The sequence below is a fragment of the Gymnoscopelus braueri genome, assembly GCF_963280865.1.
Source record: "Gymnoscopelus braueri genome assembly, chromosome: 11".
Lineage (NCBI taxonomy): Eukaryota > Metazoa > Chordata > Actinopteri > Myctophiformes > Myctophidae > Gymnoscopelus > Gymnoscopelus braueri.
The window spans coordinates 17438428-17582606 of record NC_137613.1 but is presented as its reverse complement, the minus strand read 5'-3'; the positions used below and the strand labels follow the sequence as shown (position 1 = coordinate 17582606).

The following is a 144179-nucleotide window of genomic DNA, read 5'->3' as shown; positions in this document are numbered from 1 at the left end:
ATGCGTCTTTGTTACTTAAGGTTTTGACTGTACTTTCCATCCACACATCTTGCAGTACACCATATTCGTTTACATTTACACACACTACTGATTTACTGACTCAACACACCACATTGGATCCTTAGCCTTATCATGTTTTGCTTCCACATCCCGTTATACTTTGGCTGCATTTTGTTAGGGATTATTTAATAAACACTATTTGTTATACCTTTACCTTGGTTTCCCTTCCCCATTATTTGTCATGGCAAGAGCCAGCTATGACAGTCACCCTATACTGTATGTAACCACTGTTCCTACGGTGGTAAGTTTACATAGAGCCTACATGTCAATATAACGGACAGCATGATTAAATGTTAGGCTGACTTTATGAATAGTTTCATCATGTTGAGTCTCAACATCATGATATGATGATATGAATGTGAAAACATTATTGTGATCTTGCACTTTGACTAATATGAAAATATGGTGACAATTGTCTCCGGAACACCAACAGAGACGTTAATTGACGTTTTTATTTGCTCTGACGTTCAATTTAAGGATGATCCTTACTCCTTAATGCAATTGTTTGTGTCAGTAATGTTGAATGTACTTTGGGGTCGGTGGATTATCAGACCAGATGAATGTGAAGTAACAATAAAGTACTACTTACGAGATGGAGTGGGAGGAGGTGAAGCTGAAATAAAGAGGTAAAGAGATATAACAGCGGTTAGCTCAAAAAGAATTAAATTATATAATTTGAGAAACCAAAATGTACATCATTCTACAGCCTCACCTGTCGTCTTCTTGTATATGACGACTCCGAGGAGAACGAGGATGGCGAATCCAGCAAGAACCACCACAGCGATGATGATGAAGGTCATGTTGTCTTTGGGTTCAACTGGAGCTATAAAATACAGAAAACCAGTGGTGTAAAGTAACTAAGTACATGTACTCAAGCACTTTGAGGACATTTTTGAGGAATCTTTTCTCAAACGATTCCTAAAAAATTTACTGGAATATTTTAAAATTTCAGTACTTTTACTCCACTACATCTCAGAGGCAAATATTTTACTTTTTACTCCACTACAATTATTTGAAAACTTCAGTTACTAGTTACTTTGTAGATCTTTATTATTATTACAAAAGACGCATTAACCAATTCTTCCCTATATACTTTGGCTATTTGAAAATAGTCGATCTACAAGCTTGTAGATCTGCTATTTTCAAATGATTTTTATACATTTTGATCACTTGTGAAATGGCATTCTACACAATGAATATGTTTACATTTGGTACTTTAGTACATTTTGATGCCAATACTTGTATACTTTTACTGAAGTACATTTAAATTAGAGGACTTTTTCTTGTAACAGAGTATATCTATATTGTGGTTTTGATACTTTTACTTAAGTAAAACATTTGAGTACTTTTTCCACCACTGCAGAAAACAGATGAAATAGAGGAATTATCTATCTATCTATCTATCTATCTATCTATCTATCTATCTATCTATCTATTTATATATCTATGGGTAGAGTGATTAAAATAACTGTGTTCAGTAAAGTGGATTCACTCTAATCTAGTCTATATGACATCTGTGAGTGGGTTTTAAGATTATAGTCATGTGATCCAGCCAGTGACCTCTTTAGAAAGTTGGTTTAAACTTAGATGTCTTGGTGTCTGGGTTTACCCACGATTAAGAATGAATATGACAGTGTCAGGTTATTAATGATATCTTAGTGAATTAATTTGATCTAACTTCTTTGGCAGCACATCCATTGCTCCTTTAGTCCTATAATAACAGTCTTACCCCGGTTGGTCTTGATCAGCTCTCGGTCCAGTGTGTACTTGAAGACCTCTTTGACCCCATAGAGCTCAAACAAACACTCGTACTGCTTCCAGTCTTCATGTTGGACTGAGGTCAGGTTCAGGTCAACGCTCATCTGGAAGGTTCCATCATGGTTGGGGAGGAGCTCTCCATGGTCCACGTTCTCCTGGAGCTCCTCTCCATCTTTAGCCCAGAACATTATGGCTCTGTCTGGGTAGAAACCTGTAGCGTGACACCTCACTGGAGAGGATGGAGTCTTCTGGAGGAAAGATACAGAGGGAAGCTCTGAGAGAGAGAGAGAGAGAGAGAGAGAGAGAGAGAGAGAATATATTATTGGGGTTGTTTGTATTTGAATGTGGATTTGTTGACTTTGCTTGGATTTATTGAACTGTTTTATTTCATAACAATGGAACATTTGAACAAATGAAATGAGAGACTAAGGAAAATATATAGTAAGAGAATGAGAGAGGGACAAAGAAAGAACGAGAGAGAGAATTAACGCCTTCTAAATCCTAACCTTCTGAAAAACTTACATTTTGTATTAAAAAATGTAAAAAAATAATAAAATAATCATGTATCAATACAATATCAAAAACTAAAATGACACTGATGCTTTCCCGGATTGAAAGATACAGTATAACAACGTATAGGCTTACCAGGTCTAAATCCTGAGGCCGATTACAAATGCCTTCTAATTCTCAAACTATTTTGTGCCAAGGACCCCCAAAATGATATGCATTTGGCAGCGGACCCCCATCTGAAAATGTTTTGTGCCAGGGACCCCCAGAAAAGAAGATTTGTGTTGTACATCTGCTATTTTTGAGAACCAACTATTCTAAACCACTGTTCAAATCTAAATCCTAAGAACGTTCTGAAAAACGTATGTTGCTATCCTATATCTAAAATGACACAGATGATGCTTTCTCGGTTTTAACGGGTTAAGTACAACTCCATCACCTCGTGTTGTAACTGTTCTCTGTTCTTCTCATAGTAATAATGTTACTGCATAACATATTTATATAAGTACACCTCCATCATATAATGTTATTGTACCTGTTCTCTGCAGAGTCTTCTTCCCATAGTTGAGATACTTCTTCAGCCATTCAATGCATGTACTGGTCAGGTAGTGCTTATCGTATGCAATCTTAGCTTTGTTTTGACCCCATTTCTGTTTAGTGATGAAACCCTGTGGTTTAGGAGTGATCCATGTCTCTGTCTTCAGGTCAAATGAGATGAAGTCCTCTCCATCATAACCAATCTGATTATAACCTTCGATGTCTCCAGTCTCATCATCCCACTCACAACCATACATCCACTGGACGATGTGGACACCTGAGAGAGAGACAGACAGACAGACAGTGTAAACAACAGACATCCTGCTACAGTTCACTGTGGGTTGTTAATATTCTGTCTTTACCACCTGGTGTGTTGAGAACAACAGAATCCATCTACTACACCCACTGACGTGGACGGACGGACGGACGGACGGACGGACGGACGGACGCACACACACACACACACACACACACACACACACACACACACACACACACACACACACACACACACACACACACACACACACACACACACACACACACACACACACACACACACACACACACACACACACACACACACACACACACACACACACACACACACACACACACACGATCTCCAGAGGACAACGTTCTCTTTGAACGTTTTTGAAATTCCGTGAATAGACACGGAAAAACCCGAAATTCCGTGCATAGCCGCCTCGCATCTAACCCATTGTGACTAAACCATGACGGAGGCGCGCAGTCACAGGCGAACTGTCACCCCGTGAAGGACCACCGAGGGAGCTAAGGCGACCGAGTTGCCGTCCTGAACGGTGTGACGTTCGCCTGTGCCTACTCAGCGCCGTTTGAGTTATGTACCGATAGGCACAGAATCGTACATTTTGTTGTGGGGACTGCTCTGCTTCCGGGTTTTTCCACCCTGGGACTCGCCGTACATATGCACGCAATTTCGGGGTTTCTAGGCGACTATCCATGGAATGAAGTGCACTGGATCCGTGCAATGTTACGGAGATCTCTGGAGATCAGGCTGCATGCACACACACACACACACACACACACACACACACACACACACACACACACACACACACACACACACACACACACACACACACACACACACACACACACACACACACACACACACACACACACACACACACACACACACACACACACACACACACACACACACACACACACACACACACCTACCTCACTGTAATTTATGAGTGAGAATTGGTGACCCAGAGTGCCAAAGATGACAAACACTAACATTATTGCCATGATAGGAAATAGTTTGTACAATTTTAGTGTATCAAACATGATGGTTTTGTGTCAATATGACCTACATGTGACCTAAATGCATCTGTGTCACTTTTTGATTTGCTCATAGCGCGGCACCGAGTGCCGCGCTATGAGCTTGTAGATCTGCTATTTTTGAAAAATCGTGAAAATGTGAGCAAATCTTTGAATATATATAGTTTTAAAGCAAACATTTTTAACTCAAATCTTTGCTTCTGGGGGTCCCTGGAACAAAATATTTTGAGATGGGGGTCCGCGGTCAAACACATATAATTTTGAGGGTCCTTGACATGAAAAAGTTTGAGAACCACTGATATAGAAACATATGTTTTTCAGAATACTGTTGGGATTTAGAGGACATTTCTAGAATCGGCTTCAGGTCTTAATGGGTTAACAAGCTAGCAAGATAATGCAGTCAGACATTTTTGGTAAATTCATTCACCAAACAAGACACAACTATGACATTTCGCCGTAACTTCCTTGTTTGCAGCGTGACACTCAGACAATACTGTGATGAAGACACAGTTTGTCTAAGTGTCTAGTGTGCGCTCTTGTGTGCTCGTAGAACACAGTGATCTGAATTTCCACATGGGAAGAGCACTGAAGGCTCTGAATTACTCCTTCGACTCTCTCAGAGTAAATTTATGAATGCAATATAATACAGAATATATTAATTTCCAGGACAATAGGAGGGGCCAATGCATCAAATACTACAGGTTTGTTTATTATGTTAGGAGACCAGTGGATGAAACACTGTGTACACTACTAGTCTATAGTCAGCAGCACACTAGTACAATATACTAATATACACTAGTCTATAGACAGTACACTAGTACAGTATACTAATATACACTAGTCTATAGACAGCACACTAGTACAGTATACTAATATACACTAGTCTATAGACAGCACACTAGTACAGTATACTAATATACACTAGTCTATAGACAGCACACTAGTACAGTATACTAATATACACTAGTCTATAGACAGTACATTAATACAGTATACTAATATACACTAGTCTATAGACAGCACACTAGTACAGTATACTAATATACACTAGTCTATAGACAGTACACTAGTACAGTATACTAATATACACTAGTCTATAGTCAGTCTACTGACCAAGGTTTCCATTAGCTGGTACTGTATATGCTGGCCATTGGCTGACTAGATATAAATTGGCCATTAAATATAAATATTGTTGGCCATCTTGACCGGTAAAAATAATGTATAGAATTTTCTATTTATGTATTTATTGATATTATAATCATTATTATTAAGCTATGATATGATGTCATATTTAACACGCACGCACACGCACACGCACACACACACACACACACACACACACACACACACACACACACACACAACTGAGTTGTGGCTGAGAAACAAGATGGGGATCAATGTGCAGCAGTGTAGGCTCAAGCTGTCATATTCAGATATCATTTGGCTGGTTATTTAGAATATTATCGTATCACATTGGCTGGTCAAAACAAATGTTTTAGCTATGAAATAGGTTACATCTTATTGATTGTTTTTTCCAACAATGTGAATAAAATAATTTCAACAGTATGCAAGTAAGTGGAACATAAACGTACCTCCAGTTTGGTTCATGCGCTGCTTTACGATGTCTATGTTGTTGATGTTAGTCAGCTGCAGAGCAAAGGCATTCTGAGTGTTCCTCTCCAGGTACTGTGGGTCATCTGTTGTGACCTGGTTCATCCAGTCCTGTTTGGGAACTGCTCTCTGTGTGTTGCTGTCATAGTGAACCATCTGAACATCATCAACCATCCCAACAACCACAAACTCTGGGAAGTTTGGGACTTTAGAGGATGCAGTGTGGATGTATTTCAGGGAGTGAGACACTGTAAGACAAAATGTAAATATAACTTTTTAACTTTATTTAATTACACTTTTTTTTTGGATTAAATCACAACATTAATGACCTGGAATTCCTTTAGCTTTACAAACAAGAAAACACTTCTAACCGATCATCTCGGTTTTCCATTCAATCTATAGGAAACCATGCCTGTCTCTGTTTAAACATGTCTGTCTCTGTCCATCTATGGGTCTCTCTATCTGTCTTTCTGTCTGCCAGTCTATTTGTCTTTGTGTCTTTTTATCTGTAAGTCTACCTATTTTTTCTATAGGTCGGTCTGTTTGCCTGTCTCTGTGTGCATCTGTCTTTCTTTGTCTCTCTGTCTGTTTGTTCTTGTCAACCTTTTAACTTGTGATGCTCTTCAGCAATAATATCCTATATTATTACAATGGCCAACACACGATGGTGGACGGTGGATGTCACAAACTATTAATATATGCTGATGTCTGGTCTAGACCAGCTGAAGTAAAGTGAGGCTAAATCACAGTAATGTAAAATAAACGTTTTAAGTTTAAATGAAAGAATTGAAGAATTGGTTTTACCTGGAGATGCGACATGGAAGAACAGCAACAGCAGGCCTATGACAAACTCTCTCATCTTGACATCGGTCTGAAGAACGTTAGGTTGAGCTCAGTGTCTGCTGTCTAGTGTCATGGTGTCTAGTGTCTACACAGTAGGGCCTACCTACACTGTGTAGGGTGCGTTCGGAAATTACGCACCGAAGCACACTCGCCTATTAGTTTGTATTGGCCAGTGCGCTCAGTGCTGTATTTTCGAACGCGCCCTAAGTGAGCGGTGTTGCCAGGTGTTGGGAGATAAACAAGCAACCAAGTCTATGAAAACAATCCCAAAAGAAACGAGCCCTTCGACCTTTAAACGTACTTAATTGGCTATTCAGTTGTGAGCTTGTAGATCTGCTATTTAAAAAAAAAAGTCTTGGAAAAAAGTGCAAAATGTGGAATATTTTTGAAACATGATTCTAACAACACAATCCACAAATCTGGTATATGAGGGGTCCCTGGAAGGTATTGGAACACAATATTTACAAAATGTTTGAGAACCACTGCCTGGTTTCAACCATAATAATAATAAATAAAAAAAATAGGAAACAAGCCCAAATAAGCAACTACACTTTTAAGAAACAAGCCCAAAAAAAACGCAACCCGCAACTAACCAATATTTACAAGCAACTTACAGAAAAAGAAGCCCAAAGTCGCTTATAATAAGCGGACATGGCAACCCTTATAATGAGTCGTTCAACTCGGTGTTCGAGATAAGCGCCAGCACCTTCTAGCCAATAGAAATTCAACAATATTGAACATCATGTGTTTCTAGGGGGATTTCACCCACAGAGGTTGTTAAAAGTGAAACCAAGGATTTATACTAAACAGTGTGAGAGAGATTTAGCCAATTTCATCATTAATGCAAAGATAGGTTCATGTATTATAATCTATCAGTAGATATATGGATTAATTTACCTCCATACTGCTGTTAATTTACCTACAATTAATATATTGCAGGTAGACCCTTATTTTTTAAATATATATCAGAATATAGCTGTAACTTTTAACGAAAAACAAACAAACAAAAATATCACTTTTAACTGGTTTAGTGAGTGAATAACCCCCTCTTGATTATTTCTTGATTCTTGAGTATTATTATGACCTTATCTTTGTGATTCATCATCACCAACAACAATACAAGACAAGACTGAGAACTAAATGCTACACAAACATCAAAATCAGCATAGCCCCATCTGCTTCCCAAATACTGTAATCATTAAATCACATGCAGATCTTTATAGTTATACCAACCTGGTAACTGGTTTGCCTGTCTCTGTGTCCATCTTTCTTTTTGTCTCTCTTTTTCTTTGTCTCTCTCTCCCTCTCTCTCTGTTTGTCTCTGTCTCTGGCTAGGCTATTTGGAGTGAACTGATAGGCTAATGTTTAATTTTACAGTATTCAGCAGTAATATTAGATAAAAAATATAAATGTTAGTATATCCTATGATTTTGCTATATTTTATTTATTAATATTTAAGTTTAATTATGATATACAATCAACAAATCAAACTGGTTTCAGGTGTCAATAACTCAGTATGGAGCGCCTTCCAAGTGGCTATTTGTTTTTTAACAGTCAAACTGCTGAACATGATATAATGAGACACACACACACACACACACACACACACACACACACACACACACACACACACACACACACACACACACACACACACACACACACACACACACACACACACACACACACACACACACACACACACACACACACACACACACACACACACACACACACACACACACACACACACACACACACACACACACACACACACACACACACACACACACAAAAAGATATCTTTTTATGACTTAGCATTGCAGACATACACCATCAAAATGTCTTTCCCAAAGAAATGCACAATTTGTTCTAATTTACAGGCCATAATTTAAATTAATTTTGTATTAATTAATAATGTTCATATTTATGTATCAGTACACACCAAATGTAAGTGCAACAGAATAGTTCACACAAGGTAAAAGCCTTTTTGAGGAATGTCTCATTTGTGGACATCACATTTCCACCCCAAATACCCCTAAATAACATTTGAAAATATTCTGTGCCAGGGAAACCTACGGTAGACAAGATTTGTGTTGTCAAAATGTTTCAGAAAATATAACAAAATGTTCACATTCTTTCAATATGTATATATATATATATATATTTCCATATCCAATGTATATCGGGTTAAAGTGGTTAAATAGATTTTGATGCTATATGAACTCATTTTTGCTGGGGACCCCCTGGAATCATCTCAAGGACCACTGGGTGTCCCAGTGGACCCCACTTTGAGAACCCCTGCTCTCATCTGTGCCGTTGTAGCATATTTTGAGCACTGGCGCCCCCACCTGTTCACTCCTTGTAAGTTGCTGTAAGGATAAATCCTTTAAACAGGACGTTCATGAAAGTCCTTGCGGGCTTGTTTCCAATGAGGGCCTGTGAGCAATTAGGGGTTAAGAGTCTTGCTCAGGGACGAATTTCATTTCATCGACACATATGCTGGCGTGGCCTAGAATCGTACCTGGGGCAACCAGGGCCTCTGGCTCCCTAGGCGGGCTCACTAACCACTCAGCTATGGCCGCCCCTATTGTGTCAGCTAATATGACACAATATAACTTATTGTAATAAAACACCACTCTGGATAAGAAGGCCAGCCAACTAGCTCCAATGTAACTCACAGTACAAGAGGGCTTCAAAGATTGATCCAAGCAATTTAGATATTTATGACAATTTACTGAAACAAGGTGAACTGGTCAACATTCATGAGCAACACATCATAATGCAGTACAATGACAGAAACACGTTCAATTCAATCACATTTACAATCACGTGTAAAACAAACATTCACTATAAAAGAAGAGGATAAAAACATGAGCAGCGTGGCTGTCGGAACACTGCACTCTCATAACTGAAATGTTTTTGGCATGACCTGAGTCCGATTCTACAAATGCCTTCTAAATCAGTGGTCCTCAATTTATTTCGTGCCAAGGACCCCCAAAATAATATATATATATATATATTTGGCCACGGACCAGGTGTGTCACTGGTTTGCCGTGATGGCCTGTAAGATGCATGCCATGAGGCGGAGTTTCCTCCTGCCCATGTACCTCGCCTCCCCGGCCGTTCTGGTTCTTTTTGTTTGTCCGGTGATGATTTCCTTTCAGAACCACAGAACCGACAACAAACTGGCCCATAACTTCACCTTCACAAATTACTGCAATGACGCTGTTCGCGTTTGGAACCAAGATCTGCAGGGCGGTTGGTTCCAACTGTTGGTCTTGGACACGACGCACACTTTGTGTGGTCGAGACCTAACCCAGGTGACTGAGATGGTTCTGTTGGGAGGTATGAGAGTAATATTTGTCAAGAATTTGCTATTTGTATTAAATCATATACAAGTTTCACGTTCACAAATACAACTGAGAGAACTTGACTCTATATTGCCTCTTTTGGTTTGTAGATCTGCTATTTTCACTAGTTTGGGTCCCGGGGAGACCTCTTTTGGGTCTCAAGCTAAAAGGTTTGAGAACCACTGGTTTGTCAGGTGGATGACACCAGTTTTAGGGCTTCATGTGGAGAATGAGGAGAGAAGTAAGACAGGCATAAAATGTGGGGGTCAGCATTAAGTGAGTCTGTTCGATGATTGATGATTGGAAAAATGGGAGAAGGTCGGATATTCCGATGTCGTCAAACCTTTTTATCAAAGTCGGTGACGGAAGCTTCAGTAGAGAGGGATGGGGGCAGGTAGAGTGCGTTTAAGGAAGGAGGAGAGGCATAGGACTGATACTGTACGGAGTGAACGGAGTGAACGAAGGAGTGAACGAAAGTGGGAAGAGGTCACCTGAGACGTGTTTGCACAGCTCTGAAGGATTCAGATAACCAAGCTGTGTTCATTTTGACAGCAGATTTTGATGTAGTTTTAGTCATAGTCTTTTCAATGAAATTACATTTGGTTTTGGAGTCATATTTTAGTCAGTCTTTTGAATAAAATTACATTTAGTTTGAGTCATATTTTATTCATAGTCTTTTGAATAAAACTCCATTTAGTTTGAGTCATATTTTAGTTATCTGAAATATTTTAGTTTTAGTCTAGTTTTAGTAGTTGACTAAATATCAAAAGATCTTAGTCGACTAAATCTACAGTTGATTTAGGCGACTAAAATCTATTTTGGCGGGCCTTGATGGCATGTACCTGATTACCGCGACGGCCACGCGCAACCAAGCATAAAATGACTTGTCTTAGTTCTACTGGATCTCTTCTCTACTAGTCCCTCCCTGACATTTTAGTCTAGTTTTTATTCGTTGATGAAATTCACAGTATATTTAGTCATAGTTCTAGTCATCATAGCTTAGTTTACAGTGAAAAAAAGGAAATGAACACTGCACCTGAGACGTGTTTGCACAGCTCCGAAGGATTCAGAAAACCAAGGAGCTGGCAGATACTGCGGTGCTGGCTTGCAGGAGAGACGGCAGCGACAGTGAAAGGAGATGAGGATGTTGCTTGAGTCAGTCTAGTGGGCAAGGAATCAGGAGAGGGACGAGAGGGGAGGATAGAACAAAAGAGAGAGAGAGGAGGGTTTTTTAGAGAACTCGTGACAGTTTGAGGTTGGGTTTAAGAGTGGAGCCAGAAAGATGGATAAAGTTATAAAGTGGTCATCTGAGACACCAAGGGGAGTATAAGAGAGATCAGAGGGATAGCAGAGAACACTGGCTCCAATACATCACCACTGCCAGCCCTACTGTTGGAGGAGAAGGAGATAAGGAGAGGTTAAAAGGAAGGAAAACAAAAAAAAGGAAGACAAAAGAAAAGCAACATGAATATCTGTGGGCAGGTGCCATCTTTTGGGAAGGAGCTGAAAAGAGCTATTCAGTTCTTCAAGAATACAATAGACATGCCGTTTGCCCTTATATCAATGAACATACAAATGTACAAAATCAGCTGTTTCTTAATTTTTCTACTCACTTTGAAGCACATTAAGTTTCTCTCCCTCTCTCTCTGAAATGTGCATCACTTTAAATAGATTTAGTCTGGATGGTATCATGTTTTAAAGCCACTCTATTGTGCTGTTCTATAGGTTCAGCATTGGCTTGGTGGCTGGGTCTTCTGCTGTCCACCATCTACATTAGCTCTCTGAAGCTGCAGCGTATCCAGAGGACCGAGCATCTGTTTGTCAGGAGAATGTATGAGGGAGCCTTTCTGGAGTAGTCCATGCTGCTCAACACACGCTTTGAGATAAAGAAAACGGGGACGCGTGCTGTATATTTCCATATGGTTGCTTCACAGGTAGCCTACAGACAGGGGAGCGTATTCAAAGAGGTGGCTGTTGGCCCTGAGTGGGGGTTACAATCAGCATTGCCTTTTGTTCTACCTGAGAGACAGGAGGTCTGTCTCCATCCCTTTTCCTGCTTCATACAGGTGCAAATTGAATCAGGGAACTCAGAGGGGGATCTATTGTTTGTCTGGGTGGGTCTCACTTTTGGAGGCTGACCCCCACCCCCTTATTCAAAATGTGACCACTGCTATAAAGAACCATACTGAAGTGTATCTAACGGTGTGTGCCACTCCAGGCCGTTGGGCTGTGGAGATGGTTGGCTGTTCTATACTGTCTGTACTGTCTGAATAAACTGGAAGCAACGAAACCTCACTAACTAGTGATGACTCCTTCATTCTACAACCATTCATTCTCATCTCTGAGACATCAAACTATCTGCAATATGGCGTTGTTGGCAACTAAGCAATAGAAACCTTTAAGTCTGTGGTTTCCAGATACCACATTATGGCGTCGAAGTCGGCAGTCGTGTTGGTTTGGTTTTTTGGAGGCGCAGGTCTCCAGGGATACTGAGCCAGGCGTCGAAAGAACGTGCGGCGGGACATCGGGACGACATGACGACGATTTTTCGAGAATCTACAAGGAGAGGACTTCATGACCAGGTCTAGGACGGTTGTACGACTCATCTGGCTGCACAAACTTATCTTCTGCGATCGCTAAAAGGGCGCGCTGCGGTGCAGACGGCAGTGCGGGGGACCTGTGAATGGACGGGGTTCTTCGTGGCGGGTATGTTGTGGGGAGAGGACAGCGGGTGCCGGCAGAGTGGAGGACTTGCGATGATGGGGTTCTTCGTGAAGAGTGTGGTAACACGTCTTCAGCGGTCGCTAGTGGAGCGCTCTGTTGTAAACATGCAGCTATCTGTTGGAAAATCTGGGTACGGCGCTGGAGCACGGCTGGGTGAGAAGATGACATTGAGGGAGACTGCAAGAGAGACATTATCGAGCGGAGCGCTGCGCATATGGGACCTGGGGTTATGTTTTTGTGATGAGCGTGGGTTAAACTATGGGGCTATGGCTGCCATGGGAAGTGGTGCGAGGGTATTTTTTTACTTTCTGGTCTCCTGTGTTTAATGTGAGTTTACTTTGTGGATTATTGTTTCATTGGGGGGTACACTGCCTTCTTTTTTCCGTGTAGACACTTTCGTGGTAGTTGTCATATATGCTTGTTGGTACGGTGTAAAACTTAGGGATAAGAATTAGGCTATCTTTGAGTATATTTTGGTGACTGGGCGGCGGGGACATTGATCTTGGGGGGTGGTGCTATCGCTTGGTGGGCGTGATTCGACTGTGTGCTGTCAGCTCCCACTGGGTGGGGGCTGTGTAATGTTTTATTCTGGAGTTTAAAAGGCTAACAGAGGGATCCTGCACGCTAATTAGTTTAGGGAGATGTGTCTATTTGATGTAATTCACCGTGTCGCTGTACTATGTAATCTTGGTTTTTGTATATGCATTGTTCTGTGTGATGTTGTTTGCTGTTTTAGTATTCCTGAATGTTTACTTTTTTTCCTGGTTGATGTTCCATTCGCTTTTCATGGGGGGCGGTTCTTTGTGGTTCTTTTGAAATATACGTGTTTGTGGAAGACGTTTGAAGTCTCCCATGGGGGGTCTGCTGTATATTTCCATATGGTTGCTTCACAGGTAGCCTACAGACAGGGGAGCGTATTCAAAGAGGTGGCTGTTGGCCCTGAGTGGGGGTTACAATCAGCATTGCCTTTTGTTCTACCTGAGAGACAGGAGGTCTGTCTCCATCCCTTTTCCTGCTTCATACAGGTGCAAATTGAATCAGGGAACTCAGAGGGGGATCTATTGTTTGTCTGGGTGGGTCTCACTTTTGGAGGCTGACCCCCACCCCCTTATTCAAAATGTGACCACTGCTATAAAGAACCATACTGAAGTGTATCTAACGGTGTGTGCCACTCCAGGCCGTTGGGCTGTGGAGATGGTTGGCTGTTCTATACTGTCTGTACTGTCTGAATAAACTGGAAGCAACGAAACCTCACTAACTAGTGATGACTCCTTCATTCTACAACCATTCATTCTCATCTCTGAGACATCAAACTATCTGCAATATGGCGTTGTTGGCAACTAAGCAATAGAAACCTTTAAGTCTGTGGTTTCCAGATACCACACGCGCAAGTTGTAAGTGGTGTGTGTGTGTGTGTGTGTGCGCGCGTGCGTGTCCGTGTGTACATGTCCGTGCGTGCATGTGGGTGTGTTGAGGGAAATTGTACAGTATATTGTGCATGTGCATGTACAAGAGCTCTTCTCACGTCCCGACTTGAACCCTATAATGGACCCGTGAAATTTGGTTCCAAATTTATTTTTTACGACAGACCTGTACCCTAACGGACTCGTTCCGAGATCTGATTGAGTCTGAAATGTTTTGATCTCAACCCCCTATTTGGACCCGTGATATGATCTGAGATATTACAGAACCGACCCGACAATTGGGTATTATATGGACCCGACAAACCTAATAATTACATTTGCTAATAAAAATGCTATTCCACCAGTAGGTGCCAGTTATACTTATATCTAAGGCTCTGATCCGACCCTAGAACAGAGGTCTTCAACAGGGGGTCCGCGACCCCTAGGGGGTCCGCGGAGGTACTGCAGGGGGTCCGCGAAATTGTTGTTTGATTAAACAATATTTTTGTTTGAATATTTTTTTTTTTTTTTTTTTTTTTTCAAAAAATGTCAAATTGTCTTTAAACATAACATGAATGCATAGCAAACAGATAAATGGAGGCACGATGCACAATAACATGGTATGTTTATACATGTTTTGTAGAGAATTTTTATTTTGCACACCTACTGGGGCAGGTGCGTATAGGAGCAGGCAATATAAAACACAATTGTATACATAAATATACAATATATGTGGTAGCCCCCCCTATCCTACGAGGTAGGGGGTCCCTGCTCCATCTCCCCATCAGTTTGGGGGTCCCTGGCCTGAAAAGGTTGAAGACCCCTGCTCTAGAATGTACACTTTCTTTTCTATTTCTTCATAAAATCTTGTTCTAGTTTCACAGACTCAGTGACAGTGTTCGTGTGTGCAACCATGTGGCACGAGACTTGTGATGAAATGATGAAGATTATAATTTCACTATTCCGGTGAGTTATGTTATTATAACACAAAATTGATGAAACAATAGTCTATGAGACAGAATGTTTTTTAATGCTTCCGCCTAGCAATCAGTACAACGGAAACGCTAAGAATTTGTGTAAAGAAAGAGGGCATTTCATGTGAACAGAAATAACATTTGTAAGGCAAACTTGTCATGAGCATCATCTAAGCATCTCTGTTTTCTTACCTGCCCCTACAGGTTGGACAGGTACAGACCAAAGATGGCTCCAAAGACTAGCGATGTGAGCTTTGAATGCCACGTCTACTTTGATGATGCTTTCAAAGACGTGCCAGGAAGTCAAGGCCGCCATGTCAATGAATACGCAGAGGTCCTTGTGGAGGTCATCAAAGAGGTGTACAGGTAAAATGTCTTCACATTTTAGTCAATCATAAAAAAAGATTCTTTGACTTCTATTCGAACGGGTTAAACACAGAAAATTCAAGCCATATAGCTAACTGTCTTTGATTTGGTGGTCAGTATTTTCACACAGGTCAGTGGGAGACTGTTCACATTCAAGCCACCGATACCTGGACAGCGGCTGATGAGGACACCGTATGGAGGTCGCCTGGAGGTCACAATGCCTCACGGGAACAGCCTGGTGGTTCATTTTAAGGACAAACACCTCATACGACATAAGAAGAGGTGGTCCCAGGTATACAGATTAAATGCTTAGAGAGAGAAGCAATCTATCCACCTTTTCATGGATTAAATAGTTGATTGAGCAATTTGTGAAATAGGATAGAGGTCAGGAAATGCTATTCATTCTTTCAAAAATATTTTAGTTTTATTTCTCAATAAAAATCTGTTGGTTTATTGTTTTCTAGGTCATGTACATGTACTACCATCTGGGCTGGAGGCTAACAGCTAAATACTGGATGAATGGACGGAATATGAATGAGCTGAAGAAACAGATGGAGGTACGATAAGTAGAGAACACACATGCTCTTATATCAATAATACAAATACTAATATTACTACTACTAGTACTACTGTTAATGTAATAGGTAATGTAATAATAATCCTAATATAAATGCGCAAAATCTCTGCGTGTGTGCGTGTCTGTACTGTAGTTCACACATCGACTTTACAAACTATACATTTCGTAAGTTTTCTTTTACCAATTCTACGTGTGGTTTCAGATTCATGTACATTTCCATTGAACATTAAAAAAGAAGTTAAGAATTGATAATTTTACCCCCCCAGAAAGAGAAACAGAATACTTACATCCTGGCTTTAGATGGAGACACAGACTTCCAGCCATCTGCAGTGATGGTGCTTGTAGACAGACTCAAACAGTACCCACACGTTGGTGCAGCCTGTGGACGCATCCACCCCACAGGAACAGGTTGGTACATGGGAAAAATAGGAAGAAAAAAAGAATTAAATAAAACAATTATATACCGCTACTTCTACAGTTTTAGTCTTTTTTTGTTCTCACATATTCCATTTATTTATTCATTCATTCATTTATTTATTTATCTCTCTCTTGTAAATTGGTCTTTTTTATTTTTATTTTGTATTACTACAGTGATTTTTATTGAGCTATAATAGAATAACACATGTGTTATCATTTAGATAATATCTGTACTGCAATTTTATTTGGGGGACCGCAATGGAATTGTCTTCTGACTTTTTGCGCTATCTGGATAATTCTACTGTACTATGCACCTTGGTATCATGAATTTAAATCAAGTCAAATACAAAAATACACAAAATAAGAATAGAGCAAATACTTGATTGCAATGAACTAAAAAAAACAAGAAAAACAAGATACGATGAAGTAAGGCAGGCAGGACTCATATTTTAAAGTACGTTTCAAAAAAAGAGAGGGGAAGGGGGGAGTAATTTATATGTATGTCATCATGTCACCCAAGCTCTACTGTCTCTCTCTATCAGGTCCCATGGTGTGGTTCCAGAAGTTTGAGTATGCAATGGGACACTGGCTACAGAAGACAGCAGAGCATGTGTTGGGCTCTGTGCTGTGTAGCCCAGGCTGTTTCATCCTGTACAGAGCAGCTGCTCTCATGGATGATAATGTCATGAAGACATATACCAGCAAATCTACAGAGGCCATACACTATGTACGCAATGACCAAGGTAAGGGAGATGTCATGACTCATGATGCTTATTTTGTGACTGTGGTAACCAGTCCTACATTTACCCGACAAAAAGTGGGCGTTTCACAGGACTTTTTGATGATTGGTTCGCTATTGCTGGTTCGCTATAGACCATATTCACACGGCGGCCATGTTTCTATGAAGTCAATGAAAGTAGCCACCCCGGGTGGCAGCACTTTCAATGTTAAATTCCAATATGGCCGCCGTGTGAATATGGTCTATGGCTGCCCAAGTTCCCATGCTCTGGAGGAGCGGTCACAGATTTCGATATCTATCTATCGTTTATTCTACCCTTCTGTTACTATCCTTTGGTCTAGGGAATGAAGGACCGTGACATAAGGTTGGCAAGTGAAATGTAGTTTTATTGTTTTGACCTTTTTTTTGTTATTGTCCAGAAAGTGACACAATAATAGTACGGTTTTACATTAATATGTAAATTAAACTTAAATATAAACATGGAAAAACGACCCCAGTGCAAAATAAATAAATAAATATAACAAACTAACCTATGCTTTGAAACCCCTACCTAACCTCTAACAAATCAAAATTACATTAATTCCCTAATCTAAAGCAAAACAGGTGACTGGTTCACAAAAAGCTGGCACTGGTGGTCAAACTCTCCACAACAGGGTTGTGGTTAAGCTTACTCCTTTAGAACACCCATTACTTTATCTCAACACTACTTCAGCAGGTTCAACTTAAACAAGGTGTCATAGAGAGTATAAAATACAGAGGGTTACTAAACTTTTAGCCCCAAAGTATTGACTTTAAACTCATCGACAGCACGTACCAGCACTGACAGCATGATACACACTGTCAAAGAACGCAGGTGCTGCCAGCTATTAAGTAGGGGGAAGGCGTCCTCTGATTGGTCCAACTTCTGATTGAAGGTCTCCTCCCAGTCAGGTCTTCTACCATGCAGATCCTGAACTGAATGCATGAGTCAGTGGACTACCAGAACTGTGCAATACATAACATTATATAAAAAGAACCCTCACATGTAACACCTTCTCTGTTCTTTTATTTCTATTCAGGTGAGGACCGTTGGCTGTGTCTTTTGTTACTTCGGCAGGGATGGAGGGTGGAGTACAACTCTGCATCTGATGCCTATACCAATGCTCCAGAGGGCTTCAAAGAGTTCTTCAATCAGGTGAGGGCTAACTAGTTCAAGGCAAACCTTTTCTTATGGTGTGTGTTATTGCAAACTAACATAATGCAATGATGTTATTCGCGATAACTTATGATCAAGTGTTCTATTGCTTTTATACAACAGTATTAATGATTGGTGTCCTGTCTCTCTACACTCCCTCTACACTCAATAAACCCAAAATAATTATAAAAAAAAATAAGATTATACCAAGCATGTTATCTAGATAATATATAATACATTCAGATGCTATGTTTGATGTCTTCCTGCTATCCTAGTAACTTTATAGGACTTAATAGTTTTTTTGCACTGTCTTTACTTGTCCATTTACCCTGTTGTTGGTTGATTAAGAGTTCTTGCTGTTCACTCTGATCTTTCATTTTGTCACTTTGCTAAATGCCTAAAATGTATTGTAAATTCCTAGCGTCGTCGATGGGTCCCATCCACTATGGCCAACACTGTGGAATTGCTAGGCTCCGGCTTTCTGACATCTAAGAGGAACCCATCCATCTCTAGGCTCTACATCTTTTACCAGCTGATGACCATGGTTACAGCCATACTGGGGCCTGCCACCATGTGCATAATGATTGCAGGTTGAATTATTATTTGTTTGTGTTAAACAGAGGAAATAATGTATTTATTGTTTAGCAAAACAATAAAGATAAAGAATGGGTTAATTCTATCCACACCCAAATAACTGCTTGAAGTAAAGACAAATGAGGTATTCTTTAATGTGTCATTATGTGTGTACTTTTTTAATTAGCAATAATTTGAAATTGCCACATGAATCATAGATTAATTTATTGACGACTCTAAAGAAAAAGCCAGTTCTGTACATTTTAAGGGTAAAAAAAAACAGTATTTGGGTATACTCACACTGCATGCAATTTTGACTTACAAAATATTATACACCAATCAACTGAACTAAACCTAATCTAGACCAAGCCTATACATCATCCACTTATCAAAACTGCAACCAATCTACTTTTAAATCTAACCTAAACAAAACTAACTCAAGCTTTACCTAACCGACAGTTAAACTTAGCTCTGGTCCAGAGCATTAGCGAGTTCTCGCTAACGCTCTGGGTCAGAGCTAAGTTAAACTCAACTACTGTACTTTTTATTTTTGTATTTATGTATTTTTCTTTCAGGAAGTTTGACATTGATGTGTAACATAGAATTCAACGGTGCATTGATCCTGTCAGTAATACCCCCTGCCGTCTACCTGGCTCTCTGTTTCAAGCTGAAGTCAGATACACTGGTCACTATTGCTGCCATCATGAGTGCCTGCTATTCTATATTCATGTTGGCTCTACCCATGATCTTAATAGGCAAGTAGTGATTAAATTGCAGATTTGATGTATACGTATAATTATATATGATGTGTGTAATAGGCTTTAAGACAAGAAAATAGATTTTTATTTATTTATACTTTAAGAATAATAATAATCTCTATTTCTTTAAGTATACATTCTTGTTTTCAGTGTTTTATTCTATAACCTTACTGTTCCAACAGACACCATGATAAGCGAAGACACCATTTTGAGTCCCAGCAGTCTTTTCTGCATCTCCATGGTGGCAATATGCTTTGTGACCGGGCTGATGCATCCTCAGGAGATGCACCTTTTGGCCTACGGCGTCCTCTACATCTTGTGCACCCCCAGTGCCTACCTCCTGCTGATCATCTACTCCATCACCAATATGAACAACATGTCCTGGGGTACCAGGGAGGCCGCACCCTCTGCTGGGGCACAGAGGACTGCACCTACAGGTAGTTACCACAGTAACTACAGTAGTAGCAAATTAGCAGCTGGTCTGAACGTTATATTTTTATGGCGTGGCGCTGACTGGGGTCAAAGGTGCACAGCACACCGGTCCTTGCGAGGTGCCAGCCTTACGGATTAAACACTGAAGAATAAAAGAACATATAGCCGCACACTCGTAGCTGCCGATGCCAATAATTTATTGTTGCCACAGAGAGACTGAAAACACACCAACGTTTCTGACAGACTATAGGCTGCCTTCTTCGGGTCGGTGCTGAATGGGCCAGCCATATAGAATAGGGGTTGTCTGTATCTACTGTATGTCTGTCTCTACAAAAGTAGATAAAGGGAAGAAGCAATCCGCACTCTCTGTAGAAGTCTTAGGAGTCTTTTTTAATAATGATGATCCTTTGGCAGTGTTCTTCCCTTTATGTATGATCAGAATCTGCACACAGTTTATTCAAGACCTCCTCAAGACTGTCCTCGAGTTGAGCGTTGAAGTGAGTCTACAAAAGTAGACCAATCACCCCGCCACATGCATGCAGCAAACCACACAGCTGACGCTGGTATTGTGCCAATAATCACTCATGGACGACCTTAGGTCTCAGATTGTCTAAGATGGGGGAAGGAACCGCTCCTTTTGTTTAATGTGATAACCTATTCCATCCACCACCACATGCCTATGCAGACGGCCCACTTGTCGACATGTGAGGCCATTGGCTACTTGGTGCGGACACTTGCTCACCTTGCTTGTTTTAAAGTGGTTTAAAAAGTGATGCATTTTTTGTTCAATCCTGCACATACGCAAGACGTTCATTCGGTGAACCAAAACGAGCGCTCCTCTTCCCCTGCCATCCGAGGAAAAGCTAAATCATGCCACGTATACATTGAACCACGTTTAGCTCAGCTACGCCAATCAGAGCTATGTATGTGCACACAGCGAAGAACAAGGCCAAGCTCTGTAGGCAATGTAATGTTAGACCATTAAAAATGTAGAATAGTAATTTGACATTTTCTATTTCTTTTTTAGTTTTGGGTAGGAGATTCCTCCATGCCCTCCCAGATACAAGTACAAGCTTGACCAAATGCTGTAACTGCCTCTGCTGGAAACCTGTCAAAGAGAACATGGTATCTATAGAGGTAGTGGAGCCTGTGGACGGTCCCCATCCCATTGTAACAAAGCACATAGAACGTTCTCTGGGGGAAGAGAGGCAAGTACTCATTGTTGGATAATGGGCATTTAGAATGTAGACAATGTCACAAAAAAACATTTATGTTGATTTGAAAAAACGTAACTAAACAAAAAGAACATAGAATTTCTGTTTGGAAATTGTCTTGTACATCATCAAGCACCTTGCAATATATAGGAATGTTACTATAGAGTTTAGATATTCAGGGTACAAGACAAAAAAATACGGAATAGCATCCACAGTACCGCAACAGATTGCTGGGGGAGTGGTGATTTAGCAACTTTAACCAGGTCATAAAGGTGTTGATGGATGTTTTGCTAGTTAGTAGTGGATGAGATGATGTTGGCTATGATGTTCTGATATTTATTTATTATTGCTTGTGATGTGAATGAGGTGATTTAGACACATACATTTTACATGTTAATAATTTTTGATGAGATAAGGACTTGGTGAATTGCTCACATTAAAATGAATTAAATATAATTGGCATGTAAGCTGGTAAATACTGTATACTATAAATACAAATAAATAACAGCTAGAAGGAATAAAAATTCTCTGCAATATGCACGTACAGTAACAGCCTATAACAGCACTATAGGTTACATTGATTAGAGTCATGGATGACAGTGATACTGTAAGAGCAATATCATAATATAATACAATAATACTTTAATTTGTTTTTGCCTCAGGGAAGAAGATCCTCCTTCGACACGTGTTCATCAAGGTAAGACCACAGATATTCCCTCTTCTTGCTTAGAAGAATCACATTGAATTTGTCATAGACGTTGACACCATAAAAGGTCTTCAGACATCAATGATGAAATATCATTTTTCTTCTTTATGAATTACATTAATTTACACTCTTGTTTCTCCCTCTTTGACTTTGACTACAGACTGGATCATGCAGTTACAGACCTTGTCTGATGAGATGTCCCTACATGAACATACACTTGACGCAGTGAGTGGACCATTTTCATTCTTTTTCTTTTTTTTACCTCCTTTTTTCTCCCCAATATAGTCATTATGCCAATTAATTCCTCCCCATACACATGTGTGTGTGTGTGTGTTCACTGGTGTTGTATCTTACTGACTCACCTGCCTGTGAGGAGCCCCCACCGAGAGGACGTAGAGCCTTCGTCCTACTCCTCCCGCCCAACACTCCATGCTAACAGGTGCCGCCCCCAGCCCGTAGGAATACGTGCAATGATACCACCCGCCCTGCCCGGCTTCTCTCCCCCGAACACGGGCCAATTGTGTTCGAATAGACGCTCGACAAAGCCAGATGCGCCACGGTGGACACCTGACAGTACAGTAGGCCTACAGTATACGTAGGTGTTGCACCTCATTTAAGAGTTGCTTTGTGTTTCTCCACAGGAAGAGGAGGAGTTTTGGAAGGAACTACAGAAGAAGTATCTTGAACCACTGGCAGAGGACAAAGACAAACAGACGAAGATCAACAACAGCCTCAGAGAACTCAGGAACAAGGTATCAAAATGTCCCAAAATGAAGCAACTTGAAACATATTTATGGAAACCTTTTGCATTATCACATCCAGATATTGTGGATGATATTCAGCGTACATTGTGCACCACAATGTACACTGATTAATAATTTTATATACAGTATTTAAAGGATTGTGGATTATTTCTGAGATTAGAGCTGCAACAATCCCCCTTTTTTTTTTTTTTTTTTTTTTTAACAAATGGAACCCTGACCATGTCCCCACTGTAGAGTGAAATCTCATTAATAATAGACTATATTGGCATTTGGCTGGTCTGTGGCCACAAGCATAAGAATGTAATCTTATTTTTCTGTCATGCAGGTGTCTTTTGTGTTCTTTTTCACCAACTCCTTGTGGCTGGTGGCAGCATTTATCCTCCAGTTCATCAACCTGAAGGTTCCCATCCCTAAGCTTAACCAGACTCTGGAACGCACCGGGGAGTACATGCACATCGACCCGGTTGCATTCATGTCTCTCTTCAGCTTTGCCTTGTTGATCGCTATTCAGTTCTTGACCATGCTCTATCACAGGTGAGCCCCTCTGCTTCACTGGATCAGACACGTTTCTTTGTTTCGCTCTCAGTCATTATGTTCTGATTCAGTGTAAAAGTATCACACCTCATAAAATGTCATAAGGAAATTGAAAGATTGGGCTCAGTACAGAATATACACCCACCATCAATACAGTATATGCCATTTCCACCTGAGGACCACATTCAAACACAGTGTTATCCTTGGTATGATTTATATTGTATTTTACTTGTATAAAGTTTATACCAAATAAAATCCATCCATCCATCAATCCAGAATCAGAATTTGCCCAATTAACTTGACCTTCTTTGCGACTTTATTGGCAACAATTTAACACACAGCATCATCAATTAAAGGCGTCAAATGGAATAAACCAAAAAAGACGTAGCTTTTATTTGTATTTTTATTATTTACTTTGAAGGTGAAAATGACCCAGCCACCACACGCATCGACTAGTCATTGTAACCAAACTGTTCTCTCACCTCAGTTGCACTTTGCCACAAAACTAATGTATTTCCAACTGACGAAAATGGTTGACACGAGTCCTGTCAACATGTTTTAGTAATCATATCAACACAATTGTTGTCACGTGTTATAAATTGTCTTTGTTCACCAGTGACCACACACTGCATCTGTTACAAACACAGATTTTCAAAATATGTAAAACGTATTTATTGTTTACGAGACTGCTATATTATACCAGAGGTATACTTTTATTTCACATGATTTGCGATGATCTGTTGCCCTCTCTTGAATGATCTTTTGATTGATTGAATACTTTATTAACATGTTTATTAACTATACAGATAGTACAGTCAAAGGATAACACAAAAGCCCCAGGAGGCTTGTTTCCATTGTGGTCCATCTAGATATGTAATGTTTTACCAATTTTTTATGCCCTTGAAATCCATACTTTATTTAAAAATTTTTTTTTATTTAATTGTCTGTTTCTTGTCTGTCCAGATTATACACACTGATCCATTATGTGGCCTTTGAGGACACTGAGTCCAAGTCGAGAAAACAAGCTAAACAACATCTGGTATATTTACCACCAGACAATGAGGTAAACTACTGCAACTACTACACTCAATGGCAACAAGTAGTATTCAAACCATTGTCAAATATCCCTGTTACTGTTTATTGTTAGACTTAGATTTTCTGAAGTAACAGGTGGATGGAACAAAAAAAGTTTTCATCAATTAAAAACAATTACAACATTTTCCAAAAGTACTAGGCTACATAAATAAAATAGAATAATCAAATAATTTCCATAAATAAGTGTAAAAACGTTTAAGAAGTTGTGAGAATAGCGGATCTACAAGCTCACAACGCAGCGAGAAGCGACGCGTTGTGAGCTTGTAGATCTACTATTTGCACTAGTTGGGGACCCGGGAAAACGTCTCATTTCTCTTTTGGTTCTTGAGCTAAAAGTTTTGGGAACCACTGTGCTAGAGTATCGTATTGCCTTTTGGGGGAAAGCGTCAACCATCGGTGTAATCTCTTACTATTTCAATGAATAATTTGCTAATTCTATTTGATCCAGGTCCATCCAACTCTTTCTAAGATCCTGAAATCTAAGATCCTGAAATCTAAGATCCTGGAATCTGACCTTGAGGATGTATCACTATCTGAGGTATCATTCCTAAAACTATACAATAGCGTTTCAGGTAGAAATATGTTCTGAAGTCCAGTGGCTTTGTGAATTTTACTTTTGATGATTGACAAAAGATGGCACAGATATTTTCTGCTCTGTAGTCACGTAATTTATTCAAGAAAGGTTCAACACAAGTACAGTACAAACTACACAAGAATGGACAGTAGATCCTTTCTTTCTAGGCTGTTTGACTAACTTTGTCCTCTTAAAAATGTGGTTTAGGTTAATTCTATCTTATTCTGTCTCATTAACTTGTTAATTTAGAATGTCTGTTAGTTTTAAATTGTGTTTTGTTCTGTAAAGCACTTGCCACTTGGTGATGTACATTGCTTATCTCCTTTTTCGTAGATCCCGGACTCTGACTTTTACGAAGCCACCACTGACATGTCACTCTCAAGCCACTACAGCGGGTCCCATGATGGATCGAGCATGGCGTCATCAATCATAATCAAATGAAGATCACACATAGCAAACCTTTGCTATAGGAGCGAGGTTTAGTTGTGACTTCTGTAACGGAAAGGCTCTCTGATGATCACATCCCTATCCTGTGTGATCCTGTAGCCTTGACTTTCCTTGTGTGTAAACCAGGGGTTCCCAAACTTTTCCATGCCAAGGAGGTCCCCCAAACAGGTATAGCCTCTGTCTGCTGTCTGTCAGGCTCCTCCACAACAAGTGTTTTTATTTTATTTTCTGTCTTTTCTTTTTCTTTTTCTTTTTGTTGGTCTAGAAATGTCCAAATCAAAGTATATTGAGAAATATCTGTCTCCTCACCTGATTCATGTAACAAATTATGTTATTTTTAAAGGAGCAATTCACTTCTCCTTTTTTTGTATTTATCATTGCTGCATATTCTGAGGAAGGATCCAAAGATATAAATACATTTGTTTTGTTTGTTGTGCATAGATAATGTGATTTTGTAAAACTTCATATACATTTATATAGCTCATATGTGCTTTTTATATTTGGTACAGTAAGTGCAAGATCAGTGGAGGCCACTACGTTTCCAATGTCTTTGTGCTTACTTTGAATATAACTTAAACTTATATACTATAAGGAGGAGGTGGTCACCTCTATGCAACGTAGTACAGTGGAAAGGAGAAAAACATATACGTATACCAGCTGTTGTCAGCAATGCATGTAGAAGAAAGAAGGTCTTTGACATATACACTTTAGGGGTTGATGAAACCCCCCTCATGCACTCTCTTGCCTATTGTATTATAAAATATTATCATATAAACTATTTGTGTGGGTCATTTATTTATATAAAGGACCATTAACACACCATTAACACATCGAGTCTGAGATGTGCAATTGAAATACCACTGTAAAACTCAATAAAAAGAGACATTAAACTCAAAGAATATTAATTCCCAACGAACCACAGCCATTGGACAAGGAAATATAGCATGTTTTCATTTTGAGGTAATGATGCCCACTCACTCATTAAAAGTGAAAAGAAGAGTACTTGCAGTACTGCAGTCATTGTAATTTGTTGGGAATTACACTGTACTAATGTCCATCTCAAATGAGGTGAAACAGATCCGCTAGTGGTGACCTGTGAGAATTCAGTCTGGTCAAACTTGAAGAAATACTAAGTTCGACAGCTGACTAGAGCCAAAAGCTCAAGGTGCTTAAATATGTGTAAAGACAACAGTCATAGCAATGTGGTGGAGTCAAAGTACAATATTTGTCTTTGAAATGTAGTGGTGATTGATTGATTGATTGATTGATTTATTGATTGATTGATTGATTGATTGATTGAATACTTTATTAACAGTTTGCAACCACAAAAAAGTACAAAAAAAATAACAAGGTCTGCTACATTTAATGACAAAAAAATATATAATGCAAAAACATCATGTACACGAGTAGTTTAAAAAGAAATTGGGGGGTACATTTCACTAAGTACAGATACTCAAAAATAAATACAGTACCAACATTTGGATGCAGTTCCATAGCACGTTCATGTCTTATGTCTACCACTGGATGGCAGCAAAGACCATATTGTGCCCATACAGTCTATCGTGCCAGGAGCGTTGATGAAGGTTTCCTAACTTTCGTTTACTCAGATTACAAGAAATCACGTGGTTCTTATACTTGACCTCTCCCTCACCATTCTCATTTTGGATACCATGTGTTTATTTGATCTGCATGCAGGTTTCACAAATCAAACAGGTTATGCTGTGTACAACACTATGCAGGCCATTTCTATTTCACTTGGTTGTACATTTAAAACGTTTCACTGAGTTTCAGCTCTGCTCAATTCATAAGGTGTAAAACACCACCACTATTCAGCATTGTGATGCTGAATACAAATTGTGATACATCACACAAACTCATGCAATAATATTAACACTACACTCAAACTATTTAGGCAATTTAAATAATGATGCTATTTAACTAAGTTTACGTACAGTATTATACAAATACTGGATGTAATTAATTCCTCCCTATGAACAATCCAGTTTTTGTAGATTTAATGATGTAGGAATACATTTTATACATGGTAGCTACAGCCCATGTATAAAATGTATCTGCAGGCAGCCCTACTGTATGTATCTGCAGGCAGATACCCATACATAAGACTGATAGGACTAATATGTGCTGGAAGCGGGGGCCAGGTCCCCCCCTTAATTAGCACATAGGCCTATTAAGCCTTTACATGCTCAGCGCTTCATTACTTTTGTTCTGATTCATTACTAGGCATTCTGTTCACTGTACAGTAGGTTGTCATTTGCCTTACTGTGATTTTGTAACACGTAAAGTAAAATGTGTTAAACAGCAAAATAATGTTAAATACTGTACAACAGGACGTCAGTAAATACATATAAATGTATCTATAGAAAGGCCCTCTTTCATTTTTATTTTAAGAGATGATTTGCATGCATTTTACCAGCCAAGTAGCAAATATAAATATTGTTCAACCTTGGGATGTCTTAAAGTTCCCTGCCAGAGGAGAAGATCTGTGGTACATAGTGTGTCAAAAAGAAATCTGTCTTAAAATTTGTATTAAATATAATATTGCATAGTTGATCCTGATATGTGTTGATATCTCCATGAAAAGCCATGTGTGTCCAGTACACCAGTAACCCCAGCATAAGTCCTTTGGAAGACAGTGTCAGCTAAATGCCTAAAATGTAATGAAATGCGTTGTGTCAGACCCACAGTTGTTGCATTCACTTGGCCGTAGCTTGGCTGAGTCAAGAGCTGAACTACAAGACAGATTAAATGAAAGTGAAAGAAAGCAGAGAAGGGGTTTTCCAGTGTGTCAGTATGGTATGATCTTATGTGTGTTGCTGCCAACTGGTACATTGTTGTGGTGCTGTTTTACCAAACTTCACATGCAGAAATAAATATACTGGGAGGAGTTTGGTACTTTAGTCTTTCATGTTGGGTATTAACCCATTCATTCCGGGGAACGCATCTGTGTCATTTTTAGATTTCTTTGGGCTATTAAAAAATAGCAGATCTACAAGCTGATAGCTCGGCACTTGGTGCCGCGCTATGAGCCTGTATATCTGCTATTACTTACTGCTATTACTACAGTGCAATAATAACGTCCTTTGTATATATATATTTTTTTGGTAAGCAATTCAGATGAAACGTCACTGCCCGCCATTTTGCATCACAGCTTGGCCTGTTGGCTTTGTCGACAGCATGGATTTAGATTCTTTGGGTGCCATTTTGTTGCAGACAGTAGATGTGTTGACAAATAACCAACCATGATGTTGCCTCATCCAACCCTTAAAGTTGTCGATAGGTGTAGGCGGTGATTTCCCATGGTGCTGACTTTCAACCATAGCAGCACCTTTATCATTGCATTTCAACCAGGAACTGTGCCAAAAAACATCAGTAAAAAGCTATTGTTGAATAGCAGGGTCTTTCCACTGTTGCCGTGGAACAATACAAATCTAATCAAGCCATATTGTCTGAACTCATAACTCTTGAAGAAAGAAAGTATAAGTATGAAATACAGTCAAATCAAAAACAGTGCACTGTTAGATGCTGTGCACACTCAAGTGAGGTGAAGATGTGGTGTTATGTTCTGCATGACACCCCACCTTTGGGATTTAATTTCGATCAAGGTATGGCTTTATTTATTACATGTATCATCAATATTCAGCATAGTAACGAGAAAGCATATAAAATGAAATGGATACTGTTGTTCAGCGTTGAACAGGATAACAAGCGAAAGTGTTATCTTTTAGATTTGAAGTCAAGTTACACAACACAACTACGGTTTAAGGTAGAATATGCCTATGTGTGCACTTTCTTAAACTCTGTTTAGTTTTGTGCAGACATCTAGTATCACTATTACTGTTTTCCTGTTGCCTAGGCTACTCTACTTCCCTCCTCTCAACTTCTTATAGAAGCACTGTTTAGGGTCTTCTTGATGGAGGACAGACCCCCAAACGTCTAAAAACAGGGACCACTATAAAAGCAAGCCAGTAGTAATATTCAACAATATCAGTGATTATTAGCTGCATCAGTATGAAATACTGTAGGATGCGCACGCACGCACGCACACACACACACACACACACACACACACACACACACACACACACACACACACACACACACACACACACACACACACACACACACACACGCACACACATTTTTGGATTTTGGTTAAATCTAACGTGAAAAAAGAGTGTTTGGTTTCACTTTCTGGTTGGCAGAATGTTCGGTCTAAAGGGAGCGGTTCACATTCAGCCCACATGGAGAGACAAGACATTCACCACCTCTGCTGAATCCTAGAGACCTTGTTTGTTCACACGCAGGTTTACAAACTAGGATATTTTAAGGTGAGCAGGTGACGGTTAATTTGATGTGTGAAGTGTAGACGGGTGACATCCTACCTCTGTTCACATTAAATGATATTATGCAGCTGATAACTATGGTTTCTTACATGGAGACTAGAGATTATGAGTTTGAGAGTGTATATAAAGATAACATGATACTTTAAAGATGAATCTACTGTCTTCATTTATCCAACACAGTGCCAAGTGATTTCCAAACTTGACCATCCACTTCAACTCTGTTGTGAGGTGAATGTTATTTATATAACATAATAGAACTTCAAAAGTTATGACCAGTCACCAGACAAAGTGTCTAATACATCAGAAGGTTTAACTAAAGATAAAAAACAAATCTCACCCTGAGTGAAAGGATACAGTAGTCCCTATGATGCTTAAGAAAGAAAACTTGGCACTATATAACTTTCCTCTTCTACCCCAGATTTGAAGCCGGTTTCCTGCACTAGTGCTGAACCATCATGTAAATTGTCAGATCCTGTGTCTAGGTGAGACATGACCTTTGACACAATCTAAATGTCTCAATAGAAGAGCAGGGAGACAAAATACAACCACTCCAATAGTATAAGTTATACTGTATTACCATACTCTACCATACAGATTGGACACAATTACATTGTATCCATTAAAAAGGTTATATAGTGATGTCTTAATGTTTAACAATTTAACAATAATGTTAACATTTAGATTACTTGTTTCAAAACAATGACACATTTTCTAAAGTTTATATGGTCATACTGACTACTCTGACAATATCCATATTTGACACAATACGGTTGTTTATTTATGATAATCTAAAAGAAAGAGGCAGACTGTTAAGAGTATTTGGGTCTTTAATAAAAATGAAATTAGCAGTAGGCCTATAAATGAATGCAACAACAATGCAAATAATCTGGCCTTCATTTAGTAGACACGTATCTAAGTCTTTAACATATTTGAAGCATTCATAATTATTTTCAATATGTACAAAAACATAAAAGATATCAAACCCATCCCCTCATAACCAATCAATTAAAGTTTGTTTTTCTTTTTTAAAGACAAAAGTTGAAAAACGCAGTGAAAACATAATAGTAAAATAGAATTAAAATATTTACATCATGGGGAAATCAATGTTGAACTCGCATTCTTTTTTTGTCCAAATAAGTATTGTGTATGTGTGAGCATACATGCTTGTATGTACATGTTCTATGTTGATGTGCATATGTGTCACAGTGTGTAAACAAAAAAAGTATACACTGTATACGTGTGTACAATGAATGAATGAATGAATTACAGTTTTATTTTCGTGTCAGCATTTTGGCCCATAATGCCATAATGACACAAAAACAATTATATCATATATTCTATCCTTCTCTTTAAGGATATAAACTGCTTTTGAAAAGGTGTAACGTGGAAATATTGTAATTTTCATAAGACATTAGACATGTCTTGTAAGCCTAATTAGTATTCATACAGGATTTATAGAAAGCTTAAAAATCTAGATTAAAAAGGTGACTATATATAATATACATTCTGTAAAAAAATAATATATATAATATAATATTTAAGACAATTTGCCTTGTTCTATCTCTTTCTCTCTTAACTATCAAAGCTATGTTACTGTTAAACATTTAGGTTTCCTGAGAACCAGTGGTCAGATTAAACAGTTTCATTAAATAAAATTAAAACTAATGGATGAGGTGATCATTACATCTAAATAATGCTGTTTGTATTTATAACATACTATTTCTGCTTTATTCAAATAACGACAGTGAGAGAGAGACAGGAAAGGCAGACAGAGTGCAGAATGACACACAGAAAACAGTCTGACCAGTCAGTAGTTTATAACCATTATGCTGAAGAAGGCATTTTGTGGTACAGTATGTGCCAACCATTCGGCTGTTCGGCTAAACTTATAATATTTCTAAGCTCTCGTCCTGGATGGTCAGAGATGCCATTTGTTTTGTTTTTTTTCGCCCAACTCCTCCACCGAACTCCAGTGCAAAAGGATTTACAAACAGCAACAATAATACTGACCAAAAATACAAAAATAAAGCAATGAGATAAATAAATAACACTTAAGGCAAACACTAATAAACAAGACCCAACTGGATAAGAACTCTCTTCAGGCTGTACCTTGATCACACGTTGTTCACAAGGCCCTGCAGCTTTCCCTCAGGGCTGTTGCTTGTGTTTCCCTGTGTGATCAAAAGGCCCTGTAGCTCTCCCTCAGGGCTGTTGCTTGTGTTACCCTGTGTGATCACAAGGCCCTGCAGCTCTCCCTCAGGGATGTTGCTTGTGTTACCCTGTGTGATCAAAAGGCCCTGTAGCTCTCCCTCAGGGCTGTTGCTTGTGTTACCCTGTGTGATCACAAGGCCCTGCAGCTCTCCCTCAGGGATGTTGCTTGTGTTACCCTGTGTGATCAAAAGGCCCTGTAGCTCTCCCTCAGGGCTGTTGCTTGTGTTACCCTGTGTGATCACAAGGCCCTGCAGCTCTCCCTCAGGGATGTTGCTTGTGTTACCCTGTGTGATCACAAGGCCCTGCAGCTCTCCCTCAGGGATGTTGCTTGTGTTTCCCTGTGGCACTGCAGCCTCCTTTAAATTGGGAGTGGATCCTACCACAAGACACAGAACCAATTAGCAACAATTCCTCCAAATACTTCCATAAATACTCACATAGATTCCCCACAGCATAAAAGTAACCTAAACATTCCTAACGATGCGTTACAATTAAACAAATATAACTTGGGGTGAAAACTATGACAGTTTTAAATAAACACATTACTCCTAAAACATAGGAAGCCCCCTCTCCTCCACAGCACATGGCACCTTCCTCATCAAGGGAACTGCCACCAGCAGTGCAGGAGAGACAACTAGCAAACAATCAGTGAACATACAATTTCAATACACCAGTTTAAAACCATTAGTTCTTGCATAACTTGGAATGCAGTCAGATGTGTGTATGTGTATATAGGGCACAGGTTGCACCGTGACAATCACAATCATTTTGATGACTTTATCCATATTTTATACGTTGGCTATTCAAAAATAGCAGATATACAATACATCTGCTACTGAACAATTATTTTTTTAATCTTGAAAGTATTGGTATGTTTTGAATAATTTTCAATGTTTTAACACAAATCCTCTCTTCTGGGGGTCCCTGGAACAAAACATTTTCAGATGGTTTACCTGTGATCGTAGTTTACAGAGGCACTACACTGTGTCTCTGCTTTAGATGTATGTGTTTACCTTGAGTATTGTAAGTCACTGTGGATAAGAGTGTCTGCTACATGTCTAAATTGTAAATTGTAATTATATAATTAAATATTGGTGACAATTGTCTGGCACCCCAACAGAGATGTTACATTGTATTTGCTCTCTTGCAAGTAAAAAATAAAGTACTACTTACGAGATGAAGAGATATCACAGCGGTTAGCTCAATATTAATGAAATAACATCATCATTTTACTGCCTCACCTTTCTTCTTCTTGTACATGACTCCGAGGATGGCGATGACAGCAAGAACCACCACAGCGATGATGATGATGATGACGGTCATGTAGTCTGAGTGTTCAACTGGAACAATAAAACACAGAATACCAGTGGTGTACAAATTTCTACTCCACTACATCTCAGAGGCAAATATTGTACTTTCACTCCACTACAAATATTTGAAAACTTTAGTTACTAGTTACTTTCTAGATCTTTATTATTCTTACAAAACCCCTATATACTTTGGCTATTTGAAAATCTGCTATTTTCAAACGATCTTTTTACATTTTGATCACTTGTGAAATGGAACATTCTACACTGAGTATTTTTACTTTTGGTACTTTAAGTACATTTTGATGCCAATACTTTCATACTTTTACTCAAGGAAATTTAGCATACAGGACTTTTTAAAACATGTGAGTACTTTTTCCACCACTGCAGAAAACAGAAATGAAATAGAGGAATTATCTATCTATCTATCTATCTATCTATCTATCTATCTATCTATCTATCTATCTATCTATCTATCTATCTATCTATCTATCTATCTATCTATCTATCTATGGGTAGAGTAATTTAAATCACTGTGTTCAGTAGGGGACTCACTCTGGTCTAGTCTATTTGACATCTGTGATTGGGTTTTAAGATTATAGTCATGTGATCCAGCCAGTGACCTCTTTGACCGGCTGTAGGAACTTGGTTTAAACTTATCTGAGTCTTAGATGTCTTGGTGTCTGGCTTTACCCACAATTCATAATATTATGACAGAGTCAGGTTAATAATGATTTGATGTAACTTCTTGTCAGCACATCCATTCCTCCTTTAGTCCTATAATAACAGTCTTACCCCAGTTGGTCTTGATCAGCTCTCGGTCCAGTGTGTACTTGAAGACCTCTTTGACCCCATAGAGCTCAAACACACACTCGTACTGCTTCCAGTCTTCATGTTTGACTGAGGTCAGGTTCAGGTCAACGCTCATCTGGAAGGTTCCATCATGGTTGGGGAGGAGCTCTCCATGGTCCACGTTCTCCTCTCCAACTTTAGCCCAGAACATTGTGGCTCTGTCTGGGTAGAAACCTGTAGCGTGACACCTCACTGGAGAGGATGGAGTCTTCTGGAGGAAAGATACAGAGGGAAGCTCTGAGAGAGAGAGAGAGAGAGAGAGAGAGAGAGAGAGAGAGAGAGAGAGAGAGAGAGAGAGAGAGAGAGAGAGAGAGAGAGAGAGAGAGAGAGAGAGAAAAATGAGGGAGTAAAAAGCAGGGATGAACAAACAGAAAAGAAAGAAACAGAGAGAGAAGAAGAGAAATATGATGGAGGGGTGAGACAAAGAGACAGATATATGACTTGTCCCCTGGAGATCGTTGTCTCTTCATGTTAAATACAACTCTATCACATCACCATGTATCTGTTCTGTTCTTCTCATAGTAATGTTACTACATCTTAACATATGTATCTAAGTACGCCTCCATCACATCATGTTGTTGTACCTGTTCTCTGTAGAGTCTTCTTCCCATAGTTCACAAACTTCTTCAGCTCTTCAATGCACTCACTGGTGTAGTGCTTCCTGTATGCTGTGAGAGCTTTGTTTTGATCCCATTTCAGTTTAGTGATGAAACCCTGTGATTTAGGAGTGATCCATGTCTCTCTCTTCAGGTCAAATGAGATGAAGTCCTCTCCATCATAACCATACTGATGATAACCATCAGTGTCTCCAGTCTCATCATCCCACTTACAACCCGCCATCAACTGGAAGATGTGGACACCTGAGAGACAGACAGACAGACAGACAGACAGACAGACAGTATAGTAAACCCCAGACACATCATTCTACTACAGTTCGGTGCCAGTGGTTGATATTCAGAACCACTGAGAAACAGACCTTCAATCTACACCCACTGACGTTATTGTGTGGATGGAAGCTACAGGAACATGCACGCACGCACACACACATCTATCACATATATCTTCATTTTAGAATGTGTTTTTTTTCTATCTAAATTTTTGTTAAATAATGTGTGTGGATGAGAGGTTAATAAGGCAAAATATCCAGTGTGGACAGGGCCTAATACTCTGTTTACAGGCTGATACAGTATAGAATACTGAAGTCCTGATGTCACACCCACGTCCTCTGGGTCACAGAAGTGTTTTTATCATTATAAATCCCATAAACGTATTTTTGTATTTCTTATCATGTCATATAAGAATTGTGTTCCAAAAATTAAACATGGTTCTGCCAGGTACTGTAGGTGACTCTATGTCATGGGTCTTCAACAGGGGGTCCAGGACCCCTAGGGGGTTCTCAGAGTTACTACAGGGGGGCCACCAAATCTCTGTGTGATAGGAACTTTTTTTGTACATTAATCCCTTGAACCCTATTCTGAGGGGAACATTAGCCAAAAATAGCAGACCTACAAGCTCACAACGCCTCGCAGCGCGAGGCGTTGTGAGCTTGTAGATCGGCTATTTTCAGCAAAGAAGTTTGATGTAGGGGAAAAGAGCAGAAAAAGTACAAGTTTTCTAAGTATTGAGGGTTTAAGTGGTTAACGGTTTGAAAATACATATTAACATGAATCAGACCAACGCTACACAGTCTATGAAGCTATCTATGAAATCTATGATAAAGTTTAATCTGCAACACCATTTTATGTAGTGAATATGTAGTAGAGGGGGGGGGTCCCTGCTTCATCTCTCTCTCACCTAAGGGGTCCTTGGACTGAAAAACGTTGAGGACCCCTGCTCTATATGTCATTTATAATATTTAGCTATATTTGATCTATATAATACAATTTAAACAACAAATATAACAATATAAAACAATTTAAATCTTGTGAAAATAAACATACCTCCAGTTTGGTTTAAGCGCTGCTTTACAATGTCCATGTTGGGCTTGTACCACTGCTGGTTACCCACTTGTCTCTGAGTGTTCCTCTCCCAGTACTGTGGGTCATCTGTTGTGATCTGGTTCATCCAGTCCTGTTTAGGAACGTATCTCTGTGTGTTGCTGTCATAATACTCTACCTGAACATCATCAACCATCCCAACAACCACAAACTCTGGGAAGTTTTGAACTTCAGATGATCCAGTGTAGAAGTATTTCAGGGTGTGAGTCACTGTGAGACAAAATGGAAATATAACAATTTAACATTATTGAATTGCAATTTTCTTTATTTAATCACAAGTTTATATATATATATATATAAAATCGTTACAGACAAGAGACCTTCAAACAAATAATGTCTGTCTGTCTCTCAGTGTTTCAACATGTCTGTCTCCGTCAGTCCATCTGGCTGTGGGTGTCTCTATCTTTCTTTCTGTTCGTCCTCAATCTGGCTCAGTCTATTGTGTCTGTCTACCGTCTGTGTCTCTCTTTGAGTCCATAACTATCTGTCTCTGTGTTTCTGTCTTTCATTATTTAAGTTTTTTACCTGTCGGTCTGTCTGTTTGCCTGTCTTTGTGTATGTCTCTATGCTTATGTCAAATATGTCAAAACGTATTTGAATATTTAATTATATGAAGAAAAAATTATTTGGACACAGAATCAAATGGTTTTATGGTCATGATTCACCAGGAGCCTGGATGGCTAAAATATAACCTCAGGGCATAAGGAAAGTAGTTTAAATTTACATTTAAAATGTTAGCATATCATACTATTTAGAACATTATTCTATTTATTAATATTACTACCTACCTAATTAATTATAATAAAATCAGCAAAGGAAACTGGTTTGAGATTGAATTAATAACTCAGAGTACATAGCGCCCTCACGTGGCGACTGTCGGTTGTGTTACTGTTAGTCATAGTGGTGAATGAGACGTTCGATGAAACATTAGGATTGAATGATGACATTTTTTATAATTAACTATGAATTGGAGCGATAATAAAGTAGATTAAAAGTCTGCTTTCAATTAACTTGGTTGCACTAGAATATTTAGGCTATTTTAATGACAACCCAGCATTACGTTTTACACACGGGTAGAATAGGCCTATAATATCTCAGTGCTGTAGTAAATCAGTATCACAACACAGTAATGAAAACTACTACTAACAGTTTAAATGAAAGAATCTAAAAGTTTACCTGGAGATACTTCATGGTAAAACAGCAACAGTAGAATAAACTCTTTCATGTTGACATCGGTTTGAAGAATGTAAATCAAAGGACAGAACTTTCAGTGTCTCCTCACTGTGTATGAGTCGATCAGACGTTCTGCTCTGTGTTCTAGTCTAAATATCATGACAAACATGGAACCAGCGGCCAATTCTAGCCAATAGAAATTCACAAATACTGTGACATCATATGTTTCTAGGGAGATGTCACCTACAGAGGTTTTAAAAGTGAAACTAGTAAGTAGAGAGAAACACACTGCATGCATATCATGATGCACCACCACACTACATGAACCATATTGTCTGCTGAGGTCTGCAGTGAGTTCAGGGTCAAAAGCACACAAACATGACAACACACACGTTTGGGGAGTCAGTCAATCAGAGTCACACTCACTACATAATATGTGAAACATAAACTGCCCATGACAGCACTCATGAAGGCCTCGGCTGCTCTGTGGCCATTTTGAACATGTTCTCACTAGTGAATGGAGACTAGTGGAGGGGGTTAACAGTCTGGAGTCTGCTGTGCCGTTGGGTGTGGACTGTGGATGTATCATTTAGCAAACCTGATAAGATTCTGAAATATACCTGTTAGATGGTTACAAGCGTGAAGCGTCAGTCAGCTTAGATCTGATTTCATGCTTTTTATTTTACGCGTGGTGGTTTCAGTGCGTGTGACGCATGTCTGCTACTTATGAAACATATTCAACAATATCAGCGATTATTAGCTGTATCAATATGAAATAGGACACACACACACACACACACACACACACTCACAAACGCACACACACACACACACACACACACACACACACACACACACACACACACACACACACACACACACACACACACACACACACACACACACACACACACACACACACACACACACACACACACACACACACACACACAAAAGGTGTTGAAAAATTGGCTGATGGGCAAGTTAAATTAGAGTCAGGGGCCCCTGGTTGGTATGCATTGGTCTTGTTGTATGACTGGTATTGCATGCGAATGATGCGATAAATGCAATGTTCTATTTATTTATTTATTTATTGGTCTATTGTGCTTTGTTTTTTATGAATGTCTATGTTGTTGAGTGCTGTTGTTGCAATGATTTTAATTTAGTTAAGGTAAAATGGCAAGTGTGTTGATAGTTAGAAACCATGATGTAATCATTTATGTGGGACCTCAACGGAAATAAGTCCTCAGACTTTTTGTGATATCCTGATATATAGGGAGACCGGGGACAAAAGTAACAGGGGGCAAAAGTAACACACTCAATAACTCTAATTAGAAATAAGCTAGAGGGGTAAGACTTCTTGTGCACATGCTCAGTAGGGTCCTCTCTCTGCCTATGGAAGGATAGAATGATCATTTCATCTCAGCAGAAGTTTTCAACAAAAAAACTGATTTTGAGGTGTAAATGTAATTTTTTGAGTGTAAAGGTACTTTCCTTCTGCCGTCTAAAGATAAGATGTCAGCTAATTTAAACTTGGATGAATTGTATCTCTATGTTATTGGTCACAAATTAACGTCAGCAGCCTATGCTAGTATAGGTGTTTCTAGCTAGAATATGGGATTTCATCATGGTTGCCCCATCGGGGGCAATTGTAACAAAGTGACCGGGGTCAATTGTAATGTGTTTTCAATGCAAGCAGATTTTTTGTCTGGGATTTCATACTTTTATGTTAGTAAATGAACATATTTCACTAAATGTCACTACATTTCAAAGTAAAAATACATTTAAATAAAAAATAGACATACATTTGAAAAAACAAAATTGAAAAATAAAATAATTCGAATAAAAATACAAAATAATTGTAATTATGTATATAAAACATTCGTAAGTAAAACTGTTCAATTATAAAAAATACATATTATTTAGTGATGTGCTTTTATTTGAGATAAAGTGTATTAATATGACTTATTTTTACAGTGTTACAATTGCCCCCAACCACTGTTACCTACCCCATGTCCTAACCTAACCTACTCCCCTACCCCCCCCCCCTCTCTCTTTCTTCTTTTGTACATATTTTTCACTCTTCATACCAGTAACCTGTAAACTGATTGTATGACATTCTGTATAGTAGTGTGTATATCTGTCTGTCTCTTATATGTCATCATGATTTGTGTGCATGGGGTTCTCATCTTAAACAAGCTCAGTGCTTAATGAGTTATATGTTTCTTATAGCAAAAGATGACTAGGATATTTCAAGTGGTCTGTGAATTATGAAGGCAAATACAAAAGGTGTTACTTGCCGGTCTCCCTACTGTACTGTGCACCTCGGTGAATTTGTACCATAAATTATCAAATCAAATCAAATCAAATCAAATCAAATCAAATCACACACACACACACACACACACACACACACACACACACACACACACACACACACACACACACACACACACACACACACACACACACACACACACACACACACACACACACACACACACGTAAAAACATAATCTCCATCCCAGGGCTTCGACCTGGCGGGTGGAGATCTAATAAAATTGAACTTCTGTGACATCATTTGTTGCCAGGAAGGATTCAGTGTGGCAGGTCTTTGTCCAGGGGAATACCATAGTGACAACCTGGGTCTGACTGTAGACTATACACAGTAGACAGATCTGAAGTTTAATAGATCTTAATGAATGACATGGACATGACCTCATCAGTAATTATGGATGGGCATTATTAGAAAATCCATAATAAGAATATAATAAAATCATTTGTAGATTATTCCTGTGCTCCTGGTGTGAAATGTGGCCTGTAGTAGAGCATTACACACACATACTACAGGAGCACAGATGACACATCTGAATGCATAGTGCAAAAGATGAATAACAAGAAGCATGAGGTGGAGTTTACGAGTTAAATTTAACGTGATAAAAAAGTGTGTTTGGTTTCACTTTCTGGTTGGCGGGCAAAGGGCACGGTTCACATTCAGCCTCATGGAGAGACAAGACATTCACCACGTCTGCTGAATCTAGAGACGTATCCGTATTTGTTCTCATGCAGGTTTACAAACTAGGATATTTTAAGTCGAGCAGGTAACGGTTAATTTGATGTGTAGTGAAGTGTAGACCATCCTACCTCTGTTCACATTATAAATGATATATGCAGCTGATAACTATGGTTTCTTACATGGAGAGATTATGAGTTGAAGAGTGTGAATAAAGATAACATGATACTATAAAGATGAATCTACAGTCTTCATTTATCCAACACAGTGCCAAGTGATTTCCAAACTTGACCATCCACTTCCACTCTGTTGTGAGGTGAATGTTTTTTATAGAACATAATAGAACTTCGAAAGTTATGATCAGTCACCAGAAAGTGTTTAACACATCAGAATGTTTAACTGACATCATAAAGACAGAAAACATATCTCACCCTGCGTGAAAGGATACAGTATTCCCTTTAATGCTTAACAAAGAAAAATGTGAATTCGGCTTTTTAATCATACACTTAATGTTTAACAATTTAACAATAATTTTAACTTTTAAATGACTTGGTGCAAAACAATGATACATTTAAAAAAATTATGATCATACTGACTACTCCGACAATATCCATATTTGACACAATTACGGATTAACTTTATGAAAGATATGAATTTAAAAGAAAGAGGCAGACTGTTAAGAGAATTTGGGTCTTTATTAAAAATTAAATTAGCAGTAGGCAACAACAATGCAAATCATCTGGCCTTCATTTAGTAGACACGTATCTAAGTCTTTAACATATTTGAAGCATTCTTCATTATTTTAAATATGTACAAAAAACATAACAGAGATCAAACACATCCTCTCATAACCAATCAATGAAAGGTTGTTTTCTTCTTTGAGAGACAAAAGTTTAAAAACACACAGTGAAAACACAATAGGAAAATAGAATTAAAATATTTACATCATGGGGAAATCAATGTTGAACTCTTTTTTTGTCCAAATAAGTATTGTGTATGTGTGAGTATACATGCTTGTATACATGTTCTATGTTGTGTGTGCATATGTGTTACAGTGTGTAAACAAAAGTGTACATTTATAAGTGTGTATGTGTACAATGAATGAATGAATGAATTACAGTTTTATTTTCGTGTCAGCATTTTGGCCCATAACGTCATAATGACACTAAAACAATTATATCATCTATTCTATCCTTCTCTTTAAGGATATAAACTGCTTTTGAAAAGGTGTAAAGTGGAAATCTTTTAATTTTAACAAGACATTATTAGACATGTCTTGTAAGCCTAATTAGTATTCATAAAGGATTTATAGAAAGCTTAAAATCTAGATTAAAAAGGTGACTTTAAGTAATCCATGACTGATTACCTACAAAACACTTTAATGACAAAAAATTGCCCAACTCGATGATACTTTTATCATCTCACACCAATCAGATGACATTAAATGTGAGTTTATTTAATTGACAATACACTGAAAAGCATCGTGGTTGTCTATAATATAACTCACAAATGACTGCCTTTATTTTGAAAGTATGAATAATGTAATTATGTTTTATCTGCAACTGTAATGGATCACTGACCCTTGTTTATGAAGATGTATGAATGGTTTATAACCCACTTCTCACAGCATTCATAGAGAGAGAGAGAGATGGTGAGAAAGTCTCTACTTGCTCCAGTGCATCTGTCTGCAAACCTAAAATGACAAGAATTAACACATGAGAGAATAAACAAAAATACTGATCAACTGATCATTCAAAAAATCACTTACATTTCAACATTATACATCAGGTGGGAGGGGGATATACATTCTGATAAAAAAAAAATCATTTGATTAATTAAAACAGTTTAACTTGTTCTATCTTTTTTTCTCTTAACTATCAAAGCTGTTACTGCTAAATATTGAGGTTTCCTGGAAACCCAGGAAACCTCAAATTAAACCGTTAATCAATAAAATGAAATTACAACAAATGGATGAGGTGATCATTACATCTAAATAATGCTGCTTGTAATTATAACATACCATTTCTGCTTTATTTCAATAACGACAGTGAGAGAGAGACAGGAAAGGCAGACAGAGTGCAGAATGACACACAGCAAACAGTCTGGTCAGTCAGGAGTTTAACCAGGGGAATGCTGAAGAGGGCATTTTGTGGTACAGTATGTGCCCAAACCATTTGGCTATCGAGTCGCCCAACTTATAATATTTCTAAGCTCTCGTCCTGGAGTCTCATAGTACAGCTGGCTTTCATTGTAGATTTCCACATGGTCCACTGAGTGCATGCAATGAACTACCTAGAATAGAAACCCCTGAGACAAGAGAGAACCACTACCTAATATTAAAGTGACTTACTATGTGCAAGAAGGTGTCTCTGGATTCAGTTTCATGACCTCAGAATCTGTAATGTAAGAAATACATAGTTAGGATACGCCATCAACAGGGGTGTATTGTTATTTGTTTAAGCACCTACTGTATGTCACATAAATACACACACACACACACGGTTATGTTGTGGTTATGTAACTAGGGTGACCAAACGCCCCGGTTTGGCCGGGATTGTCCCGATTTCAAGCTGCGTGTCCCAAGTCCCAACAAATATCTTTAAAACCTATGTTTACGTATGTAAACACGGTTTTATTTCATTTCAAGTGAACCTGTAACCATGTGACAACCTCACTGTAGATCATTGGTAAATGATTATGTTTGTCCAAGTGAGGCCGCCGTAGCCCGGTGGGCGTATGAGGAACCGGCATGCATCTCATTTATTCAGTACAACGTTACCTGTTGACTACATGCACCTATTGTCTCGGTCTGTGAATAAACCAGCAAGTATTACCTACGTCTGATCCTTGACTCACGCAGTAAACGGAATAGATTTACATGGTGTCAGAGTACGAAACGAACCCGTCGCCTGTAAGGAACTGTGTTTTTTCCACGTCTTGCCGTGTTGTTTTTTTTCTTCTTTCTCCGGAGCTGTGCCTAGCCGGAGGCGCGCTGTTTACAAAATGGCGGAGGGGTTTCGCAGACCCGATCCTTTACTTTTCAACGAGAATGTTGCCGAGAACTGGCGGATTTTTGAAAGGGAGTATGATATTTTCATCGCTGCCGCGCACCACGACAAGCCGGCCAGGACAAGGGCTTACATCCTTCTAAATATCGCTGGACCAGAAGCCATTGAACGGGAGCGTTCGTTTGTTTACGCCGCCGAGGTGCGTGCGCCAGGAGACGATGGCGCAGTAATCACCCCTGGGGAGTCCAGGGAGGACCCGGAATGCCTAAAGACAAAGTTTAGAGACATCTGCAACCCCCAAAACAACAGAACGTTGGAGAGACACAAGTTTCACACCAGAGATCAGAGGCCAGGTGAGAGCGTTGAGTCATTCACCAGCGATCTAAGGATCAAAGCCAAAACATGCCACTTTGGAGAGCTAACTAACGAGCTAATCTGTGACCGTATTGTGTGTGGCATTACAAGTGACCCTCTAAGAAAATCCCTATTGAGAGACTGTGACTTGACACTTGCTAAAGCCATTACAATCTGCCGCATTCACGAAATGACGGAGGAAAGCAGCAAAACGCTAGCCACACAGGCCACCAGTGTCTATGCAGTGAAGCCTGTTTTATACAGAGCACAACAGAGACGCATACCAGCCACACAAACAACCACAACCTGCAACAATTGTGGCGGGAATCATGCGGCTGAGCGGGAGAAATGCCCAGCCTTTGGACAGCAGTGTCATTATTGCAAAAAGACAAATCACTTCAAGAGCTGCTGCAGATCTAGACCAGTGGGACAAAGTAACACAAACAGAAGGATGTTTAGACAGTCTGTACATGAAGTTGATGTAGATCACACCACAGCACGTGAAGATGACACATTTCATGTGGATGGTGTTGATGTTGACAACTATGTGGACTATGTGAGCTCCCACACAGATGAAAATGATGAAGGATTTGTCACAATTCACATACATGGCGAGCCCACTGAGATGAAGGTTGACACAGGAGCAAAATGCAATGTCATGTCACTAGAGACTTTCAAAGAGGTTGCCAACAGCGAGCACCTTGTCAAGCAAAAGAAGGCCGCTAACCTGGTTGCCTATGGGGGCACAAGAATTGAAACCAGTGGTATAGCCACGCTGCCATGCTATTTAAAGGAGCAATGTCATTTTTTGCCTTTTTTCATCGTGGACAAGGGGGTGCAGCCGCTGCTAGGATTTCGTGCATGCAAGGACATGGGCATCGTCCACATGAGCCCTGACGTCCATCATGTCACCACAGAGGGTGATTTCAGTGCACATATTCTGTCCCAATACAAAGATCTCTTCAGTGATGACCTTGGGGAACTCCCATTCACATACTCGATGACAGTAGATCCCGGCATACAACCTGTGGTTCGACCAGCTCACCGCATCCCTGTTGCAATGCAAGAAAGGGTAAAGGCTGAACTCGAACGCATGCAACGCATAGGTGTCATAACACCGGTCTCTCAGCCTACAGACTGGGTCTCGTCCATGGTCGCTGCACACAAAAAAGGCAAAGAAGAAATCAGACTGTGCATCAACCCAAAGGACCTCAACGCAGCACTGAAAAGGCCCCATCACCCCATGCGCAGTGTCGAGGAGGTGGCAGCCCAGATGGCAGGGGCAACAGTTTTCTCTGTGCTGGATGCAAAGAACTCTTTTTGGCAAATACCCCTCGACAAGAAATCCTCAATGATGACCACATTCAGCACCCCATTCGGGCGCTACAGATTTCTTCGGATGCCCTTTGGCATTAGCTCTGCCAGTGAGGTGTTTCAACGCTCTATGGAACAGATGTTCTCAGGGTATCCATGCTCAGTCATCGTCGATGACATCATCATCGGAGGCCGTAGCACAGCTGAACATGATGCCAACCTGACGAGAGTGCTCGACCGTGTGAGAGAAATCAATCTCAGGCTAAATCCAGCCAAATGCAAATTTCGCCTCGACCAGGTTTGCTATGTGGGCCACATCTTCACTAGCGACGGCCTAAAAGCAGACCCCTCTAAAACGGCAGCAATCACCGACATGCCAGTCCCCACAGACGTCACTTCTGTGCAACGTTTCCTCGGAATGGTAAATTACCTCAGTAAATATATTCCAAATTTAAGTGACATCGCAGCACCACTGCGAAAGCTGACCCACAAGGACACTGCGTGGTGCTGGTTCCAGCAGCATCAGGCTGCATTCGACCAGCTCAAGTCATGCCTGTCCAGCCCAGCGGTGCTGGCATACTACGACGTCAAGGAGCCTGTCACACTCACCTGCGATGCGTCCTGCTATGGCCTGGGAGCGGCATGCTTGCAAAACGGCAGGCCAGTGGCGTTTGCATCCCGTACCCTCACAGACACCGAAACACGGTACGCTCAAATAGAGAAGGAGCTTCTTGCTGTCGTGTTCGCCTGCACGAAGTTCAAGGACTACGTGTATGGGAAGCCCACGGTCGTGGAGACCGACCACCAGCCCCTGGTAACTATACTGAAGAAACCCATTCACACCGCCCCCGCCCGTCTTCAGAGAATGTTGCTTCAGTTGCAAAGCTATGACATTGGCCTTGTGTACAAGAAGGGCAAACTCATGTACTTGGCGGACACCCTGTCCAGAGCTCCACACCCACACTCTCCCCAGGTCCCTAAAGACCACGACACTTTCGACGTCATGTCGGTCAGTTACATCTCCACAACCCGCCTGGAGGAACTCAGGCAACACACAGCGAAAGACGAGGTGCTGCAGGCCCTCGGTGCAGTTATCCTCCGAGGGTGGCCGGACAGGCAGAGCCAGCTTCAGCCTGCCACCAGCGTTTTCTTCCCCTACAGAGATGAACTGACTGAAGAGGACGGAATTATTATGAAGGGCCACAAGGCGGTCATCCCCCAGTCTCTCCACAAGGAGTACATCAGCATTGTGCACAATGGCCACCCAGGTGTTGACGCAACCAAGCGCAGGGCTAGAGGCGTGGTGTTTTGGCCATCAATGTCGAAAGACATCACGGAACAGCTGGTCTCCTGTGCGGTGTGCAACAGCACCAGGCCTCACCAGCAGAAAGAGCCCCTTCTGCTCCACCAAGTCCCTGACCTCCCATGGTCCACAGTGGCCACAGATATCTTCGACTGGCATGGTAAACACTACCAAGTCCTTGTGGATTCATACTCTGGCTGGTTCGAAATTGACCTCCTCCCTGACATAACATCATCAATGGTGATCTCCAAACTGAAGAGGCACTTCTCAGTTCACGGCGCACCACACACCCTGTTCTCTGACAATGCCCGACAGTATAGCAGTCAACATTTCAGGGATTTTGCCAAACAATGGGATTTTGTTCATGCCACCAGCAGCCCTGAATTCCCCCAGTCAAACGGGCTTGCTGAAAGAGCAGTCCGCAGTGCCAAACAGCTACTGGAGAAGTCCTACAGAGATGGGACCGACGCTTTTCTCAATCTCCTGAACCTCAGAAACATCCCCCGTGATCCGACGCTCGGCTCCCCTGCTGACCGTCTGATGTCACGACAGACTCGTGCAGCCATCCCTGTGTGCAACAAACTACTGGAACCGGCGCCGAGGGACACCCGCAGCATCAGCACCCGTCTCCTCGACAAAAGACTTGTGTTAAAGCACCACTACGACAAGTCCAGTGGCCCACTGCACCCATTAGCAGAGGGACAAGTGGTCCGCATGCAGACCGCTAAGGGATACGACCGGCTTGGGACCGTGAGAGAGATCGCCAGAGAGCCACGCTCCTACGTCATCCAATCCAACGGAGGGACGTACAGGAGGAACCGCCGCCACATCCTTCCTGTCGCGGAGCCACCACCACCACAGCTCCACGCAGACGACCCAGACACCCACTTTGCCGGCCCCCCCATAACAGTCAGTCTCCCACCTACACCACCACAAACACCAGAGCCATTCGACATGCAGTCACAACACACATCCCCTCTCCGCCCGCCCCGCCCGATGCCGATGGCACACCCACCCACTGGGGACTGTGATGCATACACAACGCGCTCTGGCCGCGTCTGCAAACCAAACCCCAAATACATGCAGTGAGACTCACACACACACACACACACACACACACACACACACACGCGCACACACACACTACACACACACACGCCGCATGCCCGCGTGCGAATGGACTGGCTTACGTAGCCCTACGGACAGAACTATTCCACAAAAAAAAAAAAAAAAAAAGGAATACAACAAATGTTTATTGATCTTTTGAATGTTCATGCTAAAATGCTAAGAAAGCTTCTAAGAAAGTCTGTGCATGCTATGTTGTGTTTGAACACTATTCATTGTTTCATTGAGAAGAGCAAGCTAAAGGAAAGGGATGTAGATCATTGGTAAATGATTATGTTTGTCCAAGTGAGGCCGCCGTAGCCCGGTGGGCGTATGAGGAACCGGCATGCATCTCATTTATTCAGTACAACGTTACCTGTTGACTACATGCACCTATTGTCTCGGTCTGTGAATAAACCAGCAAGTATTACCTACGTCTGATCCTTGACTCACGCAGTAAACGGAATAGATTTACACTCACGGCACGCCAAGGGGGTGCCATAGCAGATATACAATATCTGCTATGGCGTGCCATAAGGTTGTCACATGGTGAATGAAATGAAATGAAATAAAACACTAATATGTCACAGTTTTCAACATTCACTACAAAATTGTCCCGGTTTTTGCCAGAATTAAAATAGTTGTTTTCAGTGATTGCATAGACGTTGATCATGTTCATATAAACATGCTCACCTAACCAATCAGGAAACATGAACAAATGCATTGCCTGTCTGAATGAAACGCTGAGCTGAGGCTGATGTTGTCAATCAGTCATTGTGATGCCCCACTCCCTTATATAGAGCTGCTGCCTGGCTACTAATCATCTTCGTAGGTGAGCAGGGTGGGGCAACCTGCATTCCTGCTATAATGGCTCATTGGAGGGCACCTGGGCCGGAGTCTTCAGGAGCCTACAAAAGCAGCTCATGTACTGCCATTTCAGGGAGAGAAATCCAGGGAATACAAACCTGCTGTCTTCCACCAGCCTCCATTCATTCTCCATGCGTCTTTGTTACTTTAGGTTTTGACTGTACTTTCCATCCACACACCTTGCAGTACACCATATTCCACTCATGTTTACATTTACACACACTACAGATTTACTGACTCCACACCACATTGGATCCTTAGCCTTATCATGTTTTGCTTCCACATCCCGTTATGCTTTAGCTGCTTTTTGTTAGGGATTATTTAATAAACACTATTTGTTATATCTTTACCTTGGTTTCCCTTCCCCATTATTTGTCATGGCAAGAGCCAGCTATGACAGTCACCCTATACTGTATGTAACCACTGTTCCTACGGTGGTAAGTTTACATAGAGCCTACATTAGTCAACTATAACGGACAGCATGATTAAATGTTAGGCTGACTTTATGAATAGTTTCATCATGTTGAGTCTCAACATCATGATATGATGATATGAAAGTGAAAACATTATTGTGATCATGCACTTTGACTAATATGAAAATAATGGTGACAATTGTCTCCGGAACACCAACAGAGACGTTATGATGATCCTTACTCCTTCATGCAATTGTTTGTGTCAGTAATGTTGAATGTACTTTGAGGTCAGTGGATTATCAGACCAGATGAATGTGAAGTAAAAAATAAAGTACTACTTACGAGATGGAGTGGGAGGAGGTGAAGCTGAAATAAAGAGGTAAAGATATATCACAGCCGTTAGCTCAGTATGAATGAAATGATATAATTTGAGAAACCAAAAGTACATCATTCTACTGACGCACCTGTCTTCTTCTTGTACATGACGACTCCGAGGCCAACGAAGATGGCGATGACAGCCAGAATCACCACAGCGATGATGATGACGGTCATGTTGTCTTTGGGTTTAACTGGAGCAATAAAACACAGAAAACCAGTGGTGTAAAGTAACTAAATACATGTACTCAAGCACCAAGTAAAAATTTGAGGAGTCTTTACTTGACTGGAATATTTTATATTGTGGTATTGATACTTTTACTTAAGTAAAACATGTGAGTACTTTTTCCACCACTGCAGAAAACAGAAATGAAATAGAGGAATTATCTATCTATCTATCTATCTATCTATCTATCTATCTATCTATCTATCTATCTATCTATCTATCTATCTATCTATCTATGAGTAGAGTAATTTAAATCACTGTGTTCAGCAGGGGACTCACTCTGGTCTAGTCTATTTGACATCTGTGATTGGGTTTTAAGATTATAGTCATGTGATCCAGCCAGTGACCTCTTTGATCGGCTGTAGAAACTTGGTTTAAACTTATCTGAGTCTTAGATGTCTTGGTGTCTGGCTTTACCCACAATTCATAATGCATATGACAGAGTCAGGTTAATAATGATTTGATGTAACTTCTTGTCAGCACATCCATTCCTCCTTTAGTCCTATAATAACAGTCTTACCCCAGTTGGTCTTGATCAGCTCTCGGTCCAGTGTGTACTTGAAGACCTCTTTGACCCCATAGAGCTCAAACACACACTCGTACTGCTTCCAGTCTTCATGTTTGACTGAGGTCAGGTTCAGGTCAACGCTCATCTGGAAGGTTTCATCATGGTTGGGGAGGAGCTCTCCATGGTCCATGTTCTCCTGGAGCTCCTCTCCATCTTTAGCCCAGAACATTATGGCTCTGTCTGGGTAGAAACCTGTAGCGTGACACCTCACTGGAGAGGATGGAGTCTTCTGGAGGAAAGATACAGAGGGAAGCTCTGAGAGAGAGAGAGAGAGAGAGAGAGAGAGAGAGAGAGAGAGAGAGAGAGAGAGAGAGAGAGAGAGAGAGAGAGAGAGAGAGAGCGAGAGAGAGAGCGAGAGAGAGAATATATTATAGGGGTTGTTTGTATTTGAATGTGGATTTGTTGACTTAGCTTGGATTTATTGAGCTGTTGTATTTCATAACAATGAAATATTTGAACAAATAAAATGAGAGACATAAGAAAAATATATTATAGTAAGAGAATGAGAGAGGGACAAATCAGAGAGGACAGTGAGAAAAAGAGAAAATCAGGGATGAAAAATCAGAAAGAAACAGAGAGAGGGGGTTTAGAAACAAAGACAAGAAAAGAACAAAAAGACAATGTAGAGGTGTTGGTCAGAATGACAGACAGACAGAGACACAGACTTGTCTTGTCCTGGAGACCTTCTCTCTTCATGTTAACCCGTTTAGACCTGAGGCCGATTCTAAAAACGCCTTCTAAATCCTAACCTTCTGAGAAGCTTACATTTTGTTTTAAAGAATGTAAAACATAAATAAACATCATGTAGCTACTGTATATCTAATAGCAAAAACTAAAATGACAGATGCTTTCCCGGATTGAAAGGTATAACAACGTAGAGGCTTACCAGGTCTAAATCCTGAGGCCCATTACAAATGCCTTCTAAATCAGAAGTTCTTTTTTTGTGCCAAGGACCCCCAAAATGATATATATTTGGCAGCGGACCCCCATCTGAAAATGTTTTGTGCCAGGGACCCCCAGAAGAGAAGATTTGTTTTGCACATCTGCTATTTTTGAGAACCACTGTTCTAAATCCTAAGAGTTTTCTGAAAAACCTATGTTGCTATATATATACTATAGCTAAAATCTAAAATGACACAGATGCTTTCTCGGTTTTAATGGGTTAAGTACAACTCCATCACCTCGTGTTGTAACTGTTCTCTGTTCTTCTCATAGTAATGTTACTACATCTTAACATATTTATCTAAGTACGCCTCCATCATATAATGTTATTGTACCTGTTCTCTGCAGAGTCTTCTTCCCATAGTTGAGATACTTCTTCAGCCATTCAATGCACACAGTGGTGAAGTAGTGCTTATCGCTTGCCATGTAAGCTTTGTTTTGCTCCCTTCTCTGTTTAGTCATGAAAGCCTGTGGTTTTGCAGCGACCCATGTGTCTCTCTTCAGGTCCAATGAGATGAAGTCCTCTCCATCATAACCTTGCTGATTGAAACCATCAATGTCTCCAGTCTCATCATCCCACTCACAACCATACATCCACTGGACGATGTGGACACCTGAGAGACAGACAGACAGACAGACAGACAGACAGACAGACAGACAGACAGACAGACAGACAGACAGACAGACAGACAGACAGACAGACAGACAGACAGACAGACAGACAGACAGACAGACAGACAGACAGACAGTGTTAACAACAGACATCAAACATGATGGTTTTGTGTCAATATGACCTACATGTGACCTAAATGCATCTGTGTCACTTTTTGATTTGAGATCAAAAGCATTATTCTATTTACACTTTGGCTATTCAAAAATAGCAGATCTACAAGCTCATAGCGCGGCACCGAGTGCCGCGCTACGAGCTTGTAGATCTGCTATTTTTGAAAAAAGTGAAAATGTGAGCAAATCTTTGAATATATATTGTTTTAAAGCGAACATTTTTTACTCGAATCTTTGCTTCTGGGGATCCCTGGAACAAAATATTTTGAAATGGGGGTCCGCGATCAAACACATATAATTTTGAGGGTCCTTGACATGAAAATGTTTGAGAACCACTGATATAGAAACATACGTTTTTCAGAATACTGTTGGGATTTAGAGGACATTTCTAGAATCGGCTTCAGGTCTTAATGGGTTAACAAGCTAGCAAGATAATGCAGTCAGACATTTTTGGTAAATTCATTCACCAAACAAGACACAACTATGACATTTCGCCATAACTTCCTTGTTTGCAGCGTGACACTCAGACAATACTGAGATGAAGAGACAGTTTGTCTAAGTGTCTTAGTGTGTGCTCTTGTGTGCTCGTAGAACACAGTGATCTGAATTTACACATGAGAACGCACTGAAGGCTCTGAATTACTCCTTCGACTCTCTCAGAGTAAATTTATGAATGCAATATAATACAGAATATATTAATTTCCAGGACAATAGGAGGGGCCAATGCATCAAATTCTAGAGGTTTGTTTATTATGTTAGGGGACCAGTGGATGAAACACTGTGTACACTACTAGTCTATAGTCAGCAGAACACTAGTACAGTATACTAATATACACTAGTCTATAGACAGTACACTAGTACAGTATACTAATATACACTAGTCTATAGACAGCACACTAGTACAGTATACTAATATACACTAGTCTATAGACAGCACACTAGTACAGTATACTAATATACACTAGTCTATAGACAGCACACTAGTACAGTATACTAATATACACTAGTCTATAGACAGTACACTAGTACAGTATACTAATATACACTAGTCTATAGACAGTACACTAGTACAGTATACTAATATACACTAGTCTATAGACAGTACACTAGTACAGTATACTAATATACTCTAGTCTATAGACAGTACACTAGTACAGTATACTAATATACTCTAGTCTATAGACAGTACACTAGTACAGTATACTAATATACACTAGTCTATAGACAGTCTACTGACCAAGGTTTCCATTAGTTGGTACTGTATATATATATGTATATATACTGTATATGCCGGCCATTGGCTGACTAGATATAAATTGGCTGTTAAATATAAGAATTGTTGGCCATCTTGACCTTGAATAATTTATAGAATTTTCTATCTATTTATTTATATTATAGTTATTATGAACACTTATGATATTAAGTAACAACATTACAATACGTGGATTTATAACCATTAAAATCATATTTAACACACACACCAAAATATCATTTAGCATTTGGCTGGTTATTTAGAATATTATTGGTCACATTGGCTGGTCAAAAGAAATGTTTTAGCTATGAAATAGGTTACATCTTATTGATTGTTTTTCCAACAATGTGAATAAAATCATTTCAACAGTATGCAAGTAAGTGGAACATAAACGTACCTCCAGTTTGGTTCATGCGCTGCTTTACGGTGTCTATGTTGTTGATGTTAATCTGCTGCTGACCAAAGAAACGCTGAGTGCTCGTCTCCCAGTACTGTGGTTCATCTGTTGTGACCTGGTTCATCCAGTCCTGTTTGGGAACTGCTCTCTGTATGTTGCTGTCATAGTGAACCATCTGAACATCATCAACCATCCCAACAACCACAAACTCTGGGAAGTTTGGGACTTTAGAGGATGCAGTGTGGATGTATTACAGGGAGTGAGACACTGTAAGACAAAATGGAAATATATCTTTTTAACTTTATTTAATTACACATAACATTTTTGATTCAATCACAACAATAAATGACGTGGAATTCCTTTAGCTTCACAAACAAGGAAACACTTCTAACAGATCATTTCTGTTTTCCATTCAATCTATAGGAAACCATGCCTGTCTCTGTTTCAACATGTCTGTCTCTGTCCATCTGTAGGTCTCTCTATCTGTCTTTCTGTCTGCCAGTCTATTTGTCTTTGTGTCTATTTGTCTGTCTGCATGTCTCTCTTTCTGTCTGTCTGCCTGTCATTCTGTCTCAGATTTTTACAACTAGGCCTATATCTGTCTCTGTGTTTCTTTCTGTCTTTTTACCTGTAAGTCTACCTCTTTTTTCTATAGGTCGGTCTGTTTGCCTGTCTCTGTGTGCACTCTCTCTGTCTGTTTGTTCTTGTCAACCTTTTAACTTGTGATGCTCTTCAGCAATAATATCCTATATTATTACAATGGCCAACACACGATGGTGGACGGTGGATGACACAAACTAACATAATATATGCTGATGTCAGACACAACAGAACACTCTGCATTTACTGAATGGTGAGATTAAAATTGTGATGAAGAATCAATATCTCAATTAAAGTGTTAATAAAGTAGGTCAACGGTTTGCTTTCAATGATAACTTTGGGGGGGGGGGGGGGGGGGGTGATGACGACGACAGTGAAGTGACAATTTAAGGACTTTTAAGACCTTTTTAATACTTAGAACAAAATGTAATGCCTCAACTCCTACAATTCCAAGTGATTGTCAGGGTGGGGGGTCCCCAGTTCAAATAAGATTATTTTGGGGGGTCACGCTACGGCCTGAAAAGGTTGAGAACGACATGGTCTAGACCAGCTGAAGTAAAGTGAGCGTGAGGCTAAATCACAGTAATGTAAAATAAACTACAACAGTTTAAATGAAAGAATTGAAGAATTGGCTTTACCTGGAGACGCGACATGGAAGAACAGCAACAGCAGGCCTATGACAAACTCTCTCATCTTGACGTCGGTCTGAAGAACGTTAGGCTGAGCTCAGTGTCTGCTGTCTAGTGTCTAGTGTCTAGTACACAGTAAGTGAGCAGTGTTGCCAGGTGTTGGGAGAGAAACAAGCAACCAAGTCTATGAAAACGAGCCCAAAAGAAACGAACCCTTCGCCCATTAATCGTACTTAATTGGCTATTCAGTTGTGAGCTTGTAGATCTGCTATCTAAAAAAAAGTATCTTGGAAAAAAGTGCAAAATGTGGACATTTTTTGAAACATGATTCTAACAACACAATCCACAAATCTGGTATATGAGGGGTCCCTGGAAGGTATTGGAACACAATATTTACAAAATGTTTGAGAACCACTGGTTTCAACCATAATAATAATTTAAAAAAAACACCAGGAAACAAGCCCAAATAAGCAACTACACTTTTAAGAAACAAGCCCAAAAAAAACGCAACCCGCAACTAACCAATATTTACAAGCAACTTACAGAAAAAGAAGCCCAAAATCGCTTATAATAAGCGGACATGGCAACCCTTATAATGAGTCGTTCAACTCTGTATTCGAGATAAGCGCCAGCACCTTCTAGCCAATAGAAATTCAACAATATTGAACATCATGTGTTTCTAGGAGGATTTCACCCACAGAGGTTGTTAAAATTGAAACCAAGGATTTATACTAAACAGTGTGAGAGAGATTTAGCCAATTTCATAATTAATTCAAAGATAGGTTAATATTATAATCTATCAGTAGATATATGGAGTCATTTACCTTCATATTGCTGTTAATTTACCTACAATTAATGTATTGCAGCCAGTTAGACCCTTATTCTTTTATATCAGAATATAGCTGTAACTTTTAACGAAAAACAAACAAACAGAGATATCACTTTTAACTGGTTTAGTGAGTGAATAACCCCCTCTTGATTATTTATTGATTCTTGAGTATTATTATGACTTTATCTTTGTAATTCATCATCACCAACAACAATACAAGACAAGACTGAGAACTAAATAAATGCTACACAAACATCAAAATCAGCATAGCCCCATCTGCTTCCCAAATACTGTATTTCATCATGAAATCGCATGCAGATCTTTATAGTTATACCAACCTATATAACTGGTTTGCCTGTCTCTGTGTCTATCTTTTTTTTGGTCTCTCTTTTTCTTTGTCTCTCTCTCCCCTCTCTCTCAATTTGTCTCTGTCTCTGGCTAGGCTATTTGGAGTGAACTGATAGGCTAATGTTTATGTTTTTCAGTATTCAGCGGTAATAGGCCTATTAGATAAAATATAAATGTTAGTATATCCATATAAATGTTATCCATATAAATGTTAGATTTTGCTATATTTTATTCATTAATATTAGTTATATTTAATTATGATATACAATCAACAAATCAAACTGGTTTCAGGTGTCAATAATAACTCAGTATGGAGCGCCCTCAAGTGGCTATTTGTTTTGTAACAGTCAAACTGCTGAACATATGACACACACACACACACACACACACACACACACACACACACACACACACACACACACACACACACACACACACACACACACACACACACACACACACACACACACACACACACACACACACACACACACACACACACACACTAAAATATCTCCTTTTATGACTAAGCATTGCAAACATACACACACCATCAAAAATTTCTTTCCCAAAGAAATGCACAATTTGTTTTAATTCACAGGCCATAATTTGTATTAATTTTGTATTAATTAATAATGTTCATATTTATGTATCAGTACACACCAAATGTAAGTGCAATAGAATAGTTCACACAAGGTAAAAGCCTTTTTGAGGAATGTCTCATTGTGGATATCACATTTCCACCCCAAATACCCCCAAATAACATTTTGGCTGCAGATCCCCCATCTGAAAATATTTTGTGCCAAGGAAACCTACGGTATACAAGATTTGTGTTGTCAAGATGTTTCAGAAAATATTAAAAATGTTCACATTCTTTCAATATGTATATATATATATATATATATATATATTTCCATATCTGATGTATATCGGGTTAAAGTGGTTAAATTGATTTTGATGCTACAGTATATGAAATCATTTTTGCTGGGGACCCCCTGGAATCATCTCAAGGACCACTGGGTGTCCCAGTGGACCCCACTTTGAGAACCCCTGCTCTCATCTGTGCCGTTGTGGCATATTTTGAGCACTGGCGCCCCCACCTGTTCACTCCTTGTAAGTTGCTGTGTCAGCTAACATGACACAATATAACTTATTGTACTTTATTGTAATAAAACACCACTCTGGATAAGAAGGCCAGCCAACTAGCTCCAATGTAAATCACAGTACAAGAGGGCTTCAAAGATTGATCCACGCAATTTAGATATTTATGACAATGAATTAACTGAAAGAAGGTCAATTGATCAACATTCACGAGCAACACATCATAATGCAGTACAATGACAGAAACACGTTCAATTCAATCACATTTACAATCATGTGTAAAACAAACATTCACTATAAAAGAAGAGGATAAAAACATGAGCAGCATGGCTGTCGGAACACTGCACTCTCATAACTGAAATGTTTTTGGCATGTTTAATCCATTAAACCTGAGTCCGATTCTACAAATGCCTTCTAAATCAGTGGTCCTCAATTTATTTCGTGACAAGGACCCCCAAAATAATATATATACATATATTTGGCCAAGGACCCCCCCATCTTTAAATGTCTTGTGCCAGGGACCGCAAGAAGAGAAGATTTGTGTAAAAAAAAATCCAAATTATTCAACATTTTTCAAACAAAAAAAAATAGCAGATGTACAAGCTCTCAGCGCGGCACGTCACAAAGTGGCGTACTGTGAGCTTGTATATCTGCTATTTATGAGAACCACTGTTCTAAATCCTAAGAGTTTTCTGAAAAAAGTATGTTGCAATATATATAGCTAAAATCTAAAATGACACAGATGCTTTCCCGGTTTTAATGCGATACATTTGTAACACTGTTAACCATAATTTATGTTCCATCGGAACGAAGCCCTCAACTTAGTAAGGTGGTTCTTTACAACAGCGCTGAAACTTAGCCATTTGTCAGTATAGTGCAGATGTCAGAGATGTAACAGTTTGATTCAACGTTGTATTAATACTGACAGATCCAGTTACCCGTAGAGCATTTTTTTAATGAAAGGAATTCATTAAGAAAATGCAGGGATTGTAGAAATGGTATTCCATCCACAAAGAAGATATAAAGCCTGTTTAAAACACAAACAAACAAGCAAACAAACAATGTCAGAGAGAATAACAGTAAATAATAATACACACATGACTAATAAATAATATATTAAAATCCTCATCTTTCTTTTACAGAAAAGTGACAGGGTGTTCCACACTACTATTAGTATTTCCTTCTTTATTGAGACAGGAGTAAAGTTACTTTCACAGACCTTTGTTTTGACCATTATCAACTTTGACTTTTCAAAGTCATATTTAAAATAAATTCCCCACTTTTGCAGGCCTTTTCTTTTCTTTTCAAGAGTAGCCAATTGGTTTGAACCCTTTTATCAACCAATTTAGTCACCATTTAACCCACACATTTCTGACTTCACTTGCCACTGCTGTTGTACCCTACTGGCTCACCTTCCAGTGTATCCACCAGGAGGAACATAGCTCCTCTGTCCTACTCCTCCTGTTCAAAACCCCATGCTGACAGACACCACCCCAGGCAGGCACTACAGTAGCTCAGTGACAAAGATCATCCTCCCCCCCAGCTTCCCACCCCTGAACATGGTCAATTGTGTTTGTATAGTGCTTTGGTGCGGTGGATTCAACCCCCGGCCTAGACTCAGCAGTGGTGAAGTGAGGCAGTGAAGTGCCTCACTTCTCTAGGCTTTACAGACCATCTGTGTACACTAAAGGAACTATCACCTGCCTCTACACCCGACCCAAGACAGAATTGAATTGTTTTCCTGATTATAATTTTTTTTTTTTTCAATTCTGACCACATTTACTCTGCTTTCCAAGATAATCACCACCTACCTGTGATTTCAACCGCCTCCTGACCCCAGGGGTCAGTGGTGGAGGCGGGTGCGGATCTTGCGGCTGAGGGTGCGAGCCAGATGGTCGATGGCACTGCCGATGTGGCCCCGCTCTTTACGAGCGGAAAGACCCTCAATGTTCCCACTGTACCACATCACCCAGCCCCCAAGGGACATCAGTACAAAGAGGGCCCCTGCAACAACACAGCAAGGGGGTTAGTTCAGTGTGGCGTAAGGCCAGTTTACATTAAAGATTGAAGTGGCAACTATTTGCAAAGGAATTCAGATACATATAGTCTACATATACAACATTCTGAAAACTAGCAAACCCAACTTGACATAATGAGCCACCAGCAGGCAGCAATGCCATCGACTGACTTCCTACAACCAGAGACGGGGTCATTTACACAGCTGCTACCTTTCTCTTCAACTTCCTAAAATCATGGATCTAGAGATTTGCAACGACACAAAACTGCTCTAGAAAAGGTTGCAGAGCAGTGCTGTCAGGAGAATAACCACATCAAATTTCACAAATCTTGCCATTTTTTAGAACATTAACTAGGGGAGAACCATAGTGACGTTGTTTTACTCAATCAAGGAATTTCTCTTGTTATTGAAACACTCAGCAAGACAGCTGAGAGAGAGAGACCTCAGAGGTGCACACCCTATTAAGCTGTTACAAGTAGTTTACATAATGTTTGTGCCCACAACTGCTGTATGCACTACAGGGCATGTTGCATGTAGATGCATTTATGACAAAATCAGGACTATGCCTTTACATATACATATCATGGGTCTAGTCTAAAATATATCCCACAGATATCAGAGAGGTAGGTGGTTTAAATCAGTGTTTCTCAACCTTTTCAGGCCGTGGCCCCCCCAAAATAATCATATTTGAGACCCCCCACCCTGATAAGCACTTAGAATGTAGGAGTTGGAGCATTCGATTTTGTTTTGACTCTGTCCCACAGATACAATTTGAAAATAGCAGATCTACAAGCCCACAACGCCTCCCGTTGCGAGGCATTGTGAGCTTGTACATCTGCTATTTTCACAAATTTATATATATTTATATTATTTGACAATTTGGCCAATGTTTCTGCATCTGGGGACCCCCCCAAAAAAATCATGTGGGGACACCCCTGGTGGTCCTGACCCACAGGTTGATAACCACTGGTTTAAATAGTGGTTGAAAACCTGTATTTTTACACTTAGCTTTCAGTTCACTGTTGTTTCATTGTATACATGCTGTATGTATACATTTGTATCTACAGGCCTTTATACAACAAAAGCATAGTACCTGTATAAACAAGTAGGTCTCCAAAGTCTCGACCTTTGATCTCCAGGGGAGCAAAGACTCCCACCAGCAGGGCGGCACCACCGAATATGTCCATCAGCACCGCAAAGGCCAGGGCTAGCTTGCAATGGGACAGGCGGTCACATAAACCCATGATGATGAGCTGAAATGAGGATCACACAGACAGTGGGAACTGTTAAAGGAGAGAGGTTGCAACGGAAAACATCAGAATCACAATGATCATCATATGAGGGTAGCAGTTAGGATGAGGCCCGGACATCAATGTGAAAACCTCATTCATATTCTTTACTATTCCCACTGCCAGTAGGACAGGATGGAGACAAAGCTGGGGCAATGGAAAGGAAGGGACCCTAAAACATGCCATGAATAGCAAAATGGATGATGATCACTAAACATTTATTTATGCATGTATTAATGACCAGTGGTGATGACTCAATGAAGGGCATGATGGAAATGTATGAATTGAATGCATTTTGTGTTTTCCTTTTAGCACTATTGTAATCATACCACACTATTTGCAAACTGTTAATAAAGTATTCAATCAATCAATCAAAATGCTATGGAGGGAGGAAAAAAAACCTCATCAGACAAACAGATTACAAGCAAACAAAGCAAGTGTGTGTGTGTGTGTGTGTGTGTGTGTGTGTGTGTGTGTGTGTGTGTGTGTGTGTGTGTGTGTGTGTGTGTGTGTGTGTGTGTGTGTGTGTGTGTGTGTGTGTGTGTGTGTGTGTGTGTCCGGGGGATAACATAGATTACAGATCCAGCTGTTAAGAAGCGACATTAAAACAGTCTCCAGATTCCGTTATAGGCTATACTGTATGTTTTGAGTCCATGCATAGGCATAAACAGTACAGTTGAATGTAGCCTATGATGCACAATTATGATAACTCGAATACAACTTATGCTTAAAAAGACAGTAACCTCTAGTCTGCACAGGCTTGGCTGTGATCGCTGTGCTAACATCACTAGCTGTGCATCCCTTCTTTACTACAGTACAATACGCCCTGATGCAGAGATTGCAGACACGATTAGGCCTGCTCGAGCGCACACAGAGGTGCAAACAAACGCAAACCTATCGATTCTTTTAAATCGTTTTTCAACTCACCTGGTTCTGTGTGTAGCCTGCAAGAAGACCTTGGTTTTGTGTGTGTATCCTGCTGCAAGAAGACACTAGATCGTGTTGACATGCCGTTTGCCCTTATATCAATGAACATACAAATGTACAAAATCAGCTGTTTCTGGATGGTATCATGTTTTAAAGCCACTCTATTGTGCTGTTCTATAGGTTCAGCATTGGCTTGGTGGCTGGGTCTTCTGCTGTCCACCATCTACATTAGCTCTCTGAAGCTGCAGCGTATCCAGAGGACCGAGCATCTGTTTGTCAGGAGAATGTATGAGGGAGCCTTTCTGGAGCAGTCCATGCTGCTCAACACACGCTTTGAGATAAAGAAAACTGGGACGCGCAAGTTGTAAGTGTGTGTGTGTGTGTGTGTGCGCGCGTGAGCGCGTGCGTGCGTGTCCGTGTGTACATGTCTGTGCGTGCGTGTGGGTGTGTTGAGGGAAATTGTACAGTATATTGTGCATGTGCATGTACAAGAGCTCTTCTCGCGTCCCGACTTGAACCCTATAATGGACCCGTGAAATTTGGTTCCAAATTTCTTTTTTACGACAGACCTGTACCCTAACGGACTCGTTCCGAGATCTGATTGAGTCTGAAATGTTTTGATCTCAACCCCCTATTTGGACACGTGATATGATCTGAGATATTACAGAACCGACCCGACAATTGGGTATTATATGGACCCGACAAACCTAATAATTACATTTGCTAATAAAAATGCTATTCCACCAGTAGGTGCCAGTTATACTTGACCACAATAAAACACAAACACAAACCTGTACAGGTCTCGGGTATTTTCTCGGTTCAGGTAGACCCGTGAAGACCTCTAGAATGTACACTTTCTTTTCTATTTCTTCATAAAATCTTGTTCTAGTTTCACAGACTCAGTGACAGTGTTCGTGTGTGCAACCATGTGGCACGAGACTTGTGATGAAATGATGAAGATTATAATTTCACTATTCCGGTGAGTTATGTTATTATAACACAAAATTGATGAAACAATAGTCTATGAGACAGAATGTTTTTTAATGCTTCCGCCTAACAATCAGTACAACGGAAACGCTAAGAATTTGTGTAAAGAAAGAGGGCATTTCATGTGAACAGAAATAACATTTGTAAGGCAAACTTGTCATGAGCATCATCTAAGCATCTCTGTTTTCTTACCTGCCCCTACAGGTTGGACAGGTACAGACCAAAGATGGCTCCAAAGACTAGCGATGTGAGCTTTGAATGCCACGTCTACTTTGATGATGCTTTCAAAGACGTGCCAGGAAGTCAAGGCCGCCATGTCAATGAATACGCAGAGGTCCTTGTGGAGGTCATCAAAGAGGTGTACAGGTAAAATGTCTTCACATTTTAGTCAATCATAAAACTTCTATTTGAACGGGTTGAACACAGAAAATTCAAGCCATATAGCTAACTGTCTTTGATTTGGTGGTCAGTATTTTCACACAGGTCAGTGGGAGACTGTTCACATTCAAGCCACCGATACCTGGACAGCGGCTGATGAGGACACCGTATGGAGGTCGCCTGGAGGTCACAATGCCTCACGGGAACAGCCTGGTGGTTCATTTTAAGGACAAACACCTCATACGACATAAGAAGAGGTGGTCCCAGGTATACAGATTAAATGCTTAGAGAGAAGCAATCTATCCACCTTTTCATGGATTAAATTGTTGATTGAGCAATTTGTGAAATAGGATAGAGGTCAGGAAATGCTATTCATTCTTTCCAAAAAAAAATAGTTTTATTTCTCAATAAAAATCTGTTGGTTTATTGTTTTCTAGGTCATGTACATGTACTACCATCTGGGCTGGAGGCTAACAGCTAAATACTGGATGAATGGACGGAATATGAATGAGCTGAAGAAACAGATGGAGGTACGATAAGTAGAGAACACACATGCTCTTATATCAATAATACAAATACTAATATTACTACTACTAGTACTACTGTTAATGTAGGTAATGTAATAATAATCCTAATAGAAATGCGCAAAATCTCTGCGTGTGTGCGTGTCTGTACTGTAGTTCACACATCGACTTTACAAACTATACATTTCATAAGTTTTCTTTTACCAATTCTACGTGTGGTTTCAGATTCATGTACATTTCCATTGAACATTAAAAAAGAAGTTAAGAATTGATAACACTTTTTTTTTTATTACCCCCCAGAAAGAGAAACAGAATACTTACATCCTGGCTTTAGATGGAGACACAGACTTCCAGCCATCTGCAGTGATGGTGCTTGTAGACCGACTCAAACAGTACCCACACGTTGGTGCAGCCTGTGGACGCATCCACCCCACAGGAACAGGTTGGTACATGGGAAAAATAGGAAGAAAAAAAGAATACAGACAGTAATAAAACAATTATAAACTGCTACTTCTACAGTTTTTCAGTTTTAGTCTTTTTTTTTGTTCTCACATATTCTATTTATTTATTCATTCATTCATTCATTCATTTATTTATTTATCTCTCTCTTGTAAATTGGTCTTTTTCTTTTTCTTTTTTTTTATTACTACAGTGATTTTTATTGAGCTATAATAGAATAACACATGTGTTATCATTTAGATAATATCTGTACTGCAATTTTATTTGGGGGACTGCAATGGAATTGTCTTCTGACTTTTTGTGCTATCTGGATAATTCTACTGTACTATGCACCTTGGTATCATGAATTTAAATCAAGTCAAATTCAAAAATACACAAAATAATAATAGAGCAAATACTTGATTGCAATGAACTAAAAAAAACAAGAAAAACAAGATACGATGAAGTAAGCCTGGCAGGACTCATATTTTAAAGTACGTTTCAAAAAAAGAGAGGGGAAGGGGGGGGGGGGGTAATTTATATGTATGTCATCATGTCACCCAAGCTCTACCGTCTCTCTCAATCAGGTCCCATGGTGTGGTTCCAGAAGTTTGAGTATGCAATGGGACACTGGCTACAGAAGACAGCAGAGCATGTGTTGGGCTCTGTGCTGTGTAGCCCAGGCTGTTTCAGCCTGTACAGAGCAGCTGCTCTCATGGATGATAATGTCATGAAGACATACAGCAAATCTACAGAGGCCATACACTATGTACGCAATGACCAAGGTAAGGGAGATGTCATGACTCATGATGCTTATTTTGTGACTGGGGTAACCAGTCCTACATTTACCTGACAAAAAGTGGGCGTTTCTTCAAAATGTGGGCGTTTCACAGGACTTTTTGATGATTGGTTCGCTATTGCTGGTTCGCTATTGCTGCCCAAGTTCCCATGCTCTGGAGGGGCGGTCACAGATTTCGATATCTATCTATCGTTTATTCTACCCTTCTGTTACTATCCTTTGGTCTAGGGAATGAAGGACCGTAACATAAGGTTGGCAAGTGAAATGTAGTTTTATTGTTTTGACAATTTTTTTTGTTATTGTCCAGAAAGTGACACAATAATAGTACGGTTTTACATTAATATGTGAATTAAACTTAAATATAAAACATGGAAAAACGACCCCAGTGCAAAATCAATAAATAAATATAACAAACTAACCTATGCTTTGAAACCCCTACCTAACCAAGAATCTTACAAATCAAAATTACATTAATTCCCTAATCTAAAGCAAAACAGGTGACTGGTTCACAAAGAGCTGGCGGTCAAACACTCTTTGTGTTAAGCTTACTCTTTTAGAACACCCATTACTTTATCTCAACACTACTTCAGCAGGTTCAACTTAAACAAGGTGTCACAGAGAGTATAAAATACAGAGGGTTACTAAACTTTTAGCCCCAAAGTATTGACTTTAAACTCATCGACAGCATGTGGGTCATTCCAGAATTGGAGGATATTTTACGTCCCACCCAAGAAATGTCAAATAATCCATTTACAAAATACTAAATAATGCAGTTGTCGTGTAACTTTGACTTGTCCTGAGACCAAATCTAAATCAACATGACATGAAAATGTTTGAGCATATTTTTAAAAAAAAACAAATAAGTCTGTAGTACCCCTAAAATGCTACTTTTCTCTTGTCCCACCCCCTTGGTGACCAAATTGAATCTCAGATAAAACTGTTAAAATGACATCTAAATGTACTTTCTTTTGCATTATTTTGTTCATAGATGTCTCTTGTAGATGTGCAAACATATTTTTTAATTAACATAATATTTTAAATAAGTATTATTATGCAAGGAACCTGTGTCCCACAACTTGCATGCAACCCTGTTACCTTAACCTTTTTAGCATGGTAAAAGAAGAAGAAAAGTGTGAGTCACATGACACACTAGAAGTGACATCATCAAACACTTTCCTAACAGCATGGGTAGAGCAAAGGTATCTCCTCTCTTCTATTATTCATATTTTTATAACATTGTCAGCCTTGCTTGAATGTCTCAACATACCTCACGCAACCCTGTTATGCATATTTCCAGAATAAGATAAATACTTGACAAAAAAAATTGTACTTATTTACTTATGTGAGTTTGTCCTCTTGGTAAATCCTAACAGCTATCTAAACAGCTAGCTTCTATTCCTGAGAAAAAGCTAACATTAGCATAGATTTGCAATCCTGTTACTTGCAGCCCTGTTACTGTGATTAGAGTAACAGGGTTGTACAACATTAACAGGGTTTCATTAATAGAATTAAAACACTATTATTTATGGTTAAATTAAAAACATTACATAATCTAAACTATAATTTAGGTTAATCTACGTATTTTAAACATTATTGAATTTTACAGACTATATTGCTTCATTTTATTTTAACCATGTAGTCAAAATGAGTTATAGTTGTTTGGTGGCAGTGGTGGGATGGTATGCCTTTATGAATTTGACAACTGTGAAGTAGACCATGATGCCAGGTGGTCGTGGAAGAGGCTGAGCTACCAGGCTGAACCCAGTTGAACTGGGGAGTCAAGAAAGTGTTTGGCGTGAGGGGAGCATGGAGTTGGGGCCTCCAGTTAATGGGGTTGTCATCTCTGTTCCCGATCCATCTGACTGTTCTCTGGTAGCCGCCAAACCAAGTGATTAAGGACCAGTGGTGCGACCAAAAGAGGCTACAGTGAGTACTCCAATGGCACCACCTGTTGATACTAGCTTCATGGAAGAGATGAAGTCGTTCTAAACGGACTAGATAAATCTTGTTCCGGCCGTAACCAAGTCCAAACAGCTTCTGGTGCAATGGACACAGAGACATCACGACAGCCCATGCCACTGGATCAGAGACCTGATAATCCACCTAACCGAACTCCAGCCTCTCATGTTTCAGAACTGAGAATCCCAGACATCAGAGAAGGTGAGGATGCTGAGAGCTTCTCTGTGCGGTTTGAGTGCATAGGGGTGGAGTCACTTTGTCACTTTATTGACCAGACGGGCCCTTGAAGCATATGCTGGCATGGATGAACAACAACAGTCAGAGTCATATGAAGCTATCAAAACAGCAGTACCAAACAAATACAATGCTACTGAAGAGACTTATCGACAGAGGTTCTGCAGCACCATTGTTCCAGCAGAGGAGACTGTCAAGAGAGATCTGACTGAAGGGGCTGTACAAGTGATGGATGCGTCCAGGCAGTCGTACCAAGGACGAGATTGGAGAGGTCATCATTCTACTACTACTACGCTACTACTTGCTTGGGAGGGAGTTCAAGCTGCTGACTGACCACTGAGCCCTAAGGTGGATGCACTAGCTCGATGCAACATCAGAATGCCTGCATCCTCCAGGCGTAGTCTATAGCCCTCCAACCATACCAGTTCACTATTAAGCATTTTTGTGGTAAGAAAAACCTTGTTATTTTTCAAGGTTATGTGTGAGCCAAAGGGAGAAGGGGTGAAAAATATCATGGAGGCTCATTTCTCCAGTCCCAAAATTCCAAACATGTAATCACATTCATATTCAGGTATGAGGTCATTGATTGTGTAATGTTTGCAAGGGGAAGGTTCGGATTCCTCTTGCTCATGTTTTCACTATTCACTTTCACTATTCTTTGTCTACAGACTTAAATTCCTGGACATAACCATTTAAGAAGGGAGTGTTCATCCCCCTTAAGTTGTCATGTGATTTCCTGGTTATATTGATTTTCTGGTTGTATTATTAATTTCACAGAAGGAAATACTTTGTTAATTTATTAACATTAACACAGTATGTGTTATTGTCTGCATTGTACACATGGTTATGGTAAATGGTTATGTCCTTTAACTTAATAGGCTTGACAGTATAGGTCTAATTGAGGTGTGATCAATGCCACCTGTGTCTAAGTGGAACTACTTAGTTAGAGTCTTCCCTCAAGTTAGCTGGTGATCAGGTATAAAAGGTCTCCTGTTTCCAAAATAAAACCCAGATTTTCTGGAACAGCTCTGCTGCATCCTGGTCCATTTTCCATTTCCACACTACCTACCAACCATCCTCATGTGAAACATATTAAAAGTTATTCAAATAATATTTCATTTTCTGTTATTAAAAGTTATTAAAAGACTAATTATGTGGTCTTGAGCATTTATTTGTCACGTTTAAAATAATCTATAATCAGAATTAATGTAGCTATTCAACCCTGTTACTGTCATTTCAACCCTGTTACCATTAACATTTTAATCAAATATTAACATAAATGTCTTTCTCAACGCATAAGGGTTTGACCTATTGTCCTTTAAAGAGTTTAAGTAATTATATGCATAATGGGTTAGAGCAAATATTTGAAAATTAATACTTAAATTAGTAAAGTGAACCATGCCACAATTGAAAAGTTGTGCAAGATAGATTTCAAAAGTTGCTTAAACTAATTGAAATAAATTCATATCTGAAATCAAATGTTTATTCGGAGAGAATGTTACTTCTTTAACCTAATGGTAAAGGAATTATATTTAAAAGATACATTAATGCACTTTTTGCAGGTTCCTGAGTGTTGGTAACAGGGTTGCGCCAGGTATAGCAAACAATAGATAAAACATGTAATAAAAAAAATATCTTTGATGCCTGAGTTGAGCCAATCTAGCTTTTGATAGTTTAGTACCTATTATTGATGAATATATAACAAAAATGTGTCAAATAGAAGGTTAATTTTTCAAAAATGTGAAAGCCCAAATGTCGTCCAATTCTGGAATTACCCATGTAGCAGCACTGACAGCATGATACACACTGTCAGAGAACACAGGTGCTGCCAGCTATTAAGTAGGGGGAAGGCGTCCTCTGATTGGTCCAACTTCTGATTGAAGGTCTCCTCCCAGCCAGGTCTTCTCCCATGCAGATCCTGAACTGAATGCATGAGTCAGTGGCCTACCAGAACTGTGCAATACATAACATTATATAAAAAGAACCCTCACATGTAACACCTTCTCTGTTCTTTTATTTCTATTCAGGTGAGGACCGTTGGCTGTGTCTTTTGTTACTTCGGCAGGGATGGAGGGTGGAGTACAACTCTGCATCTGATGCCTATACCAATGCTCCAGAGGGCTTCAAAGAGTTTTTCAATCAGGTGAGGGCTAACTAGTTCAAGGCAAACCTTTTCTTATGGTGTGTGTTATTGCAAACTAACATAATGCAATGATGTTATTCGCGATAACTTATGATCAAGTGTTCTATTGCTTTTATACAACAGTATTAATGATTGGTGTCCTGTCTCTCTACACTCCCTCTACACTCAATAAACCCAAAATAATTATAAAAAAAAAAAAGATTATACCAAGCATGTTATCTAGATAATATATAATACATTCAGATGCTATGTTTGATGTCTTCCTGCTATCCTAGTAACTTTATATGACTTAATAGTTTTTTTGCACTGTCTTTACTTGTCCATTTACCCTGTTGTTGGTTGATTAAGAGTTCTTGCTGTTCACTCTGATCTTTCATTTTGTCACTTTGCTAAATGCCTAAAATGTATTGTAAATTCCTAGCGTCGTCGATGGGTCCCATCCACTATGGCCAACACTGTGGAATTGCTAGGCTCCGGCTTTCTGACATCTACGAGGAACCCATCCATCTCTAGGCTCTACATCTTTTACCAGCTGATGACCATGGTTACATCCATACTGGGGCCTGCCACCATGTGCATAATGATTGCAGGTTGAATTCAATTTTTTTATTTTATTTTATGTTAAACAGAGGAAATAATGTATTTATTGTTTAGCAAAACAATAAAGATAAAGAATGGGTTAATTCTTTCCACACCCAAATAACTGCTTGAAGTAAAGACAAATGAGGTATTCTTTAATGTGTCATTATGTGTGTACTTTTTAAATTAGCAATAATTTGAAATTGCCACATGAATCATGGATTGATTTATTGACTACTCTAAAGAAAAAGCCAGTTCTGTACAGTTTAAGGGTAAAAGAAAAAACAGTATTTGGGTATACTCACACTGCATGCAATTTTGACTTACAAAATATTATACACCAATCAACTGAACTAAACCTAATCTAGACCAAGCCTATACATCATCCACTTAATCAAAACTGCAACCAATCTACTTTTAAATCTAACCTAAACAAAACTAACTCAAGCTTTACCTAACCGACAGTTAAACTTAGCTCTGGTCCAGAGCATTAGCGAGTTCTCGCTAACGCTCTGGGTCAGAGCTAAGTTAAACTCAACTACTGTACTTTTTATTTATGTATTTATCTATTTTTCTTTCAGGAAGTTTGACATTGATGTGCAACATAGAATTCAACGGTGCATTGATCCTGTCAGTAATACCCCCTGCCGTCTACCTGGCTCTCTGTTTCAAGCTGAAGTCAGATACACTGGTCACTATTGCTGCCATCATGAGTGTCTGCTATTCTATATTCATGTTGGCTCTACCCATGATCTTAATAGGCAAGTAGTGATTAAATTGCAGATTTGATGTATACGTATAATTATATATGATGTGTGTAATAGGCTTTAAGACAAGAAAAGAGATTTATTTTATTTATACTTTAAGAATAATAATAATCTCTATTTCTTTAAGTATACATTCTTGTTTTCAGTGTTTTATTCTATAACCTTACTGTTCCAACAGACACCATGATAAGCGAAGACACCATTTTGAGTCCCAGCAGTCTTTTCTGCATCTCCATGGTGGCAATATGCTTTGTGACCGGGCTGATGCATCCTCAGGAGATGCACCTTTTGGCCTACGGCGTCCTCTACATCTTGTGCACCCCCAGTGCCTACCTCCTGCTGATCATCTACTCCATCACCAATATGAACAACATGTCCTGGGGTACCAGGGAGGCCGCACCCTCTGCTGGGGCACAGAGGACTGCACCTACAGGTAGTTACCACAGTAACTACAGTAGTAGCAAATTAGCAGCTGGTCTGAACGTTATATTTTTATGGCGTGGCGCTGACTGGGGTCAAAGGTGCACAGCACACCGGTCCTTGCGAGGTGCCAGCCTTACGGATTAAACACTAAAGAATAAAAGAACACTCGTAGCTGCCGATGCCAATAATTTATTGTGGCCACAGAGAGACTGAAAACACACCAACGTTTCTGACAGACTAGGCTGCCTTCTTCGGGTCGGTGCTGAATGGGCCAGCCATATAGAATAGGGGTTGTCTGTATCTACTGTATATGTATGTCTGTCTCTACAAAAGTAGATAAAGGGAAGCATGCATGCATGCAGCAAACCACACAGCTGACGCTGGTATTGTGCCAATAATCACTCATGGACGACCTTAGGTCTCAGATTGTCTAAGATGGGGGAAGGAACCGCTCCTTTTGTTTAATGTGATAACCTATTCCATCCACCACCACATGCCTATGCAGACGGCCCACTTGTCGACATGTGAGGCCATTGGCTACTTGGTGCGGACACTTGCTCACCTTGCTTGTTTTAAAGTGGTTTAAAAAGTGATGCATTTTTTGTTCAATCCTGCACATACGCAAGACGTTCAATCGGTGAACCAAAACGAGCGCTCCTCTTCCCCTGCCATCCGAGGAAAAGCTAAATCATGCCACGTATACATTGAACCACGTTTAGCTCAGCTACGCCAATCACAGCTATGTATGTGCACACAGCGAAGAACAAGGCCAAGCTCTGTAGGCAATGTAATGTTAGACCATTAAAAATGTAGAATAGTAATTTGACATTTTCTATTTCTTTTTTAGTTTTGGGTAGGAGATTCCTCCATGCCCTCCCAGATACAAGTACAAGCTTGACCAAATGCTGTAACTGCCTCTGCTGGAAACCTGGCAAAGAGAACATGGTATCTATAGAGGTAGTGGAGCCTGTGGACGGTCCCCATCCCATTGTAACAAAGCACATAGAACGTTCTCTGGGGGAAGAGAGGCAAGTACTCATTGTTGGATAATGGGCATTTAGAATGTAGACAATGTCACAAAAAAAGATTTATGTTGATTTGAAAAAACTAAACTAAACAAAAAGAACATAGAATTTCTGTTTGGAAATTGTCTTGTACATCATCAAGCACCTTGCAATATATAGGAATGTTACTATAGAGTTTAGATATTCAGGGTACAAGACAAAAAAATACGGAACAGCATCCACAGTACCGCAACAGATTGCTGGGGGAGTGGTGATTTAGCAACTTTAACCAGGTCATAAAGGTGTTGATGGATGTTTTGCTAGTTAGTAGTGGATGAGATGATGTTGGCTATGATGTTCTGATATTTATTTATTATTGCTTGTGATGTGAATGAGGTGATTTAGACACATACATTTTACATGTTAATCATTTTGATGAGATAAGGACTTGGTGAATTGCTCACATTAAAATGAATTAAATATAATTGGCATGTAAGCTGGTAAATACTGTATACTATAAATACAAATAAATAACAGCTAGAAGGAATACAAATTCTCTGCAATATGCACGTACAGTAACAGCCTATAACAGCACTATAGGTTACATTGATTAGAGTCATGGATGACAGTGATACTGTAAGAGCGATATTATAATATAATAAAATAATACTTTCATTTGTTTTTGCCTCAGGGAAGAAGATCCTCCTTCGACACGTGTTCATCAAGGTAAGACCACAGATATTCCCTCTTCTTGCTTAGAAGAATCACATCGAATTTGTCATAGACGTTGACACCATAAAAGGTCTTCAGACATCAATGATGAAATATCATTTTTCTTCTTAATGAATTACATTAATTTACACTCTTGTTTCTCCCTCTTTGACTTTGACTACAGACTGGATCATGCAGTTACAGACCTTGTCTGATGAGATGTCCCTACATGAACATACACTTGACACAGTGAGTGGACCATTTTCATTCTTTTTCATTTTTTTACCTCCTTTTTTCTCCCCAATATAGTCATTATGCCAATTCATTCCTCCCCATACACATGTGTGTGTGTTCACTGCTGTTGTATCCTACTGACTCACCTGCCTGTGAGGAGCCCCCACCGAGAGGACGTAGAGCCTTCGTCCTACTCCTCCCGCCCAACACTCCATGCTAACAGGTGCCGCCCCCAGCCCGTAGGAATACGTGCAATGATACCACCCGCCCTGCCCGGCTTCTCTCCCCCGAACACGGGCCAATTGTGTTCGAATAGACGCTCGACAAAGCCAGATGCGCCACGGTGTACAGTAGTACAGTACAGTAGGCCTACAGTATACGTAGGTGTTGCACCTCATTTAAGAGTGGCTTTGTGTTTCTCCACAGGAAGAGGAGGAGTTTTGGAAGGAACTACAGAAGAAGTATCTTGAACCACTGGCAGAGGACAAAGACAAACAGACGAAGATCAACAACAGCCTCAGAGAACTCAGGAACAAGGTATCAAAATGTCCCAAAATGAAGCAACTTGAAACATATTTATGGAAACCTTTTGCATTATCACATCCAGAAATTGTGGATGATATTCAGTGTAGGCCTACATTGTGCACCACAATGTACACTGATTAATAATTTTATATACAGTATTTAAAGGATTGTGGATTATTTCTGAGATTAGAGCTGCAACAATCCCCCTTTCTTTTTTTCTTTTTTTTAAACAAATGGAACCCTGACCATGTCCCCACTGTAGAGTGAAATCTCATTAATAATAGACTATATTGGCTGGTCTGTGGCCACAAGCATAAGAATGTAATCTTATTTTTCTGTCATGCAGGTGTCTTTTGTGTTCTTTTTCACCAACTCCTTGTGGCTGGTGGCAGCATTTATCCTCCAGTTCATCAACCTGAAGGTTCCCATCCCTAAGCTTAACCAGACTCTGGAACGCACCGGGGAGTACATGCACATCGACCCGGTTGCATTCATGTCTCTCTTCAGCTTTGCCTTGTTGATCGCTATTCAGTTCTTGACCATGCTCTATCACAGGTGAGCACCTCTGCTTCACTGGATCAGACACGTTTCTTTGTTTCGCTCTCAGTAATTATGTTCTGATTCAGTGTAAAATTATCACACCTCATAAAATGTCATAAGGAAATTGAAAGATTGGGCTCAGTACAGAATATACATCCACCGTCAATACAGTATATGCCATTTCCACCTGAGGACCACATTCAAACACAGTGTTATCCTTGGTATGATTTATGTTGTATTTTACTTGTATAAAGTTTATACCAAATAAATTCCATCCATCCATCAATCCAGAATCAGAATTTGCCCAATTAACTTGACCTTCTTTGCGACTTTATTGGCAACAATTAAACACACAGCATCATCAATTAAAGGCGTCAAATGGAATAAACCAAAAAAGACGTAGCTTTTATTTGTATTTTTATTATCTAAATACTTTGAAGGTGAAAAGGACCCAGCCACCACACACATCGACTAGTCATTGTAACCAAACTGTTCTCTCACCTCAGTAGCACCATAGGTTTGTGCTTTGCCACAAAACTAATGTATTTCCAACTGACGAAAATTGTTGACACGAGTCCTGTCAACATGCTTTAGTAATCATATCAACACGATTGTTGTCACGTGTTATAAATTGTCTTTGTTCACCAGTGACCACACACTGCATCTGTTACAAACACAGATTTTCAAAATATGTAAAACGTATTTATTGTTTACGAGACTGCTCTATTATACCAGAGGTATACTTTTATTTCACATGATTTGCGATGATCTGTTGCCCTCTCTTGAATGATCTTTTGATTGATTGAATACTTTATTAACATGTTTATTAACTATACAGATAGTACAGTCAAAGGATAACACAAAAGCCCCAGGAGGCTTGTTTCCATTGTGGTCCATCTAGAAATGTAATGTTTTACCAATGTTTTATGCCCTTGAAATCCATACTTTTTTTTAAAACATTTTTTTATTTGATTGTCTGTTTCTTGTCTGTCCAGATTATACACACTGATCCATTATGTGGCCTTTGAGGACACTGAGTCCAAGTCGAGAAAACAAGCTAAACAACATCTGGTATATTTACCACCAGACAATGAGGTAAACTACTGTAACTACTACACTCAATGGCAACAAGTAGTATTCAAACCATTGTCAAATATCCCTGTTACTGTTTATTCTTAGACTTTGATTTTCTGAAGTAACAGATGGATGGAACAAAAAAATCACAAGTTTTCATCAATTAAAAACAATTACAACATTTTCCAAAAGTACTAGGCTACATAAATAAAATGGAATAATCAAATCATTTCCATAAATAAGTGTAAAAACGTTTAAGAAGTTGTGAGAATAGCGGATCTACAAGCTCACAACGCAGCGAGAAGCGACTCGTTGTGAGCTTGTAGATCTACTATTTTTACTAGTTGGGGACCCAGGAAAACGTCTCATTTCTCTTTTGGTTCTTGAGCTAAAAGTTTTGGGAACCACTGTGCTAGAGTACCAAATTGGCAGTTATCGTATTGCCTTTTGGGGGAAAGCGTCAACCATCGGTGTAATCTTTTACTATTTCAATGAATAATTTGCTAATTATTTGATCCAGGTCCATCCAACTCTTTCTAAGATCCTGAAATCTAAGATCCTGAAATCTAAGATCCTGGAATCTGACCTTGAGGATGTATCACTATCTGAGGTATCATTCCTAAAACTATACAATAGCGTTTCAGGTAGAAATATGTTCTGAAGTACAGTACAAACTACTAACACAAGAATGGACAGTAGATCCTTTCTTTCTAGGCTGTAACTTTGTTCTCTTAAAAATGATGTTTAGGTTAATTCTGTCTTATTCTGTCTTATTAACTTGTTCATTTAGAATGTCTGTTAGTTTTAAATTGTGTTTTGTTCTGTAAAGCACTTGCCACTTGGTGATGTACATTGCTTATCTCCTTTTTCGTAGATCCCGGACTCTGACTTTTACGAAGCCACCACTGACATGTCACTCTCAAGCCACTACAGCGGGTCCCATGATGGATCGAGCATGGCGTCGTCAATCATAATCAAATGAAGATCACACATAGCAAACCTTTGCTATAGGAGCGAGGTTTAGTTGTGACTTCTGTAACAGAAAGGCTCTCTGATGATCACATCCCTATCCTGTGTGATCCTGTAGCCTTGACTTTCCTTGTGTGTAAACCAGGGGTTCCCAAACTGTTCCATGCCAAGGAGGACCCCCAAACAGGTATAGCCTCTGTCTGCTGTCTGTCAGGCTCCTCCATGCACAACAAGTGTTTTTATTTTATTTTATGTCTTTTCTTTTTCTTTTTCTTTTTGTTGGTCTAGAAATGTCCAAATCAAAGTATATTGAGAAATGTCTGTCTCATCACCTGATTAATGTAACAAATTATGTTCTTTTTAAAGGAGCAATTCACTTCTCCTTTTTTGTATTTATCATTGCTGCATATTCTGAGGAAGGATCCAAAGATATAAATACATTTGTTTTGTTTGTTGTGCATGAGATAATGTGATTTTTTATAACTTCATATACATTTATATAGCTCATATGTACCTTTTATATTTGGTACAGTAAGTGTATGAAGGTCAGTGGACGCCACTATGTTTCCAATGATGTATTTGTGCTTACCTTGAATATAACTTAAACTTATATACTATAAGGAGGAGGTGGTCACCTCTATGCAACGTAGTACAGTGGAAAGGAGAAAAACATATACGTATATCAGCTGTTGTCAGCAATACATGTAGAAGAAAGAAGGTCTTTGACATATACACTTTAGGGGTTGATTAAACCACCCTCATGCACTCTCTTGCCTATTGTATTATAAAATATTATCATATAAACTATTTGTGTGGGTCATTTATATTTCGGCATACAGGTCATCATCTTATAAAAGGACCATTAACACATCGAGTCTGAGATGTACAATTGAAATACCACTGTAAAACTCAATAAAAAGAGACAAAGTCAACAACAATAAAGAATATTAATTCCCAACGAACCACAGCCATTGGACAAGGAAATATAGCATGTTTTCATTTTGAGATAATGATGCCCACTCAGTTCATTAAAGGTGAAAAGAAGAGTACTTGCAGTGCTGCAGATTGTAATTTGTTGGGAATTACACTGTACTAATGTCCATCTCAAATGAGGTGAAACAGATCCTCTAGTGGTGACCTGTGAGAATTCAGTCTGGTCAAACTTGAAGAAATACTAAGTTCGACAGCTGACTAGAGCCAAAAGCTCAAGGTGCTTAAATATGTGTAAAGACAACAGTCATAGCAATGTAGTGGAGTCAAAGTACAATATTTGTCTTTGAAATGTAGTGGTAACTGATTGATTGATTGATTGATTGTTTGGTTGGTTGGTTGATTGATTGATTGATTGATTAGTTAGTTAATTAATTAATTAGTTGATTGATTGGTTGGTTGATTGATTAATTGACTGATTGATTAAATACTTTATTAACAGTTTGCAACAAAAATAAAGTAAAACAAATTAAATACAAGGTCTGCTAAAAGGATTAAAACCCAAGAAAGCACTATGGCTTGTTTCCATTGGGGTCCTGTGTATTCAATTCATCGAAATGTTTTATGACAAACAAATATACAATGCAAAAACATCATACACACCACGAGTAGTAATCAAAAAGAAATTGGGGGGAGGGGGGGGGGGGACAATACACTAAAAAGTACAGATACTCCAACATTTGGATACAGTTCCATAGCACGTTCATGTCTTATTTCTACCACTGGATGGCAGCAAAGACCATATTGTGCCCATACAGTCTATCGTGCCAGGAGCGTTGATGAAGGTTTCCTAACTTTCGTTTATGCCTAACCATAGATTACAAGAAATCACGTGGTTGCCCCCCCCCCCCCCCCCACACACCTCTCAAAACCGTGACTTTTTCGTTTGATCCCCCAGCGTGTGTGTTGTGTAGTGTAGCCAGTAGTGGAAAGTAACTAAGTACAATTTGGAGATAATTTTTACTTTACTGAAGTATTTCCAATGTTCTGTACCGAAGTATTTCCAATGTTCTGTACTTTTACTTCTACACCACTAACAGACTATTTCTGCATTGCAGTATTGATACTTTTACTTAAGTAAGTAAAACATTTGAGTAAGCTACTTTTTCCACCACTGAGTGTCTCTATTTACAATAGAGACAGGAGTTTTTATATTTAGAAACCGCAGATTCAGCGAGTTTGACATAATGTAGGCCTAATGGTAACAGGATAGGTGGGCACCAAGGAAGAAAAGGCACCTCAGTGTTAAATTGGCTATTTTTTCCAAAAAGTTGAAAAACAAAATATTTGGAAAATGTTACTCAAGTGCAGTACTTGAGTAAATGCACTTAGTTACTTACTTTGACCACTGCCTAAACTCAGAGTTTGTCCTCATACTTGACCTCTCCTCACCATTCTCATTTTGGATACCATGTGTTTATTTGATCTGCATGCAGGTTTCACAAATCAAACAGGTTATGCTGTGTACACTATGCAGGCCATTTCTATTTCACTTGGTTGTACATTTAAAACGTTTTACTGAGTTTCAGCTCTGCTCAATTCATAAGGTGTAAAACACCACCACTATTCAGCATTGTGATGCTGAATACAAATTGTGATACATCACACAAACTCATGCAATAATATTAACACTACATTCAAACTATTTAGGCAATTTAAATAATTATGCTGTTTAACTAAGTTTACGTACAGTATTATACAAATACTGGATGTAATTAATTCCTCCCTATGAACAATCCAGTTTCTGTAGATTTAATGATGTAGGAATACATTTTATACATGGTAGCTACAGCCCATGTATAAAATGTATCTGCAGGCAGCCCTACTGTATGTATCTGCAGGCAGATACCCATACATAAGACTGATAGGACTAATATGTGCTGGAAGCGGGGGCCAGGTCCCCCCCCCGCCCCCCTTAATTAGCACATAGACCTATTAAGCCTTTACATGTTCAGCGCTTCATTACTTACGTTTTTTTTGTTCTGATTCACTACTAGGCATTCTGTTCACTGTACAGTAGGTTGTCATTTGCCATACTGTGATTTTGTAACACGTAAAGTAAAATGTGTTAAACAGCAAAATGATGTTAAATACTGTACAACAGGACGTCACTAAATACATATAAATGTATCTATAGAAAAGCCCTCTTTTCTTTTTATTTTAAGAGATGATTTGCATGCATTTTACTAGCCAAGTAGCAAATATAAATATTGCTTAACCTTGGGATGTCTTAAAGTTCCCTGCCAGAGGAGAAGATCTGTGGTAGTGTGTCTTAAAATTTGTATTAAATTTAATATTGCATAGTTGATCCTGATATGTGTTGATATCTCCATGAAAAGCCATGTGTGTCCAGTACACCAGTAACCCCAGCATAAGTCCTTTGGAAGACTAAAATTTAATGAAATGCGTTGTATCAGACCCACAGTTCTTGCATTCACTTGGCCGTAGCTTGGCTGAGTCAGGAGCTGAACAACATGACAGATTAAATGAAAGTGAAAGAAAGCAGAGAAGGGGTTTTCCAGTGTGTCAGTATGGTATGATCTTATGTGTGTTGCTGCCAACTGGTACATTGTTGTGGTGCTGTTTTACCAAACTTCACATGCAGAAATAAATATACTGGGAGGAGTTTGGTACTTTAGTCTTTCATGTTGGGTATTAACCCATTCATTCCGGGGAACACATCTGTGTCATTTTTAGATTTCTTTGGGCTATTCAAAAATAGCAGATCTACAAGCTGATAGTGCGGCACCGAGTGCAGCGATCTTTCAAAAAATAGCAGATCTACAACCTGATAGCTCGGCACTCGGTGCCGCGCTATGAGCCTGTATATCTGCTATTACTTGCTGCTATTACTACAGTGCAATAATAACGTCCTTTGTCTTTTCTTCTTTTTTTTTGGTAAGCGATTCAGATGAAACGTCACTGCCCGCCATTTTGCATCACAGCTTGGCCTGTTGGCTTTGTCGACAGCATGAATTTAGATTCTTTGGGTGCCATTTCGTTGCAGACAGTAGATGTGTTGACAAATAACCATGATGTTGCCTCATCCAACCCTTAAAGTTGTCGATAGGTGGTGGTGGTGGTGATTTCCCATGGTGCTGACTGTCAACCATAGTAGCACCTTTATCATTGCATATCAACCAGGACGTGTGCCAAAAAACATCAATAAAAAGCTATTGTTGAATAGCAGGGGCTTTCCACTGTTGCCATGGAACAACACAAAGCCAATCAAGCCATATTGTCTGAACTCATAAATAACTCTTGAAGAAAGAAAGTATAAGTATGAAATACAGTCAAATCAAAAACAGTGCACTGTTAGACGCTGTGCACACTCAAGTGAGGTGAAGATGTGGCGTCATGTTCTGCATGACACCCCACCTTTGGGATTTAATTTCGACAACGCATCAAGGTATGGCTTTATTTATTACAGTTATCATCAATATTCAGCATAGTAACGAGAAAGCATGTAAAATGAAATGGATACGGTTGTTCAGCGTTGAACAGGATAACAAGCGAAAGTGTTATCTTTTAGATTTGAAGTCAAGTTACACAACACAACTACGGTTTAAGGTAGAATATGCCTATGTGTGCACTTTCTTAAACTCTGTTTAGTTTTGTGCAGACATCTAGTATCACTATTACTGTTTTCCTGTTGCCTAGGCTACTCTACTTCCCTCCTCTCAACTTCTTATAGAGGCACTGTTTAGGGTCTTCTTGATGGAGGACAGACCCCCAAACGTCTAAAAACAGGGACCACTATAAAAGCAAGCCAGTAGTAATATTCAACAATATCAGTGATTATTAGCTGTATCAGTATGAAATACTGTAGGACGGACGGACGGACGGACGGACGGACGGACGGACGCACGCACGCACGCACGCACGCACGCACGCACGCACGCACGCACGCACGCACGCACGCACGCACGCACGCACGCACGCAGGCACGCACGCACGCACGCACACACAGGCAAAAAGCATCCCTGGCCTTTGACCTGGCTAGTGGATATCTAATAAAATCTAACTTCTGTGATATCATTTGTTGCCAGGAAGGAATAGGATTCAGTGTGGCAAGTTTTTATCCACGGGAATACCATAGTGTCAACCTTGGAGACAAAATACATGTGAAGTTGAATAGATCTTAATGAATGACATTCATTAAGTAGTAAAGTCATCAGTAATTATGGATGGACACTATTAGAATATCCATAATAGAAATATTATTAGAATATAATAAGATCAAGTAGATTATTCCTGTGCTCCTTGTGGACACACACACACACACACACACACACACACACACACACACACACACACACACACACACACACACACACACACACACACACACACACACACACACACACACACACACACACACACACACACACACACACACACACACACAATATACCACATGAACACAGATGACACATCTGAATGCATAATGGAAAGGACATAAGATGAATAAAAAGATGCATGAGGTGGAGTTTTCTTTGTTAAATCTAACGTGATAAAAGAGTGTGTTTGGTTTCACTTTCTGGTTGGCAGAATGTTTGGTCTGAAGGGAGCGGTTCACATTTAGCCCACATGGAGAGACAAGACATTCACCACCTCTGCTGAATCCTAGAGACCTTGTTTGTTCACACGCAGGTTTACAAACTAGGATATTTTAAGGCGAGCAGGTGACGGTTAATTTGATGTGTGAAGTGTAGACCGGTGACACCCTACCTCTGTTCACATTATAAATGATATATGCAGCTGATAACTATAGTTTCTTACATGGAGATTAGAGATTATGAGTTTGAGAGTGTATATAAAGATAACATGATACTTTAAAGTAATCAATCTACTGTCTTCATTTATCCAACACAGTGCCAAGTGATTTCCAAACTTGACCATCCACTTCAATTCTGTTGTGATGTGAATGTTATTTATAGAACATAATAGAACTTCAAAAGTTATGACCACTCACCACACAAAGTGTCACATCAGAAGGTTTAACCAAAGATAAAAAAAACATATCTCACCCTGAATGAAAGGATACAGTAGTCCCTATGATGCTTAACAAAGAAAAATGTGAATTTGGCACTATGTAACTTTCCTCTTCTACCCCAGATTTGAAGCCGGTTTCCTGCACTAGTGCTGAACCATCATGTAAATTGTTTTGTCAGATCCTGTGTCTAGGTGAGACATGACCTTTGACACAATCTAAATGTCTCAATAGAAGAGTAGGGAGACACAATACAACCACTCCAATAGTATGTAGTTAATAGTTATATTGTATTACCATACTCTACCATACAGATTGGACAACATTACATTTTATCAATTAAAAAGGTTATATAGTGCTGTCTTAATGTTTAACAATTTAACAATAATGTTAACATTTAGATGACTTGTTTCAAAACAATGATACGTTTTCTAAAGTTTATATGGTCATACTGACTACTCTGACAATATCCATATTTGACACAATCACGGTTGTTTATGTATGATTCTAAAAGAAAGAGGCAGACTGTTAACAGTATTTGGGTCTTTAATAAAAATGAAATTAGCAGTAGGCCTATAAATGAATGCAACAACAATGCAAATCATCTGACCTTCATTTAGTAGACACGTACTGTACTAAGTCTTTAACATATTTGAAGCATTCTTCATTATTTTCAATATGTACAAAAAACTTAAAAGAGATCAAACACATCCCCTCATAACCAATCAATTAACGTTTTTTTTTCTTTTTTTTAAGACAAAAGTTTAAAAACACACAGTGAAAACACAATAGGAAAATAAAATTCAATTATTTACATCATGGGGAAATCAATGTTGAACTCACATTCTTTTTTTGTCCAAATAAGTATTGTGTATGTGTGAGCATACATGCTTGTATGTACATGTTCTATGTTGATGTGCATATGTGTTACAGTGTGTAAACAAAAGTGTACATGTATAAGTGTGTATGTATGTATACAATGAATGAATGAATGAATGAATGAATGAACGAATTACAGTTTTATTTTCGTGTCAGCATTGACAATACACTGAAAAGCATTGTGGTTGTCTATAATTGAACTCACAAATGATTGCCTTTATTTTGAAAGTATAGAATAGAAAAAATAATGTAATTATGTTTTATCTGCAACTGTAATGGATTACTGACCCTTGTTTATAAATGGTTGAATGAATGGTTTATAACCCACTTCTCACAGCATTCATAGAGAGAGAGAGAGATGGTGAGAACGTCTCTACTTGCTCCAGTGGTCTGCAAACCTAAAATGACAAGAATTAACACATGAGAGAGAAAACAAAAATACTAATCAACTGATCATTCAAAAAATCACTTACATTACACATTATATTATCAGTTGGGGGGGGGTGTAAATTCTGTTAAAAATATCATCATTTGATTAATTTAAACAGTTTAACTTTTTTTCTCTTAACTATCAAAGCTGTTACTGTTAAATATTGAGGTTTCCTGGAAACACAGGAAACCTCAGATTAAACCGTTAATCAATACAATTACAACAAATGGATGAGGTGATCATTACATCTAAATAATGCTGCTTGTAATTATAACATACCATTTCTGCTTTATTTCAATAACTCAGTGAGAGAGAGACAGGAAAGGCAGACAGAGTGCAGGGGAATGACACACAGCAAAGCAGCCAGTCAGGAGTTTAACCAGGGGAATGCTGAAGAAGGCATTTTGTGGTATAATGTGCCCAAACCATTCGGCTATCGAGTCGCCCAATTTATAATATTTCTAAGCTCTCGTCCTGGAGTCTCATAGTACAGCTGGCTTTCATTGTAGATTTTGACATGGTCCACTGAGAGCATGCAATGAACTACCTAGAATAGAAACCCCTGGGACAAGAGAGAACCACAACCTAATATTAAAGTGACTTACTATGTGCAAGAAGGTGTCTCTGGATTCAGTTTCATCATGACCTCAGAATCTGTAATGTAAGAAATACATAGTTAGGATACGCCATCAACAGGGGTGTATTGGTATTTGTTTAAGTACCTACTGTATGACACATGCATACACACACACACACACACACGGTTATGTTGTGGTTATGTAACTAGGGTGACAGACGCCCCGGTTTGGCCGGGATTGCCTCGATTTCAAGCTGCGTGTCCCAAGTCCCAACAAATATCTCTAAAGCGTATGTTTACGTATGTAAACCCGGTTGTATGAATGAAAGTGAACCTGTAACCATGTGACAACCTCACGGCACGCCAAGGGGGTGCCATAGCAGATATACAAGCTCATAGCACGGCACTCGGTGCCGCGCTATGAGCTTGTTTATCTGCCGTGAGGTTGTCACATGGTTACAGGTTCACTTGAAATGAAATAAAACACTAATATGTCCCGGTTTTCAGTGGCTGCATAGACGTTTATCATTTTCTGTTCATGTAAACATGCTCACCTAATCAATCAGAAAACATGAACAAATGCATTGCCTGTCTGATTGAAACGCTGAGCTGAGACTGATTTTGTCAATCAGTCGTTTTGATGCCCCACTTCCTTATATAGACGAATCCACAGAGACACACACTGTAGCTGCAGTGTCGCGGTGCGGAGCGGCACCCGCTTGACACCGCAGTTATGATTGCCGCTCTGTGGATTCGTCTATAGAGTTGCTGCCTGGCTACTAATCATCTTCCTAGGTGAGTAGGGTGGGGCAACCTGCATTCCTGCTAATGGCTCATTGGAGGGCACCTGGGCCGGTGTCTTCAGGAGCCTATAAAAGCAGCTCATGTACTGCTATTCCAGAGAGATATCCAGGGAAGACAAACATGCTTCTACCAGCCTCCATACATTCTCCATGTGCCTCTGTTACTTTAGGTTTTGACTTTATTTTCCATCCACACACTATGCAGTACAACATTCCACTCATGCATACATTGACACACACTACTGATTTACTGACTCCACACCACATTGGATTCTTAGCCTTATGTTTTGGGGATTATTTAATAAACACTATAATAATGTAATAACACATATGTTATACCTTTACTTTGGTTTCCCTTCCCCATTATTTGTCATGGCAAGAGCCAGCTATGCCAGTCCCCCTATACTGTATGCCAACGGCTCATTATTCCGACGGTTACTAACCCTATACCAAACCCTAACCGCACGCGGAAGCCACGTAGTCGGAATAATGGGAGTCGGACTTATGATGAAAATATGGTGACAATTGTCTCCAGCAACCCAACAGAGACGTTACATTGACGTTTTTATTTGCTCTTGACGTTCAATTTAAGGATACTCTTTACCCCTCAATGCAATTGTTTGTGTCAGTAATGTTGAATGTACTTTGAGGTTAGTGGATTATCAGACCAGATGAATGTGAAGTGAAAAATAAAGTACTACTTACGAGATGGAGTGGGAGGAGGTGAAGCTGAAATAAAGAGGTAAAGAGATATCACAGTGGTTAGCTCAATATGAATGAAATTATATAATTTGAGAAACAAAAATGTACATCATTCTACTGCCTCACCTGTCTTCTTCTTGTACATGACGACTCCGAGGCCAACGAAGATGGCGATGACAGCCAGAACCACCAAAGCGATGATGATGATGACAGTCATGTTGTCTTTGGGTTTAACTGGAGCAATAAAACACAGAAAACCAGTGGTGTAAAGTAACTAAGTAAATGTACTCAAGCAACAAATTTGAGGAATCTTTAGTTGACTGGAATATTTTAAATTTTCAGTACTTTTACTTCTACTCCACTACCAAAACTTTAGTTACTAGTTACTTTGTAGATCTTTATTATTATTACAAAACACGCATTAACCAATTCTTCCCTATATACTTTGGCTATTTGAAAATAGTCGATCTACAAGCTTGTAGATCTGCTATTTTCAAAAGATCTTTATACATTTTGACTTGTGAACAATGAATATTTTTAATTTTGGTACTTTAAGTACATTTTGACTCTAGTCTAGGCTATTTGACATCTGTGATTGGGTTTTAAGATTATAGTCATGTGATCCAGCCAGTGACCTCTTTGATCGGCTGTAGAAACTTGGTTTAAACTTATATGAGTCATAGATGTATTGGTGTCTGGCTTTACCCACAATTCATAATGCATATGACAGAGTCAGGTTAATAATGATTTGATCTAACTTCTTTGGCAGCACATCCATTCCTCCTTTAGTCCTATAATAACAGTCTTACCCCAGTTGGTCTTGATCAGCTCTCGGTCCAGTGTGTACTTGAAGACCTCTTTGACCCCATAGAGCTCAAACACACACTCGTACTGCTTCCAGTCTTCATGTTTGACTGAGGTCAGGTTCAGGTCAACGCTCATCTGGAAGGTTCCAGACCATGGGGAGGAGCTCTCCATGGTCCACGTTCTCCTGGAGCTCCTCTCCATCTTTAGCCCAGAACATTATGACTCTGTCTGGGTAGAAACCTGTAGCGTGACACCTCACTGGAGAGGATGGAGTCTTCTGGAGGAAAGATACAGAGGGAAGCTCTGAGAGAGAGAGAGAGAGAGAGAGAGAGAGAGAGAGAGAGAGAGAGAGAGAGAGAGAGAGAGAGAGAGAGAGAGAGAGAGAGACAGAGAGAGAGACAGAGAGAGAGACAGAGACAGAGACAGAGACAGAGACAATACATATCCATAGAATATCCAGAGTGACAGACAGTGTGAAAATAAGGGAGATAAAAAAGCAGGGATGAACAAACAGGGAAAAAAAAGAAGCAGAGAGAGAAGAAGAACAATACGATGGAGGGGTGTAAGTCAGAGAGACAAAGAGACAGATATATGACTTGTCCCCTGGAAACCCTTGTCTCTTCATGTTAAGTACAACTCTATCACATCACCATGTATCTGTTCTGTTCTTCTCATAGTAATGTTACTACATCTTAACATATGTATCTAAGTACGCCTCCATCACATCATGTTGTTGTTCCTGTTCTCTGTAGAGTCTTCTTCCCATAGTTCACAAGCTTCTTCAGCTCTTCAATGCACTCACTGGTGAAGTAGTGCTTCAGGTATGCTATGTGAGCTTTTTCTTGATCCCATCTCAGTTTAGTGATGAAACCCTGTGGATTAGGAGTGATCCATGTCTCTGTCTTCAGGTCAAATGAGATGAAGTCCTCTCCATCATAACCAAACTGTTTATAACCATCAGTGTCTCCAGTCTCATCATCCCACTCACAACCATCCATCACCTGGAAGATGTGGACACCTGAGAGACAGACAGACAGACAGACAGACAGACAGACAGACAGACAGACAGACAGACAGACAGACAGACAGACAGACAGACAGACAGACAGACAGACAGACAGACAGACAGACAGACAGACAGACAGACAGACAGACAGACAGACAGACAGACAGACAGACAGACAGACAGACAGACAGTATAATAAGTACCAGACACATCATTCTACTACAGTTCGGTGCCAGTGGTTGATATTCATAACCACTGAGAAACAGACCATCCGTCTACACCCACTGACGTTATTGTGTGGATGGAAGCTACAGGAACACGCACGCAAGCACACACACACACACACACACACACACACACACACACACTAGATAGATTATTCCTGTAGATTATTCCTGTGCTCCTTGTGGGAAATGTGGCCTGTATAGAGCATTACACACACATAAAATATACTACAGGAGCACAGATGACACATCTGAATGCATAATGCAAAAGATGAATAACAAGAAGCATGAGGTGGAGTTTATTAGTTAAATTTAACGTGATAAAAGAGTGTGTATGGTTTCACTTTCTGGTTGGCGGAACGTTCAGTCTAAAGGGAGCGGTTCACATTCAGCCTCATGGAGAGACAAGACATTCACCACGTCTGCTGAATCCTAGAGACGTATCTGTATTTGTTCTCATGCAGGTTTACAAACTAGGATATTTTAAGGCGAGCAGGTGACGGTTAATTTGATGTGTAGACCGGTGACATCCTACCTCTGTTCACATTATAAATGATATATGCAGCTGATAACTACCCAGCAAGCACAATGACGTCATGATGACGTTATGATGACGCCCGGTCATCACCCCGGTGACGTTCAGGACTAGGCCAAATCACAGCCCATATGGGGATGATCTTTACGTCATTTACAGGACGTCATCACCGGGACATCATATGGACATTTGGACAGCAATTTTGGGTGATGAGAAATGTGTTTAGATGACGTCCTGGAAGTGACGTTTTTGTGGTCAGGATTAATTTTGGTTGAAATCAGGTGATATTCTGGGCCAGATCTGACTTGTCTTGGTTTGACTTGATCTAGCCCCAATCGAGACGTCACTGATTGGTCCGGGTCCTGACTGTGCTTGCTGGGTATGGTTTCTTACATGGAGAGATTATGAGTTGGAGAGTGTGAATGAATATAACATGATACTTTTAAAGATTCATCTACTGTCTTCATTTATCCAACACAGTGCCAAGTGATTTCTAAACTTGACCATCCACTTCAACTCTGTTGTGAGGTGAATGTTATTTATAGAACATAATAGAACTTCTACATTTATGATCAGTCACCAGACAAAGTGTTTAACACATCAGAATGTTTAACTGACATCATAAAGACAGAAAACATATCTCACCCTGAGTGAAAGGATACAGTATTCCCTATAATGCTTAACAGAAAACACTTAATGTTTAACAATTTAATAATATAACTATAATGTTAACATTTAGATGACTTGGTGCAAAAACAATGATACATTTTCTAAAGTTTATATATACTGACTACTCTGACAATATCCATATTTGGCACAATTACGGATTAACTTGTTTATTTATGATTCTAAAAGAAAGAGGCAGACTGTTAAAGAGTATTTTTGTCTTTATTAAAAACGAAATTAGCAGTAGGCCATTAAATGAATGTAAAAACAATGCAAATCATCTGGCCTTCATTTAGTAGACACATATCGGTCTTTTAACATATTTGAAGTATTCTTCATTATTGTCAATATGTAAAAAAAAACTTAAAAGAGATCAAACACATCCCCTCATAACCAATCAATTAAAGTTTTTTTCTTTTTTTTAGAGACAAAAGTTTAAAAACACACAGTGAAAACACAATAGGAAAATAGAATTTAAATATTTACATCATGGGGAAATCAATGTTGAACTCACATTCTTTTTTTGTCCAAATAAGTATTGTGTATGTGTGAGCATACATGCTTGTATGTACATGTTCTATGTTGTGTGTGCATATGTGTCCCATAACTTCATAATGACACAAAAACCTCCATCTATTCTATCCTTCTCTTTGAGGATATAAACTGCTTTAGAAAAGGTGTAACGTGGACATCTTGAAATTTTCATAAGGCATTATTAGACATGTCTTGTAAGCCTAATTAGTATTCATAAAGGATTTATAGAAAGCTTAAAAATCTAGATTTAAAAGGTGACTTTAAGTAATCCATGACTGATTACCTACAAAACACTTTAATGACAAAAAGTAGCCCAACTCGATGATACTTTTATCATCTTAAACCAATCAGATGACATTAAATGTGAGTTTATTCTAATTGACAATACACTGAAAAGCATCGTGGTTGTCTATAATATAACTCACAAATGATTGCCTTTATTTTGAAAGTATGAATAATGTAATTATGTTTTATCTGCAACTATAATGGATTACTGACCCTTGTTTATAAAGATGTATGAATGGTTTATAACCCACTTCTCACAGCATTCATAGAGAGAGAGAGAGCGAGAGAGAGATGGAGAGAAAGTCTCTACTTGCTCCAGTCTGTCTGCAAACCTAAAATGACAAGAATTAACACATGAGAGAGAAAACAAAAATACTGATCAACTGATCATTCAAAAAATCACTTACATTAAAACATTATATACATCAGGTGGGGAGGGGGTTATACATTCTGATAAAAAATATCATTTGATTAATTAAAACAGTTTAACTTGTTCTATCTTTTTTTCTCTTAACTATCAAAGCTGTTACTGTTAAATAGTGAGGTTTCCTGGAAACACAGGAAACCTCAGATTAAACCGTTAATCAATAAAATTACAACAAATGGATGAGGTGATCATTACATCTAAATAATGCTGCTTGTAATTATAACATACCATTTCTGCTTTATTTCAATAATGACAGTGAGAGAGAGACAGGAAAGGCAGACAGAGTGCAGAATGACACACAGCAAACAGTCTGGTCAGTCAGGAGTTTAACCAGGGGAATGCTGAAGAGGGCATTTTGTGGTATGTGCCCAAACCATTCGGTAATCGAGTTGCCCAACTTATAATATTTCAAAGCTCTCGTCCTGGAGTTCCATAGTACAGCTGGCTTTCCTTGTAGATTTCGACATGGTCCACTGAGTGCATGAAATGAACTACCTAGAATAGAAACCCCTGAGACAAGAGAGAACCACTACCTAATATTAAAGTGACTTACTATGTGCAAGGAGTCTCTGAGTCTGGATTCAGTTTCATCATGACCTCAGAATCTGTAATGTAAGAAATACAAAGTTAGGATACGCCATCAACAGGGGTGTATTGGTATTTGTTTAAGCACCTACTGTATGACACTTGCATACAAACACACGGTTATGTTGTGGTTATGTAACTAGGGTGACAGACGCCCCAGTTTGGCCGGGATTGTCCCGATTTCAAGCTGCGTGTCCCAACAAATATCTCTAAAACGTATGTTTACGTATGTAAAAACGGGTTTATTTCATTTCAAGTGAACCTGTAACCATGTGACAACCTCATGGCACGCCAAGGGGGTGCCATAGCAGATATACAAGCTCATAGCGCGGCACCCCCTTGGCGTGCCGTGAGGTTGTCACATGGTTACAGGTTCACTTGAAAGGAAATAAAACACTAATATGTCCCAGTTTTCAACATTCACTACAAAATTGTCCCGGTTTTCACCAGTATTAAAATAATTATAGTTGTTTTCAGTGATTGCATAGACATTGATCATGTTCTGTTCATGAAAACATGCTCACCTAACCAATCAGAAAAAATAAACAAATGCATTGCGTGTCTGAATGAAACGCTGAGCTGAGGCTGATGTTGTCAATAAGTCGTTGTGAAGGCCCACTAGTTGCTGCCAGGCTACTAATCATCTTCCTAGGTGAGCAGGGTGGGGCAACCTGCATTCCTGCTAATGGCTCATTGGAGAGCACCTGGGCCGGAGTCTTCAGGAGCCTATAAAAACAGCTCATGTGCTTCCATTTTTGAGAGAAATCCAGGGAAGACAAACCTGCTGTCTTCCACCAGCCTCCATTCATTCTCCATGCGCCTTTGTTACTTTAGGTTTTCACACACTACTGATTTACTGACTCCACATCACATTGGATCCTTAGCCTTATCATGTTTTGCTTCCACATCCCGTTATGCTTTGGCTGCTTTTTGTTAGGGATTATTTAATAAACACTTTGTTATATCTTTACCTTGGTTTCCCTTCCCCATTATTTGTCATGGCAAGAGCCAGCTATGACAGTCACCCTATACTGTATGTAACCACTGTTCCTATGGTGGTAAGTTTACATAGAGCCTACATGTCAACTATAACGGACAGCATGATTAAATGTTAGGCTGACTTTATGAATAGTTTCATCATGTTGAGTCTCAACATCATGATATGATGATGATGAATGTGAAAACATTATTGTGATCTTGCACTTTGACTAATATAATTGACTAAAATAATGGTGACAATTGTCTCCGGCACAACAACAGAGACGTTACATTGACGTTTTTATTTGCTCTGACGTTCAATTTATGGATGATCTTTACTCCTTAATGCAATTGTTTGTGTCAGTAATGTTGAATGTACTTTGGGGTTAGTGGATTATCAGACCAGATGAATGTGAAGTAAAAAATAAAGTACTACTTACGAGATGGAGTGGGAGGAGGTGAAGCTGAAATAAAGAGGTAAAGAGATATCACAGTGGTTAGCTCAGTATGAATGAAATGATATCATTTGAGAAACCAAAAAGTACATCATTCTACTGACGCACCTGTCTTCTTCTTGTACACAACGACTCCGAGGACAACGAGGATGGCGATGACAGCAAGAACCACCACAGCGATGATGATGACCGTCATGTTGTCTTTGGGTTTAACTGGAGCAATAAAACACAGAAAACCAGTGTAACTAAGTACATGTACTCAAGCACCAAGTACAAATTTAAGGAATCTTTACTTGACTGGAATATTTTAAATTTTCAGTACTTTTACTTCTACTCCACAACCAAAACTTTAGTTTCTAGTTACTTTGTAGATCTTTATTATTATTACAAAACACGCATTAACCAATTCTTCCCTATATACTTTGGCTATTTGAAAATAGTCGAGCTTGTAGATCTGCTATTTTCAAAAGATTTTGATACATTTTGACTTGTGAACAATGAGTATATTTTTACTTTTGGTACTTTAAGTACATTTTGATGCCAATACTTTTCTACTTTTACTCAAGGAAATTTAGCATACAGGACTTTTTCTTGTGACCGAGTATTTTTATATTGTGGTATTGATACTTTTACTTAAGTAAAACATGTGAGTACTTTTTCCACCACTGCAGAAAACAGAAATGAAATAGAGGAATTATCTATCTATCTATCTATCTATCTATCTATCTATCTATCTATCTATCTATCTATCTATCTATCTATCTATCTATCTATCTATCTATCTATCTATCTATCTATCTATCTATCTATCTATGGGTAGTTTTATTAAAATCACTGTGTTCAGTAAAGGGGACTCACTCTAATCTAGTCTATATGTTATTTGTGATTGGGTTTTAATATTATAGTCATGTGATCCAGCCAGTGATCTCTTTGATCGGCTGTAAAAATTTGGTTTAAGCTGATCTGAGTCTTAGATGTCTTGGTGTCATTACCCACAATTCATAATGCATATGATGACAGTGTCAGGTTAATAATGATTTCCTAGTGAATTCCTTTGATCTAACGTCTTTGGCAGCACATCCATTCCTCCTTGAGTCCTATAATAACAGTCTTACCCCAGTTGGTCTTGATCAGCTCTCGGTCCAGTGTGTACTTGAAGTCCTCTTTGACCCCATAGAGCTGAAACACACAGTCGTACTGCTTCCAGTCTTCATGTTTGACTGAGGTCAGGTTCAGGTCAACGCTCATCTGGAAGGTTCCATCATGGTTGGGGAGGAGCTCTCCATGGTCCACGTTCTCCTGGAGCTCCTCTCCATCTTTAGCCCAGAACATTATGACTCTGTCTGGGTAGAAACCTGTAGCGTGACACCTCACTGGAGAGGATGGAGTCTTCTGGAGGAAAGATACAGAGGGATGCTCTGAGAGAGAGAGAGAGAGAGAGAGAGAGAGAGAGAGAGAGAGAGAGAGAGAGAGAGAGAGAGAGAGAGAGAGAGAGAGAGAGATTATACATATCCATAGAATATCCAGAGTGACAGACAGTGTGAAAATGATAAAAAAGCAGGGATGAACAAACAGGAAAAAAAGAAACAGAGAGAGAAGAAGAACAATACGATGGAGGGGTGTAAGTCAGAGAGACAAAGAGACAGATATATGACTTGTCCCCTGGAAACCCTTGTCTCTTCATGTTCAGTACAACTCTATCACATCACCATGTATCTGTTCTGTTCTTCTCATAGTAATGTTACTACATCTTAACATATGTATCTAAGTACGCCTCCATCACATCATGTTGTTGTACCTGTTCTCTGTAGAGTCTTCTTCCCATAGTTCACAAACTTCTTCAGCTCTTCAATGCACTCAATGGTCAGGAAGTGCTTCCAGTATGCTGTGAGAGCTTTGTTTTGATCCCATCTCAGTTTAGTGATGAAACCCTGTGGTTTAGGAGTGATCCATGTCTCTGTCTTCAGGTCAAATGAGATGAAGTCCTCTCCATCATAACCATGCTGATAATAACCATCAATGTCTCCAGTCTCATCATCCCACTCACAACCAGCCATCTTCTGGATGATGTGGACACCTGAGAGACAGACAGACAGACAGACAGACAGACAGACAGACAGACAGACAGACAGACAGACAGACAGACAGACAGACAGACAGACAGACAGACAGACAGACAGACAGACAGACAGACAGACAGACAGACAGACAGACAGACAGACAGACAGACAGACAGACAGACAGACAGTATAGTAAATACCTGACACATCATCCTACTATAGTTCGGTGCCAGTGGTTGATATTCTTAACCACTGAGAAACAGACCATCCATCTACACCCATTGACGTTATTGTGTGGATGGAAACTACAGGAACATGCACGCACGCACACACACATATCTCACATATATCTTCATTTTAGAATGTGTTTTTTTAAATCTAAATTTTAGTTAAATACTGTGTGTGGATGAGAGGTTAATTTGGCAAAATATCCAGTGTGTACAGGGCCTAATACTCTGTTTACAGGCTGCTATAGTATAGAATATTGAAGTCCTGATGTCACACCCATGTCCTCTGGGTCACAGAAGTGTTTGTCTCATTATAAATCCCATAAACGTTATTTAAATTGTTTTATCATGTCATATAAGAATTGTGTTCCAAAAATTAAACATGGTTCTGCCAGGTACTGTAGGTGACTCTATGTCATGGGTCTTCAACGGGGGGTCCGGGACCCCTAGGGGGTTCTCAGAGTTACTACAGGGGGGCCACCAAATCTTTGTCTGATAGGAACTTTTTTTGTACATTAATCCCTTGAACCATATTCTGAGGGGAACATTAGCCAAAAATAGCAGATCTACAAGCTCACAGCGCGAGGCGTTGTGAGCTTGTAGATCGGCTATTTTCGGCAAAGAGGTTTGATGTAGGGGAAAAGAGCAGAAAAAGTACACGTTTTCTAAGTATTGAGGGTTTAAGTGGTTAACGGTTTGAAATTACATATTAACATGAATCAGACCAACGCTACACAGTCTATGAAGCTATCTATGAAATCTATGATAAAGTTTAATCTGCAACACTATTTTATGTAGTGAATATGTAGTGGGGGGGGGGGGGGGGTCCCTGCTTCATCTCTCTCTCACATAAGGGGTCCTTGGACTGAAAAACGTTGAGGACCCCTGCTCTATATGTCATTTATAATATTTAGCTATATTTGATCTATATAATACAATTTAAACAACAAATATAAATATATAAAACAATTTAAATCTTGTGAAAATAAACATACCTCCAGTTTGGTTAAAGCGCTGCTTTACAATGTCCATGTTGGGCTTGTACCACTGCTGGAGACCCACAGCCATCCTAGTTTCCCTCTCCCAGTACTGTGGGTCTTCTGTTGTCACCTGGTTCATCCAGTCCTGTTTAGGAACGTATCTCTGTGTGTTGCTGTCATAATACTCTGTCGGAACATCATCAACCATCCCAACAGCCACAAACTCTGGGAAGTTTGGAACTTCAGAGGATCCAGTCTCGAAGTATTTCAGGGTGTGAGACACTGTGAGACAAAATGGAAATATAACAATTGCAATTGAATTGCAATTTTCTTTAATTAATCACAAGTTTATATATATATATATAAAAAATCGTTACAGACAAGAGACCTTCAAACAAATAATGTCTGTCTGTCTCTCAGTGTTTCAACATGTCTGTCTCTGTCAGTCCATCTGTCTGTGGGTGTCTCTATCTTTTCTTTCTGTCCTCTATCTGGCTCAGTCTATTCTGTCTGTCTACTGTCTGTCTTTGAGTCCATAACTATCTGTCTCTGTGTTTCTGTCTTTCATTATTTAAATTTTTTACCTGTCTTTCTGTTTGCCTGTCTTTGTGTATGTCTCTATGCTTATGTCAAATATGTCAAAACATATTTGAATATTTAATTATATGAAGAAAAAATAATTTGGACACAGAATCAAATGGTTTTATGGTCATGATTCACCAGGAGCCTGGATGGCTAAAATATAACCTCAGGGCATAAGGAAAGTAGTTTAAATTTACATTTAAAATGTTAGCATATCATACTATTTAGAACATTATTCTATTTATAAATTACTACCTACCTAATTAATTATAATAAAATCAGCAAAGGAAACTGGTTTGAGATTGAATTAATAACTTAGAATACATAGCGCCCTCACGTGGCGACTGTCGGTTGTGTTACTGTTAGTCATAGTGGTGAATGAGACGTTTGATGAAACATTAGGATTGAATGATGAATGATTTTTTATAATTAACTATGAATTGGAGCGATAATAAAGTAGATTAAAAGTCTGCTTTCAATTAACTTGGTTGCACTAGAATATTTAGGCTATTTTAATGACAACCCAGCATTACGTTTTACACACGGGTAGAATAGGCCTATAATATCTCAGTGCTGTAGTAAATCAGTATCACAACACAGTAATGAAAACTACAACAGTTTAAATGAAAGAATCTAAAAGTTTACCTGGAGATACTTCATGGTAAAACAGCAACAGTAGAATAAACTCTTTCATGTTGACATCGGTTTGAAGAATGTAAATCAGAGGACAGAACTTTCAGTGTCTCCTCACTGTGTATGAGTCGATCTGACGTTCTGCTCTGTGTTCAAGTCTAAATATCATGACAAACATGGAACCAGCGGCCAATTCTAGCCAATGGAAATTCACAAATGCTGTGACATCATAGGTTTCTAGGGAGATCTCACCTACAGAGGTTTTAAAGTGAAACTAGTAAGTAGAGAGAAACACTGCATGCATATCATGATGCACCACCACACTACATGAACCATATTGTCTGCTTAGGTATGCAGTGAGTTCAGGGTCCAAAGCACACAAACATGACAACACACACGTTTGGGGAGTCAGTCAATCAGAGTCACACTCACTACATAATATGTGAAACATAAACTGCCCATGACAGCACTCATGAAGGCCTCGGCTGCTCTGTGGCCATTTTGAACATGTTCTCACTAGTGAATGGAGACTAGTGGAGGGGGTTAACAGTTACACTCCCATATGACACTCTGGAACCAATACAGTAACATCAGCTTGTATACTTCATCTGAAAATAAAGGCCATTAAATACTATCATATACAGGTACATTTCAATATACAAACCAGCAGTGTATTTAGCACACCTGTTGGCCTCCTATGGTCTGTCCAAAAACAGATTCATTTCTGCTCCACATACTATATGGAAAGCCAAGCCTAACTCTATTATCATGTTTTCACTTTAATTATGGCACTAATAGAAGAGCTTCATGGAAAGATCCTTGTAACAGGACAGAGACATCTAACCGACTGGTTCATCACTACAGTTTAGGCAGCAAAACTCTGGAGTTTGCTGTGCCGTTGGGTGTGGACTGTGGATGTATCATTTAGCAAACTTGATAATAAGATTCTGAAATATACCCGTTAGATGGTTGCAAGCGTGAAGCGTCAGTCAGCTTAGATCTGATTTCATGCTTTTTATTTTACGCGTGGTGGTTTCAGTGCGTGTGACGCATGTCTGCTTCAGATGCAACATAATCAACAATATCAGCGATTATTAGCTGTATCAATATGAAATAGGACACACACACGCACGCACGCACGCACGCACGCACGCACGCACGCACACACACACACACACACACACACACACACACACACACACACACACACACACACACACAAAAGGTGAAAAATTGGCTGATGGGCAAGTTAAATTAGAGTCAGGGGCCCCTGGTTGGTATGCATTGGTCTTGTTGTATGACTGGTATTGCATGCGAATGATGCGATAAATGTAATGTTCTATTTATTTATTTATTTATTGGTCTATTGTGCTTTGTTTTTTATGAATGTCTATGTTGTTGAGTGCTGTTGTTGCAATGATTTTAATTTAGTTAAAAATGGCAGGTGTGTTGATAGTTAGAAACCATAATGTAATCATTTATGTGGGACCTCAACGGAAATAAGTTCCTCAGACTTTTTGTGATATCCTGATATATAGGGAGACCGGGGACAAAAGTAACAGGGGGAAAAACTAACACACTCAATAACTCTAATTAGAAATAAGCTAGAGGGGTGAGACTTCTTGTGCACATGCTCAGTAGGGTCCTCTCTCTGCCTATGGAAGGATAGAATGATCATTTCATCTCAGCTGAAGTTTTCAACAAAAAACAGATTTTGAGGTGTAAATGTAAATTTTTGAGTGTAAAGGTACTTTCCTTCTGCCGTCTAAAGATAAGATGTCAGCTAATTTAAACTTGGATGAATTGTATCTCTATGTTATTGGTCACAAATTAACGTCAGCAGCCTATGCTAGTAAAGGTGTTTCTAGCTAGAATATGGGATTTTATCATGGTTGCCCCATCGGGGGCAATTGTAACAAAGTGACCGGGGTCAATTGTGTTTTCAATGCAAGCAGACTTTTTGTCTGGGATTTCATACTTTTATGTTAGTAAATGAACATATTTCACTAAATGTCACTACATTTCAAAGTAAAAATACATTTAAATAAAAAATAGACATACATTTGAAAAAACTAAATTGAAAAATAAAATAATTTGAATAAAAATACAAAATAATTGTAATTATGTATATAAAACATTCGTAAGTAAAACTGTTCAATTATACGAAATACATATTACTTAGTGATGTGCTTTTATTTGAGATAAAGTGTATTAATATGACTTATTTTTACAGTGTTACTTCACGGGGGCAATTGTAACACTGTGACTCATTGCATTCAAATAAATATTTTAGTCTTGTCCTTATTAGTGAAAGCTTAAAAATTGTATTATTAATTAGGGCACATATATATGTTTCTTATAGCAAAAGATGACTAGGATATTTCAAGTGGTCTGTGAATTATGAAGGCAAATACAAAAAGTGTTACTTGCCGGTCCCCCTACTGTACTGTGCACCTCTGTGAATTTGTACCATAAATTATCAAATCAAATCAAATCAAATCAAATCAAATCAAATCAAATCACACACACACACACACACACACACACACACACACACACACACACACACACACACACACACACACACACACACACACACACACACACACACACACACACACACACACACACACACACACACACACACACACGTAAAAACATAATCTCCATCCCAGGGCTTCGACCTGGCGGGTGGAGATCTAATAAAATTGAACTTCTGTGACATCATTTGTTGCCAGGAAGGATTCAGTGTGGCAGGTCTTTGTCCAGGGGAATACCATAGTGACAACCTGGGTCTGACTGTAGACTATACACAGTAGACAGATCTGAAGTTTAATAGATCTTAATGAATGACATGGACATGACCTCATCAGTAATTATGGATGGGCATTATTTGAAAATCCATAATAAGAATATAATAAAATCATTTGTAGATTATTCCTGTGCTCCTGGTGTGAAATGTGGCCTGTAGTAGAGCATTACACACACATACTACAGGAGCACAGATGACACATCTTAATGCATAGTGCAAAAGATGAATAACAAGAAGCATGAGGTGGAGTTTATGAGTTAAATTTCACGATAAAAGAGTGTGTTTGGTTTCACTTTCTGGTTGGCGGGCAAAGGGCACGGTTCACATTCAGCCTCATGGAGAGACAAGACATTCACCACGACTGCTGAATCTAGAGACGTATCCGTATTTGTTCTCATGCAGGTTTACAAACTAGGATATTTTAAGGCGAGCAGGTAACGGTTAATTTGATGTGTAGTGAAGTGTAGACCATCCTGCCTCAGTTCACATTATAAATGATATATGCAGCTGATAACTATGGTTTCTTACATGGAGAGATTATGAGTTGGAGAGTGTGAATAAAGATAACATGATACTTTATAGATGAATCTACAGTCTTCATTTATCCAACACAGTGCCAAGTGATTTCCGAACTTGACCATCCACTTCCACTCTGTTGTGAGGTGAATGTTTTTTATAGAACATAATAGAACTTCGAAAGTTATGATCAGTCACCAGAAAGTGTTTAACACATCAGAATGTTTAACTGACATCTTAAAGACAGAAAACATATCTCACCCTGCGTGAAAGGATACAGTATTCCCTTTAATGCTTAACAAAGAAAAATGTGAATTTGGCTTTTTAATCATACACTTAATGTTTAACAATTTAACAATAATTTTAACTTTTAAATGACTTGGTGCAAAACAATGATACATTTAAAAAAATATATGATCATACTGACTACTCCGACAATATCCATATTGGACACATTTACGAATTAACTTTATGAAAGATATGAATTTAAAAGAAAGAGGCAGACTGTTAAGAGAATTTGGGTCTTTATTAAAAATTAAATTAGCAGTAGGCAACAACAATGCAAATCATCTGGCCTTCATTTAGTAGACACGTATCTAAGTCTTTAACATATTTGAAGCATTCATAATTATTTTCAATATGTACAAAAAACATAAAAGAGATCAAACACATCCCCTCATAACCAATCAATTAAAGGTTGTTTTCTTCTTTGAGAGACAAAAGTTTAAAAACACACAGTGAAAACACAATAGGAAAATAGAATTAAAATATTTACATCATGGGGAAATCAATGTTGAACTCACATTCTTTTTTTGTCCAAATAAGTATTGTGTATGTGTGAGTATACATGCTTGTATACATGTTCTATGTTGTGTGTGCATATGTGTTACAGTGTGTAAACAAAAGTGTACATTTATAAGTGTGTATGTGTACAATGAATGAATGAATTACAGTTTATTTTCGTGTCAGCATTTTGGCCCATAACGTCATACTTACACTAAAACAATTATATCATCTATTCTATCCTTCTCTTTAAGGATATAAACTGCTTTTGAAAAGGTGTAACGTGGAAATCTTTTAATTTTCACAAGACATTATTAGACATGTCTTGCAAGCCCAATTAGTATTCATAAAGGATTTATAGAAAGCTTAAAAATCTAGATTAAAAAGGTGACTTTAAGTAATCCATGACTGATTACCTACAAAACACTTTAATGACAAAAAATTGCCCAACTCAATGATACTTTTATCATCTTACACCAATCAGATGACATTAAATGTGAGTTTATTTAATTGACAATACACTGAAAAGCATAGTGGTTGTCTATAATATAACTCACAAATGACTGCCTTTATTTTGAAAGTATGAATAATGTAATTATGTTTTATCTGCAACTATAATGGATTACTGACCCTTGTTTATGAAGATGTATGAATGGTTTATAACCCACTTCTCACAGCATTCATAGAGAGAGAGAGAGAGAGAGAGAGAGAGAGAGAGAGGAGAGCGAGAGATGGTGAGAAAGTCTCTACTTGCTCCAGTGCATCTGTCTGCAAACCTAAAATGACAAGAATTAACACATGAGAGAATAAACAAAAATACTGATCAACTGATCATTCAAAAAATCACTTACATTACAACATTATATACATCAGGTGGGGAGGGGGATATACATTCTGATAAAAAAATATCATTTGATTAATTAAAACAGTTTAACTTGTTTTATCTTTTTTTCTCTTAACTATCAAAGCTGTTACTGTTAAATATTGAGGTTTCCTGGAAACACAGGAAACCTCAAATTAAACCGTTAATCAATAAAATAAAATTACAACAAATGGATGAGGTGATCATTACATCTAAATAATGCTGCTTGTAATTATAACATACCATTTCTGCTTTATTTAAATAACGACAGTGAGAGAGAGACAGGAAAGGCAGACAGAGAGCAGGGAAATGACACACAGCAAACAGCCAGTCAGTCAGGAGTTTAACCATAGGAATGCTGAAGAGGGCATTTTGTGGTATAATGTGCCCAAACCATTCGGCTATCGAGTAACCCAACTTATAATATTTCTAAGCTCTCGTCCTGGAGTTCCATAGTACAGCTGGCTTTCATTGTAGATTTCACTAGGAAAGACCAAACATCAGACAAAAATAGGTTTAGGTTGTTTATTGAAAACCCAGGAGTATGGTCGTTTATGGGCGCGTCGCATGCGTTGCATGGGACGTGCGGCATAAACGGCCATGGATGCAGAGTGCGGAATGGTCATCTAAGGTCATCACTACACGCAAGCGTGGAATGTGCGGCTTAGATGGCCAAGGGCACGAACAACATATTACGTATTGTTGTTTATGTGAGCGTCGCATGCGAGGCATGAGACATGCACATAAACGGCCATGATGCTGAGTGCCGAAGTTCATCTAAGGTCATCACTACACGCAAGCGTGCAGTGTGCGGCTTAGATGTCCAAGACACGAACAGCATAGGGGGTGCTGGCATGGTCATCTAAGGTCATCACTACACGCAAGCGTGGAGTGTGCGGCTTAGATGGTCATGAGCAGGGAAATGACATTCTGGAGCGCGTGGTCATCTAAGGTCATCACTACACGCAAGCGTGGAGTGTGCGGCTTAGATGGTCGGGCCCGAGAATGGCATCGGGGTGCCGGCGTGATCATCTAAGGTCATCACTACACGCAAGCGTGTAGTGTGCGGCTTAGATGGTCAAGGGCAAAGGTCAAGGGAAGGCAGGCGTGGTTAGGAGGGGAAATGGCCAAGGAGGAGGTTCCGGGGGGGTCGTGGACCCAGATACTTTGGCTTAGGGGTCCGAGGCGTTAGCCGTGCAGAGGTAGATTAGGGAACCCCAAAAGTATCGGAAATGCGTTACGAAATCATGGAGAAGTGGGCGTTATGGAGGTCCAGGGTGTTTGTACGGATGTAGCTGTGGTAAGCTTGGGAGGACCAGCGGCCAAGTATTTGGATGATGTGATCCGGTACTCCCTTGCTAGAAGCCGTGGAAGCGGCTCCTATTCGGAAAGAATGGCCGGAGAAGCGTTCTGGGGAGTATCCGGCTTTGGTGAGGACCAGTCGGAGGTGGGAATGGAACCAGGTGCGGGTGGCTACAGAACCGGTGTTAGTGGTAAAAAGCGGGTCCGATGTAGCGGCGTGCTGGCCGCGTCGGGAGAGAGTGTAGTTGAGGAGGGGCTCGTAGGGGCTGAGGAACGAGTTGAGTTTGTAGATGTAGATAGGGGTGGTGTTACCGAACTGGTCAGTTTTACTGTATTTGATAGTGAAAATGAGGGAGGATGATGTGTGTATCGTCAGGTCGGCCAGTCGAGGATGGAGAGCCGGGTCGAACCTGGAGTTGGAGGCAGTGAACTCTGAACATCTTAAAAAGCCAAAAAAGGCCAGGAGGAACATGGCTTCGAGCGTTGTGTCTGTATGTGGATCTGAGTATCCGGAGCGTAGTATGTGGATGCAACTTGTTAGGATTTCCACGGTGAGGGGTTGGCGTAGTGGGGGAAGCTTTGGTTCGTTCCTCTGGAGCCCTTTGAGAAGCAGGGTGATCTGGGGGTGTTGGATGGATGGATGTGGAGTGCCGGTTAAAAGTTTGGCGAAGAAGTTGATACCACACAGGTAGACTCTGATGGTTGATGTCCTGATGGCCGTTGTGTGGAGGTAGCTGACGTAGGAGGAGAGGGTGATGAGGTCCATGGATGGGAAATGGATGTTGAAGAGGGTGTGGAAAGATTGGTAGCTCTTCCAGGCTGTCCAGTAGGAGGAGAGGGTGGAAGGGGCGACGCCTTGCAAAATAGTATGCCGGGATATGGTGATGAAGTGGTGGAGCGGGTGATTTATCTGAAAACCATTTCCGAAAAGGGTGGAACCGGGGTTGGTGTCTGGTCTGCTAGGGGGGCCAATCCTCTGAATTTCTGAAATTGGAATCGGGAAAGAGAGTCAGCAATTGTGTTGTGGAGGCCGGGGATGTGAGCTGCGCATAAAATGAAGTTTTTGGTGACGGTGATCCAAGTTAGTCTGCGGAGAAGGGCCATGATGGGGAGTGAGGAAGAACGGCCTTTATTGATGATGTGCACTGTGGTGAGGTTGTCTGAATGGATGAGTACGGAACGGCTTGTCCATTCTGAGCCCCAGAGGGACGCCGCCACCACGATGGGGTAAAGCTCATAGAGCGCTGAAGAGTGGACGTCGTCAGTTGATTGAAGGATCAACTCCTCTGGCCACTCGGCAGCAAACCACCGGCCACCGTAGTAGCCTCCGTACCCGATGGAAGGTGCCGCATCCGTGAATAGCTGTAAATCCTCTGGTGAAGTTGAGTAGTCCTGATAGAAGAAGGAAATGCCATTCCAGTGAGACAGGAGCTGGTGCCACAGTCTCAGCTCGGAAAGGCAATCGGGTGTGAAAGTAACTTGGTGATGAAGTGATGGGACTGAAGATGCCAGGAGGAGGAGGTGGGAAATGAAAGAGCGGCCTTGGGGAATGATTCGGATAGCATAATTGAAATGCCCGAGGAGTGACAGGAGTTGCTGCTTTGTGCACTGGGGGACGTCGAGATAGTTGGAGATGAGCAGTGATATCCGATTGAGTTTGTCCGGGGGAAGTGATGCTTGAAAAGTCGTGGAGTTGAGGGTGATGCCAAGGAACTCGAGGGTGGTGGAGGGACCTTCTGTTTTCTCGGCCGCGAGTGGTATCCCGAGCTGCTGGAAAACAGTTTTCAGTGTTGCAAGGCTTCTTGCTGGTGGTGCTGATGGGGGATCGACCGTGAAGAAGTCGTCGAGGAGGTGGACCAGGTGGGGGAGTTTGTAGTTGTTGGTGAGGATCCAGCAGAGGAGTTCGGAAAGATTATCGAACAGTTTTGGACTGCTTTTACAGCCGAACGTGAGGCGTACAGCGAAATAATGAGCACCCTCCCAGAAAACTCCGAAGAGATGCCATGAGTCGGGATGGAGAGGCAAAACTTTAAAAGCGGAGGTGATATCCGCTTTAGATAGCCAGGCCCCGCGGCCTGCGAGGCGGATGAGTGTTATGGCGTTGTCGACTGTGGCGTACTGGAGAGAGTAGTCATCACTGGGGATGAGACTGTTTATACTGGGGACTGAAGTGCCATGGGGTGAGGAGAGGTCAATGATCAATCTTTTCTTTCCGGAGTATTTTCGGGTGGCTACGCCGATGGGGCTGATGCGGTAGGTGGGGAAAGGAGGTGAAGAGAATGGACCGATCATAAAACCATTTTTAACCTCTTTTTGGAGGAGGGTGGTGACTGTCTCTGGGTCGGTGGTGGCTGAGAGGAGGTTCTTGCAAGTGTGGTTGGATGAGGGTGAAGTGATGAGTCCGGGAGAAAAACCGAAATTGAGGCCGTCAATGAAGAAACGGATGAAATGGGGATTGGGATGGTTGGAGAGTTCCTTGGCTAAAGCGGGAATTATGACGGGTGTGTTCAGATGGCTGGACAGTCAACTGCGGGATGGCTTGGTTGGTTTCTGGGGGCAGGTGGGGCGGGAGTGGGCGCCGCCGCAGAAGGTGCACACGTGAAGCAATTTGCAGGAAGACAGTTCGCAGCCGCCCTCGTTGAAATTATTGCAAAGCATTCTGTTACCTAGAAATACCAGAGGACGGCCGCGTCTGTCCTTGGCCTTTGTAGCCGCGGGGTAATTGTTGCTATTGGATTTTGGAGGGCCAGTGGGGACGCTGAACAGTGAAGGAATGGCATGGCTGGTTTGGTATGAAGTGGAAGGGCGTGGAGGACTGCATGGAGCGGGTGCGATATAAGTGCAAAGGGTGGTTGGATGGGCGGGGCAATTGCACAGGTTGCACGAAGTCGCGGTTTTCCCTGCAAAAATGCGGCAATAAAGCTCCAAGTCCATAGTGCAGTACGTTGAAGTGTTGAAAATCTGTAAGCGTGATGCGGCTCTGGCGGAAAACTGGCGGTGGTACTCATAGAAGAGCGCTCCTCCAAACCGGGCGGAGAGGTCCATGCAGAGGTACAGATAGTCATCCAATTCCTGGCGCCGGGATGGGTAAGAGGAGCAGAGGGTGTCGCGATAGATGGAGAAAGCCAGTATGAATTCAGTTGGGGTGAGAATGGATGAGGTGGATGGGGTGAGGTCTCGGAGGGTTATTGTGACTCCTCCTACATCAACAGACCGTGGGTGGAAACTGCTGGCGGATGGGCGGATGAGGGATGATAAATCGACGTCCATACCTAGCAGGATCTGGTTTCTTAATGCAGATGAGACCATGGGCGCGTTGAGAGCGACGGCTGATGGAGGCATGGGTGCTGGCGTTGCTGTAGCGAGACAGAAAGAAGGGCGGGAGGGGGGGGGGGGGGTTGGAAAACACTGGGTTGGGAGGACAAGACATCACGTTGAGGTTAGGTACAGGGGCACCAAGTGCATCGTGGGGGGGGCCCCCAAAATAGGGAAAACTGGTCTGGGAGACACCAATTTGGTGAGGTTGGTAACCCGGAAAAAGAGAGGGGAGGTAGGAGGGAGGTGCCGCCTGCTGCAGGTAATCGGACGGAGGGACAACCGATGCCGAAGGGAGAGGAGCAGGCATGTGAGGCACGTGAGAAAGGTGGGGGGGGTGGGAGGGAGGTGCAGCTTGCATCGGTGTGGCTGGATGGCTCGGTAGGAACGCCTGGCGTTGGAACGTGGTGTCGCTGTCATCAGCCCGCGACGGAGCCGCCGGCCGCGTGACGTCACCACCGCGCGACGAAGCGACCCCCTGCTCAGCGACTCTGCCGCTATGTAATGATGGAACGGCCCGCCGCGCCGCGTCAACGCCGCGCGATGGAGCGACCAGCTGTGCCACGTCACCGCCACGCGACGAAGCAGCTGGCTGCGCGACGTCACGGCCACGCGACGGACCGGCGTTGTTGTTGTTGTTGTTGCGTGCTGTGGTGCTGCAGCTCCGGTTCGGTTGTGTTGTGGTGGATTCAAGCAGGTTAAACAGAACCTGTTTTGATGCAGAGCGGGCGAACCTGACCCCTTTGGCTAACAGAGCCCTCTGTATTCCGGTTTTGCTCCAGTCAGAAATGAGAAGTTGGAGGGAGGCGACAGGTATGCCGGAACGGTGAGATGGATTACGGGAAGAATGGTGCTGCAGTGAATGTGACGGGTCCCGCTGATGTGGGGTGGGCCTGCGGCTGGTCCGGTTGTGAGGTGGGGAGATGCGGAACTCCCGTGGTGTTCTGTTTATCGAAAACGCGGAGCCAGGAGGAGGGATGGTGATGGTGGATCTGACCGGGCGTCTGTTTGGTGGAGTATCCGGGACATACTGGGCCGAGTCCGGGAAGGCAGGAACCGCAACTTGGGGTGGCTGGATCTGGTGAGTAGTGACTGGTTCTGGGGCGGCCGCCTGGCCGGCACTGATGTATAAATCCTCGTCGTCGGAGGCGTTCACGTTAATGATGTGTGCCATTTTTAGCAGTAGCAGTAGCAGATAGCAAGTAGCAAATAGCAGATAGGACAAGAAAGTTTTGGAAACTTGGGAACTAGGCTCTTGACGAACTTAGTTACTAGCACGCCGCCATTTTTGAAATCTGGGTTTAAATACCCAGGTAGTTGGCAGGGGAGGAGTTGTCAGCTTGGTTGGAGATGGGTGAGTGGTTGGCACTGGTTGGCATGGGTGGAGTTGCTGGTGGCTGGTCTGAGAAGTGATTGATTGTCTTCTCCTTGGTCAACCTCCTGAACCTCAGTTGTACCAACTCCATTTCAACATGGTCCACTGAGTGCATGCAATGAACTACCTAGAATAGAAACCCCTGAGACAAGAGAGAACCACTACCTAATATTAAAGTGACTTACTATGTGCAAGAAGGTGTCTCTGGATTCAGTTTCATGACCTCAGAATCTGTAATGTAAGAAATACAAAGTTAGGATACGCCATCAACAGGGGTGTATTGGTATTTGTTTAAGAACCTACTGTACAATTGCGTACACACACACACACACACACGGTTATGTTGTGGTGTAACTACGGTGACCAGACTACGGTGACCAGGATTGTCCCGATTTCAAACTGCATGTCCCAAGTCTCAACAAATATCTCTAAAACACTAATATGTCCCAGTTTTCAACATTCACTACGAAATTGTCCCGGTTTTTGCCAGAATTAAAATAGTTGTTTTCAGTGATTGCATAGACGTTGATCATGTTCTGTTCATGTAAACATGCTCCCCTAACCAATCAGGAAACATGAACAAATGCATTGCCTGTCTGAATGAAACGCTGAGCTGAGGCTCATGTTGTCAATCAGTCATTGTGATGCCCCACTCCCCTATATAGAGCTGCTGTCTGGCTACTAATCATCTTCCTAGGTGAGCAGGGTGGGGCAACCTGCATTCCTGCTATAATGGCTCATTGGAGGGCACCTGGGCCGGTGTCTTCAGGAGCCTATAAAATCAGCTCATGTACTGCCATTCCTGAGAGAGAAATCCAGGGAATACAAACCTGCTGTCTTCCACCAGCCTCTATTCATTCTCCATGCGTCTTTGTTACTTAAGGTTTTGACTGTACTTTCCATCCACAAACCTTGCAGTACACCTTATTCCACTCATGTTTACATTTACACACACTACTGATTTACTGACTCCACACCACATTGGATCCTTAGCCTTATCATGTTTTGCTTCCACATCCTGTTATGCTTTGGCTGCATTTTGTTAGGGATTATTTAATAAACACTTTGTTATATCTTTACCTTGGTTTCCCTTCCCCATTATTTGTCATGGCAAGAGCCAGCTATGACAGTCACCCTATACTGTATGTAACCACTGTTCCTACGGTGGTAAGTTTACATAGAGCCGACATGTCAACTATAACGGACAGCATGATTAAATGTTAGGCTGACTTTATGAATAGTTTCATCATGTTGAGTCTCAACATCATGATATGATGATATGAATGTGAAAACATTATTGTGATCTTGCACTTTGACTAATATGAAAATAATGGTGACAATTGTCTCCGGCACCCCAACAGAGACGTTACATTGACGTTTTTATTTGCTCTGACGTTCAATTTAAGGATAATCTTTACTCCTTAATGCAATTGTTTGTGTCAGTAATGTTGAATGTACTTTGGGGTCAGTGGATTATCAGACCAGATGAATGTGAAGTAAAAAAAATAACTTACGAGATGGAGTGGGAGGAGGTGAAGCTGAAATAAAGAGGTAAAGAGATATCACAGTGGTTAGCTCAGTATGAATGAAATGATATAATTTGAGAAACCAAAAAGTAAATCATTCTACTGCCTCACCTGTCTTCTTCTTGTACATGACGACTCCGAGGACAACGAGGATGGCGATGACAGCAAGAACCACCACAGCGATGATGATGACGGTCATGTTGTCTTTGGGTTTAACTGGAGCAATAAAACACAGAAAACCAGTGGTGTAAAGTAACTAAGTACATGTACTCAAGAACTAAGTACAAATTTGAGGAATCTTTACATGACTGGAATATTTTCAATTTTCAGTACTTTCACTTCTACTCCACTACATCTCAGAGGCAAATATTGCACTTTTTACTCCACTACAATTATTTGAAAACTTCAGTTACTAGTTACTTTGTAGATCATTATTATTATTACAAAACACGCATTGAACAATTCTTCCCTATATACTTTGGCTATTTGAAAATAGTTGATGTACAAGCTTGTAGATCTGCTATTTTCAAAAGATTTATATACATTTTGATCACTTGTGAAAGGACATAATGAGTATTTGTACTTTTGGTACTTTAGCACATTTTGATGCCAATACTTTTATACCATTACTCAGGATATTTAGCATACATTATGTACAGTATTTCTATATTGTGGTATTGATACTTTTACTTAAGTAAAACATTTGAGTACTTTTTCCACCACTGCAGAAAACAGAGATGAAGTAGTGGAATTATCTATCTATCTATCTATCTATATATCTATGGGTAGTGCTATTAAAATCCCTGTGTTCAGTACAGGGGACTCACTATAGTCTATATGTAATCTGTGATTGGTGTTAAGATTATAGTCATGTGATCCAGCCAGTGACCTCTTTGACCGGCTGTAGAAACTTGGTTTAAACTTATCTTATCTTAGAGTCTTGGTGTCTGGCTTTACCCACAATTCATAATGCATATGACAGAGTCAGGTTAAAGGTAGGGTAAGTGATATTTTTTGGTTAAAACAAAAAGTATTTTGTTAAAAGGTTAAAATACTATATTCTGATAGTAATCATTGCTATAGAGTGTTTGTTCAGTAACAGATGTCTCCCTGTCTCTCCAGCTCTTTAATAAACAGAAAATACATTTTTCGGTAGGTGTCAAAATCTCAGCCAATCAGGAGAAAGTACCCATTTTTAAGCTTAATTTGTAAAGTGTTCCAGTTAAAGTGTTTGTCTGCTCATTTCTTAGTGTCATCACTTCCAATTTCACTTGTTTAATCTATATCCTGATTGAGTTCTCTGTCCTGGTTGGATAAAATTGGAAATGAAACTACAAAAAAAAAAAAAAAATACAAAATACATTTTCTGTTTTATAAAGAGCTGGAGAGACATGGAGACTCTTTATATGGACAGGACACTCTATAGTAACGAGCACTATCAGAACATAGACCCATTTTGCAATTATTTGAATAATTGCAAATCACTTACCCTACCTTTAATAATGATTTGATGTAACTTCTTGTCAGCACATCCATTGCTCCTTTAGTCCTATAATAACAGTCTTACCCCAGTTGGTCTTGATCAGCTCTCGGTCCAGTGTGTACTTGAAGACCTCTTTGATCCCATAGAGCTCAAACACACACTCGTACTGCTTCCAGTCTTCATGTTTGACTGAGGTCAGGTTCAGGTCAACGCTCATCTGGAAGGTTTCATCAGGGTTGGGGAGGAGCTCTCCATGGTCCACGTTCTCCTGGAGCTCCTCTCCATCTTTAGCCCAGAACATTATGACTCTGTCTGGGTAGAAACCTGTAGCGTGACACCTCACTGGAGAGGATGGAGTCTTCTGGAGGAAAGATACAGAGGGAAGCTCTGAGAGAGAGAGAGAGAGAGAGAGAGAGAGAGAGAGAGAGAGAGAGAGAGAGAGAGAGAGAGAGAGAGAGAGAGAGAGAGAGAGAGAGAGAGAGAGAGAGAGAGAGAGAGAGAGAGAGAGAGAGAGAAGAATATATATATTATTGGGGTTGTTTGTATTTGAATGTGGATTTGTTGACTTTGCTTGGATTTATTGAACTGTTGTATTTCATAACAATTAAACATTTGAACAAATGAAATGAGAGACTAAGGAAAATATATAGTAAGAGAATGAGAGAGGGACAAAGAAAGAGTGAGAGAGAGAATTAACCCATTTAGACCAATTCTAAAAACGCCTTCTAAATCCTAACCTTCTGAAAAACTTACATTTTGTATCAAAAATGTAAAAAAAATAATAATAATCATGTATCAATCTAATATCGCAGATGCTTTCCCGGATTGAAAGGTACAGTATAACAACGTATAGGCTTACCAGGTCTAAATCCTGAGGCACATTACAAATGCCCTCTAATTCTCAAACTATTTTGTGCCAAGGACCCCCAAAATGATATGTATTTGGCAGCGGACCCCCATCTGAAAATGTTTTGTGCCAGGGACCCCCAGAAAAGAAGATTTGTGTTGTACATCTGCTATTTTTCACTGTTCTAACCACTGTTCAAATCTAAATACTAAGAATTTTCTGAAAAACGTATGTTGCTATATATCCTATAGCTAAAATCTAAAATGAAACAGATGATGCTTTCTCGGTTTTAACGGGTTAAGTACAACTCCATCACCTTGTGTTGTAACTGTTCTCTGTTCTTCTCATAGTAATAATGTTACTGCATCTTAACATATTTATATAAGTACACCTCCATCATATAATGTTATTGTACCTGTTCTCTGCAGAGTCTTCTTCCCATAGTTGAGATACTTCTTCAGCCATTCAATGCATGTACTGGTCATGTAGTGCTTCCAGAATGCAATCTGAGCTTTGTTTTGATTGAATTTCTGTTTAGTGATGAAACCCTGTGGTTTAGGAGTGACATATGTCTCTGTCTTCAGGTCAAATGAGATGAAGTCCTCTCCATCATAACCATGCTGATTATAACCTTCAATGTCTCCAGTCTCATCATCCCACTCACAACCATACATCCACTGGACGATGTGGACACCTGAGAGACAGACAGACAGACAGAGTAAACAACAGGCACCCTGCTACAGTTCACTGTGGGTGGTTAATATTTGGTCTTTACCAGAGAACCACCCACCCACCCACCCCCCCACACACACACACACACACACACACACACACACACACACACACACACACACACACACACACACACACACACACACACACACACACACACACACACACACACACACACACACACACTCCTCACTGTAATTTATGAGTGAGAATTGGTGACCCAGAGTGCCAAAGCTGACAAACACTAACACATTATTGCCATGATAGGAAATAAAGTTTTATTTTAGAGGTATCAAACATGATGGTTTTGTGTCAATATGACCTACATGTGACCTAAATGCATCTGTGTCACTTTTTGATTTGAGATAAAAAGCATTATTGCCAGACCCAAGGGGTCGGCTTACATGAGGCTTTGTACCTGTTTCGTCCATACATGGGTATGGTCACTTTGTCCTTAGGCCCCAGCCATAAAGGTCTGTCCCCCTTTCGTCCATACACGGGCATGTTTTCTACCTCTTTTCCCCATACATGGGCAAAAAACAGGTTTTGGTCACTTTGTCCTTAGGCCCCAGCCATAAAAGTCTGTCCCCCTTTCGTCCATACATGGGCATGTTTTGTACCTGTTCCCTCCATACATGGGCATGTTTTGTACCTGTTCCCTCCATACATGGGCAAAAAAATGGTTTTGGTCACTTTGTCCTTAGGCCCCAGCCATAAAAGTCTGTCCCCCTTTCGTCCATACATGGGCATAGACACAGTCTTGTTTTATTTTATTTACTTTTACTTTTACTTTACTTTGGCTATTCAAAAATAGCAGATATACAAGCTCATAGCGCGGCACCGAGTGCCGCGCTACGAGCTTGTAGATCTGCTATTTTTGAAAAATCGTGAAAATGTGAGCAAATCTTTGAATATATATTGTTTTAAAGCAAACATTTTTAACTCGAATCTTTGCTTCTGGGGATCCCTGGAACAAAATATTTTGAGATGGGGTCTGCGGTCAAACACATATAATTTTGAGGGTCCTTGACATGAAAAGGTTTGAGAACCACTGATATAGAAACATACGTTTTTCAGAATACTGTTGGGATTTAGAGGACATTTCTAGAATCGGCTTCAGGTCTTAATGGGTTAATAAGCTAGCAAGATAATGCAGTCAGACATTTTTGCTACATTCATTCACCAAACAAGCCACAACTATGACATTTCGACATAACTTCCTTGTTTGCAGCGTGACACTCAGACAATACTGTGATGAAGAGACAGTTTGTCTAAGTGTCTAGCGTGCGCTCTTGTGTGCTCGTAGAACACAGTGATCTGAATTTCCACATGGGAACGCACTGAACGCTCTGAATTACTCCTTCGACTCTCTCCGAGTAGATTTATGAATGAAATATAATACAGAATATATTAATTTCCAGGACAATAGGAGGGGCCAATGCATCACATTCTAGAGGTTTGTTTATTATGTTAGGGGACCAGTGGATGAAAATCTGTGTACACTATAGTCAGCAGTACATTAGTACAGTATACTAATATACACTAGTCTATAGACAGTACACTAGTACAGTATACTAATATACACTAGTCTATAGACAGTACACTAGTACAGTATCCTAATATACACTAGTCTATAGACAGTACACTAGTACAGTATACTAATATACACTAGTCTATAGACAGTACACTAGTACAGTATCCTAATATACACTAGTCTATAGACAGTACACTAGTACAGTATACTAATATACACTAGTCTATAGACAGTACACTAATACAGTATAATAATATACACTAGTCTATAGACAGTACACTAGTACAGTATACTAATATACACTAGTCTATAGACAGTACACTAGTACAGTATACTAATATACACTAGTCTATAGACAGCACACTAGTACAGTATACTAATATACACTAGTCTATAGACAGTACACTAGTACAGTATACTAATATACACTAGTCTATAGTCAGTCTACTGACCAAGGTTTCCATTAGCCGGTGCTGTATATGCCGGCCATTGGCTGACTAGATATAAATTGCCCGTTAAATATAAATATTGTTGGCCATCTTGACCGGTAAAATGTATAGTATTTACACACACACACACACACACACACACACACACACACACACACACACACACACACACACACACACACACACACACACACACACACACACACACACACACACACACACACACACACACACACACCTGAGTTGTGGCGGTGAAACAAGAAGGGGATCAATGTGCAGCAGTAGGCTCAAGCTGTCATATTCAGATATCATTTAGCATTTGGCTGGTTATTTAGAATATTATTGGTCACATTGGCTGGTAAAAAGAAATGTTTTAGCTATGAAATAGGTTATATCTTATTGATTGTTTTTCCAACAATATGAATAAAATCATTTCAACAGTATGCAAGTAAGTGGAACATAAACGTACCTCCAGTTTGGTTCATGCGCTGCTTTACGACGTCTATGTTGTTGATGAAAGACAGCTGCTGACCAAAGAAATTCTGAGTGCTCGTCTCCCAGTACTGTGGGAGATCTGTTGTGGCCTGGTCCATCCAGTCCTGTTTGGGAACTGCTCTCTGTGTGGTGCTGTCATAATGAACCATCTGAACATCATCAACCATCCCAACAACCACAAACGCTGGGAAGTCTGGGACTTCAGAGGATGCAGTGTAGACGTATTTCAGGGAGTGAGACACTGTAAGACAAAATGGAAATATAACTTTTTAACCTTATTTAATTACACATACAAATGTTTGATTCAATCACAACAATAAATGACGCAGAATTCCTTTAGCTTTACAAACAAGAAAACACTTCTAACAGATCATTTCTGTTTTCCATTCAATCTATAGGAAACCATGTCTGTCTCTGTTTCAACATGTCTGTCTCTGTCCATCTGTGGGTCTCTCTATTTGTCTTTCTGTCTGCCAGTCTATTTGTCTTTGTGTCTTTTTACCTGTAAGTCTACCTCTTTTTTCTATAGGTCGGTCTGTTTGCCTGTCTCTGTGTGCATCTGTCTTTCTTTGTCTCTCTGTCTGTCTGTTTGTTCTTGTCAACCTTTTAACTTGTGATGCTCTTCAGCAATAATATCCTATATTATTACAATGGCCAACACACGATGGTGGACGGTGGATGTCACAAACTAACATAATATATGCTGATGTCAGACACAACAGTCTGCATTTACTGAATGGTGAGATTAAAATTATGATGAAGAATCAATATCTCAATTAAAGTGTTAATAAAGTAGGTCAACGGTTTGCTTTCAATGATAACTTGGGGAGGGGGGGGGTGATAGTGAAGTGACAATTTAAGGACTTTTAAGACCTTTTTAATACTTAAAACAAAATGTAATGCCTCAACTCCTACAATTCCAAGTGATTGTCAGGGTGGGGGGTCCCCAGTTCAAATATGATTATTTTGGGGGGTCACGCTACGGCCTGAAAAGGTTGAGAACCACTGGTCTAGACCAGCTGAAGTAAAGTGAGGCTAAATCACAGTAATGTAAAATAAACTACAACAGTTTAAATGAAATAATTGAAGAATTGGCTTTACCTGGAGATGCGACATTGAAGAACAGCAACAGCAGGCCTATGACAAACTCTCTCATCTTGACATCGGTCTGAAGAACGTTAGGCTGAGCTCAGTGTCTGCTGTCTAGTGTCTAGTGTCTACACAGTACACTGTGTAAGTGAGTGGTGTTGCCAGGTGTTGGGAGAGAAACAAGCAACCAAGTCTATGAAAACAATCCCAAAAGAAACGAGCCATTCGACCTTTAAACGTACATAATTGGCTATTCAGTTGTGAGCTTGTAGATCTGCTATTTTAAAAAGGTATTGGAAAAAAGTACAAAATGTGGAATATTTTTGAAACATGATTCTAACAACACAATCTGCAAATCTGGTATATGAGGGGTCCCTGGAAGGTAATGGAACACAATATTTACAAAATGTTTGAGAACCACTGGTTTCAACCATGATAATATTTTTTTTAAAACATCAGGAAACAAGCCCAAATAAGCAACTACACTTTTAAGAAACAAGCCCCAAAAAAAACGCAACCCGCAACTAACCAATATTTACAAGCAACTTACAGAAAAAGAAGCCCAAAATCGCTTATAATAAGCGGACATGGCAACCCTTATAATGAGTCGTTCAACTCGGTATTCGAGATAAGCGCCAGCACCTTCTATCCAATAGAAATTCAACAATTTGGAACATCATGTGTTTCTAGGAGGATTTCACCTACAGAGGTTGTTAAAAGTGAAACCAAGGATTTATACTAAACAGTGTGAGAGAGATTTAGCCAATTTCATCATTAATGCAAAGATAGAATATTATAATCTATCAGTAGATATATGGAGTCATTTACCTTCATATTGCTGTTAATTTACCTACAATTAATGTATTGCAGCCAGTTAGACCCTTATTCTTTTATATCAGAATATAGTTGTAACTTTTAACGAAAAACAAACAAACAGAAATATCACTTTTAACTGGTTTAGTGAGTGAATAACCCCCTCTTGATTATTTCTTGATTCTTGAGTTTTATTATGACTTTATCTTTGTAATTCATCATCATTACCAACAACAATACAAGACAAGACTGAGAACTAAATGCTACACAAACATCAAAAATCAGCATAGCCCCATCTGCTTCCCAAATACTGTAATAATTAAATCGCATGCAGATCTTTATAGTTATACCAACCTATATAACTGGTTTGCCTGTCTCTGTGTCTATCTTTTTTTTCTCTCTTTTTCTTTGTCTCTATCTCCCCTCTCTCTCAATTTGTCTCTGTCTCTGGCTAGGCTATTTGGAGTGAACTGATAGGCTAATGTTTATGTTTTTCAGTATTCCGCGGTAATAGGCCTATTAGATAAAATATAAATGTTAGTATATCCTATGATTTTGCTATATTTTATTCATTAATATTAGTTATATTTAATTATGATATACAATCAACAAATCAAACTGGTTTCAGGTGTCAATAATAACTCAGTATGGAGCGCCCTCAAGTGGCTATTTGTTTTGTAACAGTCAAACTGCTGAACATGATATAATGACACACACACACACACACACACACACACACACACACACACACACACACACACACACACACACACACACACACACACACACACACACACACACACAAATAAATACATTAAAAGATCTCCTTTTATGACTTAGCATTGCAAACATACACACACCATCAAAAATGTCTTTCCCAAAGAAATGCACAATTTGTTTTAATTCACAGGCCATAATTTGTATTAATTTTGTATTAATTAATAATGTTCATATTTATGTATCAGTAGCCTACACACCAAATGTAAGTGAAATAGAATAGTTCACACAAGGTAAAAGCCTTTTTGAGGAATGTCTCATTGTGGACATCACATTTCCACCCCAAATACCCCCAAATAACATTTTGGCAGCAGATCCCCCATCTGAAAATATTTTGTGCCAAGGAAACCTACGGTAGACAAGATTTTTGTTGTCAAAATGTTTCAGAAAATATACAAAAAAATCACATTCTTTCAATATGTATATATATATTTCCATATCTGATGTATATCGGGTTAAAGTGGTTAAATTGATGTTGATGCTATATGAACTCATTTTTGCTGGGGACCCCCTGGAATCATCTCAAGGACCACTGGGTGTCCCAGTGGACCCCACTTTGAGAACCCCTGCTCTCATCTGTGCCGTTGTGGCATATTTTGAGCACTGGCGCCCCCACCTGTTCACTCCTTGTAAGTTGCTGTGTCAGCTAACATGACACAATATAACTTATTATACTTTATTGTAATAAAAACACCACTCTGGATAAGAAGGCCAGCCAACTAGCTCCAATGTAAATCACAGTACAAGAGGGCTTCAAAGATTGATCCAAGCAATTTAGATATTTATGACAATGAATTAACTGAAAGAAGGTCAATTGATCAACATTCATGAGCAACACATCATAATGCAGTACAAAGACAGAAACACGTTCAATTCAATCACATTTACAATCACGTGTAAAACAAACATTCACTATAAAAGAAGAGGATAAAAACATGAGCAGCGTGGCTGTCGGAACACTGCACTCTCATAACTGAAATGTTTTTGGCATGTATAAATTTGTAACACTGTTAACCATAATTTATGTTCCATCGGAACGAAGCCCTCAACTTAGTAAGGTGGTTCTTTACAACAGCGCTGAAACTTAGCCATTTGTCAGTATAGTGCAGATGTCAGAGATGTAACAGTTTGATCCAACGTTGTATTAATACTGGCAGATCCAGTTACCCGTAGAGCATTTTTTTAATGAAAGGAATTCATTAAGAAAATGCAGGGATTGTAGAAATGGTATTCCATCCACAAAGAAGATATAAAGCCTGTTTAAAACACAAACAAACAAGCAAACAATGTCAGAGAGAATAACAGTAAATAATAATACACACATGACTAATAAATAATATATTAAAATCCTCATCTTTCTTTTACAGAAAAGTGACAGGGTGTTCCACACTACTATTAGTATTTCCTTCTTTATTGAGACAGGAGTAAAGTTACTTTCACAGACCTTTGTTTTGGCCATTATCAACTTTGACTTTTCAAAGTCATATTTAAAATAAATTCCCCACTTTTGCAGGCCTTTTCTTTTCTTTTCAAGAGTAGCCAATTGGTTTGAACCCTTTTATCAACCAATTTAGTCACCATTTAACCCACACATTTCTGACTTCACTTGCCACTGCTGTTGTACCTTACTGGCTCTCCTCCCAGTGTATCCACCAAGAGGAACATAGGCTAGCTCCTCTGTCCTACTCCTCCTGTTCAAAACCCCATGCTGACAGACACCACCCCAGGCAGGCACTACAGTAGCTCAGTGACAAAGATCATCCTCCCCCCCAGCTTCCCACCCCTGAACATGGTCAATTGTGTTTGTATAGTGCTTTGGTGCGGTGGATTCAACCCCTGGCCTAGACTCAGCAGTGGTGAAGTGAGGCAGTGAAGTGCCTCACTTCTCTAGGCTTTACAGACCATCTGTGTACACTACAGGAACTATCACCTGCCTCTACACCCGACCCAAGACAGAATTGCATTTTTTTCCTGATTATTATATTTTTTTTCAATTCTGACCACATTTACTCTGCTTTCCAAGATAATCACCACCTACCTGTGATTTCAACCGCCTCCTGACCCCAGGGGTCAGCGGTGGAGGCGGGTGCGGATCTTGCGACTGAGGGTGCGAGCCAGATGGTCGATGGCACTGCCGATGTGGCCCCGCTCTTTACGAGCGGAAAGACCCTCAATGTTCCCACTGTACCACATCACCCAGCCCCCAAGGGACATCAGTACAAAGAGGGCCCCTGCAACAACACAGCAAGGGGGTTAGTTCAGTGTGGCGTAAGGCCAGTTTACATTAAAGATTGAAGTGGCAACTATTTGCAAAGGAATTCAAATACATATGGTCGACATAATACAACATTCTGAAAACTAGTAAACCCAACTTGACTTAATGAGCCACCAGCAGGCAGCAACGCCATCGACTGACTTCCTACAACCAGAGACGGGGTCATTTACACAGCTGCTACCTTTCTCTTCAACTTCCTAAAATCATGGATCTAGAGATTTGCAACGACACAAAACTGCTCTAGAAAAGGTTGCAGAGCAGTGCTGTCAGGAGAATAACCACATCAAATTGCACAAATCTTGCCATTTTTTAGAACATTAACTAGGGGAGAACCATAGTGACGTTGTTTTACTCAATCAAGGAATTTCTCTTGTTATTGAAACACTCAGCAGGACAGCTGAGAGAGAGAGACCTCAGGGGTGCACACACCCTATTAAGCTGTTACAAGTAGTTTACATAATGTTTGTGCCCACAACTGCTGTATGCACTACAGGGCATGTTGCATGTAGATGCATTTATGACAAAATCAGGACTAGTGCCTTTGGGTCTAGTCTAAAATATATCCCACAGATATCAGAGAGGTAGGTGGTTTAAATCAGTGTTTCTCAACCTTTTCAGGCCGTGGCCCCCACAAAATAATCATATTTGAGACCCCCCACCCTGATAAGCACTTAGAATGTAGGAGTTGGAGCATTCGATTTAGTTTTGACTCTGTCCCACAGATACAATTTGTGAAAATAGCAGATCTACAAGCCCACAACGCCTCCCGTTGCGAGGCATTGTGAGCTTGTACATCTGCTATTTTCACAAATGTTTGCCTCTTTCTTATATTATTTGACAATTTGGCCAATGTTTCTGCATCTGGGGACCCCCCCCCAAAAAAATCATGTGGGGACACATCCTGACCCACAGGTTGATAACCACTGGTTTAAATAGTGGCTGAAAACCTGTATTTTACACTTAGCTTTCAGTTCACTGTTGTTTCATTGTATATATGCTGTATGTATACATTTGTATCTACCAGAACAGGCCTTTATACAACAAAAGCATAGTACCTGTATAAACAAGCAGGTCTCCAAAGTCTCGACCTTTGATCTCCAAGGGAGCAAAGACTCCCACCAGCAGGGCGGCACCGCCGAATATGTCCATCAGCACTGCAAAGGCCAGGGCTAGCTTGCAATGGGACAGGCGGTCACATAAACCCATGATGATGAGCTGAAATAAGGATCACACAGACAGTGGGAACTGTAAAGGAGAGGTTGCAATGGAAAACATCAGAATCACAATGATCATCATATGAGGGTAGCAGTTAGGATGAGGCCCGGAAATCAATGTGAAAACCTCATTCACATTCTTTACTATTCCCACTGCCAGTAGGACAGGATGGAGTCAAAGCAGGGGCAATGGAAAGGATGGGACCTTAAAACAGGCCATGAATGGCAAAATGGATGATGATCACTACACATTTATTTATGTTATATTAATAATGACCAGTGGTGATGACTCAATGAAAGGCATGATGGAAATGTATGAATTTAATACACAGGACTACAATGGAAATAAGCCCATAGGGCTTTTTGTGTTTTCCTTTTAGCACTATTGTATAATCATACCACTGTACTATTTGCAAACTGTTAATAAAGTATTCAATCAGTCAATCAAAATGCTATGGAGGGAGGAAAAAAAACTTCATCAGACAAACAGATTGCAAGCAAACAAAGCAAGTGTGTGTGTGTGTATGTGTATGTGTATGTGTGTATGTGTATGTGTATGTGTATGTGTATGTGTGTGTGTGTGTGTGTGTGTGTGTGTGTGTGTTTAACGGGGGATAACATAAATAACAGATGCAGCTGTAAAACAGTCTCCAGATTCCCTTATCAGGATTTACCTGTATGTTTTGAGTCTATGCATTGGCATATACAGTACAGTTGAATGCAGCCTATGATGCACAATGATGAACTGCATAGATGGCTCGAATTATACAATTATGCTTATAAAAAAACAGTAACCTCTAGTCTGCACAGCACAGGCTTGGCTGTGATCGCTGTGCTAACGTCACTGTGTGTGCATCCCTTCTTTACTACAGTACAATACACCCTGATGCAGAGACACGATTAGGCCTGCTGTCGGGCGCACAGGGCGCAAACAAACGCAAACCTATCGATTCTTTTAAATATTTTGTTCAACTCACCTGGTTCTGTGTGTAGCCTGCAAGAAGACCTTGGTTCTGTGTGTAGCCTGCTGCAAGAAGACACTGGATCGTGTTGCTCTGGAGAAGTTTGCGTTCAGTAGATATCTGGTCTGGTGTGGTCTGAAGAATCACCTCCCTTGCTCCTTCCGTGTTGTTTTTTGAGAAACTGATCTTTATTCCGCCCCCTACCTGAATGGAACCCGTAACCTGCCCTGCACCACACCCAACGGTGTCATGTTTCTACCTAGCCATGGATGCACGACGGTCATGGATAAACTTCAACCTGGTGATTGAACTTTCTCTATTTATGGCTCCTACATTTACATAAACGTTCAAATTTCAAATATAAAGTGCTTACCCTATGGCCACGGATGTTACAATTATGTACGGTAATTATGTACGGTAATTATGTACGGTAAGTACCCGTATATTCCGTATTGTTCAATAAAAAGCATTTTAATCCGATTGGTGGCCATTTTCTAATGGAGTTACAATGAATCAGGGTGCAATATACCTCCCAACCGATAGGGTCGCGTAGCGAAAATACGGAGAAAATGGCCAACAATCAGATTAAAATGCTTTTTATTGAACAATACGGAAGATACGGGTACTTATCAGGACCCGTATAGAATTGTAACATTTGTGAACATGGGGTGAGTACGTTATATTTAAAATCTAAACGTTTATGTAGATGTGCAGGCCGTAAATAAAGAAAGTGCAAACACCAAGTTGAAGTTCATCCATAACTGCCATGATGACAGTCATGTTTCAGGGCTAGTTTTAAATGTTTCAGGGCTAGTTTTACAATGGTTTTACCTGGCTGCTGAAACTGTCTAGCCGAGGGGTTTTAAAAGTGGGGCCTGGCTGGGGACCCCCCCAGCCAGGCCAAGGTTCCTTAGGCTTGAGGGGGTCTGCAGGTTGTCCCCAACCGAATGAGTAGTTTATTGTTACTAATGTTTCAATGTCACCATTATTAATCTATTTCTCAATGTGTACCACTTATGACATGAATTTAATGTCACGCCAAAACCTCTTTACTAGGACACATTTGTTTTGATTTGGGGTCCCAGTCCCATCCATGAGCTAATCAAAGTTTGAAAGCCACTAGGTCTAGCCATTCTCTCATCCTTCCTCTTTATTTCCAGGTGAGGTCACACTGAGAGAGGTCCGCAAGGCCCAGGTACGCAGCATCACTAATGTATCACATTTTAGTAAGAAATAATAACTTTATTTTATGTAGCATTTTCAAAACTGTTACAAAATGCTGCACACAGTAAGTGACACGAATGACCAGGGGCCTGTTCCTCAAAAGGTGAATTAAAAAATCCTGGCCTTAAGCCAAATCCAGGCTTGACAATGTCGGGTCCGAAAAGCCTCGTTTATTCCGTTCCTCAGACGCCAAGCCAGGCTGAAAAGGAGCAACTTTGTCGAGCTAGACTATGTCAAGCCAGGCTGTGTCCAGCCAGGATAATGAAGCCAGGCTAAATGGGCGGCGATTCGCCGACGACGTATTTCTATAAAAGACCATGAACTCGAGCGCAGATTCCTTGAACTTGACCAATCATGGCAGCGGGGAACAAAACTCATGCAGCGTTTTTCTCTGTGGCCGAACAGCAGCAGCTCATGCAAGCTTATGAGGAAGTGAGACATATTATCAACAGAAAAGGAAACACGGCCGTCATTAACAAATCCAGGGAGAAAGCATGGCAAAGTATTGCAGACAAATTAAATGCGTAAGTCGTCAAAATAAAATACAATTTCAAGTCCCTAAATATATAATTCAGTTGCCATGCAATGTTGACATTACATGGAATCCATCTATCTAGGAATCCATCTATCTATCTATCTATATACTGTACTGTTCAGCTTAATATGGTTGTAAGGTAGGCCTATTCTAGTTCAGGGGTCTTCAACAGGGGCTCCGGGACCCCTAAGGGGTCCTAAGAGTTACTACAGCGGGGCCGCCAAATCTGTGTGTGATGTTTTTTTTGTTTTACCTTAACCACTTGAACCCATAGCATCCCCATTCTGAGGAGAACTTCGGCCAAAAAATAGCAGATCTACAGGCCCCCAATGCATTGTATAATTGTATAATTAATTATCTTAACTTATTAATGTCCATGAAGCTCAAACAGGACTGGCACAGTCAGGACATGGGGCCAGATTAAAATAAAATACAAGAACATCTTGCAGAGTGGTAAGTGCGTTAATACATTGAATACAATATACAAATGAAGGTGGATAAATTACGTATGTGCCTGCTGACATGTTTTATTTGCTTGCTGGTTTTAGCTATTAAAAAAAAAGAACTATGTCTGTGGCACTGGTGGTGGTCCTCCCACCGAAGACTACACACCAGCAGAAGATTTAGCCCTGGCGTTGAACAAGGGAAGGCCTGTTGTGGAGGGGATCCCGGGGGGGACATCGACGGAGTCGGTGTCCAGCCAAGTGTCTGCCCCCTTCATTACGGGTCGGTCTACATTAATTTAATTTGTTCAATAGCCTATACTGCACATAGAACACAATCAACCATTCATGGTGTTATTACGTGGACTGTCTGATTAATTATTAAAGGTCTGACATTGTCTTGCAGTGTCAGGTGGCACCATCCTTCTTGTGGAGCCAGTGGAGGATGAGGATCCAGTGAGTATTATAATTTAACTAGAAGGTACTGTTCCTGAAGAAACAGTGTGGGATCGCTAAGAATGTTGCTGGTATTGAGTATTGATAGTGTTAGTAGTGTTGAAGGTTTGAAAGGTTCTAAAGGTTTGAAAGGTTTGAAAGGTTCTAAAGGTTTGAAAGGTTCTAAAGGTTTGAAAGGTTCTAAAGGGTTGAAAGGTTCTAAAGGTTTGAAAGGTTTGAAGGGTTTGAAAGGTTTGAAAGGTTTGAAAGGTTTGAAAGGTTTGAAAGGTTCTAAAGGTTTGAAAGGTTCTAAAGGTTTGAAAGGTTCTAAAAGTAGGAAAGGTTTGAAAGGTTTGAAAGGTTCTAAAGGTTCTAAAGGTTCTAAAGGTTCTAAAGGTTCTAAAGGTTTGAAAGGTTCTAAAGGTTTGAAAGGTTTGAAAGGTTTGAAAGGTTTAAGAGGTTCTAAAGGTTTGAAACGTTCTAAAGGGTATTTACTTTAAATTATTTTTAGTCACTTTATTTACTTTAAAGTATTTTTTTCAATTTTTTACAACTTTTAAGTATTTTTACTCTTTTTATCAACTTTTAAGTATTTTTACATTTTTTTTCAACTTTTAAGTATTTTTACTCATTTTGAGTACTTTTAAGTATTTTTACTCAATATAAGTACTCTTAAGTATTTTTTACTCAAGGTATTTACTTAAAAGTATTTTTAGTCACTTTATTTACTTTAAAGTAGCTTTTACTAATTTTTACAACTTTTAAGTATTTTTACTCTTTTTATCAACTTTTAAGTATTTTTACTATTTAAAAAGTGAAATATCTCTAAAAGTACAACTTATTTCAATAAGTCCAATATGTCCTAAGTAGGCTGAACGTTATAGAGTTGGAACGGAGTTTCTATCTAAAAGTATGAATTTCTCCATTGAAATGAATGGGAGTTTTTTAGAAGTAAAAAGTGAAATATCTCTAAAAGTACAAATGATTTCAAAAATTCAAATGGTAGCCGATATGTCCTAAGTAGGCCGAACGTTGTAGAGTTGGAATGGAGTTTGTAGCTAAAAGTATGAAGGACTAGTTAGCCATCAAAAATCGTGGGAATATAGTATATAACTAGAAGGTACTGTTCCTGAAGAAACAGTGTGGGATCGCTAAGAATGTTGCTGGTATTGAGTATTGATAGTGTTAGTAGTGTTATAGGTTTGAAAGGTTTGAAAGGTTTGAACGGTTTGAAGGGTTTGAAAGGTTCGAAAGGTTTGAAAGGTTTGAAAGGTTCTAAAGGTTCTAAAGGTTCTAAAGGTTTGAATGGTTTGAAAGGTTCTAAAGGTTTGAAAGGTTCTAAAGGTTCTAAAAGTTCTAAAGGTTTGAAAGGTTCTAAAGTTTCTAAAGGTTTGAATGGTTTGAAAGGTTCTAAAGGTTTGAAAGGTTCTAAAGGTTTGAAAGGTTCTAAAGGTTCTAAAGGTTCTAAAGGTTCTAAAGGTTCTAAAGGTTTGAAGGATTGAAAGGTTTGAAAGGTTTGAAAGGTGTTAAAGTATTTGTATTGTTATTTTGAGTACTTTTAAGTATTTTTACTCAATATAAGTACTCTTAAGTATTTTTACTCAATGTATTTACTTTAAATTATTTTTAGTCACTTTATTTACTTTAAAGTATTTTTTTACTAATTTTTACAACTTTTAAGTATTTTTACTCTTTTTATCAACTTTTAAGTATTTTTACTATTTTTTTCAACTTTTAAGTATTTTTACTCATTTTGAGTACTTTTAAGTATTTTTACTCAATATAAGTACTCTTAAGTATTTTTACTCAAGGTATTTACTTTAAAGTATTTTTAGTCACTTTATTTACTTTAAAGTAGCTTTTACTAATTTTTACAACTTTTAAGTATTTTTACTCTTTTTATCAACTTTTAAGTATTTTTACTATTTAAAAAGTGAAATATCTCTAAAAGTACAAATTATTTCAAAAATTCTAATGGTAGCCAATATGTCCTAAGTAGGCTGAACGTTATAGAGTTGGAACGGAGTTTCTAGCTAAAAGTATGAATTTCTCCATTGAAATGAATGGGAGTTTTTTAGAAGTAAAAAGTGAAATATCTCTAAAAGTACAAATGATTTCAAAAATTCAAATGGTAGCCGATATGTCCTGAGTAGGCCGAACGTTGAAGAGTTGGAACGGAGTTTGTAGCTAAAAGTATGAAGGACTAGTTAGCCGTCAAAAAACGGGCGGAATATAGTATATAAATAGTGGCAATAACATTAGTGTGATCGCTTTAGCGATCCCACAATAATAATAAATAGTGGCAATAACATTAGTGTGATCGCTTTAGCGATCCCACAATGACACCTGTCAGCACTAGGTCAATACACTCTAAATTCCACTGATCTATTGAATGTGCAGGTGCAGAGCTTTTACGAAGAGGAGGCAGAGGCAGATATGTCGGCGGAGGAGGAGGTATCATGTCAATCGCGTGTCAAACAAAAATAGGCCTATACTTATTTAGTCCATATTGGCTATGAAGTCAGTGATGTGGTTGTCAAAGAAAATATAATTTCCTAACAGGACCCAACAGATGCAGAAACTGCTGGACAGAGCCAGGAGTCTGCGAGCCAGCCTGGCAATGCAGTGAGTATTAACTTAAGGACATTCACCCCAATGCACAATTCCTGCTGCTGTGCTAATTGATATGTGTTTAACAGACTGCAGAGATGGTGAAAAACCTCTATGCCACTCATTTGCGGCGCCAAATTGAGTTGGCAGAGGTCGATTTAGATTTAAAGAAGATTCAGATTGCGAAAGAGAAGATCCTCCTAGAAAAGGAGAAAATCCTCCTAGAAAAGGAGAAAATCCTGCTGGAGAAGGAGAGGATTCTTTTGGAGAGGGAGAAAAAAACCCTGCCATTTGATTTAGAAATTAAAAGAAGGAAGATGGTGAAGCTGGGATTAGAAGTCCGCATACTGAAAAAACAAGTATGGTCATCATTTTAATGCACAATGTAAGCATGACTTATAGCACAATGTAGTAATCATATTTTCCCCTCTCTCTCCCAAGCTTCCAGCTGATAAATAGCCAGCCCGTCCCACTCCTGACGGCGAAGAAATAGCTGGTGTTTTTTTGTTGTTTTTACATTCGGAGATTTTTTGAGTTATCAAGGGTCCTGGGAATATTTATCTATTTTGTGTTGAGTTTTTGTTCGTTGATTTTCTTCCTAATGACCTCCCTGGATCTATTTATTGCGGCCGTGTTTCATTTATTTTTATAGGCCTACAAATACTTTCCATGAGCTGAGAATTATGATTTAGGAACCCTGGCCTGTCAATAAATAATTGAATGTTCCAAAAAAAAACATGCCTCTCTCATTAATGTACAGTAGGCTACATAGTTATTCGTCCACTGAAATCGTAATGCGACCAATTATAGTTGTACATTTTTCCCGTGGTTTTATTTTGTTCTTCATTTTCGTTTCTCTGTGTGTTGCTGTCATAATACTCACTGTGTCACTGTGAAACAAAATGGAATTGTAGCAGTTTATCCACTTAAGCCGGTTGTACTTTCTTGAATGATGAATATAAGCTGATCTATAAGCTTATAGATCAGCTTATAGATCAGAAATAACTTAATTTAAATAAATTGCTGACAACAAAATAAATAAAAAAGTCTCTGCCCCATTGTAGAAACATCCTCCTGTGAACCTGATGCACCTCATGTGTCATGTACTGAACAACCTGATCTACCAACACTTCACTCTGATGGTAAGCAAGCTGAGATAATTATTACATAGTGGTCTATGTTTTTGACTGTCTTGAGGAAACTATTTTTGGGCACAATATAACTTTGCAACATCAGGATGCATGGCACATCTGCCATTGGGCAGGTTTGCCTTGCATCGTTACATCGTTTCTACATGGGGGTACAATGTAACGATGCCGGGCACGCCCGCCCCACCACGGGTGCATCGTTGTGTCCAGATTATTTACATCTGTTTGCCAGGTAGATGATAGTGAGTTAAAGTCCCATGCATTTGATTTGCATTCTTTGGAAATGCAATGTTGTGATGGCAGAACAATTTGTCAGGTTGTCAGCTCATAGATACACATGTACATGTATTACCAGTACCTATACATTACTTGTTCATTGCTGTAGAATTATTAGATTATAATTACATGCATCTTTTTTTCACTCTGCCTTGTTTCAGACACGCCTTCCAGTGAACTTGCAGCACCTCAGCATGACCAGACAGTTTGTCAGACATGTGCCACTAAGCCACTAAGCCGACATACCGAGATGCTGGAACGCAGCGGGAAGACCCCTCAATGCTTGACCATGGCTACAGTTCACCGAAAATCAAAATGGCAAATAAAGCTACACAGTGTGATGTAGGCACGGAGGCTAATGTGGCGAGCACCATGCTTGTTCGCGTTAAGGTCTCTCTGTTGTTCACTGGAATACATCTGGTGCAGTTTTATCTTATGGTGCAAGTGTCGTCATTCAGCGTTTCAAAGTGTCTCAGAGTTTGGCAAGCAAGATAATTTCGTATTGGATAGATTGTATGGATGCAGAAGTCACAGAGCTTGTCTCATGGCTTCCCAGAGACACCCTCACAACTATCATGCCATTGCAATTTCTTAAAAATTACCCACAAACAACCTGCATCATTGACTGTGCAGAAACTTCTCTGCAGAGGGACACAAACCTTAACTCCAGGAGTGCCACCTTCAGCCACTACAAAGGCACCAACACAATAAATATCTTGTCTGTTTGTCTCCGTCTGGCATTAAGAGTCCATACCGGGATAGGATAGTCCCGTAGAGTGTTCAAGGCTCTATAGAGCGGAGGGTTCCCTGCTCTTTCGGCGACCAATTCAAGCCCGGTCGCTGGCTGAAGATGAGCCACACCGGGGTTGGAGAGTCTTGCTTCTGTGGTCCCGTAGAGTGTTAAAGCCCCTGTAAAACAGAGGGTTCCCTGCTCTTTCGGCAAACATTCACGCCCATGGAGAGTATATTATTTTGGATTAATATTTTTATTTTCTTGGGAGTTTTCACAATAAGTTGGCTATAAATTATTGTTGTTTTTAAAAAAAAGAAAAATAACTAGAAAGATGTTGCTTGAGATTGTAGGTCTGTTATTTTCGGCACGCGACACTGTTGTGCGACTAAGTATGAATCGAGCGTCTGGAAGACAATGCCTGTTTTTTGTTGTAAGATGTTCTACCTCAGCAGCATGATTTAAGTTTATTTTACATTTTATTTCCTATAGTCTCAGTTATAATTGACATACTGTATATGTATGCAGATTTTGTTTCAAATATTTTGATTGAGAAGCACTTATCTTTTCCCATACCCACAGTCTCTTTGTTATAGATGGGTCAAATGGAGAGTATATTATTTTGGACTAATATTTTTATTTTCACAATAAGTTGGCTATAAATTATTTTTGTTGAAAGAAAAATAAATAAAAAGATGTTGCTTGAGGTATATTTTGATTTAAGTTGGTTGTGTGTGTGGTTGATAAGCTTTATGTGGCTCTTGTTAAAAGGAAATCCCACACAATAAAGCACAAAACCATGACTGTTGTCTCTAATTGTCATTTTATAAAGGTAGTTGTTCTGCCCTCTAATGGCAAGTGTTGCCAGAGCCACCTACTGGCCATTCAATATATTTTATACAACAGGTGTACTGTATTGTCCTGATTAGGAGAAGCACACAGGTGTAAATGTGCTCTTCATTATGCGTGTGCTCTGATATTTCTCATTTCACCATCTCTTGTTGAGCCGATCTGTTTCTTTTCTTATGACAGGAGACTGTACTTTCTGATTTGTAGAGTGTATGTCATGCATTATTTATTTTACATTAACTGTGTAGATTAGCTCAGTGTGTTCACCTGCTTGCTTGTTTCACAGCCCGTATTTTTTCGTAGTTTTACTCTTGATGTGTGTACATTAACACATTGGGTGCCAGCATTTTTTCATAACAACTTACGTTGGGTGCCAGCATTCTCCCCATTGACTGCGCTTTGCTGTTTAAAGCTCTAGACTCCACGAGGAGCAAATCCATGTAAAAAAAAACATCCATTCATGTTGCGCGATGACCCTGGCTACAGCCTGGAACGATAACATTTCACTCGCGAGTTACAATGGGGGGGGATCGCGCATCGCGCATGACCGGTTTTCCCCACCGGAAACAGATTCGGAGATATAGGTGTTTTAAAGAAGGAAATAGACAGGAAGTGGATGGCAGCCATGTTTTTGTTTTTCCGGTGATCTATCTGGCCTATCCTTCTCAAGATCACAATGGGTACTCCCAGAGCTGCTCTAGCCCCGCCCGTGTGGAGAAAAACGAAAAAAACAAAAAGACATATTTCACGGTCTGGACCGTGTTCGGCACCGGACCGCTACTCTGCGCAAACACGGTTCAGACCGTGTTTGGCACCCGATGTGTTAAGTGTGTGACTAATGATTATCATCCACTGGGGACATGAGCTCCTTGGGTGATTTTGTATCAACCCTGCACTTATTTGCTCTATGTTCCTTGTCTTTTCTGTAGTATGATTTATTATGGCCTGGCTCCAAGGCCACAACAAAAAAGGGGAAACGACACGGAGGTAATGCATAAATAAGTGTTAAGTTTCTTAGCAAATGGTGAAATAATTCGATCAAGTGATAGCAAATAATTTAGTTTCCAAATCATACAGGCATGGAAACCTGCTCCCCATTGGAATTAAAGCTAATGAATCAACATAACTAAATCATACAGAAATGCTCTCCAGTGTGGCCGCATCTGTGGCCTGGGGAGGACTAAAGAAACAAATAACAGTGCTGTAGAAAGCATGTATTTTATAGTGCCTGAGGAGACAATGGCCAGGTGTCTCCCCTTCCACTGATTGTCTCAGACTCCACCCTCCAAACCAGCACTGGAATGGAATCTGGTTAGGCAGTTAAAGGCACACACACAGAACCCTAGCAAAGGTCCCAGGGGGGCGTCACAGATTTCACCACAATTTGTTATCCCTATGTGCCCGACTGAAATTTAAAATGTATCCACAAGTTTCCTAGGGCGTTGTGGGCATCACTTCCTGTCGATTTGATCAGGTATCAGGGATCAAATCGACAGGAAGTGATGCCCACAACGCCCTAGGAAACTTGTGGATAGGACTAGTCTTTGTTTTTAGTTTTTATGAGCATGAGAGTGTTGCCCCTACTGACTTCCCTGAAGTCTCGGTTCAGTAAGTTAGTAAGAGAATGGTCTCTGTTCTGTGAATAATTTAATAATGATAATATAGCACTTTTCTGGGGGGGGGACAACAATAGAAAATCTACTTTATTTGGGAAAACACGAAAGAAAGGCTAAGACTAAGGAATTAAATCAATAAAAACAGTGGATCAGTGAGACACGGAGGTGTGCAGTTATCTGGGAAAGCCATATTGAAGGTGGGTTTTGAGAGCAGTTTAAAAAAATCTATGTTTTAATTTATTAATCAATAATAAAGTTTTTCTACACACACAGACACAATCAATCAGAGTCAGCACATATATGTGAAACCTGAAGGCCTTGTCTTGGCTGATCCGTGGCGATTTTGAATTTGTTCTTAGTGAATGGAGACTAGTGGATGGGGTTAACAGTTACAGTACACTCCCTAAGAAAACACTCTGAAGACAGTAATACAGTAACATCAGCTTGCATCCTTCACTGTTTCCTGTGTCACAGGAAGGTTGCTCATTGGTGGAGGTAGTGTGGTCATCTTGGAATCATTAGTTCCGCGGCTCCCCTGGCTAAGTGTCCTTGAGCAAACACTGAACCTAACTGCTCCCGATGATCCAAACCTGGTTGGTGCCTTGCATGGTTTCCTCCACCATTGGTGTGTGAATGACTCTGTGTTTTAATGGGTGAATGTTATGCACATTGTATGTACAAGTAAATTGGAGAAATTGCACCATGTGCCATACTGATGAGAAATTATACAGGGCAACATGTTTGCTGGCTGATCTATTAAGCTAATATATGTTCACCATTCCCCCCTCCAAATGCCTCAATGCATCACATTAATACAAAAGAAAATCATTGTTTCATTGAATATGCAATACTTTTATTCAAAACCTTGACTTATTTACATATTTAACATATTTTATAGTGCATTTTCTTCCTCTTTACAACTTTGGCTTACACACTGCGGGACTGGTGACCAAACACACTGTAATAAACAAATAACTCATATTTACAGCCCAAGACACAATAATAAATAAAAAAACAGCTAAACGTTTTTAAAAGGTTTCAGATTTACACCAAAGGCGAAAATAAGCATATTTGTTATGTTACCTATGCATTATGTTACTGTTATGGTTTAAATAATCAATCAATCAATCAATTTGTCATGTCTTGCCATTCATGGCTAAAGCTGAATTTAATCTAAATATTTCCCTCTTTATTCATCTGTAACAGTTGTCTGTGTAACACAAACTGAGAAAAACACAGAAGTCATTCTGGGAAAACTCCCATACATTTGGCCCACTATTGCATGTGAAGAAATTGGGAGCAATGGATTTGGAACTGCTGTTCATCTTGGCATTGCATTCCAGGGATACTGCCTCCTACATTTCCCTCGATTAAAACGACATTTCACAGATTACATTTCATTTTGTTGCTCAGTTAGTGACAATGATGCAATGCAATGTGTTTCAGCCAGGGGGCATGTCTAACTGGAAGTCCTGTCCTACTGTACTGTGGCAACAGTCCAAACTTTAGTCTGATTTATTCTTAATGGTCCATACCAGTTTCCTGTGCCAAAAATAGATGATTCACAAGCTCACACCGCTTTGCACCGAGTTTGTAGAAGAGCTATTACCGGCATCATCGCCATGCGTCACCATTGTATGATGGAGTGTACATTATCCAGTACAAAGAGACAAAGGGATGGACAGTATGCAGAGGGAGGATCTCTGTCGGCTACTCCTGACATATTTACATCATTTAGTGACTTATTTACAGTGCATGTCTTTACCAAACACATTAAAAATAGCAAAACCACTTAAAACGGGTTTAAATAGAGTCTTAGTTTAAGATCCGTACAAAAGTCTTGGGTTTATAAAAACGTAAAGGTGCAGCTAGAAACGACATAAACAAGGAATATACACATTATCTATCCCCCCCCCTTCCTTATCTCATCCAAACAGTTTTGAAAGTGCAGATATTTTAGTGTGTGAGTGTGTGTTGTGATCATTTGACTTGTGAGTACAGAAATAGGATCAGATCAGTTCAACACCGGTAAATCCCTGTGGTAAGCTGCTGGTTGCCCTGGAGACCATGGCATTATCAGCAACACGTCGATGGGCAGGTTAACCTGTGTTTACGCTGGCATTTGGCTTGTGGCCCATGATGACGCATCAGATCTGGTGATGTCAGCCATGTTGATGCCGGGACAGCGGCAAGAACGACAGAAATACAGATGCAAACTTAATATGTATTTTTTTCCCCAGAATATTGTTCTGAAACTTTCACTGTGCCAACATGTCATGTTTCATTAAAACATTTCTTTACAAAGAATGCAAATTAATAATGTTTATCCCAAAATGTCTCAGTGCCAGAGGAGCGGAACGCTCTGGAAAAAAAAGACACATCTACTCCTTCAACAGCTCTTCAACAGCTCCCACAAACATCGTTTGGTGGAATAATATAATGTGATCACTTGTATCAAGTGCTAGTAGAAGAGTAAATAACCATGCTGACCATACACCAAAGGTTACAGGCCTTGACAAGACCCCAAAATGTCCCTTTGATTGATTAAAATCTATATTAAACAGTAGTAAACAAGTACTTGATCATTAGGTCCACAGGTGATCTTTTGAGTACAGATCCAACTGCTACTCCATAATGTGTAGAGAGGTTGGATGTTCCCCAAAGTAAGCTGTTCCCCATCCCCTGCCGGATACCTGCTGTAGGCTAATATTTATAGAGCCCGGGTAACTAAGGAAGTTAGTTCAGCTTGGTAATGTCACTTTGCATCTGTGCAGCCATTTCGAGACGGGCAATCCTATGTTGGAGATGCATGAATATGAACATGGAGAACAATGTCAACAATCCTCATTCTCCGATCACAAGGGCAAACTCTGTTTTTGACACGTGGGTCTATAATCCATAACAGTGGGAAATGTTGTTCATAGTGATGTTTATGAGGATCCAATTTGTGCTCAGCGACAAGGGTTGAAGGGCTACTTTGTGACACCCCCCCCGCCTCTTCAACCACTTTGAAATGGATACATGATCCCTTACAGTAGCAACGTTGGGAATTGTTTATGGGGCTCCGGTTGCAGGACCCTTAGTGGCAAGGGTCGAAGGGATACTTAGTGACCCCACCGTGGAGTTCGACGGACGCCTCAGACCAGGACATCACATCCCCAGTCTGGTGGACTCCACAGCTGGCCTGGCTGTAGATCTCGTTGGACGTCAGGACCCGAGACCAGAACTGTAGGTCGGACATCTCCCCTACAAAGGACTGACTGGCATCGAAGCGGCCGCCCAGTGAGTCCTGTGGAGGATGGAGGAGAAACGGCATGGAAAGTTGTAATGAGGATCATATAATGGACATGAGAAAATGTTTGCATATTTGCCTGGATTGGCTGTCCTCACCATCAGCAATGCGTAACTAGCAAAATGAAGCTCTTACAGAACGCGATTACATTGAATGCTTTTTAAAATGTATTTTTAAACATGAACATTTGAACTATTAACCCTTTAAAACATGGAAGCACAGTCCATGTGCAGCACACTGGGGGCAGCAGTGGCTAAGGAGGTGGCGTGGCCACTTGGGAACCACAAGGTTCCGAGTTCGATCCTGGGCTCCCCATGGGTTAGTGTCAAAGTGTCCTTGAGCAAGGCCCTGAACCCCTAACTGCTCCTGATGAGCAGGTTGGTGCCTTGCATGGGTTCCTCCGCCATCGATGTGTGAATGTGTGAATGTAATACAACATTGTAAAGCACTTTAGATGAAGGCGCTGTATATAGAGTATCAGATTAACTCTGAAAGTGTAAAAATGTAAGTGTAAAAAAAAAACGTTCAGAGTCAAATGTATGCTTTGCATCACTCAACATGCCTACTGTACCTGTTCTTGTCCCATGATGAAAACTCCTCCAGGTTTGATGGGGTGCCAGGCTGACAGGCTCTGTCCAGAGCCCTTCTTCACCCCGTCCTGGTAGGATTCCCACAGGCCGTCCCGCGTCGACCACGTCACACACACGTGGTGCCACTTCCCATCTGTCAGTTTAATGGGCAAGGTCACAGCCTGGACACACGGACGGACAGATGAATACGTAAGCAGATAAACAGAACGGGTATGAAATACAGATGGGTAGAAAGAGACGTATTGTCAAAGAGTGCAGGGATAAGGAACTCAGATCAGTAAATGTTTTCTGTTTATAGTATCACAGTTATTAACAGGCCTAGGGTTTATTAATGTTGAAGCCAACAGTTGTACAAACCGAAGCTGAACTCAGGTAGAACTCTGTCCTATGTCACTTGGGTTTGTGTCATCTAATACAGCAGGGCCTTATATGTAGTAATGTTTTCTTTTAAATGTATTGAAACACTCATGTCATATTTTTCAGTTGAAAATGTGTTATTTTGGAAGCGTCACAGTTGTACTGTACCACTGCATCACATATGGGCCACACCATTGTCAAACATCCGTTTACCTTGTCATTGATGAGCAGCTCCATGGGATTGTTGCCCCATTCGATCAGCACCAGTTCGTTGGCCTGGCCCGGTACGGAGTAGGAGAAAGGTGTTCCAAGGCCGGGACCCGCGCCTCCTTTCAGCCACAGGCAGATGGTCAGCGCAAAGATCTCATTCACCAGGGAGCGCTTCATCCTGCCGTACATGTAGTTGTTTCTCATGGGAAAACCAATCTGGAAGGCGTCAGGATTCTTTGGTTTTTCATGGTTACCTGGAGAATTTGTGAGAGTATTAATTTGCAGATTTTTTTTTCTTTTTTTCTGTATGTTTTTTCTGTGTCTCATGCATTGGACATTGCATTGTGTGTGTGTGTGTGTGTGTGTGTGTGTGTGTGTGTGTGTGTGTGTGTGTGTGTGTGTGTGTGTGTGTGTGTGTGTGTGTGTGTGTGTATGTGTATTTACCAGGGTCAGTATTGCGGTGATGCAGTTTACTAAGCACCGTGTCCAGTTTGCTGGGATGATGGTCATTTCCATGGTGACCGTTGCCGTGGTGATCGTCGTGATGGTCATCATGGCTACCTGGACCGCGGTGATCGTCGTGATGGTCGTCATGGCTACCTGGACCGTGGTGATCGTCGTGATGGTCGTCATGGCTACCTGGACCGTGGTGATCGTCGTGATGCTCCTCGTGATGACCTTGTCCGTGATGGTGATCGTCATGGGGATCGTCGTGGTGACCGACGCCGTGGTGGTCATCGTGGTGATCGTCGTGATGGTATTTGTCAGAGTGTCCGTGACCCCGGCCTTGATGGCGGTCGTTGTGATGGTTTCCATGACTACCGTGGTGGGTGTACCTGTGTAGGGGTGCAACAGTTAATCGAACTAATCGATTGAAGCAATTATAAAAAACTAGACCGGTGCCCGCGGCCTACTCGGGAACGATGCATGTCGGGAACACGTCGGCAAGTTGTGAATGCATGCCCCACATGGTTGTACCCGTTTTCAGAGTACCTGTTGTACCCGTCTGTCGGTCTGTGTCCACTTCATGCCAATATATGGAGATCTCTTTTTCTGTCTGCCTGTGTCCCTTTTGTGCCCATATATGGAGATCGGTCCGATCTCCATATTCTGGACAACCGAATCTCCATATATGCCTATACGTGGCCGTGACAGTTAAATGGGCAGTTCTTGGACAACCAACCGCCTATCCTACCGAGTCGACGCCGTGCACTCAACTCTCTCGGGTTGCCGCCAGGGTTGCCAGATCTGCTTATTATAATTTCCCCGCAAGATTTCATTTGAAAATAGCCGATCTACAAGCTCACAACGCGTCGCATCGCGACGCGTAGTGAGCTTGAAGATCGGCTATTTTTAAATAGCTGATGTACATGTTAAAGTACTCATGTGGTCCTTAGTCGCTTCTTTTGGGCTGGTTTTCCTAGACCTGGTTGCTTGTTTCTCTCACAGAATCTGGCAACACTGGTTGCCGGCAACGTGCGTGCCGAGTTTGAAGTCGGTCGGTCGGTTGGACGGACGATTACATGTGAATAACAGACGTACGTACTGTACGTAGATTCCGCAGATAATCGATAATCGATTTGAATAATTATTTAAAAATGTAAACAACATAACAACTAACCTGACTCCGTCAGATGGAAGAAGCTTGCGTCACATTTGTTTCACAGGCTACTTCCATCTGGGACCTCGGTAGCACAATCGATGAAGGGACGGTCCCTTTTTTTCAAGCTATTTGGCAGGTGATTGGACGGGACCGTCTGTCTATCACCGTCTAAAAACCAATCATATTGACGTGTCTACATGACGTATAGCAGCTGCGCTAGCAGTAGTTCTTTTGTATACTATTCAACCATGATGAATCGTGAAAGAACAACAACGCAATAAGCACTTCTCGATGGCATCACATCCGGTCTCGCCAAGATCCCGCCCCTAGCAGCCACTGATTGGTTCGCACACGCATGCGGATTATCTCTATTACTCCAGCTGGAGGCTGGATTGTGAACATGTGAAACTCAATACGGCCCCCATCTGGCGGAGTCAGGTTACATAATAATCGCCAAGACAATAATGGATAGTTACAGCCCTAGTTGTACCTGCGGCTGCCGTAGTGACCATTGTGATGGCTGTCATGGCGGTCATCGTGGTGGTTGCCGCCGTGGTTATCGCCATGGTGACTGTCATGGTGGTCGTCGTGGTGGCCGCCGTCGTGGTGGCCGTTTCCGTGGTGATCATCATGGTGTCCATGGTGGTCGTCGTGGTGTCCGTTGCCATGGTGACTGCCGTGGTAGTCGTTGTGGTGACCGTTGCTGTGGCGACCGTTGCTGTGGTGACCGTTGCTGTGGTGACCGTTGCTCTGGCGACCGTTGCTCTGGTGACCGTTGCTCTGGTGACCGTTGCTGTGGTGACCGTTGCTGTGGTGACCGTTGCTCTGGTGACCGTTGCTCTGGTGACTGTTGCTTTGGTGGTCGTCGTGGTGATCGTCGTGATGATCGTCGTGATGATCGTCGTGATGGTCGTCGTGGTGATCGTCATGGTGATCGTCATGATGATCGTCATGGTGATCGTCGTGGTGAGTGTAGTGGTCGTGCAGCTGCTCCTCCAGAGCGTTTATCTTCCTCTGGAGCAGCTCTCTCAGGGAACTGGAGTACGAACTGGACGAGTTCCTGGCCTAGAGGAACACAAATGGACAAAGCAAAGGTCAAAGCCTGACCCAGAAACTGCTGGAGGAAGCCAACACACAGGATTTGGTCATAGGCCAGCTGTTGATATTGGAGGCAGAATCCTAACACAGTTAATCCCACTGGGAAATTCAGTTTTCGGATTTCACCCATGCAGTTGATGGGCGCTCAGATGGTTTTGGGGTTAGGGATTAAGCGGTTTGCTCATGGACCGCTCGACTCATAGCCAAGGGCGAACCTTCTATTTCCCAGGTGGCCTCTCTACCCATTCAGCTACAGTATAATCTGAGTTCCCAGAAGTTCTCGCCAGCTCTCGCATACAAACGGGCAGTGGTGGAAAAAGTAGTCAAATGTTTTACTTAAAGTATCTTAACTTAACTCATATAGTGCCAATGACGTCTTTTGACGGCCGTTTTCAGTGCGCCATTAGTGCCAATGACGTCTTTTGACGTCTCCTAAAAAAAAAAAATGTTTTCAAAATAAATAAATAAAAAAAAAATTGGTTATTTTTTTGGTTATTTTTTTTTCTTTTTAATCTCAAAGGAACTAGGAGAAAACGATTTTCAAAAAGTTAATTCTCCATCCACTTCAATGTTAAAATATAAACGGAGAATTTTTTTTCTCCGTTTGATCCATAATGCCTTTGGCATATGGATCAACAAGCTGAAATAAGCCTGTTAAAGTCTCATCGCGACGCGCTGTGAGCTTGTAGATCGGCTATTTTGAAATAACCTAGGTATAAAATAGGGCTAAAGTGGTTAATGTAATAATTTATATCTAAAAAGTAACTAGTAACTAAAGTTTTCAAATAATTGTAGTGGAGTAAAAGTACAATATTTATTGCCTCTGAGATATAATGGAGTAGAAGTAAAAGTATAGAAAATTGGAAATACTCCAGTAAATAAAAAATACCTCAACATTGTTACTTTACACCACTGCAAACGGGAGGGGCGACACTGACAGTATGGCTGCCATAATAATCACAAGGTGAGACGAAGGGTGGCTGTTGCAACCTGTTGTTATGGCACTCTCCTGGTGATCCTTCTCTACCCTCTTCTCCTTTCCCTCATCCTTATCTTCCTCACCTTAAAATCCGGCTTTGTTCCCCCGCCACTACATTCCCAAGATTAATGGACTTGTCCTGGAGGATTAGGCTAATTGGAGGTGAAGGTGGATGCCATGCAGCCACACTGCATCGGCATGTACACATAATTTTAGGTGGGTGCGGTGACGGAGACCCTGCTCAGGTTTTGTCTGTTTTTTTCTCATGGGGAGGGGGATTTGCCGGAAATACTTTCCCTACATCACCTTTGCTGAGAACTAGTTTAATTCAGTTTAGTTTAGTGTTTCTGTTTAGTAATAAAAAACAAAAAATAGAGATCAATATGTGACCATCAGATAATATTCCTCTATAGAGCGTGCCAAAAATCCTGAAGGGGGCGTCAACAAGTGTCATTTGGTAGCGGCGGACATCTTTGAGGGGTATAAAACAGGTTGACTTAACATTGCCCCCCTCAAGTATGTCTGCAGCTACTATGCCACGCCCCCCCCGTGGTGACGAGTCGTTGGCACGCACTATATGAACTGGAGTGTTGTACCAGGAATAGCCTATTCTGGGAGCTGACCCAGGAATTACTGAAAACTCCAAATGAGCCTTTAGAACACTGGCGTGCAGTTATGCTCCAAAATTCAAAACCAGAGCTTAGTGAATGAAATTAGATCTCCCCTCTCTCCTTGAGGATGATAACATTGTTTGTCTTCACTGCCAAAGAACGTTCGCATACAACACACTAGGCCTGTCCCCGACTAAGGATTTGTTTAGTCGAATCTAATTGGCGACTAATTGCCAATAGTCGACTGGCAGTCGACTATTGGCTATTGACTATCTTTTTTTTTTTAGGGCCAAAATACATTTTATTTCAAAGGGCCAAGTCTACACAGTTTGTTTTGTGTCTCCAGCAGAGTTTCTAGTGTCTCTATCTCTCTCTGGAAGAGGTTGCACATGAACTCTGCAGCTGCACTGAGGCGCTCCAACACAAACAATACCAATTCAAAGACGAGGAATAAGAAGAATAAAGTGGAAGTTACGTGTGGTTGCAGGTGTAGACTTGGCCAAAAAACAATTAAAAACATTTTTGGCCCTTAAAAAAATATATATATATATATTTTTTTTTTTTCTTCGACTAGATTCGACTAAGAGACACGCAGTCGACTCGGACCCCCCACGACTAACCAGTCGACTATTCGACTTAGTCGAGGTCAGGCCTACAACACATAATCGGTTTCCCACAATGCCTCCTTCCCAGCTCCCCTTTGACGGGGCAGGACCCTCACCGCTCATCTCCTCCCCACCCACCACCTGAGTCATCTTTCTGTCCATGTGACCAGTGCCCCGGGAGGTTGTTCATGGGGTAAGGGGTCAGGGATAATCAACTTAGAGCAGCTTTCACACCCTGGCCGAGAGGTCAGGTCTGAGACCACTGCCCTCTGGTAGCATGAGAGAGAGAGAGAGAGAGAGAGAGAGAGAGAGAGAGAGAGAGAGAGAGAGAGAGAGAGAGAGAGAGAGAGAGAGAGAGAGAGAGAGAAAGGAACAGCTCTGGAGGTGACATAGATGGATGGATTGTAGGTTACTATTTGTCAACACAATATGTGTGTGTGTGTGTGTGTGTGTGTGTGTGTGTGTGTGTGTGTGTGTGTGTGTGTGTGTGTGTGTTTGTGTGTGCGTGTGCGTGTGCGTGTGCGTGTGCGTGCGTGTGTGTGTGTGTGTGTGTGTGTGCAAGCAGGTGTATAGTATGTTTCTAGTAGGTGTGCATGTTTATGGGGGGAGGGGGGTGTTGGGTGCCAAGCTTGTGACCCTGGTTGACGCAAGAAATAATGCCAATTAGTCACACCTGTGATGGGCTTCACACCACCTGACTGCACTAATTGTACCATTGCTATGGTTTTAAACTGCTGGTGAACAGCAGTGTAATGCAAACAGGAAAGAGATAAAACCCCAAATACCAGTAGTTGTCTATTATGTATTGGCAATATTTTGACTTCTTGGCAGGAACCCATACAATTCAAGGTTCTACCAAAGTTCAACATCGCTTTAAGCATTAGTGTGTGTGATATAATGCAATAGTGTAGAAATGCAAGCCTTCCAAGTTTTTTTCCCCCTTTTCAACAACCTCCACGCCAAAGACCTAAGGGTCAATGACCCACCCCAATCCGTCACCTCTTCACCTCTATACTGCATTGTGTTTTTTTGTCTCACCTGCAAGCTCTCCAGTCTCTCTTTCAGTGTCTGCAGTGTTTTTCTGGTCTGGTCTGCAGAGAAGGAGCTGTGTTTACTGGGGGGTGGACCTGTCCGGGGGTGGGGGTCGGACCGGTGGCTGTTGTGAGGATAGTGATGGTCGGTGTCGTGGTGCGATGACGAGTGATGGCCGCCATGGTGCCCGTGGTGATCGTGGTGATCGTCGTGGTCGTCATGGTGGTTGTTATGGTGATTGTCGTGGTGACCGATGCTGTGGTGGCCCCCGAAGCCATCGCAGAGGGTGAGCTTGGCGTTGAGCTCTCTGATGGTTTCCCGCTGGTCCAGAATGGTCTCCTTCTGCCTCACCAGGCTCTCCCTCAGGTGCAAGATGGTGGCTTTGGCTTCCTCTGACATCACGGCTCTCCGGCTGTTGCCATTGTGTCCGTTGTTGCCGTGTCCGTTACTGCCAGGCCCATGGGCCACCGGGGGCGAGAAGCAGCTGGGGTCCGCCTCCGGCGGGATCGGGGTGCAAACGAATTTGGGGCTGACGCCGTAGTCGTATTCGATACCGGGCACGCTGCCAGCGGCTGATGTGAAAGTCACAAGGGAGTAGAGGAGGAAGGAGCACAGGGGGAAAGATGGGAAAACGGCGAACGCCGTTAGGGTTCTACTTCCACACTGTAGTGTGTGCCCTGTAGCTGCCAGGCTGAGAAGGCCTGCGTCTTTGACCATGTTTGGCTCGAGTTCCGTACCCGCTTGGTCAAGCGACTGTGGTGCCGGGTGTTATTTCTGATGTGACGTGCACTATGAGTGGAAGTCATTTGCGATGAATTGGTGGCTGTCAGGAGGAGACATGTCATCGACGATCAGTACAGCCCATGTCACGATCCACCCTCTCAGACACAGACGACGGCGAGTAAATTACTTTCACTATAGGCAATTAATTCTACAAATTTCCCAGGGCAGGTTTCCAGGTACCACTGAAGAAGAACTGGGCGCCAGCGTTACCAAGTGCCTTCACTTTTCATCTCCGAGCCCAGCCCTCTGACGGTTAGGCAAGGAGGCTTTCTGGCCGCATGCTTATGCTGGAAAGCCGCAATGTCGGCTGATGGCTAACGGCTGACGTGCCAGTTAGGCCCATCCGGGGGGCCTGGTTCAGATGGATGCCAGCCAGATGATCTCTTTTGGCAGGATGTCCTTCTAGGACATCCTGCGTTCCACAGCCCCGACAATCCCTTTAAATTGAGTTTCTCTGACCGCCCAGCAAATGGAAGGGTGCCTTCACCTACAGGAGAAAGACGATAGAACAAAACAAAGTAGGTTCATAAGAATTGTGCCATTGTGAGGAAATCTCATTTGTTTACTGTTCAAATTCTAAAAAGCTGTATTTATATTGAATTTCTATTCAAGTTCAAAACTATATTGTGCCGAAATGTGGTTTGCTGCAAGGTATACAACATAATACATGTTGGTGATAATCAAAATTCGAATAGGAAACATCCAACACTAAATAAAGTAAAGTGCAATCCAACCCAACCCCTTTTTCTCTATTTTTGTTTCTCTCTCAGTACAGGAACCGCAGAGGGAAATGAATAGCCTCATGAATCCCCAGCAATGAGATGGTGTCCCTTCCCTGAGTCTCATCTTCCTGGGTTCCCCTCACAACACTGACTTTGATTTAACAAGCTGATCCTCGAACCCTTGATTCTTCCCCTCATCCTGGACCCACTGATTCATTCCCTCACTCTCGACTCATCTTCGATCCCTCGATTCATCCCCTCATCTTCAACCCCCTCAATTCATTCCTGTATCCTTGATCCCTCGATTCATCTGCTCATCTTCGGCCTCTTGATTCATTCCACACAACCTTGACCTTAGATTCCTCCCCTGATCCTTGACCCCCCAATCCTTCATTCATGCATTCATTCATTCATTCAGGTTTGTACTCTGTCAGCAGTAGATGTACTAAAGTTTGAGTGACAGCAGCAGCAGTACCCTGGAAGGCAGCCCAGAAGGGGGTCTGAGCAACAGCAAATCGACCATAATCATATTACAGCTAACAGCCACGGCCCGACAATTCACACATAATCAACCATGGGGAAACAGAGGCAGACAGGCGGCAGCAGCGTAAAGCACAGTCCATAATGTGACCTTATGAGATTTTACAAATTGATTATAAAGACATGTCCGCCAGGTGCCAGTCTGTTTATTGCCCATTTAACAACAGAACTGTAACAGACGATAAGCAGAGAGAGAGAGAGAGAGAGAGAGAGAGAGAGAGAGAGAGAGAGAGAGAGAGAGAGAGAGAGAGAGAGAGAGAGAGAGAGAGAGAGAGACATTACATTACATTACATTACATTACATTACATTACATTACATTACATTACATTACAGTGACGCTTTTATCCAAAGCGACTTACAATAAGTGCATTCAACATAGGTAGGGAACGAGAGAGAGGAGAGAGATGGATGGTTAGCTCTGGCGGACACATGGATGAATGGATGGATGGATGGATGGATGGATGGATGGATGGATGGATGGATGGATGGATGGATGGATGGATGAATGGATGAATGGATGAATGGATGAATGGATGGATAGATGGATAGATGGATAGATGGATGGATGGATTGAACGGTGCATGGACGCATGTGTCTGTGTTCATGTGGATGTGACACCATAGGAAGACAGACAATTAAATGAGCAAATCACGGTGAGACAGTGGGCAACAAAACAATGATGTCGACAACAAGAATTGTCAACATGAAGATTAGTCTTCAGGCTTCTCTTTGGATGTAGTTGCCCGGAAATTATTGGCGTGTGTTTTCAGGACATATTAACAGCCATAAGGTTGATGATAGACCAAGCAATTATATTGTCACGTCAGTTATCTTGGCAGCCATTGGGAATTCTGAGCCACATTACCCACATAAACTAGAATGTGCATGTGTTTATGCTGCACTTTTGATCACAACCAATTGTGTTATTCAATGCAGCCACTAGATGGCCATATCAGTCTTACATTGTACTCCTACTTGTCACTCACTTTTTTAACTGACAGTAGATAAATGATATGCATGTGCACTTTATGTACTGTGATTGCAATTTGTG

The 144179-nt window shown here is 40.3% G+C and overlaps 9 protein-coding genes and 1 long non-coding RNA gene across 17 annotated transcripts in view; 3 read left to right on the top strand and 7 right to left on the bottom strand.

The window, feature by feature from the left end:
- Positions 1-6745, bottom strand: part of LOC308096083 (class I histocompatibility antigen, F10 alpha chain-like) — an 86924-nt gene extending 80179 nt beyond the window's left edge. For both annotated transcript variants that reach the window (XM_080443360.1, XM_080443361.1), the window contains exons 1-6: positions 6607-6745; positions 5784-6050; positions 2861-3139; positions 1790-2092; positions 773-883; positions 650-673 (exon numbers count right to left, since the gene is read on the bottom strand). In XM_080443360.1, the coding sequence (XP_080299486.1) occupies positions 650-673; positions 773-883; positions 1790-2092; positions 2861-3139; positions 5784-6050; positions 6607-6661 (1039 nt within the window). In that variant the 5' untranslated portion in view covers positions 6662-6745. The remainder of the gene's footprint in view (positions 1-649; positions 674-772; positions 884-1789; positions 2093-2860; positions 3140-5783; positions 6051-6606) is intronic.
- A 2959-nt stretch (positions 6746-9704) lies between these two features.
- Positions 9705-25531, top strand: LOC308094834 (chitin synthase chs-1-like; the record flags this gene model as incomplete). Its single annotated transcript, XM_080441660.1, has 20 exons — positions 9705-9993; positions 11724-11829; positions 15002-15091; positions 15304-15465; positions 15583-15757; positions 15930-16022; positions 16309-16450; positions 17002-17202; positions 18257-18372; positions 18794-18962; positions 19521-19700; positions 19886-20140; positions 21163-21343; positions 22012-22046; positions 22216-22280; positions 22697-22807; positions 23145-23353; positions 24317-24416; positions 24897-24986; positions 25356-25531. The coding sequence occupies 20 exons, from the start codon at positions 9705-9707 to the stop codon at positions 25461-25463; spliced, it is 2877 nt and encodes a 958-aa protein (XP_080297786.1). The 3' UTR covers positions 25464-25531.
- A 5111-nt stretch (positions 25532-30642) lies between these two features.
- On the bottom strand, positions 30643-37515 carry LOC308096081 (major histocompatibility complex class I-related gene protein-like). Its single transcript, XM_080443359.1, has 6 exons — positions 37377-37515; positions 36144-36410; positions 34788-35063; positions 34147-34440; positions 33286-33384; positions 30643-32420 (listed from the first exon to the last, which is right to left on the bottom strand). The coding sequence occupies exons 1-6, from the start codon at positions 37423-37425 to the stop codon at positions 31948-31950; spliced, it is 1458 nt and encodes a 485-aa protein (XP_080299485.1). The 5' UTR covers positions 37426-37515; the 3' UTR covers positions 30643-31947.
- Positions 37516-41068: 3553 nt separating this feature from the next.
- Positions 41069-114932, bottom strand: LOC308096086 (major histocompatibility complex class I-related gene protein-like). Of its 5 annotated transcripts, none has more exons than XR_013934108.1 (9): positions 114811-114923; positions 94479-94745; positions 92995-93273; positions 92312-92614; positions 91305-91409; positions 91182-91205; positions 89732-89783; positions 88554-89083; positions 41069-41551 (listed from the first exon to the last, which is right to left on the bottom strand). XR_013934108.1 is itself a non-coding variant. In XM_080443366.1 (8 exons), coding segments are annotated over exons 1-8 (1086 nt in total). In that variant the 5' UTR covers positions 114866-114923; the 3' UTR covers positions 41069-42078. The 5 variants fall into 5 exon arrangements, 3 of the variants coding, with proteins under 3 accessions (XP_080299492.1, XP_080299491.1, XP_080299493.1); XR_013934107.1 differs by lacking the exons at positions 41069-41551; positions 88554-89083; positions 89732-89783; ... (3 more) ...; positions 92995-93273; positions 94479-94745 and adding exons at positions 82426-82509; positions 100458-100565; positions 106829-106874; ... (3 more) ...; positions 110915-111193; positions 113684-113950 and having other exon boundaries at positions 114811-114932; XM_080443366.1 differs by lacking the exon at positions 88554-89083 and having other exon boundaries at positions 41069-42079.
- LOC308096092 (transmembrane protein 238-like) lies at positions 57699-61047 on the bottom strand. The gene is made up of 4 exons (XM_080443376.1): positions 61033-61047; positions 59910-60069; positions 58611-58803; positions 57699-57826 (listed from the first exon to the last, which is right to left on the bottom strand). The coding sequence occupies exons 2-3, from the start codon at positions 60058-60060 to the stop codon at positions 58643-58645; spliced, it is 312 nt and encodes a 103-aa protein (XP_080299502.1). The 5' UTR covers positions 60061-60069; positions 61033-61047; the 3' UTR covers positions 57699-57826; positions 58611-58642.
- Positions 60172-71313, top strand: LOC308094832 (chitin synthase chs-1-like; the record flags this gene model as incomplete). Its single annotated transcript, XM_080441658.1, has 13 exons — positions 60172-60190; positions 61213-61396; positions 61922-62011; positions 62224-62385; positions 62490-62664; positions 62835-62927; positions 63222-63363; positions 63947-64144; positions 68379-68494; positions 68916-69084; positions 69655-69834; positions 70019-70273; positions 71111-71313. The coding sequence occupies 13 exons, from the start codon at positions 60172-60174 to the stop codon at positions 71311-71313; spliced, it is 1986 nt and encodes a 661-aa protein (XP_080297784.1).
- Positions 74271-75294, top strand: LOC308096094. Its single transcript, XR_013934110.1, has 3 exons — positions 74271-74372; positions 74872-74961; positions 75226-75294. It is a non-coding gene; the product is annotated as an uncharacterized lncRNA (long non-coding RNA).
- LOC308096089 (uncharacterized protein) lies at positions 82447-85801 on the bottom strand. Its single transcript, XM_080443373.1, has 5 exons — positions 85504-85801; positions 84821-84928; positions 84698-84721; positions 83218-83266; positions 82447-82580 (listed from the first exon to the last, which is right to left on the bottom strand). Coding segments are annotated over exons 1-5 (381 nt in total). The 5' UTR covers positions 85703-85801; the 3' UTR covers positions 82447-82579.
- A 2208-nt stretch (positions 114933-117140) lies between the features above and the next one.
- LOC308094658 (transmembrane protein 238-like) lies at positions 117141-121005 on the bottom strand. Of its 3 annotated transcripts, none has more exons than XM_080441427.1 (4): positions 120855-121005; positions 119719-119908; positions 118427-118619; positions 117141-117644 (listed from the first exon to the last, which is right to left on the bottom strand). In XM_080441427.1, exons 2-3 carry the CDS (start codon positions 119867-119869, stop codon positions 118459-118461), a joined length of 312 nt encoding a protein of 103 aa, XP_080297553.1. In that variant the 5' UTR covers positions 119870-119908; positions 120855-121005; the 3' UTR covers positions 117141-117644; positions 118427-118458. The 3 variants fall into 3 exon arrangements, with proteins under 3 accessions (XP_080297553.1, XP_080297554.1, XP_080297552.1); XM_080441428.1 differs by having other exon boundaries at positions 119719-119881; positions 120855-120999; XM_080441426.1 differs by having other exon boundaries at positions 119719-119878; positions 120855-120999.
- A 12779-nt stretch (positions 121006-133784) lies between these two features.
- On the bottom strand, positions 133785-141799 carry LOC308095486 (uncharacterized protein; the record flags this gene model as incomplete). Its single annotated transcript, XM_080442543.1, has 6 exons — positions 133785-133994; positions 134569-134748; positions 135158-135408; positions 135599-135990; positions 137248-137822; positions 141089-141799. The coding sequence occupies 6 exons, from the start codon at positions 141797-141799 to the stop codon at positions 133785-133787; spliced, it is 2319 nt and encodes a 772-aa protein (XP_080298669.1).
- Positions 141800-144179: the final 2380 nt, after the last annotated feature.

Excerpts from the sequence above, each read along its gene's own strand:
- LOC308096081 (XM_080443359.1), bottom strand. The coding sequence starts at position 37,425 with ATGAAAGAGTTTATTCTACTGTTGCTGTTTTACCATGAAGTATCTCCA. Across the intron at positions 36,411-37,376 it reads TTACCATGAAGTATCTCCAG|TGACTCACACCCTGAAATAC; the intron begins GTAAACTTTTAG and ends TTTGTCTCACAG. Across the intron at positions 33,385-34,146 it reads GCTGATCAAGACCAACTGGG|TTGAACACTCAGACTACATG; the intron begins GTAAGACTGTTA and ends TTATTGTTCCAG.
- LOC308096092 (XM_080443376.1), bottom strand. The coding sequence starts at position 60,060 with ATGGGTTTATGTGACCGCCTGTCCCATTGCAAGCTAGCCCTGGCCTTT. Across the intron at positions 58,804-59,909 it reads AGACCTACTTGTTTATACAG|GGGCCCTCTTTGTACTGATG; the intron begins GTACTATGCTTT and ends GTGTTGTTGCAG.
- LOC308096089 (XM_080443373.1), bottom strand. The coding sequence starts at position 85,702 with ATGGAGAGGAGCTCCAGGAGAACGTGGACCATGGAGAGCTCCTCCCCA. Across the intron at positions 84,929-85,503 it reads GCTGATCAAGACCAACTGGG|TTAAACCCAAAGACAACATG; the intron begins GTAAGACTGTTA and ends TTATTGCTCCAG. Across the intron at positions 84,722-84,820 it reads CATGTACAAGAAGAAGACAG|CTTCACCTCCTCCCACTCCA; the intron begins GTGAGGCAGTAG and ends TCTTTATTTCAG.
- LOC308096086 (XM_080443366.1), bottom strand. The coding sequence starts at position 114,865 with ATGAGAGAGTTTGTCATAGGCCTGCTGTTGCTGTTCTTCAATGTCGCA. Across the intron at positions 93,274-94,478 it reads GCGCTTTAACCAAACTGGAG|GTGTCCACATCATCCAGAAG; the intron begins GTATGTTTATTT and ends TCTGTCTCTCAG. Across the intron at positions 91,206-91,304 it reads TGTGTACAAGAAGAAGACAG|CTTCACCTCCTCCCACTCCA; the intron begins GTGCGTCAGTAG and ends TCTTTATTTCAG.
- LOC308094658 (XM_080441427.1), bottom strand. The coding sequence starts at position 119,869 with ATGGGTTTATGTGACCGCCTGTCCCATTGCAAGCTAGCCCTGGCCTTT. Across the intron at positions 118,620-119,718 it reads AGACCTGCTTGTTTATACAG|GGGCCCTCTTTGTACTGATG; the intron begins GTACTATGCTTT and ends GTGTTGTTGCAG.